A 144,179-nucleotide genomic window follows, 5' to 3' on the forward strand; every position below is an offset into this window, starting at 1 on the left:
GCCTCCACTAGTAGCGATTTTAAACCAACGCAGAAGGAGTGCCAAATACACATCTCTCACAGGGCTGGAAGTTTTTGGTCCCCAAAACTGACACAACAAAAGTCATATTGCAGCATAAACACCCTCACAGTTTGGTTGCCACAAGACCATGTTTAGAGCCAAAACGTGACAGGGTAGACAAGGCCCTCGTGTTTGTCATCACCGTGAGGATGTCTTGCGTAATTAGTTGGAATTAGTGGAAATCAATCCAAGACTTTAAAATGAAATACACTAAAAATACACATATTTTACCTTGGATAATGTGGAAAAGCTTGGCCAGGCCCCATGGGTCCCGCTTTTCTGGCAACAGGGTTTGCCTCAGAGACTCACTGTGGTCCTCCACATGCTGGCTTCTTCTCTCTGTAGTCCTAGTCTCCCCTCTCAAGGCAGAATCTGCAGTGGCGTATAAAGGGTTGGGGAGGGTGAGGCAAACCCAGGCCCACCCACTACTATGGGTCCGACCCACGGACCCCAAGGTAGCAGTAACAGACAGGGTTACTTTTACTCCCAAGTCTGGCAGCTTTTTTCCCTGGGCCACTTTCCCAAACGATCCCTCTTGGGGGCAAATTAGTTAGTTCTTAAAACACACACACACACACACACACACACACACACACACACACACACACTAGCAATGCATGTGCGTGCACACACACACACACACACACAGGCATGCACATGCATGCGCACGCGCACACACACGCGCACACACACACACGTGCGCACACACACACACAATCTCTCCAGCAATGCACTTCCTCCTTCTAGTCCTTCCCTCTTTTCCTTCCCCCCTTCCTTACCTGAGGGGGAACCTTTTAAAACAGCTCCACAGGCCTTAATTGGCTGCAGGTGTCTGATTAGGCTGCTGCTTCCAACAAGCTCTTAATTGGCCCCAGGGGCCTTCCCGATGGTGCTGCACTAGGCTTGGCCCTTGTTAGGGAAAAGAAAACTGTTCACCCAGGCCCCAATGTGTCTTCCCTCCATTCGTCTGTGGTAGCCAGCTGGTCTGGGCCTGTCACAATAAATGAAGAAGAAGAATTCACACTACGGATGCATCTGATGGCATACTTTTGCAGAATTGCTCTTAGCAATTAGCAATGGAGGACTTCTGAGTAGTCCTAAGTCCAAACAAGGCCCACAGGTCCTGGTCAAAATTGATCAGAACAGCAGTGGCCACTAGCGATGTAGCTGGCAGTCTTGACAGAGAGTCTGACCAATGAAGGGAAGAGATCTTGTTGGCCTGAGGTCTAGTGCACACTGAAAAGAGGGTCGGGAGTAGTTTGTACTGCTCCCTTCTCTGCACGATGCCTGTGTGGATATTTTGGCTAACTTGTGTCCTTTAGTAGTGTGGCCCCTTAGATACATATGCAGTATCATGTGCTTTCATGGGCAAAACCCACTTCATCAGATGGGTTTTGCGCATGAAACCTCATGATACTATAGATATTTATTGGTCTCTAGGGTGCCACAGGACTACTTGTTGCTTTTAAAGTTACAGACTAACACGGCGACCCCTCTGAGACTTGTGGACTTTAGTCACTATAGGTTAGACTACACTACGGAGAAGATTGACCCTCCAGAGGTCGATCTTAGAATCCTAGAATCCTAGAATCCCAGGGCTGGCACAGACCTCAGGAGTCATCAAGTCCAGACCCCTGCCCAAAGCAGGACCAACCCCAACTCAATCATCACAGCCAGGGCTTTGACCAGCCGAGACTTAAACACCTCTAGGGATGAAGATTCCCCCCCTTGGGAACCCATCCCAGAGCTTCCCCACCATCTTAGTGAAATAGTTTTTCCTAATATCCAACCTGGACCTCTCCCACCACAACCTGAGACCATTGCTCCTTGTTCTGCCATCCGTCACTACTGTGAACAGCCTCTCTCCATCCTCTTTGGAACCTCCCTTCAGGAAGTTAAAGGCTGCTCTCAAATCCCCCTTCACTCTTCGCTTCTGCAGACTAAACAAGCACAAATCCCTCAGCCTCTCCTCATAGGTCATGTGCTCCAGCCTCCTAATCATTTTGGTCACCCTCCACTGGACCCTCTCTAATGTGTCCACACCCTTTCTTTAGTGGGGTGGGGAGGGGCAGAATTGGATGCAGTACTCCAGATCTTCTAGCATTTGATTTAGTGGGTCTAGTGTAGACCCCCAAACAGAACACTGAGGGCAGTCCCCACCGGTGTCTGGTATGCCTCATTCTGTGAGGAGTAAGGGAAGTCAACGGAAACATGTGTCTCCTGAACTGTAGACCATGCGGCAGCTCGGTTAAAGGTAAGCCGAATCCAGCTCCGCATTTTGCATAGCTGGGGGCTATACCTTAAGGTCTACATACAGGCCTACGTGTGTTAATTGACCACCTTTCAGCATCTACTAAACACACATTAAAATGTACAATAAAGAAAAAAAAGTCCTCTTATACTTTGTTGTGTAGACAGAAATCTCTGTCTAAAAGTTTGCAAACCATTGAACTAAGGCCTGACATATGTTTAATAACCAGCCCCCGCCCTGTAACCAAAGTATTTTATCCTTGAAAATGTGGGCTATGTTACATTCAATTTAACCACAGATGTCTCAAATCATCTTAGGCCCCAGTGTGTATCCGTGCATTCCTTCAGGGGAATGAACGGAGCTTAGAATTAAAAAGCTAATTCATTCACAACAGCTGCAGGTAAAAAAAAAAACAAAACACAAGGTGCATTTCCAGAAGAAGAGCTGAAGGTGTGCAGGGGTGGCCCATTATGTGCCGTGCTGAATATGGTAAAGTCCTTGATGAGTTAAATGTTAAATGAATTAATCACAAAATAATTAAACATCTCGAGCATATGGAACACAAAGTAAGTGGGACATGCTTGGTTTTCCTGCACATGAATTCCTACTGATGAGGCACTTTCGGCTGTGGCACAGAAAGAAAATCAGGTCTCTCGGCGATTCAGTGCGGAGCCAGCAATTAATTCCACATCTATGGGATTTTGTTTTAGATCTTTAGTTTTCTGAAAAAGCTTCATTTGAATATCTATGGAACTGATAACAATTCCTCCCCTCCATCTCCCATAGGGTGAGCAGGGTGAACATGTTTTAGAAGCAAATCAAAATACTTAATCCAAATAGCCGCACATCATCAATTATTCTTTAGTAGGGGTGAGTGGTTGGCTACGGGAACTGGGAATGAAATACACAGTCTGTCATCTCTGCATAAGTCAATATTCAGAAATTGGTTCTGGACTGATAAATTAATTCACCTCATATAGTTGCCGGGCAACAAATGAGCTATAGTTTATGATAATAGTATTATAATATTTACAATAACCCAGTACATCCTATGTGGTGTTCCATTTGCAGGGGAGATGAGTTTTAAGGAGTGACTTAAAGGTAAAACTCAGCCTTCAAATATATTGGGAGATCAAAACATTTTGAAGTGTAATGAGATTAAATAGGAGAAATAGGAAGACCATGAAATTGACCCTCAACTCAAGATGTGTAAAGCCAGTACCTTCTCTGCTTCACCTGCCTGCCTAACTCTGTTTGATGCATGAGTGCAGAGCACCTCTGAATACCAAGCTCTAGACAGGCCTGGGATTCTGCACCTAAAAAGCAGGATGCACCCAAAATTAGATAAACTTAAAAACCAACAAATAGTCTGGTAGCACTATACAGACTAACAAAATACGTAGATGGCATCATGAGCTTTCGTGGGCACAGCCCACTTCTATTTTGGGTCTGCACATCCTAAACTCAACACTCTGGTCATCTGAAGAAGTGGGCGGTGCCCACGCAAGCTCATGATCCCATCGACATGTTTTGTTCGTCTATAAAGTGCTACCGGAGCGTTTGTTGGGTTTTAAGTTTATCTTATACAGACTAACTCGGCTACCCTCTGAAGCTTCCAAAATTAGATGCTGCTCTTGAAAATCTTCCTACCTGTCACGGTGTTTAAACACTGGAATAAATTGCTTAGGGATGTTGTGGAATCTCCATCACTGGAGCTCTTTAAGAGAGGGTTAGATAGACATTTATCAGGGATGATCTAGATGGTGCTTGGTCCTGCCATGAAGATAGGGGATTGGACTTGATGACCTCTCGAGGTCCCTTCCAGTTCTATGATTCTATGATGTCCCTGTCCTATCCAGTGACATATTTTCCCTACTGCAGAGCAATTATAATGCTCATCTGCATGACAGAACTTAGAAGGGCCAGGAAAGTACTTTGAGCCCCTTGGAGAAAAAGCTGCAGAGCAGTGGAAAGTATTTTTGAATGTTTATAGATTTTAGCTCCGGTAATCAAGCAACACAAGTAAATAGATTTTGTCCCCAATGCAGAACAGCGTGGTCCACAAGAAGCTAACCTCCCCTCTCCAGTGTATGTGTGGTTGTGATAAATATAGTTCCTGACCTTTAGTGGAAGCTAACGTAAAACAACAACAACAAAAAGACAGGACGTTGGTCATGCTGTGAAGGCGATAGCTTATTTTACAACGCATCCCCCCACATCGATCGGCTGTGCAGGCCCATTGGTGAGAGCGGCTTAGCCACTCCTTGATAAACGGATTTCATTTTTGCTCTGAGGACTTCACACAATACATTAACAACATCAACTCGAACGAGTCAGTACAGACTCTTGTGGTGGCAGGGCGGCGGGAGAACGAGCGTGCTTTTGTCAGTGTGACTGGTTTGTGTGTTTCCCGGCTCCCCACGGGGCTGAAGGCAGTGCAGACCTCGCCTGACCCAGATAAAAGGATATTCTTAGCTGACCAATAGAATATTCCTGCAGGAGAAAAATCAGTTTTCTTTCAACACAGCCAAAAGAAAGTGCAATGTGAAACTCCTTGCATCGGTTTCTGTTTTGTCTTCAAAACAGTCACCCTCCCCTTGTGGTTCCAGAGCACCAAATACAGTATTTTAGGATCCCCAAAAGAAAATACAGATGAACAGAATCTGTTGTGGATTCATTCATATTCCTTCCCTAGCAGACACAGCAGGGCAGTTCTGTCAAGTGTATGAATGTAGGAAGGTCTTTACAATGAGTTGCCCCTTCTATTGTGGCTTAGACATCCTAGGAATAGTGGTTCCTTGTAAGAATGGGCCACACGTGGTCAGACCAAAGGTCCATCCAGCCCAGTATCCTATCTTCCTACAGTGGCCTATGCCAGATGTGCCCCAGAGGGAATAAACAGAAGAGGGAATCATCAAGTGATCCCTCCCGTCACTCTTTTGTAATAAAAACTGCAAAATGAACAGATTTTCAGAAGGAACAGAGAGCTCGTCAGTGAAAATGTTATAAATCAGGAAGGGCTGTGCCCATTTTCAGCCTCTGACAAACAGCGGCAAGGGACACCATCCCTGTCTAGCCTGGTGAATAGTCATTGATGGACCTGTCCTCCATGAATGTATTTAATTCTTGTCTGAACCCTGTTCAAGTCCTGGTCTTCACAACATCCTCTGGCAAGGAGTTCCACAGGTTGACTGTGTGCTGCATGAAGAAAAACATATTCCTTATTGCTGTGAGAATGAATTCCACAGTGTAGAACTCCTCAATGAAAATGATCTGTCCCCAGAACTCCACAGGTAGGGTGGTGTTGGTTTTGGCATCCTCTGACGAGGAACAGGATCTGCTTGTTCTGTTTTGTTTTGGTCTGTAGCTCACGCTCACCTATGGGTGGGTCCTTCCAGCAGTGTGCAGTGTGGCCACCCTCTGTCATAGGACGTTCATTCCTTTTCTTGTTGTTTCCTCTCCAAGAGACAGCCTTTAAGTCTCACAAACATCAAGGCTGTGTCTAGACTGGCAAGTTTTTCCGCAAAATCATCTGCTTTTGCGGAAAAACTTGCCAGCTGTCTACATTGGCCGCTTGAATTTCTTCAAGATCACTGATGATCTCATGTAAGATCGTCAGTGTTCCTGCAGAAATACTATGCTGCTCCCGTTCGGGCAAAAGCCCTCTCGCGCAAATCATTTGCGCAAGAGGGCCAGTGTAAACAGCACAGTGCTGTTTTGTGCAAAAAAGCCCCGATGGCTAAAATGGTGATCAGGGCTTTTTTGCGCAAAACCGTGTCTAGATTGGCCACGGATGCAAAAAGCGTCCTGCCAATCTAGACGCGATTTTCCAAAAATGCTTTTAACGGAAAAGTTTTCTGTTAAAAGCATTTCCGGAAAATCATGCCAGTGTAGACGTAGCCCAACATATTTTAAGCCAGTGAACATGGGGTGGAATTCCTCACTTCTCTTCCACTGGTCTGAGTGAGCAAGGCAGGTCGGGAGTGTCCTGGTATCTTAAAATAAACAAGGTGGGGGGGGGGGAAATGCATTAAGTGGCTTTCATGCTGGGGAAAGGTGCGTTTCTAAGCTGGGAGACAGAACTGGAGCCTCAGCAGCAGTAGTCAGGAAAGTTCCTCTCATAACCTTCTACCCTCCTAAATGCCAGTATCATTGCCTCTGTATTTCCTGGAGAGACCCCTGAGTGTCGCTCAGCCTCATACAAGCCTTGGCTAAATGCATGAAGGAGAGACAGCTGCGGTGCCGGTTTTGTAATGTGGACGTCTGCCTGCGGGGTTGTCAGCTGAATCGGCAAAAGCGATGAGGAGTCCTGCGGCAGCTTATAGACTAACAGATGTATTGGAGCACAAGCTTTCGTGGGCAAAGACCCACTTCACCAGATACATGTAGTGGAAATTCCAGAGGCAGGTATCCATTGAAGGCGCCCTTTAATTTCAACATCGCTGAGTGCTTCCTCGGGCAAAACTCCTAATGAGTCTCCCATCCAGCAAGTTCAATTCCCTGCTATCCTGGTCAAGAATCAAACCAGGGGAAAGCTTTCTGAGCCGTCCTGGGCAATCCGCTTCCCAAAATTTGGGTTTGCCAGAATTTTGCTTTGAGGCCTACGCACATAGCAAATGAGTAGAAACAAAATACAGGACTATGTAGCACTTTAAAGACTAACAAGATGATTTATTAGATGATGAGCTTTCGTGGGCCAGACTCACTTCCTCAGATCAAATAGTGGAAGAAAATAGTCACAACCATATATACCAAAGGATACAAATAAAAAAAATGAACACATATGAAAAGGAGAAATCAAATTTCAGAACAGAAGGAGGATGCGGGGGGGCGGGGAGGGGAAAGGTAAATGTCTGTGAGCTAATGGTGTTACAGGTGATAATTGGGGAGGCTATCTTTGTAATGGGTAAGATAGCCAGAGTCTTTGTTGAGCCCCTCGCACTGAGTGTTGAATGAGTAGTTCTCAATGCAACAATATTGGGACAAGTAAAAGAAAGATGGAGATGTATCTATGTCATAGAACTGGTAGGGGACCTTGAGAGGTCATCAAGTCCAGTCACCTGGTTGGCCTGAGTACCACCCCTAATGGATTTGCTGCACATTCCTAAACAGCCCCCTTAAGAGATTGAACTCACAACCCTGGGTTTAGCAGGTCAATGCTCAGACCACTGAGCTATTCCTCTCCCTTCAGCTAGCAAAGGAAGTTGCTAGCATCAGATGGACTCGGTGGACTCCAGTTGTCTCAATTTCTAATATAAACCAAAATCCTGGAAATAGAAAAGTTTACTAGCTGTAGCTGGAATGGCAACAGAAGTAATTACTTGCTTCCCCCCCCCCAGATCTATGTTACAGCTGAAGCAGTCATTAAATGCAAGCAGAAGAGAAGGATGTTGGCGTTCGAGAGGAGAGGACCCACTGCAGAAGGTTATACAATGGAAGTTACAGCTATTCGGGCAAATGAATGACAAGCAAAAAGTGAAGACCCTGGTATTCAGCATAATGGATGGTCCGAATAGAAGAGGCAGAACCCACAGAGAATGGGTAGATGATCTAATAGATTGGTGCGGAGCTACTCTATAGAAACAAAGCCACTCCGCACTGGACAGGGAAAGATGGAAGGAAATAGTGAGGGAGGCATTGGACACCAACGTGCATTGAGCCTGTGGTTGTTGATGTTGTTGATGATGATGAGATAGGTTTCTCATTTAATAATTGCTAATTGCAATAGCAGGATCCATAGAACACACCTCAATATCGGGCTTCATTTAAGTGAACATCAAATGTTTCAAAAGTTGAAAGAAGATCCTTGGTATTGACAAAAAGTGTCTACCGACTGCTAGCTAGAGCAAGGGACTGAGAATCACGACTGCAGGCAGGTAGCTTCCCCTTTCTGTCCTCAGTTTTCCCATCTCTCTAGTGGGTCTAATAAAAATACCCCTTTGACATATGCAAAGTTCTTTGTGACCATGAGAGGAAACATCCAAAAACAAGGCAAAATATTATCGTTTTCGTGTTTTACGGGAAATGTTTATGCTACTCCTGCAATTCAGTCACATGATTCCTTCACAATGGAGACATTTAAACAGAAACCTTATGGTCAAGGCAGTTGGTGGACAGAGAGCGGATGGGGACTGAATTAAAAGTCCAGCATCCGATCATGAATTCTGCTGCCTTCCTAGCCTCCTGCCTGGCTACACATTGCATTGATTGCAACATTTGAAGTGTTGCCACATTCAGTAATGTGTGCTTCCCAGGATTTGATATTTAACTTTCAGGACAGAAGCCCAGATCCTTTCCCCACCCCCGGCAGTGTGTTTACTGAAATAGGAAGTGTCATAAACAGCTTGTCTGTTTACTTTCTCATCCATTGTTCTGAGGCACATTAGGATAAGACGGAGCATGACCAGCATCCATGAGAAGCCAGGAAAGCTAGCTTCCCTTTCCACCATCTCAATTGCCTTGCTGAATCAGAATCTTTGGAACCTGACTGCATTGTTATTCCTTTCAGGAAGGTTTTATCAGTGGTGTGTTCTAATTGACGTGGCTTCAGTGTTAAGCTCGCGTCTGGGTAATAAATATATGATATTGATTTCCATAAAAATATCATTTGGAAAGCTTCATTTACATTCCAGATGACATTTCCATTTTGTTGCAGGAGACATAACTTTTTCTTTATTAATATTTAAAACTTTGTAACTAGAACATTATTTGCCAGCACTGACAAACTGTCGTGATGATTGCTTATTTCAGGTAAGGACCAAGTGTCCGAAACGGGGCTCCAAATAAAAGAAGGAAATAAGGCTCCACACCACTCCACTCCACTTTTGTCGGCAAAGGGATACAGATTAGGCAGGTCGCCATTGCAAATGAGGCAGGGATTTAAATATTCCGTGCCTAATTTGCATAAAAATAGTCACCGTGTTTTGCCGACTCGGCACTTTGTCAGCAAAAAACGGCAGTCTAGAGGGGATCTGTTGAAAAAGAAAGCCTTTTTTGACAGATCCTTTATGCCTCTTGCAAAGGGGTTTACAGGATCTGTCGAAAAAGGCTTTCTTTCTCGACAGATCCCCCTCTCGACTGCCTCTTTTTGCCGACAAAGTGCTGAGTTGGCAAAACGTGGCAGCCATTTTTATGCAAATTAGGCACGGGATATTTAAATCCCTGCTTCATTTGCAATGTCGACCTGCCTAATCTGCATCCCTCTGCTGACAGAGGGATGCAGTCTAGACATACCCCTGGTGAGATCAAAATCTAAAGTGGATGGAAAATATATTTTAAGGAAACGATCAGAAACCTAGACTAGTGAGTCAGTTGCATGAATGACCTGCCTTGATCTCAGTGGGCCGCAAGATTGTTGTAACCAGGTCTGTTTCCTGGGATAAGGTAGTATCTGCTCTCTAATAATGACCCTCATAACTGATACCTTTATTGGGCCTCTCTGTAAAAAGGGTAAGAGCTGAACAGGCTGCAGCGACCTCACGATCGCATGCTCGCACGCTTTTCAGGACTTGCCTGTCCCTGCTCAGATGGAAGGTCAGTTTATTTGCTCAGCAGTAGTCCACCCATGTCTAGGCAGGAATTATGCCAGCACTGGGCTTGTTATCAAGAGCAGCCTGCATTACCCATCACAGAAAATGTCTTCGGGTCAGGATCAGATGGAGTGCAGTTTGTAGCTCCAGCAGGAATGCTAATGGAAAACGAGAAACAGGCATTTTGGATAGGAAGACAGCATGGCATGGCTGTGATTTTTAACCAAAAAACAGAGACAGCAGGACCACAGGGATCCCCCATGCATGCAAACCAGAATCAACTGAACAATTAATATTAATTAGACTCTAGTAAGGGGGCAGCAAGAAAAAAAAGAAACAGTATTATCCGGTAAGTATGCCAGGGCATACTAATACCTCTCTGTGTGAAGGAAATTTAGTATGGAAATCCATTTGTTTAACTTTGTTCTCAGCCATTATCTCTGTTCCCCTGAATCATAAAAGGCTCATTATGAAATAAACCCTGACATCAGCTTTATTATGATGATCATAAATCTGAATAGTTGCTTCCTTATTTTAAAGCTATAGTTCCAGTTTCCGATTAGGAGTTGCTAACTTCTCTCGGATTCTTCTGCTTGTTTTGCCTACAAATGGATGGGGGCGTTTGTGTGTGTTTCATTCGTGTGTGCTATACACAGATAGAAAAAATAGCACCTCATTAAATTATGTATGTAGTGTGTTTGCATTAAACATATACATAAGCAAATGTGCGCACGTCATAAAAGAATCATACAGGGAAAGAGAAAGGCTACTAAGCCACCACCGGTTTATACAAGTTGCAAACCAGCATAACACTACTCAGAGCCAGTGGATTTACACTGAGGATCTTTAAACGGAGATTGTCGGAAGGCAGAATGAATGCACGACTATTTTACCTTATTTTATGGTCACAGATCCAACATTAGAACGGGGAAGGAAACCCGAGAATACGGGCGAAAGGAATGTGCCTGGGATTTTCCTGACACTAAATTTATGTAACTAACGTAAAGTCAAGAAAATGAATATTCATGCATCGCCTGCTGCTTAATGCAGTGCTACAGTATGTCCTGTGTGCATTAGCTCCACGACGGAAAGTTTGAAAGCCAATAGATTTGTCATTTATGTGGGGCCCATGTTGCAGAGGAGGGAGCCTCCTGCTGGTGATAAACACACTCAAAGCCAGACCCAGGCTGCATTAGAACCTCACTTGGTAGGAACCACACCCCAATCAGACCCGTCCGTCACTGCAGTGTGAGGTAGTGAATAGCACACTCCTGATCACGGAAGCGTATCAGGCTTGCATCAGGTCTGTCTGATGCGGTGCACCGGGTTTGCAAATGCAAAGCTGTCTGTGCCGGCAGCCGGCAGCCCACTGTGTGGCGGTTGTGTTGGGGGGTTAGCGTGACAGCTGCAACACCATTTTTACCAGCAGCCGTTTGCACTGTCAGCTGTCACCTGATGGATGTAAAGCGTCTTTGAGAGCACGACGAGACTCTCGCCCTACTCCCTGTCACGAAGCACAAATAAAACTGACTGCTTCCTAGAGGCTGGCTGATTGAAGGCCGTTCAGTTCTTGCTGTTTTCTCAACAAGCCCAAGCATGGTCAGACTGGGTCAAGGACTTGGACGGGAAACTTCCAAGGGAAAAAATACATAATGTGCGGCAATATGTAACAGTGATTCAGTAGATGATATTCTTCCCTCTCAGTCGGTACTTAATCAGTCCCTGCTGGTGTGGATGCTGGTATGCTGCTGGAAATGTGATACAGGTTGAACCTCTCTAGTCTGGCGCTCTGTGGTCTGGCAACCTCTGTGATCTGGCATGATTTTAGTTAGCCGGGTGTCTACTTAGAAGATATTTAGGGGTAAATTGGATCTAAATAACCCATGCTAAGAACCCAGCAAGCAGTTGAAGTATTGGTGATGCTGCAAGACAATATTGACCTCCCGTGCCATGGCAAATTCCCTGGTTCGGCACCGGCCAGGTCCCAAGGGTGCCAGACTAAAAAGGTTCAACTTCTATTTGGCACCTAAGCCTCTTTACAACAGCCACCTAGTGTTTATCTGCATTTCTAGGAGCCTAAATACCTTTGGAAATCTGAACCTAGGTGCTTGTGTGACTTCTAGGTGAAGACAGCTGTCCTGACCTGAATCTCTCCCTCTTGTGCTTTCGGCATAGAAAGAAGTTAGCAAAGGGAGATTCCTTTTGGCTATTACAATAATTCTCAAAGCCACGGAGAATCTGGTGACTACGTGATTTCTAGGCTACCTATCACGACAACATATTCAATCTGCTCCAAACCCCTTGATTATCAGGGCAAGTGCTGGAGTAGCTAATGTACAAGCAGGCTCAATTAACCCTAATTAGTTCAGAGTCAGGCTACAAAAGACTTAATTAGCAGTTATTAGGTACGGCTAGGAAAAGGAGCATAAATAATGTTTGATAGCAAGCTGTGTTTAAGAATTTTGTGACTGAGTGACATTCAAAGAAGGGTGTGTGGGGGGAGGGGGAAGAGCCAGTGAGTCAATATTTCCTCTTAGCAGCTCAATGGGAAATAATTCAGGCCTTGCATTCAGGGGGAGGTTTTGACAACCTACACACTGATAACATTTTTTTTCAAAACTTGCATGTTCCAGAGAAGGTGTCTGAAAGTTTCATGGTTTTACTATTTTAGATCTGCTACTTGATATGTTCCTCTCTGTCCACGTGCTGAAATCTCTTCTGTCCTCTACTTGCAACACTTTTCTTCCTCAACCCCGCCCCACCATACTCCCCCGACCATGATGATCTCAAAAGGGATGTCTCCCTTTCCTCTTGAATTTCAATGGCTCTTCTTTGTGGCTCAGCAAGGTGCCATTCTTGCAAACACTTGCATAACGGTGCTCAGGGGAGAGGCCTGGTTGAGATAGATGGAGCTGCTTGCATGCACAAAGTTATGTACCAGCGCAAATGTCTGCAGGGTGGGGGACCTTAAGGTTATATGTTCCACGAGGAAAAGGACTCCTGCTGCAGAGACGTGGTATCCAGAGCAGAGTGCCACAGTGCTGCTTGGCAAATTGATTCATAATAATAATAATAACGGGCAGGATTTTAATAACAATGTGGAGCCAAAAACAGAGTGTGAGGCTGAGCTGAGAGATTTGCAGCAAGCACGTGACAATGGAGATAAAGGGCACAACAGCAGAGTGCATGGAAATGAAGCACAGGCTTTTTGCTCTGGGTTCATACAGCTCCTCACACAAGGTGGGGTGGGTCCGTGACTGGCGCTCCCAGGTGATATGGTCACATGGAGAATAAATACTCATTAAAATGTGATTTTGTCTTGTAGGAGCGTGGTGCCGTTGTGCATTTGGCTTTGCAAAACAAAGGAAGTGGAATTCTCCGGCTGGAGGAAGCTAACGCCTTGATACTGCTTCAGAATCTGCTCCCATAGACCCCTGTGCCCAGCAACCCCACCGTTGCCAGGTCTGGGTCTGGCCCAGGGTGGGAAAGGGGGTTTGTGGTTGACTCACCAATGCTCCTTGAGGCTGGCCCAGGTGGCACTCTCAGGGGGTCAGCCTGGGGCAGGGAGGTTACACAGACCACCTCCAGAACTCCCTGAGGCTGGACCACCCCCCCGCCTGGCTTTTCCTTTGGTCTGGCCTGGGAGTCTGGTGGGGGGAAGGAAGGGATTCCCCAAGCCACCCACCGGCACTCCCTGTGGCCAGCCTGAGAGAAGGGGGGGCCTGCAGGCTGTTCACTAATTCTCCCTGGGCCCAGCCCATGATGGGCAAGGTTGTGCAGGGGGCCTGCTCAGGGCACGGGGGCCATGCAGCATCTGGCAGCTGCTCCCTGGGGCAGGCTGGGCCAGTGACTGCTCACTTGGATGCTTGCTGCCCCCTTGAGGCCATGCATGAATATAACTGTCCCTGCGATCACACCCATCCCTTTCTATTGTCTGAGAGACAATTGCATTCCATGCACATCCCATTATCCTGGCCCCGCCAAACTCTGAGACACTTTAAACTAGGATACTTGATATGTCTGTAATGATCTGTAATATTTTGCTCCTTTCCTTCCATACTCACCCTCTCGAGTCCACAGTCTCTGCTGTCTCATGCTCACATGGCTGAACGTTATTTTTTCGGTCTACAAGGATTTCCATGAAAGGGAGTGATACCATCTGCAAAACCCTGAGCTCACACGGCCGCACTCCATCCTGATGACCTTTCTTAATCCTACTCAAGATTGTGGTGGATTTTGGCCAGGCAGTGACGGAAGGGTTTTAATGAGATCATTTTGCTTTTACTAGCTTTAGGTTTTAGCTTGATCTTTTCTGTTTCTTTTACGTTCTAAAGGCCACTGTACTAAGGTTCAGGGTTTCTTCTCTGTTGCCCTTCTTCTTCCATTCCCATGCTGCCGACGTCCCACTGCCACAACTCATGCACAATGGACTGCTGTTCTCAGCAACCTACAGGCCCACAGCCAACATTTACTTACACACGATTGCTCCTGACCTCTGGCTGCTCCACTGATGCTTGAATGTTCAGAAGTTCCCGCGGGGTTTTTTCCCACCCACTGGTAACCTCTTCTGAAGGGCAAATATAAAAGTGGCAATAAACTGATGAGTCTGTGATTTAGAAAGTCTCCAGATCGATTTCTTATCTACACGGAGATCCCTTTATATCATGGTGGTAATTCCATTCACTTTAAGCCTCTTTACCAAGGAGGGCAGGGTGGGAAGGGCCAAGGGGATGGTTGTCCTAGAGCCAGATGATTCAAGGAGGCCAAGGGACTGCAGCTACTACCACTGCTAGACCTTTTCCATCACACTGGAGCACGGTGCTGCATGCTCCAGGTGTCTCTACGAGCTAGGGGCTGGGGAAGGTGCACTTTGAGCAGCACGGAGGACTGGCTACCTTGATACAGCCCCTTCTCCCCAAGGCCGTACCCATCATATAAGAACTAGGGGCCACCAAATGAAATTAATGGGCACCAGGTTTAAAACAAATGAAAGGAAATTCTTCTTCATACACCACACAGCCAACCTGTGGAACTCCTTGCCTGAGGAGTGTTTGAAGGCTAGGGCTATAACAGGGTTTAAAAGAGAACTAGATACGTTAATGGAGGTTAAATCCATTAATGGCTATTAGCCGGGATGGGTAAGGAATGGTGTCCCTAGCCTGTTTGTCTGGAAATGGATGGCAGGAGAGAGATCGTTTGATCATTATCTGTTCCGTTCACTCCCTCTGGGGCACCTGGCATTGGTCACTGTGGGCAGACAAGACACTGGGCTAGATGGACCTTTGGTCTGACCCAGTATGGCCATTCTTCTGTTCTTTCTGGGAACACAGAACTAGCCCCTCCCCCACTTTGCCCAATAGTCAGCAGAGGCTGTTCGGAGCCCCAGCTGCCTTGTCTTCCAATGTTTCTAAAAGTTAGGACGTTTCTTGCAGAAAATGGAAGTCTTTCTGTATTCAAATCGACTCTTTCACTGCAAACCGATGGAGGAGTCGGCTGCAAATCTGGATTTCATCTCACTTCTCTCTAAACAGGGGGGAGATAACAGCAAACAAGAAAAGTGCTCCATTGTTCAATACCAGCCTATTTTCGAAAAGGCTAAGGACTAGGATAAATAGAGAAGGAGCTTTAAATTCCACCGCAGGATCCGGCTTTTAAAGCTCTCATCCTCACCAAGTTTTGTGTAAGCAAAATTCAGGAACCCGTTGTCAATGTTTTGCCATGCATTCCCGGCCCCCTGGTGATCCCAAATCTTAGAGCTTCTTCCTTAATCTTGCTCCGTTTCACAAATCTCTCCTCCTTTGAATCCTCGGGCTTTTGGGCTTAGTGAAGTCCCGCTCAGTCAAAGGGAGCACAAAAATTTTAAGTCACAATATATGCTTTCATCCAACTCAGTCAGGCCAGCTTTGTCGTGCTGCCTTCTACAGCCAAGTTGGCTGTACTCTGTACTCATTCCCATTTCTTAAAATGTTCACCTTTCTCTAAGCTGGCGATTGTCCAACTTCATTGCATTGTGATCTTCTTCCGACAACAAAAATTACAGGTTGAACCTCTCTAGTCAGGCACTCGTTGGTCTGGCAACATCCGTGGTCCGGCATGATTTTAGTGAGCTGGATGTCCACTTACCCTGGGTGTGGCCAAGTTTCCTGCAGTCCCATAAAGTTTGTTTACAGCCACCAGCCCCAGCTTTCAGTGTTCTGTACTGTTATTTACTCTGAGCTGATTAGGCCTCAGTTTGAGTATTAGGTCCAGTTCTGGGCACTACATTTCAAGAAAAATGTGGAGAAATTGGAGAGGGTCCAGAGAAGAGCAACAAGAATCATTAAAGGTCTAGAGAACATGAGCTATGAAAGAAGCCTGAAAGAATTGGGTTTGTTTAGTTTGGAAAAGAGAAAACATCATGATAGCAGTTTTCAGGTATCTAAAAGGGTGTGTCAAGGAGGAGGGAGAAAAATTGTTCTTTTTTGGCCTCTGAGGATAGAACAAGAAGCAATGGGCTTAAACTGCAGCAAGGGAGGTTTAAGTTGGACATTAGGAAAAAGTTCCTAACTGTCAGGGTGGTGAAGCACTGGAATAAATTACCCAGTGAGGTTGTGGAATCTCCATCTCTGGAAATATTTAAGAGTAGGTTAGATAAATGTCTACCAGGGATGGTCTAGACAGTATTTGGTCCTGCCATGAGGGCAGGGGACTGGACTTGATGACCTCTCGAGGTCCCTTCCAGTCCTAGTGTTCTATGATTTAGCTCTAATTTACCCCTAAGTATCTTCTTAGAGCCCAGTAAGCCGTGGAAGTATTGGCAAGGCTCAGAGCCAGCAGCAGAGCCCCCGGAGTGCACAAGACTGCAGCTGGGATCCTGGGTGATAGGCTGGGAATATAAGGGTGGTGAAGAACCCCGCACCCACCTAATTCCTGTGCCTATGAACCCCATCAGTGAAACAGACAATGGGTCTAATTATCTCCAAAGGGAGGAACTGATCCATGTGGATGCCAGTTGTCCTGGATTTAAGCTCAAAAGAACCAGGCTGTAGCTGCATACGGACCATTGATCTGGTGGCTTGCAGCTTCCAAAACCTATTTTTTTTCTACCTGCAAGCCATAAATCTGATTTTTTTACAAAAAAAAAAATGTCCGGATGGAGTGTTCAGAGGCTCTGCTGAACAGGGCCCCGCTCAGGGTCTGAGCGCTAGTGAGGGAGCATATGAAAAATCTGATTTTCAAAGGAATAAAATGGGAGTTAGACACCTAAGCAGCTCTGACATTCAGGCTACGTCTAGAATGCAGTGCTTTTCCGGGATACCCTGGAAAAACAACGCTCCGTCCAAGGAACGCGTCTGCTTTTTCGAAAACATTTCTACGAGGAAGAAGGGATGTTTTCTGAGATTTGGTGCCGTGGAGAAGTGCCAAATTTCTGAAAAGCGTCTTTCGAATGTAAATTGGAAAAAGATAGCACAACTATCCCTGTGGGAACCATATTTCAACTATACAAGCTAAGAACCAGCAGTCAGGACTCAGCTCCGCTACTGAATTGCTGTGAAACACGTGGTAATTCATTTCACTTTCCTGAGCCACATCCTCCCCAGGCATCAGGGGATCACCCCGGTCTGCCTCACAAGCTATTGCAGAATGTAATCAATATTTATTCATTGCGTTAAGATCATTGGAAGGAGCTAGGAAATTATTACTTAATTAGTTTTTCTTATCGTTTGATGCGTCTACAGCTTCCAGCAGCATTAAGGTGAAGACAAGGATATTTCGAACTCCAGTAGCCAAATGCACCAGTAACGATAGACTGAGGGTAGGAAGTAGGGACCTCATTAAAATATCATGAAATCCCTGAAAATGACTCGCAGACCATGAGGTGTGTGCCATGTGTGTAGTTGTGTGCTTTTACCCTGCACTGCATAGATTTTCAAGGGGGAGATTAGCATTTCTCACATTCCCCAAAAAGGACGTGCCAGGCAAGGGGGACAAGGTTATCTGGGAGGGGTCATGATATTGCCATGATATTGGGCATCTTGCATTCAGGGCTTGATTCCCAGACTGCAGTTGCCTCTCTCCGGCTGCCCAGCTCTGAAGGTCAGCAGCTACACAGAGTAAGGATTGCAACACTGTGAGCCTTCCCACGATAACCTTGCAACTCCCCTCCCCCAATCCTTTTTGGGAAGGACCCTCCCCCCATCACAACATCACCAAGTTTCAGATTTAGATCGCTGAAATCGTGACACGGACTGTTTTTTAAATCCGGGGACTGTGAAATTGGCCAAAACGGACTTTGAATTTCGTAGGACTCTAAAAATAGGAAAAGACAAACTTCTCTCTGTCAGTCGCATTTCTATGTAGTTGTTAATAATAATCATTAAATAATAATAATAATAATTTCTATACATTTTTGTCTGTGATACAACAACATAACTAAGATGGCGTTTTTTTTGGTTCACTGGCCGGGATGATTCACACACGCCCATGCTTTGTGAAATGGATTTATGGACATAAATGTACATAACTCAAAGGTGCTTTGAGCAAATTGCTTCATGTAACCCATCAATCTTCATGTCTTAATCCGCCGGATCCGGTTATCTTATTTTGGTATATGTATTATCACTCTTGTGTGTAAAATTAGATCTATGGCATAAGGAATATTTTATGTTTTTTAAATGTGTAACTGGAAAGCCATCAAGGGTAATTTCAAGGCTGGGACTCCTGAGTGTCCAGGTTTGATGGGGTGGGCAAAGCCCGACCTCCCCTCTGGAGGCCTTTCAGCACTCTGGCCAGCAACAGGAGCAGTGGAGAGGTCCTCTGAGCAGGGTAGAGGGGTAGCCTTCACTGCAGCCAATCAGAATGTGGCAGGCTGCTATATAAGGAGCTGCTAGCTAAGACCTGTCAGTTCCTTCTTGGAGTTCAAACCAGGCAGACCTCTGGGTTGACTGGGGAACACCAGAACCTTGGACAACTCCCAGTGGGCGCTGGGCTTGTAACTGATCAGAGCTAGATCCTGTGGCTAAACGCTAGCCAACGACAACCCTGCAGAATCCCAGACAATGGGGAATTCAGCAACAAGGCCCTAGAGAAGGGCTGGATGAAACAGTGTCCTGGGGAAGTGGCCCGGGACATGACTGCAATTACAGACTTTGAAACATGGCAAGTAACTGCTATGTATAAGGTCCCTGGGCTGGGACCTAGAGGAGTGGGTGGGCCTAGGTCTCGCGGCCCCCTCCCTCCCTCACCTCCCTGCAAACCACACCTGAGTGACAGGGCAAAAGAAGAGGCCTGAACCCTGGCCACAGACTGGACACACTCGCTTGCAGACAGGCAAGTAAATATTGCGAGACCCTCTTCAGCCACCAAGGGGCGCTCGCACAAAGGACCAAACCTGTTACACTGGGCAATCATAGTCAAACAGCCTTTTGTCCTTAAGTCTTAGCAGTGATTGGTAGGGAACAGACAGGCGACTCCCCATGCAATAAGGGAATTCTTTTAAAAGAATGGAAGGGAGGAGTCTTTTGGTCTTTGGCTGGCTGGACGCACTCCAGGAGGGTTACCCAGAGACCCTAGGGGAAGTGGAAATTTCCCTGGCTTGAAGGCACAGAGGGAAGTTTGAGGGTGAGTTTCTAATAAGTTTGTGCTGAGGATTTCAGAGCTAGAATTCACGAAGCAATTTTGTTACTTTTGATTTGTAATCTACATGGCTCTGCCTGTTCTCGCTTATTACCACTTCAGTCCTACTGCTTGTACTTCATAAAATCACTTTTGCTTACTATCAAGCCCAGTTGAAATAATTGTTAGCTGGGAGGGCAAACCAGTGTGCACATTCCTCCTTTCATTGCTAAAGGGGGCTTACTCAGATAATTCACTGGGGATTTGATCCCATTTGGGGGGTAGTATCCCATGAAGCTGGGCCCAAAACTGCGCTCTCCTTGGACCTGAAGAGGTTCAGTATCTGTACTGCTTCTCTGGGGGTGGGTCAGGGATCTCAGCCCGGGAGCTCACCGGGCAGCGAGAAGCCTCAGAGAATGGGAAGGCAAGTGGCAGGTGGTCATGTCAGCCCCCCGGGAGGCACCCCCAAGGGGTCGTCTGTGACCTCACCCCGTCACACTGGCAATTAGAATTTCAGTTGAACGAGGCTACTTGGGAGACATGCCTAAACCTGATACAGATTTCTCCAACTTTACAGAAGCAGCCCACATCAATATTTGTGCTGCTATGTTTTGCAGTATTAGTAAGTAAGCTGCTTAATGTTCAGTGTTACTTCAGTTATAAAATTTTAAACCGGAAACAGGTTTTATTCCTTTTCTTATTTCACTGGCACCCATAAAAAAAAAGGCCTGTGATGTTAATGAAACCTATAACTAGACTGAAACACGCAACGCTGACTGCTGTGCATATTTAGTTTTTATACTCACAGTAAGAGTATATCAAAGCACCACACACATGCACACACTGCATACTGACAGTAGGAAATAAATTAAAAGTTAATGCTGTCCCGTTGGGATAGTTTACTAAAGCACAGAACACGGAATCTGCAGTACTATGCATCCACATGATACTTACCCAGCATCTCAGCTCAAAAGTGCAAGTGAAATACTTGTGAGTTATTCAGTTTTTTCTTTGATTATTTATTATTAGTGCTCCATAGGCTGTCTAGACATTTCTCTTTCGAAAGAGGAATGTAAATGAGGCAAATTGAAAGTGCAAATGAAGTGCAGATTTAAATATCGTGTACTTCATTTGCATATCCACGTCCAAGCGCTTTCTCGAAAAAGGATTTTTTGAAAGTGAAAGCATAGTCCAGACAGGGTTCTTTAAAAAAAAAACCCTCCCTTTTTTGAATGAACCTAGACTCTTCATTTTTTCAGTACAGGTTCTTTCGAAAAAGTTTTTTTTTGAAAGAACCCCATCTAGACTGCGTTTTCACTTTCGAAAAACCCTTTTTCAAAAAAGCGTTCAGATGAGAATATGCAAATGAAGGGTGAGATATTTAAATCTGTACTTCATTTGCACTTTCGATTTACTTCATTTACATTCCTCGTTCAAAAGAGTAATGTAGTTTAGATGTGCCCTTAGTGTCACTTAAAGAGAGCCTCATTGTAGCAGGAACTCTCTTTCTCTCATATATGTATCACCTGACTGGTGCCAAGCCAGAGAATTTGTGGAGTCGTGGGAGGTCAATATTGTTTAGCAGCATTACCAACACTGCCACTGCTTACAGGGCTCTTTGAAGACATTTGGGGTAAATTAGAGCTAAATAACACAGAACACTGAGTGCCAGGACCACAAACTTTATGGGACCACAGGAAAGTTGGCCACACCCACTATAAGTGGACATCCGGCTAACTAAAATCATGCCAGACCATGGATGTTGCTGGACCAGAAAATGCCAGATTAGAGATGTTCAGCTTGTAATTTTTGTTATCAGAAGGAGGTTGCAATGAAATGAAATTTGAGACTCAACAACTAGAGACATCATATTGAGACTAGAGAGGTTCAACCTACAGCTTGATATAGATCTATCCATTTTATGGACACACACACAACATGAAAATTTAACAAGAAGAAGTTAGTTAAAACCATCTAGGAGTTGAAGATAAATCATGGTATTCTTAAATTAAATTCCTTTTGGGAACGGAATTAAGGGAGAATTAGGTTTGCATTAATCAAGACTTGAAAGATGCCCTGATAATGTCTTTGCAATCAAAACATAATTACTAATAAGAATGTTTAAATCGCAGAATACTTTTGTTTTGTAATTGAACTGTAACACTTCAATATGCAGATGCCTTGCTGAGAGCACATGCAACTAAATCCAAATTCACACCCTGCACCGTGTGCTGTGGTTAAACCCAGTGCAGCAATTCTTAAATAATTAGGTCAATTAACAACGTCTCTCTGATTTTGTTTTCCTCGGCTACGTCTAGACAGTGGGGCTAGTTCAGGCTACCGAAAGTACGTATGGCTGGAGAATGTATTAGTAATGTAAATTCTGTGAGTTAAGATGGGATAGGGAGAATTGATATAGGATTAAGCAAATGAAAGTCAGGACTCCTGGGTTTCATTCCCTACTCATGGGGTGAAAAATATCATCTGATGAGGACACAGAGTCAGGAATCCTGGATTCTATTTCCAGTTCTGGATGGGTTCTAGATTATCCTCTCTAGAAGGGACTCCTGGACTCTGTGCACAACTCTGGGAGGATCGGTAGTTATAGAAATTAACACTCGATTGTGTGGGGGACTAGAGGTGAGGATGGCTGGGTTCTAGTCTCAGTCCTAGCAATGGTGGGGCTTTCAGTTGCTTGCACCACCGTTAGCCTTAATTACCCAGTCACATAGTTGGAAAATAATTTCCCCACCTCCCTGGTGATTAGGGCTGGGCAGAAAACAAGAAGTCTGTTTCCTGAAAAATGTCCAGGGTTTTCAATCTGGTTTTCTTCCCATGAGGGAGGAAACCAAGACCTCTCCAAATAGTTCACCAATGTATGTGTGTGAGAGCGCACATAAGCTAATTTCAGTGTACCCTGTAGCCTACTACAAAAAAAGGATTACATCTCTGAGAGGGAAGCTCCTGTTTCAAGTCCCAGAAGGAGAGCAGGGACTTTATTGGGGCTCTCACCCATCTCAGATGACTGCCCTAACCCTCAGGCTATTCTGAGGTACGTCTCTTTCTCTTGAGAATTCCATCAGGGATGTGGAAAGCCTTCCCGACAAAAGTTTCCAGCCACAACAACCGCACAAATGTCCACTGAAACATTCCCAACTCTCTCTAGTCATGAGCCTTAACGTTTTAAATGGTTCCATGATCCTCAGCTCTGCCCCGCTCTATCCTGCGCTGATTAGGCCTCAGTGGGAGTATTGTGTCCCATTCTGGGTACCACGTTTCAGGAAAAAGGTGGACAATCTGGAAAAGGTCCAGAGAAGAGCAACAAGAATGATTAAAGGTCTAGAGAACATGAGCTATGAGGGAAGACTGAAAGAACTGGGCTTATTTAGTTTAAAAAAGAAAAGACAGAGGGGACATGAGAGCAATTTTCAAGTATCTGAAAGGTGTTACAAGAAGGATGGAGAAAAATTATTCTCCTTGGCCTCTGAGGATAAGACAAGAAGCAATGGGCTCAAATTGAAACAAGGGAAGTTTAGGTTGGACATTAGGAAAAACTTCCTAAATATTAGGGTGGTGAAACACAGGAAGAAATTGCCCTGGGAGGTTGTGAAATCTCCATCACTGGAGATGTTTAAGAGAAGGTTAGGTAGACATCTAGATGGTGCTTGGTCCTGCCGTGAGGGCAGGGGACTGGACTTGAGTCCTCGAGGTCCCTTCCAGTTCTCGTGTTCTGTCATTCTAGGATCCTAAGATGCCATACAAGTTGCAAAGTACGGCATTGCTGTTTGTTATTCCATCACGTCAAAATCCTCCTTCCTGATGATTGAGACAACGCTGACTCTGAGGACACGGCCGTCGCAATTTTTCTGTCAGCCTGGGAGGGAAGGAGCTGGGTGGAAAAAAAAGCAGGAGGGGAAACTTTTTGCTAACAAAGCAAAAAAAATGTGAACCTATCAATTTTAAACCGATGAAGAGGGGTTGACCGGGAATGAGATCCTGGACACCTGAAGGCAAGGGTGGGATGTACCGCACGAGTTATTCCTAGCTCTCTCAATGGGCTGGAAGCAACACATTAGGCCGACAAGCAAGGCCATATGGCATCTTACCTCAGGCTCCTTTCCTAAGATCTGTGGAGACGGTGCATATTGCAGAGGTCACCAAAACAGTGCCCTAGGATCAGTCAGCAGCTGCAACATAGATACAGAGTACCCTGTGTGAGTTTATGCTACAGATAAGTGTTTGGTCCAGGCTTCAGGGAGTCCTCTGGTTGCCCTTGAGAAAAGGAGCAAGTGGGTGACTCTACGGGCTCGAAGCAGAGACTCTATTAGCTTCCCAGAGCTGAAGATGCCTTATTTGTATTGTTTCAAGGGAGAGGGATGGGGGGGGGGAGGCGGTTACATTCTAAAAACGCTTGTTTATCGGCCAAGATAATGCAAAACGAAAACCTAAAGTTAGACCTTCTCTACACCTGTAGCTGTAATTAAGCTGGTTTAGTTAATTCAGTGTGCGAACACTTCTGAGGCCACACGCGGAGATTTTAATGAATATCCTGAAAAATCTCCATACTGCGGACATGCCTTTCCAAATAAACAACAGCTTCCAGTTTAACTTAATCCATGCAACAGCGCAGTTCCGGAATAGATCCTACCTGTTCAGTTCATGCTCTACCTAAATATGAATTAATTTTCCAGGGTTGACAGGCCTTATTTGTGTTTGAGTGGCTTATTGGGGTTTAGCTGAAGCCTGTTCCCTTAAGTTCAATCAATACAGGTCTGGTTCAAAATAAAATGAATGTCCTTTTGCACCAACATCACTGAAGGAGTTTTAAAACACACCTTCAATTAAACCACTGCCATTCTGCTTGTAGTGTAACGCTGTGGCTTCTAATCCATATACAGGCACCTAAGAAAACAAGCTGATTTTCAAAAGTTCTTAACACTTAACCCCCCTGAATTTAGGAGCTTAACTCTAGACCCCGCTCTTGTGTAAACTTCACCTGCTGAGGAACCTGTGTGAGTTCTAAACATGCTGGAAAATTCCACCCTCCACATTTGTCTGTTTCGCAGCTACTCATCAGCTGGTGGTACAGATGCCGGAATAGTTTGTTTATCATGGGCTCTGGAAGATTGATGGCAGGACGCACATGGAGGCAGCTCTTCTGTCTCTGCTGGCACGTATCCTGAGCAGCACAGTACGGGAACACTTAAACTCGCCTAATGGAAAAATCTGTCCCCCAGTGTTCCCTGTGGTTTTCATCTGGCTCCTTTTCAACTTCTGCCATTGTGTAAGAAAGGTAATTACCAAATTATTGTGTGTAATGTGCCTTATATTTGGGGTCAGAAAGACAGCTGTTAAAGGGGGGACGTCATCTGTCAGCCAGGGCATCTGGCAGCACTCCGAATGGAACTAGTCACTCAGTGGAGCCTGCTGCCCAGACGGACTGGCTGGATCTTTCTACCCTACCGACTCTTTCTACCCTATCCTACCGATTGGTTGCTTGTGATCCCTGGGCTACCTGAGGGCCTCCCGCTGGGAGCTGGTGGAAAACACACATGGCTCATCTTAGCCTGAGGTTGCTCTTTGAGGCTCTTGCAGCTGCTTATGTGGAGGAAAGCTGGTGAAGGTATTAGTAAAATACCTTCCATAGAAACACATGGTCCCTCCCTTCCGTCATGTATGTTCTATGTGCGTGTGTACCAAAAAAGGACCCATTTTTAGCAGTCACCAAGATTTTTCCATAGTAGGTTGGCCCATCTCTAGAAGGGGAAAAACAAATCTAGAACTACTGTGCCATAAAACTAACCCAGCATAAAACCTAAGGCTGAGATGTCTCAATTGGCCTAAGAGATTTAGATGCACAAAGCACAGCAAATAAATCCTTGAGGTTTTAGGCATTAGAAAAAGTTCAATTAAAATTCCGACCCTCCCTTGCTTTCGTTGCACACGGTCGCCTGAGTCTCCCTGGCCCTGTTCCCCGTGCTCTTATATACTCCTGTACAAAGAGGGTGAGAAATGCTCCCCCATCAAAATGTTATTTGACACCCACTTGGCACTCGATCAGAATGATGACAAAGTGCAAGGCAGAGGAGAATCCATCAGAGCAACCAATGGCATTAATAACTTCCTCTGTGATAAGAAGTTATTTCATCTGTGCTTATTTTTGTTAAAGATGATATTAAAATATTGTGCAGATCACTGATAGTCACTCAACTGATAACCAAGAGAATAAAATATAACTCAGTGAACCTTTCCTACTCAAATCCTAGGTAGCCTGCGGAAAAACAGAAATATTTCTATGCTGCTGAACTCCAGAAATTCATGACCAGGTCACTCAGGCCTGATCTATGTATTCCATGGCTATGTTGACACACAACAGTTTACATCTGCTGAGCTGAACATGCCCTTACACTTACTCTCCAAGGCTGTTGAGGTAACTGCCCTGCTACACTGACTTAACACCGCCATCTCCCCAAACAGCAGGGAGTTGTGATTAGCATAGTGAGGGCAGCACACTATTGGAGTAGACCGTGTGTTGCTTATGTTACCAGCTGGGTTCAGGGGGGGCTACGGCATGATTTTCCGGAAATGCTTTTAACGGAAAAGTTTTCCGTTAAAAGCTTTTCCGGAAAAATCGCGTCTAGATTGGCAGGATGCTTTTCCGCAAAAGCACTTTTTGCGGAAAAGCGTCCATGGCCAATCTAGACACGGTTTTCCGCAAAAAAGCCCCGATCACCATTTTCACGATCGGGGCTTTTTTGCGGAAAACAGTACTATGCTGTCTACACTGGCCCTTTCGCGCAAAAGTCTTTCGGAAAAAGACTTTTGCCCGAACGGGAGCAGCATAGTATTTCCGGAAAAGCACTGATGATTTTACATGAGATTGTCAGTGCTTTTCCAGAAATTCAAGCGGCCAGTGTAGACAGCTGGCAAGTTTTTCCACAAAATCAAATGATTTTGCAGAAAAAATTTGCCAGTCTAGACACAGCCGAGATGTCATACAATGCCCCACACTGGCCACACAAGTCCTGGTGAAGGCTTGCACTGCGGACATGAGGCAGGACGTGCGCACACACACCAGTGATTGGTGGTTTCCCGGGCATCTCCCCATGTCTCTTTTTAAAGTGGTTTTTAAGTAAAGAGACTCATAATTTATATACAAGTAAGATGGCATCAGCTTCAATGCTTGCTGATGTCCTACTTTATTTATTTTCTCCTTGATAAAGACCCCAGCTTATAAATGGGATGTGACAAGCTGAAATAGAGCCTGCAGTGATGGTGAGCGTTCAGAAATGCATCGTGCAGTAGCGTTCAGGAATGCGCTGTGCTGCTTACTGGCTGCAAACAAGTAAAGGAAGCTCCGGTATGACCCTCAAATGTATCCTGCCTGGGAGTGATAACGGAGGTGCGGGTTATTTGTGATCTGCCTTCTGAGCAACCTCAACCTACTCTCTCATAAGAACGGCCAGACTGGGTCAAACCAAAGGTCCATCTCGCCCATGTCCTGATCTGACAGTGGCCAATGTCAGATGCCTGATGGGGAGCGAACAGAACAGGGAACCCAGTGATCCCTCTCCTGTCACCCATTCCCAGCCCATGACAAACAGAGGCTAGGGACACCATTCCTACCCATCTTGGCTAATAAGTATTGATGGACCTCTCCTCCATGAATTTATCTAGCTTTTTTGAACTCTGTTCAAGCCCTGGTCTTCACAACATCCTCTGGCAAGGAGTTCCACTGGTTGACAATTGTTCTGAAATCCTTTATCTTCAACACATTTTGATCAGGGAGACTGTCTGTCACATCCTGGCTTCACATAGCTGAGCAAGTAGATGTACATAAAAGCATGTTACAAGGAGGAAGGAGAAAATTTATTCTCCTTAACTTCTGAAGATAGGACGAGAAGCAATGGGCTTACACTGCAGCAAGGGAAGTTGAGGTCAGACATTAGGAAAAACTTCCTAACTGTCAGAGTGGTTAAACACTAGAATAAATTGCCTAGGGAGTTATGGAATCTCCATCACTGGAGATATTTAAAAGCAGGTTAGACAGACACCTGTCAGGGATGATCTAGATGGTGCTTGGTCCTGTCTATCATGAGGGCAGGGGATTGGACTTGATGACCTCTCAAGGTTCCTTGTAGTTCTAGTATTCTAGCAGACTTGCCCATATTCTAACAGAGAACCAGGAGGTGGATGCAAATCTGTTTAGTCCCATTCAATACTTTAACTACAACTCCATCAGAATGAGGCCATGCAAAGCAGATGGTGCTTCTAAGCAGCCCTTTTAGAAAAGTATCTGCAAACTTTTTCTGTCAGCAATTCCTCTGTTTTTCATGGGCACTAGATTTTTCCAGGACAGGGCTATGATTATTATTTAATACCATTAATTCTTACCTTAAGAGCGTGTTAAACTATTTGACAGCAGTATGGTAATATTGCTGTCAAAGAGGTTCCATTCTCATTTCAGAATGTTAACAGAAAATGCCTCTCTTTGCAAAAACTAAATCTATTTTTTCTGACTCTTAAGTCTCGGAAAGGGGAATAAGTATTTTTATATGCAGTCCTTCTGCTGCCTTCTAATAATTCACTCTCAGGTGTCTTTTTTAAATGGATCCTTTAATTGAATTTTCTCTCCCCCCGCCTCCCAGTGGAGTTATGGAGGGAAGGGAACACGCAGTAAGAAACAGATAAACTTTCCAGTAACACTGGAAACAACGTAGGAGGCTTTGGTGTTCGAGTTAAAACAACAACAAAACCCCAACATGCTCAACTAAATAACTCTGATTCTATATGCTATAGAGTCAACACATGAGCAGCACCTGGCAAGACCGTCTCAGCAAGAAATGCTATCAAAACAGACTCTATTACAGTACATTATAACTCCCTTGCCAAGATCCGAAGTGTTGTTCTTTGAGTTCCATGGCACCATGTCATTATGTGCTGAAATGGTCGAATAGAGACTGTAGCCCACAAATGACCTTTCAGGTACTGGAAAGAAGAGATTCATTAAAGTAAAAAAAAAACCACGTCTCTGTTCACCAATCTCTTTTCTTTTTGCTGCATGAATGCAACAGAAACATTGTATTGATTCTAGCAGGATTTGACATGAAATTTGTAAGGGTTTTTCTCTAGATCTATTAGCACCAACTCACTTTTTTTTTTATAAATTCAAGCCATACTGGCATATGTCCATTTGTGTGCACTTGGAGAGGAAAGAGTGAGGGATATTAAAAGCGCCGATCCCTAGACTCTTAAAACTGCTGTGCACCTTCTAAAGAAAACAGAGGGGAGATAGCCCCTTTGCTCCATACAGTCTCCCTTTATATGCCAGTAAATTGCTATGCTGATTGTTATTACTGGCCAACTAGGGCAGAACAGAAAGTTATTGGGCTCAGAGTGCAGTTGTCCTGTGAACAGTGATTCCGTGAAAAGGGCATTGTGGGGTTCCATGTTTGATGTCTCTCGAGGATTCCGATTCAAATTGGCTCATCTCACAAGTAAAAGGATGGGCTCAGGTTTTTTTCCACCCCATATTCGTCGCCCATGCAAACTCAGCTTGGGATTTTAAAGTCAAGCTGCGTTCTTTCTAATCTAAAATGTCGGTAATCACCGTTCTGAATTTCATCCTCCACTGCGTTGCTCTAGGTCTATACTGGAATTCCTCTGACTTCGACGGAGAGACGTTGGTGTAAAAACCAGCCTAACGCCACACAGAATGGCATTCTGTAGACACCACATTTTGTCTTCCATCTCACTCAGGCAACCCTTTTGTAATCAAGCAGGTCACAAGCCTGATATCGATGGCGTATTTTTGTCTGCCGGTAACTAAGGCAAGGTCTACGCCAAAGGGGAAGGCTGATTCAAGATACACAATTCCAGCTACATTAATTACAGCAGGTAACGAAACCCAATGCCTCTGACTGAACTGCCTCATCCAAATAGCTCACCCTCTAATTAAACCTCAGCTGGATATTAATTATTTATTCAATCATCATTAATTATTATTTCAGGGGCCAGCCATGGATCAAGAAATAATTTAAGGCCCATTCAATAAAGCCTTCTGGGCTGTGTTTTTGGCAGATGCATTCTGAGCGGGGCAGTCCCTGGTCTTTTCAACACCCCAAAGTTGGGCTCAGGAGAAGGATCCTTTATCAAATGTTAGGTTTCTGCTTGGGGCAAAATAACTAAATATCCTGATCAACTGCGCAAAGAAAACTTTTATTTTGATGTGTCAACTTCCTTCCTGATCCCATTCTGTTGATGTCAGTGGAATCAAACCAGGTCAGGGAGTTGGAATAAGAGCCATTTTAGGAGCCCAGTTATTTCTAAAGGGAATAGGCCAGGGCAAATGGATGCCCTTTTATCGACTTCAGTGGGGCAACATCCATTTTTACCAGGTGGGATCTGGTCCAAAGTTTTTCAAAGTTTTTCATCAAAGACCATTTGGCAGCTCTTTAAAGACATATTGACCGAGACTCGCCTTGGTCCCAAATTTGATAGATCCAGATGAACTAATGACTGCATGATTAAATTTTAACGGAAGGGGGGAAAGAAAGAGAAACAAAAACAGAATTTATCAGGGCAGCCAAAATAAAAATGTATGAAATTCAGTGGTAATGTCAATATAAATGCAAAACAAAAACCCCAGCTGGCCTTAAATCGCTGAGAACGAATCCGTTATTTCTCTTAAAGTCATCAGAATTGCATTAATCCAGTTGCTGGTAACAGACGGGTTTTTTCCAGTCATTGTTCATTTTAAATGGCTTTAACAGCCCTGGAAGTATTCATGAATTCACGTTTCCTCACTCCCCTAATCATGTTGTCGGCTTAAAATTCACATTTAATTAACCTCTTCACCCAAGGCATAAATCAATACTAATACTCCAAATGCTTACCATACTGATAGTGATTTTCATTTGGAGGCTGACTGCTGAAAATTAGACATTAGGATGCCTGCAGGAAAGCGGCAAACTAGTTGTGTGGCATGAAGTACAGCTAACTCATAAACTGCAATAATGAATGGCCTAAGACAGGTTGGGAAATCCATGCATTGAGGTGCCAGGAACACCCGAGAGCTGGATGAGGCAGAAAAAGGATGCAGCGTCAGAAATCGTAATCATTTGGGTGGGAGCCCCTATGAGGAATCTGAGTGCCTGGGGCTATAGATCCAGGGAAGACATGCCAATAGTCCCAGAGGTTTGCTCACAAAAGGAAAAGAAGTTAGAACCATATCAACTTTTTTATAGATGTGTAACTCACAGCCCTGAGACCATTAGACGGAAGAGTGAAATCTGCTTAGATAATCGGAAACTGGCTTGTAACTCATGCAGCAGAGGCTCATGGTGATAGCTCCTCAGCTCACAGGTTCAAACCCATCTGCTGATGACTTGGGTCCACCAGCATTTGAGATAGAACATTCATTTTTGAAAACCAACCCTTTAGAGTTCATTCTTCTGTCCCACTAAGGCAGCCCTAATTATTTATTATTAATTATTATTATTATCAGGGCTCGACAAATAATACAATCTACTTGCCCATGGCGAGTAGATTGCAACCCGGAAGAGCCGGGTTCGGGTGATCTGCGCATGCACAGAACGATCTGCGCATGCGCAGATCGCCAGACAGTGCAGCTGGTGAGCCCTGATTATTATTATGTATTTGCACAATCGTTCCTAGAGGCCCAACTGTGCCATGCTCTATATATTCATGTAAGACAAGACAGTGGTTCCATGAAAGATCTCCAATTAAAAAAAAACAGCATGGACAAAAAGGAGTAGTATTCCCCCGTTTCACTGTTGGGATGTGAAGGCCAAAGAGACAAGGTCCAGATTTGAAGAGATGGGAGTGTTACGTAAGAGCTAATTCAATCAGGGTAGATTTGGATAAGAAGGTTGAATTAGCTCTGATGGATCACTCCCACCGTTGTATCCCTATTATCTGGTTCTTTTTCTTTCCCTTCATGCATCTGAGGAAGTGAGTTGCAACTCACAAGAGCTTATGCCATAATAAAACTGTTAGTCTTAAAGGTGCCACCAGACTCCTTGCTGTTCTTTCATTTAAAGACAGATTTGAAATCAATATGCCATTATAAACACGTGTGTTACAGAGAAGTAGAGGAACCAAATACACGATGAACCTCTCTAGTCCGACACCCTTAGGATCTGACTTGAACTGAGCCAAAGAATTTACCGGACCACGAGAGGTCAATATTGTCTAGCAACGTTACCCTGCTTGTTGGACTCTTAGAAAACATTTAGGGGTAAAGTCAAGCTAAATAACAGCACAGGACACAGAACCAGGACTGGTGGCTGTAATCAAACTTTATGGGACCACGGGAAAGTTGGCCACACCCATGATAAGTGGACATCTGGCTAACTAAACCATGCCAGAACCTGAATGTTGCCAGACCAGAGAGTGCTGGATTAGAGAGGTTCAACATGTTAATTAATTCATACAGAAACAGGAGGGTCACTTTGAAACAAGTAGCATTATTTAAAAGCAAAGAAGTACCTACATATCAAGTTGGCTATTTTACCTTGAACCAACATTTTTAAAAAAAATTAAAGAAATATTACAAAGTATTTTATCGCATGTTTGCAAAAAATTAAACTGCCGTTAGCATTTTCTTGGTTTTTTTCTCCCTGGGGCTTTTTTTTAAAACAAGATCATTTGCTCAGCTGCAATCCATATTATTTGCCTTAGGGATGAAATTAAACTTAAATTATATTCCTCTCCGGCTCGGTGCTACTTTCTTGGAGAGGATATTAGGCAACATAGTTCCAAAGGGACTGAAGTTACTCCTGATGCTCGCAAGTATAAGTAAGACTACGATAAAGCCCATAAGACTAAAACAAACTTTCACTTACTCTTTGCTGCTCAGAGTGTTCTGTTCAATTCATTTTGTTCCAAGAACAAGGGGCAACTCTGTATGCGTGTGTTCAGACCTCCTACATATATGGCATGTTTACTGGCACTATTCCTCCTATATCTGGAGTAACCACTGTAATTGTCTGATATCCCAGTGCGCCGATCTACATTTCTCCACCCTAATTGCACCTTTGCAGCTTGTGTAATTTTGTATAAGTATAGTTCGATAGCAGCCCTCTTTTGCTCCTTTTTTCCCAATATACTTTTTTAACAGTTCCCTGATATTTAATTGCATACTAGCCATTTTTCCTTAAACATATATAATGCCTTATTTTTACTTAATTCAAAAGGCAACCATGGTAGCATTGCTGCAACTTCTAATATATTCCCTGTTCGAAATGGCTGAAGTATTTATTATGAATTATGTATTTGACCAGTGTAGCTTTCTTCCTTGAAAATAAACATGAACAGCGAGTTTATTTCCTCTCGATTATTTAATTATTTGTAAACAACTTTTTGCTATTGGTTTGCTCACACCCTGCACTAGCCTATGAGTATTCCCTGCTTTGTTATTTGAACTGTCTAGCCACATGGCATTGGTTCTTTTTCTCTGAGTGGGTGGGCCTACGTTTTAAATCGAGAGTCTCTTTTTAAATGTTTTTGACAGATCTGATGTGTGACTAGTAAAAAGAGCTTTGCAAAATGGCCACAGAGCACGTCCAGTGTGAATAGTCTTGCACATATTTATCTGTTCATCATGCCTAGTGAGTTTTCTTTTGCTCACTCAGATGTCTGTGAGGAAGTGAGTAAAAGGGGTTGCTAGACAAGGGAAGTGAAAAAGGGGAGGTTTATTCACACAAAAGTTCATGCTGTACCTGCTCAGATCTAACCTCTATCCTCTTAAGACCCCGATCCTGCAAACACTTATGCAAGAGGCTTGATTTCCATGGGACAACTCAAGGGAGGCAAGTTAAGAGTGTGTGAAGGTCTGTAGAAATGGGGTGCAAGTTGCTATGGAGTCCATGTTTTCCAGGAAAAGGTATCACCAATGTAACTTGACACTGACCATGAGATCGTTAATTCTGACCAATTTAATCACCAACTCACAGAAGGTTGACTTGGGAGAGACGATTCATCTCCCTGGCAGTGTAGAAGACACCTGACTGGTGTCCCAAACCACATCTCCATAGAGAGACTACAATTTTAATACATTCGGTTTTTTTTGCCAGGACTGTCAGCAAAGATATCGAACATGCCAACGGTGATGGTGTTTTGGGGATTCACAATGATTTCTGGTCTTCCCATGTTGGCCAAGTTGCTTTAAATGTCAGGATGTTCCTATCCCTTCCTCTAACTAAAATAGCTTATCCTTTTACCCATATAAATATCCCCTTTTCTGGACTTGTAAGGCTTCAGCTCTTAAAAGTTTTGCACCAGTCTAAGTCTAGTGGATTTATTCCTGCTTTGCTCCAATGCAAAGGAGGGGTGAGTCATAGACCTGTTTCAGAGGCCTGGTGTAAACATACAGCATACCGATATTACGAACAGCATGATTTTAAGCAGATTTAGTGAAACCAGTGCAAACTATTGAGTGGGCACTCTTAGGCTGCGTCTAGACTGGCATGATTTTGCGGAAATACTTTTAACAGAAAAGTTTTTCTGTTAAAAGTGTTTCCGCAAAAGCGCATCTAGATTGGCACGGATGCTTTTGCGCAAAAAGTGCTTTTGCGCAAAAGCATCCGTGGCCAGTCTAGATGCGATTTTGCACAAGAAAGCCCCGATTGCCATTTTAGCCATCGGGGCTTTTTTGCGCAAAACAGTTCTTCCCTGTCTACACTGGCCCTCTTGCGCAAGAGGGCTTTTTCCTGAGCGGGTGGGTGAAAGTATTTGCACAAGAAGCACTGATTTTGTACATTACAAAGTCAATGCTCTTGCGCAAATTCAAGCAGCCAGTGTAGACAGATGGCAAGTTTTTGCGCAAAAGCATTTGCTTTTGCGCAAAATCTTGACAGTCTAGACACACCCTTAGGGTATGTCTGCACAGCAGAGCTAAAGTCGAATTAAGCTACACAACTTCAGCTACGTCAATTGCGTCACTTAAATCAAAATAGCTTAATTTGGCTTTTGGCGCTGTTTACACAGCAGGAAGTCAAAGGAAGAGACCTCTTCCTTCAACTTCCCTTACTCCTCATGAAATGAGGGTTACAGGAGTCAGAGTATGAAGTCCTCCAGCTCGACATTATTTCAAAATAAAGATGTACACTTTGCTATTTTGGAATAACGTTAGTTATTCCGAAATAACACTTCTGTGTAGACATACCCTTATTTCCATTTCAACTGGACTTCTTTTTGGTTTTGCTTAATTCAGTTAAGAATCGATTAAATTACACTGAAATACGCCACTCAAAAGAAAGAGAGGGGTGCTTGGCTCAATTTTATTAAAGTGGTTTAAAGAGAGAATTAAGTGAAACTGATGCAACAGGTATAGACAAAGTCTCTGTGCAGACAGCCCTTACGTTGATCTAGCGGGGCTCATGATTATTTCACATTAAGTAAATGAGTCTCATTTACATATATTAATACACCAGCCTAATATGCCTCCTCTTTTCCCCGATCAAGCCGGTGAAATCTCTGCGCTGATTGATGGGCTGCTCGGAGCTGCTCGTTCTTTTTAATCTTTCCAAGCAAACAAAATTGTTTATCTTAGCCGAGCTAAGTCAGTTCAAACTTATGCAAAAGCTGTTCTAAAAATGCCTCTCCTTCTACAGTCAGCCCAGATTCCTCCGTGGGGAACTGCCTGAATCTGTCTCCCAGCAGATCCACAAATGTCACCAAAACCCACTGAGCACTGACATTTCCAGCACTTCGCTAAGCTTCACAACAAGCCGCTCTCAAGATAGTTGGGCTTGTTGATTTGGGGGCAGATAAACTTAAAGCTGCAAGAGGAAAAATCACATGACATTTCCCTTTTTTGTGGGGAGAGATGGGAGTTAAAGACTTTAAACAAACACACACACACACACATCCTAAATATTTCTATGGAACTAAATCATCTTTGTCAATGCTTGTTATGTACAAAGGAAGGAGTTGCCAGAACAGAACAGATCACTGGTAAGTGGGTTGTGAGTTTCTTATTATTTCTACTACAGTGGTCCCATTGTGATTGTCACTGTACAAACCATCACAAAGAGATGGTACTTGTGTAACCCAGACACCTTCTGGGTGTGATGCACTATCCCATTTAGTGGCACTGAGACCACTTACAAAGAGCATAATGAGTCTGCTCTACCGCCCTAACTACCAGCCGGAGTGTTTTTAGCTCATTGCTATTTAAATTGAAGACAAGAAGACCACACGTGGAGACAACAGAAAGAAGTGTATGTCGGAGTCCAATACTGGCTTCCGATGAATGTTAAAATGTCCTTTCAGAAGAAGAGGGAATGTGGAATAATTGAGAAGGCAGAAAATTGGGAGATCAGACTTTATTTCAGGCTTCATCCCTGACCTGTTGAATCACTTCACTTTTCCATGCTCCAATTCTAAACCCGATTTCAACATGCCAGCTGCTAATTTGTTATGAATCAAAAGCCGGACAGAACTGACCCGACAGAAGAGACCACGAATTGCCAACAGAAGCAAGGATGGATCATAAGTTTTCTAACTTTCCTTTTCTGTACCTTTTGCTTCTTAACAGCAGGGGAGGGAAAACCCACCATTTTCCTGGGGGAAGAGAGGAATGGAGCCCACCTGTGTAAGAATTTATTACAACTCTGATAATGACGGCATCATCTGGAGGAGTTCACCGTTTGGAACAGAGGGCAGTCTGGAAACCATAAAGAAGATTTGAGAAAGAGCACGGCCCCTCTCCATAGGATTTAGCACAAATCAAACTATAACCATAGCGAGATACCAGGGTAGGCCGGAGTATGTAAGGTCAAATAATAAAGCAAAGAAAGAGTCCATATACAGATGTATGAAAGGTAGGAAGCATTCATTAAATATATCTATGTTTAAATGCCACCCGTTATCATAAATTACCATGTATAGGTTGAACCTCTCTAGTCTGGTGCCCTTTGGATCTGACCAGTGCCAAACCAGAGAATTTGCTGAACCAAGGGGTTCAATATTGTCTAGCAGCATCACCAACACTGCCATAGCTTGCTGGGCTCTTAGAAGACATTTAGAGGTAGATTAGAGCTAAATAACAATACAGAACACTGAGAGTTCTTTATGCGACTGTGGGAAACTTGCCCACACCCATGATAAGTGAACATCCGGCGAACTAAATTCATGCCGGACCATGGATGTTTCTGAACCAGAGAGTGCCGGACTAGAGAGGTTCAACCTGTATTTGTTTTCTCTTCAGGCAGGGGTCTGACTGGAAAGCAATACATTGATGTCATAAGTCAATCTAACCCAAAATGTCAAATGGAAATAAACACTTGTGTTGTTGAGACCCTATAAAAATCCCTCCTCCATCAAGGCATAATTAATTTATAATTAATGGGAGATGAGAAACATTTCCTCTGGGGCAGGTCCTCCCCTTACTATATGCTAGAGGGGTTTCTTGCATCTTCCCCTGAAGCACGTAGACCTGGGCACAGTTGTAGAAGGGCTGATGGACAAGAAAGGCCTGTGGGCTGATCCAGGGTAGCAATTCCTATGTGCTCTGTGTCTCTTCCTCTTGTTTTGCCTAGGATCAGACTGACAAGAAACAGACTTCGGTAAGAAGCTGCCAAGTGATAAGACCTTCTTACGGCACTCACTGAGTTTAGAGGAACACGAAGAATGAAAATTAAAATGGAGATTGGCCAGTTTAGGGAGCTTTAATTACCTAGCAATACCTGGGATATTTATTTATTTGAATAACTACTATAAAATTCTGGTCACCTTGGCAACTAGGCCCTTATTTACAAATTTAGAAGAACAAAGTCATCTACCCACGCAGCATGTAGCATTCATGGAAACAACGGCTGCTGCCATTAGAAATGTAACCCAAAACAACTGGTACGGGCAGGTAGCACATGAGAATAAAAATACCTGATATAGACGTTCTCTTTGCCGTCACTCTCTTTGACTGCACAGCTTATTATTGCAATAATGACCTTGACTGAAAGTATTTCTGAGATGTTGACAGCCAAGGGGGTTAATTGGGGATCAGCTCTCCCCGCCAATCATTAATCCCCAGCTAATACCATGGGCCCAGACTGTGATTGCCTTAAGTATAATTGAAGTTCATTAGCAATGATTATCCTCAGAGGAATGACATGTGTCAGTTTATGAGTTACCGCCAGAAGAATTATCCACCAGACAGGAACCGTCACCTCATAGTTAGAGCCCGGGCCTAGGATTCCGGAGAACTTGAATTAGATTCACTCAGGGCTCGTCTAGACTACGGGGAAGATTCAAAAGAGGATATGCAAATTCAGTGGGAATTAGTCTAGATGTAGCCTCAGTGACCTTGGGCAATATTTTCACAGGACTCCAAATCAAGACAGCTTGGGCCTGTTCTTCAGAGGTGCTGGGAAGTCACAACCCCCATGGACTTCAGCACCATGAGCATGGTCTAAAAATCAGGTCCTTTCAAGATGTGGCCAGCTTTTGAAAAAAAAATGCCTTTCATTGTTCTATGTTTCATTTGTCCTTCTGTAAAAATGAGGAAAATGGCTCCCTTACAGGGTTATGAGGAGGCTCAGTTTGTGAAGAACCTGATGCTGACTTCATGGGAAGTCATCCCTAAGGGCACGTCTACACTGCACGGACATTTCAAAATAAGCTATTCTGGAATAGTTATTCCGAAATAACTTATTTTGAAATAAGTCTACACTGCAGGGAAGCCTCAAAATGAGTCTGAGACAGGCTTCTGTAATGTAGACGGGCTATCTCTATTCAGAGCCCCAGAAGGCACTGAGGAGGAATAACTGAGAATGGCCCTGGTGAGGGGCTATTTCAAAATAGCAGAAGTGGAGCATCTACACACGCCTTATTTCAAAATAGCTATTTCGGCGTAGGCGTTATTCTTCACAGAATGAGGTTTACAGATTTCAAAATAAGCCTTCCATTATTTCAAACTGATTTCAAAATAATGGAATGGCTGTGTAGATGCTCACATTGTTATTTTGAAATAACGCTAGTTATCTTGAAATACTGTTGTTGTGTAGACGAACCTAAAGTGAATTTTAAGCTCTCTGGATGGAAGGTGGTAAGGAAGGATAACATCCAGTGAGAGATGAATTTTGTCTGACATACTGAACCACATGGCTGATTCTGTTCAGATTTACTGTAATCTACATTAAAAAATCAACTCCATTGAGTAATATCAGTATAAATGCTGGTATGAGATCACAATCTTCCAAAAAATCATTGAATCACAGAGTTGACAGAGACCTCAGGAGGTCATCGAATCCAACCCCCTGCCCAATGCAGGACCAACCCCAACTTAATCATCCCAGCCAGGGCTTTGTCAAGCCAGGACTTAAAAAACACTAGGAAGGAGATTCCATCCCCTCCCTAGGGAACCAATCCCAGTGCTTCACCTCCCTCCTCAGGAAATAGTTTTTCCTAATATCAACCTAGACCTCCCCCATTACAACTTGAGACCATTGCTCCTCGTTCTGCCATCTGCCACCACTGAGAACAGCCTCTCTCCAGCCTCTTTGGAACCCCCCTTCAGGGAGTTGCAGGCTGCTCTCAAATCCTGCCTCACTCTTCTCTTCTGTAGACTAAATAAGACCAAATCCCTCAGCCTCTCCTCATAAATCATGAGTTCCAGCCCCGTAATGTTATCTGGAAAGGGCCTTATGGCTCTGATCATTCTGGGCAAGGCAGAATTGTATCCGGCCGGATGTCTTTAAGTCATTTGTCTAAGCTTACAAGCTAGCGTCAACGTTGCCTTGTATCGTTTATTACTCGGTGTGTATCTAAACGTCGTCTCAAATGTCCCGTTGCCCTCTTAGGTTCAGAGACATTGATGCATCATTAGCAAAATGCTTTACAGTGCAAATATAAGAAGCAACAGGGGACTCTGTCTTCTTTTATGACTCTTGTTCTACAATTAGATGTTACATAGTTGAACCCATGAGTACACACAATACCCCATGTCTGACAGAGCCCCGTGTTTCTACAGCACCAGCACAGTCGTGGTGCTCAGTAAATAATAATCTACAAAAATATCCAAAACAACTAAGCAAACTCCCACACACTAGGCACACTAAAGAGCAGAGATTTGATCTCATGCATTAGCTAAGTCTCCGCTCCAGAGATTGTTAGTTTTAAAACTGGCAGTTGTCGACAAGTAGATTTTGGAGGCGTCTTTTCAGAAATAAGCTTTGCAGATCTGCCGTGGAGAAGCTTAAAAATATGCAAACGAGAGCTGGTCAAAATTTTTCCATCAAGTTTTTTTCTTCTTTGTTTGGGTTTTTTTAAGCAAAAGGTTGTTTTTTGAGAAAATGGAAATTTTGGTAGGAAATATCTGTTTTGGTAAAGGAAAAGAACACTGGTTTCCCCCTCACTTGAAAACAAAATCCTGACCATGTTTAAGGTTGTATGCACAAAAATAAAGAGCTTCAAAGCCTGGATCAGCAACCAAGTGAAACCCACCAATAGTTATGGGCATTTGGCTTTTCAAAATAGTCTGTTTACGTATTTCTATGGCTACAGTCCTCGTATTAACTGAACCTGTCCCAACTGTTAATGACTGAGAGTCTCCTGTAAGGGAGAAATCATTCCTTCCATTTCACAGCTGGGAAGCATCCAGCGATAAGGTGACTTTCCTAAGGTCACTCAGAAGTGTTACAGCAGAGCTAAGAACTGAAGTCAGACTCTCCCATATCCCACTGCACTGCTGCAGCCAGAAAACCCATCTTTCCTCACAAGCATAAAGGCCTTCCCAAAATAGCAGGGTTTTCAGACAAGGGGTTTCAACCGAGGGTCGTTTCTGAGACAAACTTCACATATTCCACCTTGTGCCAGTCCACAGAGTGGGAGCTCAGTGAAGCATATTGTGCTCCATGAAGCTTCACCCAGCATTGTAGGGGATAATTTCTTGCCGTTAATAATAGCTTTCATCTGGCCTCTCTTCAAGAAACGCAGAACATTGGTGAGCTTGAAGGGACACCTGCTGGTGCATGGTGACATTACAAACAAGCTGCTCCAGCCTTTCATAATGGAGCATCTTTAAGAACAAATAGTCTAGCAGCACCTTAATGACTAGCAAAAGATGCAGCTGGTTTCATGAGCTTTCGTGGGTACAACCCACTCCTTATACCCAAGTATTGATGAGTGACGGTGGCGTGGACACAAGCAATATCACAGTCCAGATGTGTTCGCTGATCCGTCGGCTGGCTGGGAGAGGAACTGCAATCCCAGAAATGCAACAGGCACTTTGTGTCATCCTGAAGTCAGTCAGGGGTTGAATTTGGGTGACCCAGTTCAGTGGGGTTGCTGGGAAATCTCGCGGCATGGAGGCATCAAATTCTGCATCTGCAAAGTAGCACGGGAGCCTTCAGCTAGGACCAGCATGCTGCCAATCATAAGAACGGCCACACTGGGTCAGATCAAAGGTCCATCTAGCCCAGTATCCTGTCTGCCGAAAGTGGCCAATGCCAGATGCTCCAGAGGGAGCGAAGAGAACAGGGAACCATCAAGTGATTCCTCCCGACATCCATTCCCAGCCCTGGACAGACAGAGGCTAGAGACACCATCCCTACCCATGCTGGCAAATAGCCAGAGCTCGACAAATAGTGTAATCTACTCGCCCATGGTGAGTAGATTACACCCCGGAAGAGCCGGCATGGAGTGATCTGTGCATGCGCAGAGCGCAGAACCGTGCGGCTGGCGAGCAGGGCTTACCGCCGCTCAGTGAGCCCTGCAAATAGCCATTGATGGACGTAACCTCCATGAATCTAGCTCTTTTTTGAACCCTGTTAAAGTCCTAGACTTAACCACATCTTCTGACATGTCGTTCCCCAGGTTAACTGCACTGCATGAAGAAAAACTTCCTTTTGTTTGTTTTTAAGCTGCTAAAGGTCCAACCAACCACCCTGTCCAGTCATCAAAAGGGAGGAGATTAGAAGGTCCTACAGAAACTGACTTCGGTGAGTGTGAAATCAAGGGAACTATACATAGAATCATAGAATACTAGGACTGGAAGGGACCTCGAGAGGTCATTGAGTCCAGTCCTCTGCCTGCATGGCTACACATGGTAGTCAAGGTAAGCCCATGCACAAGTGTTTGCAAGATTGGGGCCTTAATGTTAAATAATAATACTGCCCATAGGCATAATAGATTATACAACATACAGGGTGGTAGAAAAACAGTCCCACTCCCTGATCTCCTGGCCTTCCTGTAATACACTCCAGAATATTAGAATAGCTTTTAGTTAAATAAGCTGCCTTATAGCAATCTACTCTACAAACTCAGAAGAAGGATTTTTCTTCCCCCATGGTTAATTGCCTTCTGCTTCCAACAAAGATGACAGTAAAAGTAACTGGGACTTAGGCTGTGTCTACACATGCTCTTTTGTTGCCAAAACTTTTGTGGGCTCAGGGTATGTGAAGAAATTTTAACGATGAAAAACGTTGGTGTGGACACAGCCCTTTGTTGGCAGAAGCCATTCTCCCACCAACTGCCCTTCTTAGAGGTGGCTACTGGAAGACATCTCGCCCAGCGATGAAGAATGGCCACACCACACACCTGACAACAGCGCGGCGGCTGGCACCACCACGCCATTGTAAGTTACATCGTGTAGACACAACCTAAAGCTGGTCTTAACTGAAGTAGCTCTACTTCCTCCTCCATGCCTCACCACTTCTGTCTTATGCATGGCTGCTTCTTCATGAACTGCTAACGATTATACTTGCAACCACTTCAGAACTGAACTCTACACGAGAGCCATGAACACTCCTTAAGCCAAATTCTAACCTTCCATTAGCATGCTGGGATCCCACTGAAACCACTGGCATTGCCGTAGTGTGACTGAGCAAAGGGGAGTCCTTCAGGTAAGTCTAACCAGCAATAAAACCCCCACGGCTGGCTAGTAGCAGTTGACTCCAGCTTGTGGGGCTGTAAAATTGCAGTAGAGATGTTTGGGCTCAGGCGCGAGTGCAGGATCTGAGACCCGAAGAAGGTGGGCAGGTTTCCCTGCATGGCCGATGGTACCGGTCTACCATTACCGACTGCCTGGAGAAGGTTCACACCCGCTCTGAATAAGCGTTGTGCCTGTCTGGCTGCACGCTGCATGGGAATGTTGGTTTCCAGTTTGTATGCCAACAGGCTTCTCCACTTCAGAGCAGTGCTGGGTGGTGGCCCAGGGGAACTCGGACAGTGTGATAAGACTATGGCTAGAACGCTGAGTCAGTCAGAGCAAGTACATGGTAGTAAAGGAGACATCACATCGGAATCTGAGCTTTATTTAGAAGTAGTACTGAAGATCCCCTAGAGCAGTGTTTCTCAACCAGTGTACGAGTACCATCGGGGTACTTGAGAGAAGAATGGGGGTAACGTCAACACAACTGAAATTTGGAGAAAACTGAATTTTTGTTTTAAGTTTTACAGTGCTTGATTATTTTTGTCCTTTGTACACCCAAAAATTTCATCGCCCACCTGGCTACGATTAAGTTGGTTAAACAAATGTGTTGCAATGGTAGAAAAAATGTCATGTGTCTGAAAACTGTAGGTAGTGGGAGTACTTCAAAATTTTTTTAAAAGGGTACTTTATAAAAAAAGTTTGAGAAACACTGCTCTATAGGGAGACAATTCCTTACTCTGGGCTTACCCAAGAAGGTTCTGCTGCTGCAAGCAGATGGGAAGAAATGGAAAACCTTGTTGCGTTCCTTTTTTCCCTAGGGCCAGGAACAACTCCCCCTTACTTAGATCTGCCCGATACTGAACGTCAGCTGCTGCTATTAGCTAGATCACAGATAGGCATCCAAGCTAATGAGGATGTCATCCTAGTTTGCTTTCGGCTGGGCGTAGGACTGCTGAGGAGGGAAAGTGAAGCCAACCAACAGAAGAAGACAGAAGTTCCATTTCATGAAGGAGGCCACGGTTTCCAAACCTGGTTTCATTCTGAATCAAAGCAAAAATAATTTAAAAAACAAAAAAATCTCCACAAAGGAAAATTCGGGGCGGAGGGAAACGTTTAGAGTGGCTTCAAAAGGTCCTTTGTTTTGATTTTATCTTTTTAAAATTGTGTATTACATTATAATGTATAAGATGAAGCAAAATATCAAAACAGAAAACTTGTTTCAACATTGTAAAGGTGCAGGGGCCCAACAGGGCAGGAGCAGCCCTCCGCCCACAGCTCGGGTACTAGTTAACCGTTACTTGGTAAGCATCACCCACGTAGGGTGATGCTTACTGGGTAAGCAGTTAACCGGTTACCCGTTTACATCCCTAGTCCCCCTTCCATCCACACACATCAGTCTGACCAGCACATAGGCCCTGGGGACCACAACCTTGCCAGGGGCATGTGTCAAAGCCTCAGGCCTGTTGTGACTCAGGTCCCAGTCCTGGCCCTGGGTGGTGTTGGAGGCAGGAGCCTGGAAAAGAAGCGATCGTTGCTCGTCCCTTTGAGGTACGTCCGCTGTTGACCGAGAACTTCACTCCTCAGAGACTCAGGCCCAGCACCTTTTCCTCCCTGTCTGAAGCTCTTAGCTCTGCGTCCCCCTCTGGTAGGATTCGTTCACACCTTTGTTTCCTTCCCCATCTCGGCCTTTTTCATTTGCCCTCTGGAATTAGTCAACTCTGATTTTCGGTTGGTCCCTCCCCTCTCGTGAGATGGCAGCCACTGTTGGTCCATGGCAGGCACTCCCTCCCTCCCCTCACCTCACCAGAGCACAAATGAGTCAGTAGCTTTCCTTCTCTCACCAACACCCTCCGGTTACCCCTTCGACTTGGTCCTGTATCCTCTGCACTTTCCTCATCCCTTTGAAGTTAACCTCCGGACCTCTGCGGTCCCTCTCTTCTTCATCAGAAACCATTGCTATGTCTCTGGAGAAACCCTCTCCCCTTCCTGCCTCCACACAGACCTCGTATGAACCAGCCAGCATCTCCACTGTGGGATGGGAAAGAAACCAGAGTGGGCAGGCTGGTTTTGGTGTGCAAGGACTTAGGAGAGGCGGGTCCCATCCAGATCTCGGAGACATGATAGGCCCAGCATAGAACAAGCCACTTTGGGTCAGATTTGCGAACAGGACGGCACAAGCTGATTTGGAAAGCTAGCCCGTGTTAGGTGTCAGAAGGGGAGGGGAGCTTCTCCGCTGAGCACTAAGCATGTGGAAATCTATCCCCATCTCTTAATGTACCTCAGGACCTCGTGTGTAAAATGGGGATACTAGTATGGATCTAGTTCTCTTGGGTGACGTGCAGTTAAATTAAACGGTGATAATGAGGCTCTCCGTACTATGGCAGCGGTGGCAGTATATACATCTAGTTAGACACAGGCTGCGTCATCTTCTCCGTCTCCTAATCTACCCCATCTTGTTTCTGCATCATGACGCTGCAGCTCTGGCCTTTGTCTCTTCTACAGATGTTTTGTGACGGATTCTGACGGGTGTCATGTTGACACGCTGTCCCAGCAACCGCCAGGGTCAATTCTACAACCTCAGGGATGGTGAAATGGATTTTTTGTTAATACACTCGACTGAATATGTGGGGGAAAAAAACCCACCCTGGTGTAATCCAGCGCGAATGACTTAGCAAGAAGGCATCTTGCTAAAGGATATTTGAAAAGCAGAGTTCATCTGGGAGACACTGGCCCAGTATTTTTCCATCAGTTTAAAAATCTGTTTGACACGCTCTTGCCTGTCATAACCACCTCCTGGGAGCATGAAATTGAAACCTTTCCTCCCCCCTTCTAATATTGCCTCTTTACCCATCACACACGCGCACACAGCCTTGTTGCATTAGGGCTTGTTTGTGAGCCCTGTGCTGCCGGCATTGATTTTTGTTTGTTTGTCTCTCCACGTAAGAGCAGATCAGAAAGGACACTTATTTTCAAAAATAAAAACCACATCTAAAGGATTTATTCAGACTTTGCAAGCAGCTGAAAGGGGGCGGGAGGGAAGGAGGTTTTGAGATGAGGCCAACTCAGGGAGACTTCAGGAGAGATCAAAAAAAGCAAGAGGACTTTTTTTTTAAGGATTAGGATGCAGAAATAATTACAGTAGCACCCAGATTCTCACTGTCTTTGGTGTTGTGTTGATGCATAATAAGCCAGAGCCTTCCCCAAAGCATTTCTAATCTAAAGAGACAAAGGAAGTATTATTAACCTCATTCCACAGAGAGGGACTTGAAACATGCAGGTAAATACCTAACTTTGCTCAGGATTGCAAGAGAAATCGTTAGAAGTGAACGCAGTCAATAGCCAGAAGGCTGTCCGGTGCCTTAACCACACCATCCTTCCTTTCCCTGTTTGTGAGCCAATGAATCTAACTAGGTGTGACCCACACACCTGCTAGGGGTGGGTCGCTGTCCCATGGGGTGTGTCGAGACTACGAGGTTTTTTTTTTTTAAAAAGTGGCCTTTTTTCAAAAAAATCTGTATCTACATCTAGACTACCACTGCGTTCTGTTGCCAGTAAATCGACCGAATGTGGCAGTTTTGTCGACAGTGGTAAATTTCATTCTATGAGGAATAACGCCTTTTTTTGAAAGTCATCCTTTGAAAAAAGGCGCTATTGCATAAAACCAGGGCTTTTTCGAAAGACAGCATCTAGATTCTTTCAAAAAAGCGAGATGCTGTTTCAAAAAATATTCTTGTTGTCTAGACGTTCTTTTTCAATGGAGGCTTTTTCGAAAGATACTGTCGAAAAAGCCTCTGTCGAAAAAGGTGTGCAGTCTAGACAGAGCTATGCAGTAGCACTTGAACCACTTACAGAGAGAGCAAGAGAATGACTTTGTCTATAGCCTTAGACTTTAGCTCAAGTGGTAGAGGCTCATACACTAAGCTCTAGAGGTTAAAGGTTTAGTTCTGCCCGAGGGTGTTACATAAGGACAGGTCTTAAACCGATCAAAAATTTTTTAAAAAAGATGACTTAATAGGTCTTCATGATTCTGCTTCAGTACCTGCTGTTTCCTGAACATAAGAATGGCCATACTGGGTCAGACCAAAGGTCCATCTAGCCCAGGATCCTGTCTGCCGACAGTGGGCAATGTTAAGTGCCCCAAAGGGAATGAACAGAACAGGGAATCATTAAGTGATCTCTCTCCTGCCACCCATTCCCCACTTCTGAAAAAGAGAGGCTAGGGACACCATTGCTACCCATCCTGACTAATAGCCATCGATGGACCTATCCTCCATGAATCTAGCTCTTTCTCAAACCTTTTTAAAGTCCTGGACTTCACAACATCCTCTGGCAAGGAGTTCCACTGGTTGACCGTGCATTGTGTGAGGAAGTGCTTCCTTTTGTTTGTTTTAAACCTGCTACCTATTAAACCTGCTACCTGGTGGAAGCTCAGGCTGGATGCATAAATACCATCATGCTGCAAATAGAACATATATGTCATGGAAATTCTGACCCCATCCCAAACCAAGACAGAACTGAAAATCATAGAAAGAAATCCAGTCCTATAACTGTTTCCCACCCAAATAGCCAAAACATTCAAAATTAGAAAGACGGTCTTGATCCCAAGCTGCCAGAGCGGAGCTCCCCGGAATTTTTCAATCCAGATACAAGATATGCCTCAGACTAACCCTCTCCCCATTCAAATATGTTCCAAACTTTGTACATCTGACCGTAGCACCTTTCTCCCTTTCCCCACTCCACGCCAGCTCAGCTGAGAATGAACTAAGATTCTGTTGCACTTCCCCCTTCATTCTAATAGAACAGCAGGAGAGATCTGCAGCATTGTCTCCACTGAAGAAAATCAGAACCCAGTTCGTGACCAAATTAAACCAGTTTTGTACAATTTCAGTTCCAGAAAAAAAAATTAAAAAAAGGAAAATGTCCTTTGTTAATTATAAGCACATCAGAATCTCTTGAAGATTTGTGGGTTTTTTAATTCTCGCCAGCTTTAAATATTTCTTAGCAAGCCTCACAAAGTTGTTGATGTTCTGATGGTTAGTGGAATGTCAGAGTTTTGATCTGAAAGATGGTAATTGCAAGCATATTGCTGCCATAAGTATAACAAAAGAAAAAATAAAGTCAAAACACTTTCCCTGGGCTTTTATTTCAAAATATAGGGTTTTCTTGGGGGGTATAGGAGGGTGTTTCAAAGCTTTTCAAGTCCTTTTGCTTCAAGCTGATCCCTGTAATTAAAAGAACTGATAAAAAAAGCTGTCTTTAAAGAGATCTGTGCATATTAATGTTCATTAAAATGTAATTCCCACAAAACAGGACATTTTAATCTATCCATACTTGGGGAAAAAAGAGGAGAAAATTAGATTTTTTTCCTTCGCATGTATCCTTAGGCCATGTGTGTTAATTACAATTTAGTTGTATAAATGAGAAAATTATACATTTGCAAGTAGTTAACTAGTTATTAACTCGATTATTCTTCAGAGAGTTCAGTAAAATTATACTCACTGCCAGTGTAGCCTGTGTATTAATATTTTGCATATGCTTTTATTCTAGAGAGAAGGTCGCATCCAAGGATCCAAAATTGCTGTACAAATATTCGCTGGTTCAGCCTCAGAAGTTAAGTAGATGGATTTTTCTCCCCATTTTGCAGATGGGGGAACTGAGGTACAAATGCCAAGGCCACACATCAGCAGATTTTCAAGCGCTCAGCACTCACAATTAGGGATGGGTTTTTCTAGAAAGCGCCTCTGTCCTTTACAGACCAAAAGAAGACCTAGATGGTCTCAACGTGCTCACACATCTCCCATTGTGTCCTCCGTGGGCAATTTTCCAAACAGCTCAGAAGTCTCTATGGTGAGAAAATCCCCAATTATGCATAACTGGCATGTAAAAGGGTAGCACTCACCTCCCGCAAATGCTCCATTTGGTTGAATGTGAGTTCTATCCCCGGGCCCTCTCACTCTGAATCCAGTTCATTCTCCCCACGTCAATCAAGAGTGGTGCTTCCAGGTCTCCTCATCCTGGAGACAGCTCTTTTTTCCTTTAGCTCGAGGTTTTAACTTCCAGTTAATCAGTTCTACCCATAGAGTCCCTCCCTCAGAGCAGTCAGTTCCCCCTGGTCCTCTCCCACACAGGTCTGGGCTGCAACTACCCTGACTCTGGTGCTGCAACGTCTTATGGAGCTCTTCTTGGCCCCTGATTGGCTGGTTTCTTCCACAGCCCCTCTAGCCAACCTGGGGGACTTCTCTATGGCTCTTTCCAGCCTCAGGGTCTGGTCTGCCCCATTACAGGGCACTTCTGAAATTGTATTGGGGCAGAGCTGAAAATAAACTCCAGGATCTTTAACACCAATTCCTTAGCTCTAATTTCTAGGGAACACTTCCTTTTCTAGTTTCTCGAGTGCAGTATTTTCAGCATCTGCAAGCCAATGAGCGAGAAAGCAGTGACAATGTGAAAATTCAGCACTCCCATGGGTGGGAAAGCATATTCACATGTCCTGCCAGCAGTTGTCTTCACCTGTCTCGCTACACTATGAAACGCTAATGTCTCTTCTTAGACGGTGTCTTTTTACACAAAAAAAGTAATAAGCCAAATTAATTGTACCAGGAGGGGAGCGTCAGATAAAAGGGATGGGGTTAGAAGAACACTACTTAGTGTCATATTAAACTAGCCGTATGTATGGGCCAAAGGCTTTAACATAACCTGGACTCTAAAATTGAAAAAAAGATATGCAATTTGCATTATGCAAATTGCATGTCTTATTTCGATTTTATTTTGAAATAGGCTGTTTTGAAATTTGGCACATCTACACAGCGCCAAATTTCGAAATAAAGCACTATTTCGAGACATCCTGTATTCTTCATGGAATGAAGTTTACAGGGATGTTGAAATAGCGCATCCGTTATTTCAAAAATTATTTCGAAATAGCAGATGCTTTCCTTGGACGTGGGGTAGCTATTTCGAGATACCTCCGAACTCACTCTCCAACACAAATAAAGTTTGGGGTTTACCATCTAGACACCACAGGCTGCTTAATCCTATGGGAAACACTCCATTAGCTGTAATGAAAATGCTGTAAGTGTTTGGTATTATTATTATTTAATCAAGGGCTTTTCGATACCCTGCCATCACTATAATATCTATTCTCCTCACATATGTTAATGAATTTATCCTCCTGTTATCCCTGGGTGGCAGGAAATATCATTTACTCTCTTTTTCAAGAAGAGTCCTGGTCAGAAATCAAGTAGGCACATCACCAGGAGATTACAAGCACGTGTAGATAATTTTCCAACTCCTAGAGATGCATTGCCCAGTTCACCATGCACAACGATTTGCACTTGTGCAAAGTGGGTGTAAAATACTAGTTGGTCTCATATGGGAGCCTATTACATCTTCTTTGAACAGGTATGGATGAAGTCTGTGGAGCTATTCCTGGTGAAGATTTGGTGTTGGGTGTCTCTACACGGCAGTGCAAGCCCCGGGTTCAAACTGAGCATCAAGTCTAACCCCTCTTCCATTTACATGCAAATGGTCCAGTAGACAGACTCAGACTCAGGGTTCCAGACTTTCCACCCCATAAGGTCTTGAGCTGGAAGCTAGCTGGGATGCAGAATTTAAGTCCTCTTGCAGTGTAGAGACAGCTACTCTGGGCTCGTGTCTTGGGAGCCCACCAGAAGCATCCCAAAATTCCATGGGAACAACTTTCTTTCTCCTTGGGATGGTCAGGTTTGGAGGACCACAAACAAAGGGCTGGAGCAGGTTGGAGTCAAGCCAGCACAATGCAGTGTAGACACTGGAGACCAAGACTGGGACCTAAGGTTCAACAATTCCTCATCCAGTGTAACAAGTTGGCTACATCTACACTGCAGGCTTTTTTCGCAAGAACCTGCGGAGCGTCTATACTGCACGCATGTTCTTGTGCAAGTAAATTTACAGCAAAGCATCAGAAAAGAGTGCTTCTTGTGCAAGAGTTATTCCTCCCCCCACGAAGAATAAACCCTCTTGCGCAAGAGCTCTTGAGCAAAAAGGCAGTGTGGACGGGAACAGGGGTTTCTTGCGCAAGAAACCCCTATGGCTAAAGTGGCCATTAGAGCTTTCTTGCACAAGAGAGCATCCACACTGCCATGGATGCTCTTGTGCGAAAGCACATCTCTTGTGCAAAAGCACATGGCAGTGTGGACGCACTGTTGCGCAAAGAGGCCTGCAGTGGAGACGTAGTTGTTGAGTGTAGACTTTCAAGCTAACTCCAATTTTACTAATCCTGGCCTTACTCTGGCGTGTGGATATATCCTCACATGCCCCAGTCTCTCAACAGTCAAATGATTCCATGTCCAGGTTTGTAGGGAAACAGGCTACATCTTTTCTTTCTTTTTTCCCCCTTTATGTTGCTGCTTTTGCTGTTCAAGACACACACACAGTAATATTTTTCACAAACGCTACCCTTAGTCTAACAGGTAGGTAATGAACTGTTGATAGATGACAGCCATCATGACTGACGGCTATTATATCTTGTTCTGTGAGTGGCAGGATGAATAGTGCAAATTCATTCCAGAGTGAATGAATTCCTTCAAAGCACCTTTCATAAAACAGGCGCCTTCAAAGCAGGGTTATTGTTTTCTGCAACGCTCCGATATTGGTCTAATTTATTTTTCAGACACAGGGTGGATGTCCTGGGTGTAAATCCACTGACGTTCAGCGGAGTTACACCAGAGACAACGCTGGCTCTTAGATTGCAAATATAAAGAGGATGTCTTAGAAAAACAATGGCTTCCTTTAGAGCATTGCCTACGCATATTGCAAGGTAGGGCATAATGAATGGTTTTATTGTCAATGGGTAGCCACACAATAGAATGGAACTTAGGCCATTATTTGAATCTGACACCGAGTCGCTGGATTTTCTGCATGCATCTCTTGTTTGCTACTAAACCTAAGAATCCACCAGAATTCTTAGGCAGCAGCATTCTAAGGAAAACCAACAGAGACCTACGTAGTACACCAACCACTAGGAGCTGCACTGAGACAGTCTTACAAAAGAGCTGCCACATACTAGGCTAAGTTCGTCTGAGCTATTCTAGAATATTTTCCACATCTTGCAAGCTTTGACCCCGTTCTCATTACCTTGCATCCACTGTACTTCTCTTCTACCAAGCCGGGTGAAATTCCAGCTGCATTATATTCCAAAAGATTCCTGGAAGATGGATACTTTAATTTCACAAGTTCTTGATCTGTAGCTTCATTTAAGAAGGGGGATTTTCAGAACAGACAGCATGTACTAGAGTCCTGAGACAAATGAAGTAAAATAATGTGTGTTTACTGAGCACTGCACATTAGCAGTGAAAGGCAAGGGAAATCCATTTGCAAGTTCCCCAAAGGCATTTGGACATTTTACGTGCCTCTTACTTGGAACTAACTTTACAAGGCAAACAGAAGACACAATGATGTCATCTGAGGGCTCTCGCCAAATTTGGCTCATTTTCTGTTGCACCTGATTGGGATTTTCCCCCCCAAAAACGTGATTTTGAGGAAGGGGGGGGGGGGTTGTGTGAAAATATCAATTAATCCAAAACGGAAAGGTCCCAGCAAGGGAGCCGTTTTGATGAACATTTCTGTGAGCTGGTTTCTCAGGTCCAGGATGGAATTTCTGGTCACTGGGAGAGATCCACCCCCGAAACAGCCAATTGCCCAGTGATCAGGAGATTGACATGGGCTCTGGAAAATCCAGGTTCAACTCTCTGGTCCGTCTGCTTCAAGACAGGGACGTGAACTTGGCTCTCCCACCAGGCTGTTCTGAAGTGGACTTCTCACAGCCTCTCCTGCTGGAGCGGTGTATAAATAACTATCCACTAGGGCAGGAAGAGAGATTGACTCTATAGCTTGTTGGTATGGACACAGAACCAGACAAAGCAAGGCCTTAATCCGGGATCTCTCTGCAGTCTCAATGAGGGACCGAAGCACAAGGCTACTGGCATGGTTGTTCACTCAGGGGTTTTTTCCATGAAAAACTTGACCTCTCAAGATCCCTTCCAGTTCTAATGTTCTATGAAAATAGTTTCCTAGTGTAGACATGCCCTCAGTAGACGTAATCTGTTTACTGACGTGCACCATGTGCAATCAGCTATTCCTGCTCCAACAGTCCAACTTTGAGAAGCTGCCCGTGTTCCTTCCACCACATGTAGGTTTCCGTGGGGCAGGCTCTGAACAAAAGCACTGTTCAGTGAGAGTAAGAGTAACAGGATCTGTCCTGGGATTAGTGTGAAATGTTGCCAGTTCAGAGTAGGAGCATTTTGTATCCACAGCGCGTAGGCCTGAAAACAATTTAAATCTGGACCTTACTGACTTCCAGGGTTTTCTGGGGAAGAGCAGAGAACTGAGGCCACGGATGTCCCCTCACTACTGGCCTAGCCTTCCACTGCCGGGTTTGTAACCATGCAAGGGACCCATTTCTTCTCCACACCTTCAGCCCCTGCGTGTTGCTGGGACAGGAATGGATCCAATGACATGTGGCCAGGAAATCCAGGCTCCCGTGGGATGGAGGTAGAGAGAAGGACGTGGCTGGCCTGCTCCGTTTCCTCCCGTGGTTGCTGGAAAGTCACTCCTCCGGAAAGATGCCCCTGGGGTACGCTGTGTAGTCAGGAAGGCTTCCACTCCGCAAACACTGCGTTATACTACTGCCATTGTAAAGCCAGGGTTTGTCGTGAGTACCACGTTCCATGCGAGTGGCTGATCCACAGAGGTTTACGAATCTGCTACGGCGCCTACAGAGCAGCTTCGCTGCTTTATGTCTCACGGTAAAGACGCCTACTTTGTTGGGATTCCTTCTCCCCTACCAACCCTTCTGGAGCTATCTTCTCATTATTGGTTGATTCACTTGCTTGAAGCAACATGTATTGGCCCCAGCCGGAGGCAGGAAACTGGCCCCATTGAGACAAGGGTCTATTGGTCTCCTTGTTTCTGCATATAGGAAATGAGGCTTTAATTTCAGCCTTGGAGAAAGAAGCATTTTCCAGCCTGCCACCTGTAATCCTGTTTGTTTTCAAGGCAGTGCCGATGCATATTGATTTCAATGGTGCACGGATCCTTCCTTCCAATTAATTAGCATTTTTCTCTCCTTTTCTCCTTTCTCTTAAAAAAAAAACCCACCCCACAACAGCAGCTCAACAACACAAGGTCCAACTCATTTAGATTCCTATGCACTACGTGGTGCCTATTAAAAATTCATCAAGATCGCCGATATTTCTTTTACCGCTCTGCTTTGACCATTACAGAAGCCAGTAACACGGTGCAGCCATCAGAGTGACTCTCTGCCTTAGGAAATCAAGATCCAGTCTGTGTAATAATGATCAGGAAGACAAGCAATCATTTGGACTGTATTGATGAACTGTTTTCAAGTACTGTGTATTGTTTACATTGATGTGGCATTGGAAGCATTTTTACAAAGCACCTGTTCATACAATCTAAACTAAATCTTGACCTCCCACTTAAAATACAGCTGTTTATTTTACCAGATAGCCAGATGCCACATTTCATCCTCTTTTGGCATAAATCTGTGATCTAATGGTGTATCTTTACATCTCTCTTATTCTATCCCACCTTCCCCCTATGGAAACAATTTTTTTCATAAAACATTTAATCTAGCACATCCATAAACCAACCAACAACAAAAACTATGCCCAAAGAACATTAAGGTTGCAAAGTCAAGCACTCGGGAAATATCAGAATTAAAGTTGCGCCTGCAACCTTAACTCTCCCTCTTTGCGAGTAGGCATTATGGCACTCTCTTTAATTAAATCATCACAGAGCGTAGTTTCCATAAGACCCCTGTCACGTGCAGAACACCAGATGGACTGTGCTTTGGGATTGAGTCTGGGTTGTATCATGAATAAGGCTATTGTTTATGGGATCTTTGCTCTGCTTCATTTGCTCCAGACGTTAGAGGGTTCAATACTGTGAAGGACGTAGCGGACTGAAGGAAGAGAGAGGTTGGGTCTCCCAGTTAAGGCTGCTGAATGTCACCCTGGAGAACTGAACTCTATCCTGGCATCTCACAGCATTCCTTTGTGAGGCTGACCAAGGCAAAAACCAAACCTGTCTCAGGTAGCCCCAAGCCTAGTGCATATTTAAGCGTATCCTGAAAACCCCAGCATTGATTGAAAAGTGGATGTAATGTAATATATGCATGCAATGGATGCATGCCCCTGGACAGAAATCCATGGTCATGCTTAAGATTTACGGTGTCACACAGAGGGAGGTCGGCTTGTTGTGGGCATGGGAGGAAGCACTCACAGCTGTGGGGGCAGGAGTGTGGTAGAGAGGCATAAGCATGGGAATTGTGAGGTGCTAGGGGTCACCAAATGAAGTTAATAGGCAGCAGGTTTAAACCAAACAAAAAACAGTTTTTCTTCACACAGCACATGGTCAACCTGTGGAACTCCTTGCCAGAGGATGTTGTGAAGACCAGGATTTTAATAGGGTTCAAAAAAGACCTAGATAAATTCATGGAGGATAAGTCCCTCAATACTTATTAGCCAGGATGGGTAGGAATGGTGTCTCTAGCCTGTTTACCAGAGGCTGGAAATGCATGACATGATGAATGAAATGAAGATTCCCTGTTCTGTTCACTCCCTCTGGGGCACCTGGCATTGGCCGCTGTCGGAAGACAGGACACTGGGCTAGATGGACCTTTGGTCTGACCCTGCATGGCCATTCTTATGTTCTTATACTAGAGCATCACCGTATTTTATGTTGGTTCCCAGTTGCCTCTGACTCCGCTCCTGGGTTCTAAGTTGCCACCTATCCAGATCCTAGAGACCGGTGATCTGGAGCAAGTGAGTCGTGGCTGGGCACAGCCTGCGTTGGGACATGGGGATGGGACTGTCTGCTGCTGTCCCGGCCCTAGGCATATGCAACAAACCGCTTTCACGTGCCCTATGCAGCTGCACATCCTTCACATGCTTAAGGCCAGCTCTGAATAAATCATCAACCTCAAAACAGCAAAGACCACGACAAGGGAGGATATGGAACCCACTTCAGATCCTACAGAAGTCAAATGGTCCTGCCTGTGTGCTCAAGACCCTTTGGGGGACAATTTTGGTTGGATAGCATGAAAAACGTGTTACGGCTGCAAAGCAGCCTGCCAGATTGCATCTGAACGGAGCCTTTTGTTCTCGCAAATGAAGCGACGCCGTGTGATCAAAGTCTGTCGCTTGTTCGTTTCATTGTTGGTTTTTGTGTTCTGTTGTACACATTGCTCCCAGATGGTTTGTTTTGTCCGACCATTCTCGCTCTCACAAGGTTTGAAAAATTAAGGCTGATCCACTAAATGCCAGCATGCTGAGCTAGGCTCAGTGGGTAGATGGTTGAATATTTCTTCCCCCCCTTCCCTCCAGAGCAGACTTGTTACATCTGCATTCAACAATTTGATGTTTACTGATATAGTTGGATTTGAAACACTTCCCTGTGTTCCACCTATGTGCATGCTGCAGAATTCTGTGGAAGGCTGCATGAATCCTGGTTTCTCTCGGGCGCAGTAAAAGCCAAATGTATATACAGATTGTATAAGCCATGGAAAGGGCTAACCCTCTTTCACACCCTGTATCAAGACGTTCCATATAGAGATCCCAGAATGCATTTCAGAACAGCACTGGCTCTGCTGTAGGCAGGAGACCTGTGCCCCTAAAAAGGAGGAAATGAACAGTGGAGTCACCAGCAGTGACAGCATTAGTGATAGTTATCCATATTCCAGTAGCACCTGCACACCCCGATCAAAGGTGCCTGTGCAAACCCATAGTGAAAGATAGTCCATGCCCCCAAAGAGTTTGATGTTCATGATCAATCTTCTCCAGTTTGATTTAGCAAGTCTAGTTAAGACCTGCTAAATTGAATTCAGAGGGAGCCCCCGCCAGCGTCTAGTACTCCTGCTCTTGTGAGGAGTAAGGGAAGCCAACGGAAGCATTTGCTCCTGTAATTCTCCCTCTGTGGGGATGACACCCATATTCCATGTAGCTGGAGTTGCATTACCTTAAGCAGAGCTGCTGGGTCTAGTGTAGACCTCATCTAAGACACTGAACTAAGATCACGCAGAGCATCCGTGGGAGACTCCAGACAAACCCAGATCTCTTGCGTGCAGTCCAGTATGCGTCACAAGATATTCTTCCTCTCTCGATTCCTCAGTTAAAGCTGTCGAATATCGTAGTCTCTCTCCCACTGTCCACATCTCCCCACTTAAGATAATGCAGACAGACACCGGTAGGGGGGAACAACATGATTTTCAGCAGAGCTAAACTTCCACCGCTTCCTTTGTTTTCAACGCCTCGGCAGGGACTTAGCACCGCTTTGCATGGAGCCTGGGTTTTAACAGGCATTGCAATGGCTGCTTGCTTCACCCCACCTGCATTTGGAGGCCGTGGCCATACACAGCAAGCCGTGCTGCATGTTTTATTGAACAAGCTGCCTTTTCAAATCGGGCCGTCTCCATGCCCCTCTGCTGCAGAGCCTTTCAAAACGCCTTTGGACCGCGATGCTGTGCCAGATAAAACTCATCGGGAATTAGGCCAGCCTGCCTCCTGCTAGGTGATTTGAATCCCAGGTAGGGGGTAAATAAATAAATAAATAAAAAGTCCCAGAATTTCCTTCTGAACCACAGTGCAAAGAACACTTCTTAAGACGGAAGTGGTGAGAGTTTGGTTCGCTTTCCCCATGCAAACATCACAATGAACAAAGATTAATGATCTCATTTTTTCCTCCTTACAAAGGATACAAGGGGGGGAGGTTAGAATTACAAAAATACCCCCCTGGATTAATATTGATCATGTAGTGCTGAGCAGTACAAAAGCAACTTTTTTTTTAATGTAGGAAGGGGAAGAAAAACTGTCAAGAAGCAGAGATACATATGAAATGAGGAAGTCTTGCAGGCTGTGCTTTTGCCATTTGGGAAAGGGAGCAGTAACGTGTACTGGTCTCCAGGGATGAAATCAAACAGCAAGATTCAGATACAGATCTGTATTTGGAACATGACAGCATCTGAAATAGCTCCTGTCAGGGAAAGATGGGAGTTATTTAGCTCCTCAAAAAGCTTCAGCCTTCAGGACTGTTTGGATCAGAGGTCTTGGGGCAGGTAGGTGTGTGCGCATGTTAAACAGGGATGGGTGGAGCTGGCCAAAAATAAAAATCCCTCACTATCACCCCACACCTTTGCCCACTGCAAAGCCAAATGTTTGAAGTGTGACCGGCCCCGTGATTGGAGGAAATGGATTGAAGGAGAGAGGTTGTCTCATGATGTATGGGTATGTCTAGACTACATGCCCCTGATGCTAGAGGCATGTAAATTAGAGTACCCGACATAGTCAATGAAGCGGGGATTTAAATAGCCTCCGCGTCATTAAAATAAAAATGGCCACCGCGCTGTGCTGGCTCAGCTGATTGCCGGTACGGCGCAGCAGTCAAGACATGGATTGGTCGACAGGGAACGCCTTTGTCGACCACTCCCTTATGCCTCATGAAACGAGGTTTACAGTAGCAGTCGACAAAGGCGTTTGGATCTGAGGTCTTGGGACAGGTAGGCATGTAGTCTAGACATACCCCTCTGCCCTGGAATGGAGTTGGAACACTAGAAATTCTAAGTTTTCTGTCCTGGCAGATTTTCACAGTCTGGAATTCCCTATTTGAATATTTGTCTGCATTGGACACTGGCTTTGTCCAGCACTAAATATCATACCTACAAGCTTAGGCACAGAACTGTATGAAGCTCATTGAAGTGTTGCCATTTTGTGTGGCTTTATCATGAGTCTTGCTTTCTTTGGTGTTTGCTTCACAGCCCCATCTACTAAACATGAAAAACTCAGGCTTTGGGGGGTTATTTTTAAGCAAATTAACAGTCCTTATGGTTGTGGAGAAAATCTTGAGGTTACATGAATGGAGCGTACCCTAAAGGTTCAAAAAACCAGACAGCCAAGGATGAAAAACCAAAATGTACTTAAAAAAATAATCATGAAACTTAAGCCAAATCTCATCATTTTGGTGAGTCAGACTCGTGTTTTTTGAACGTATGAAGCAGATAACATCCCAGATTGAATCCCAAATGATATAATGGCGGACAGATGGCTAATGCAAGCCTCATCAGAATCAAGCATCGTGCCATTGTTTTGGTAAAGTGCATGTGCTCATTCAGTGGAAAGAAAGAAAGAAAGAAAGAAAGAAAGAAAGAAAGAAAGAAAGAAAGAAAGAAAGAAAGAAAGAAAGAAAGAAAGAAAGAAAGAAAGAAAGAAAGAAAGAAAGAAAGAAAGAAAGAAAGAAAGAAAGAAAGAAAGAAAGAAAGAAAGAAAGAAAGAAAGAAAGAAAGAAAGAAAGAAAGAAAGAAAGAAAGAAAGAAAGAAAGAAAGAAAGAAAGAAAGAAAGAAAGAAAGAAAGAAAGAAAGAAAGAAAGAAAGAAAGAAACTCAGCAATCTGAAGTGTAGTGCCATCTGCTGGGGCCAGGCTGGGAACATGCTCTTTGAATACTGAAATGAATGTGAAACTGGCAGAATTCTTCCTGGTGTCACTTGGGCTATTTCAGCAAGCACATATATTCATCTTGGCACGTCCCATGTGCAGTTCATCTCAGACAGAGCTTACATGTCACACGTGTGTTAATATTTGACGCACACGTGTGCATCCTGGTTCCCAGCTACTGAACAGTTGTCACAGAGGAGTGGTGTTAAACGAAGAATGCACACTGGCTTGTAAGGGGGGCTTCCAGGGCCGGCCCACAACATTTTGGAACCTGAGGCAGGGGGCTCAATTGACTCCCCCATGCTCCCTTGCTTGGGCCAAAACTTTGAAAGGTCTCACTTCTGCATCCTTCCTGTTCTACTCTAGAGCAGAGAGGATACATCTGCACCAGCAGCAGACACAATTTTCTACACTCTGGGTCCTAGTGGCACCCCCCCACAGTCTGGCACCTGAGGTGGTTGCCTCAGCTCACCTCATGGTAAGGCCAGCCCTGGGGGCTTCTACTAGTAAGAGAGACAAACAGGAGTAAAGAGCTCATATTGAGCAGACCTCTCTTCAGAGTGGCAGTGCAAAGCCACGGAACCACTGTTTCAAGGGTTAGATTAGGTTTAAATTGTCCACAGGCCATCTGAATCCAGAGCATTTCATCCACTGTCCAAGATAATATGTGAATTATATGGAACTTCAGCAGCAAATTCAGCTTGATCTGCAAAGTCTGCAGCCACAGATTAAAAAACAACAACTCCCCCAACACACAACCCCAACCCCCCCAATCAGAGCTGTATCAGCAAAATCTACCTCGCCGCGAATGCCACCTACAAAGCAGAGAGGAAATTGGATTTTGTTGTTAAACATTGTGACTTAATTAGCCACGTTGGCCACAGCTTCACCCGAAAAAGCCTCTGGCGTATTTACGGCGATGAACAGCTCAAGCCCCCCGTGATGGGCTTTCATCCCGAGACGATGCAACACGATCACGGACAGGTGTACAGAAGGCATGGGCTACGCACGCAAGACATGGGAAAGGAATCCAAAACCAGTTTTGGAAGGACTCCTAAGAGCTGGAGATGGGGGATACCTACTAAAGCATCAAGTTCAGCCTCTTGGCTGGAGAGAGAGCATGCTTCTTCCCGACGGTAAAGGGAGATTACGGTAATCTGTTGCCCCTGGAACCTGACAAAACATGGAGCTATGGTCCCGCTCCCGATATTTTGAACACACCCAAACCCTGGAATTGGAGTGGTAGGGTCCTTCCTTCTCCCACCTTCTCTCTGTGATTCCTGGTTTTCAGCAGGGAGTTCTTTTTCCTCTGACATCGTAGCCAAAAGGTACTCCAATACTTACTCCAGCAGCCCGTGCATATGTAGTTGGTTATGTGCCTGGACACCACTTAAGTCTTCAGTTGGGGCTGTTTTGAGGGGGCTTTGTTGGAGAAGTGACTGTTGCAGGCAACAGCTCATTGAGATGCATGGGGACATCAGGCCTCTGAGTCATTGTATCAGGCTGTCTGGAGACACAAGCAAACACTCCCCATTTGTTAAGACTGAGTCACATTTAAACGCTCTTCTTCACAATCATGGGAGCAACAAAATTATGTTTAATAGAAGCTAAAATTCTGTATACACGATGGCCTCCAGAAACTGCGACCTAAGGCATCACGTATATTTTAATCCAACCTTAGCCAACAGTACGTTGTCTAGTGTTTTTCTTTGCTTGCTTCTGGCTCTATGGATTATTCAGAGCAAATTAAACACAATCTACCTCTATAAAGGAGTTTTTTATCTTTCTTTTTAAAATGCTCATGATCATACAGGTTGCTAATGTGGGACTTGTTTACCATGGCATTTGAAAATACTAAATACTAAAAACATATACGCTAAAACCAATTATTAAAACAAGCATACAAGCATGATAATATGACCACCTTGTGCCTGCCTGCCTACCTTAATAAGGCTAAGGGTAACAACTCAGGAGGAAAGTCCATGTTTTTTCACAGAGCAACAGGTTAAGCTGTTTCATAGCTCTGAGGCCATAAAGAAAAAGAAACAGAGTATCCCTACAGAATTATAGCCATTTTCATCTAACATTTGACAACAAGGATTCTTCAAACAGGGAAATTAGTATTAACCCCCAACAAAAATTTTTCCAAAAAAGTAGACGTGCTCTTTCGCCATCCCTGTAAACTTCCTTGTACAAGGCATAAAAGATGTGTTGAAAGAGCAGGTTTTTCTGAAATTTGGCCATGTAGATGTGCCAAATTTTGGAAAAGCCTCTTTCAAAAGAAAATCAGAAAAAGATACACAAATTGTGTACCTTTTTCTGATTTAACTTAGCAGTCTAGAGGTAGCTTCTGAGAGCTGGTAGGAAAGGTCCCATGGGAAGCAAGACTAAGGGAGAAAACAACTGAAGAGATTTGGCAGTTTTTCAAAGGGAAATTATTAAGGGCCCAAAAGCAAAGTATTCTGCTGCATAGGAAAGATAGAAAGTATGGTAAAAGACCCGACTTGGCTTAACCAGGAGATCTTGCATGATCTCAAATAAAAAAGGAGTCATATAAAAAGTGGAATGTATGACAAATTACAAAGGATGAATGTAAGCAAACAACATAGGTACGCAGGGGCAAGATTAGAAAGGCAAAGGCACAAAACGAGCTCAAACTAGCTATAGACATCAAGAGTCACGAGAAGACATTCTATAAATATATTAGAAGCAGGAGGAAGTCCAAAGATGGGGTCAGCCCACTGCTCAGTGAGGAGAGAGAAACAATGACAGAAAACTTGGAAATGGCAGAGGTGCTTAATGACTTCTTTGTTTCGGTCTCTTCCAGTTCTAGTATTCTGTGATTCCATGAGGTGGTGCAGTCTGGTTGATGCAGCATAGCACGGACAATCAAGAGACTGGTCTTCTCCCGGCTTCTCTCATTGACTTACTGGGTGAACTTGGTTTAAGCCACATATAAGCGGTCCTCAGTTTTTGGGGAGTCTAACTCACAACAATTTTAGATTAGATTTTCCAAAGTATTGATTGTATATAACGCTACTTGTCAATGTGAGTAGCAGATATTCAGCATTTCCAAAATCGGAGGCCCAAGGTCTTAAAAAAAATGAGGCAGTTTTGGGTGTAATGTCCGAGGGCATAAGGTTCCCCATCTATGATGGAGGGGGGGAGGAGCAACATGGATCACAGCTAATATAATGCTGGGTACAAAACAGAAATCAAGGTGGAAGAGAACAGAATCATTCCAATAACATGGAACAGGATTAGCATCCCTATTATGTTAACAGCAATCTGAGCATGAAAATCTCAGGAGAATATATATGTACCATTCATTTTCACAAAATGAACATTACCAGCTAATGAATTCCAAATTACTCGGAGTCCCTATGCAGGATAATATTTCTCAATTTAGAAACTGAGAAAAACCTACCCAGCATCTCCAGAATAGAACAGTGAAATGTAACCACCGATCTCACCCAGCCCAATTAAACAGGTGAATTTAGCTCCAATTTGCATTGGCATTTTGATGCATTTGCTTTTAATGAGGAGGACTCGGGGGCAAACTGACACGGGTTTGCTATAAATTGAGGAGTCACACAAGAACTCAAGGACCAGATGTAGCTCGTGGGTTATCACCTCATGGTGCTGTTCTGTCCCAGAAACCATGATGTTCAGTCTCACCCAGGATGTGACAAAGCTTGAAGCACATTTGGTCTCCAAGCCGTGACAATCACTTAGAAATGTTACTTGTCTTTAAATCAGCTATTAGGTATCTTAAGGTAACTGCATTTCATCAGCATTATTTTGTGTCCTTTTTTTCCCTCCCTAAAAATGATTATTTCATGTTGTGCGCTGGAAAAAGAGCCTGGATCAGTCAGTCAAGTCGCTATCTTCTCAAAGCACTTACGCACATGCTTAACTTTAGGCATGTGCTTAAGTGCTTTGCTGATATAAGCTTTTATGGATGGCATGGACCTTAGCAATCCAGTTTCGCTGCACCCTCCACTGCCATGCCAATGTGCCTCATAATTTCTTCTTTGAATACCACCTCTGAAGGTATGTCTACACTGTAGAATACCACCCATGTTTCACATTAAGGTGGGGGTTGACAATAAAATGGTGGCAGTTCACCAGGGTTAGCCACTGGCATTCTGCCACCATTATATTTATTTGTGCCTCTGCTGCTATGGGTGATGCAGCTCCCGTTGGCCATGGATCGCCATCCCCGGCCAATGTGAGGTGTGGGAAGCAGCACGGACTCGAACTCTGCTTCCCACAGCTCCCCTTGGTATGCAGGTTCCTCCAAACTTAAAACAAGGTCAGGATTTGGCTGTGCCAAGAAAACAGGAAGTGCCTGGAATGGGACTCTTTTCCATAACAGGAAAAGGGAGGGGCATAGAGAGGAGGGACGTGATACTGAGAGTGGCCGCAGGGGGGCAGTGAGCACAGGGGAGAGCTATATGCAGAGTGAACACTGGGGGCAGCCGCACTAGCAAGGGAGTAAGTAGCCAGCAGGGCAGGGGCTCCACCATCTTCTACACCCCCAACCTGAGTAAGTAGTCCCCCCCCTCGCCCCAAACCCTTCCTACTCCCTCCCCTCCCAGCCCTTGGCCACAGAGCCAGAGCGGGGGGAGACAGAAGGCCCCTGGTGGCTGGGGGCGGGGGTGGAGGGAGACAGAAGGCCCATGCCATCTGGGGAGGCTGAGAGGGGAGAGAAAGCCCCACAGAGATGGTGGGGGGGAGAAAGTCCCGCTGGATGGGACCTCCCATCCTGAGCCCCTCCTCACCCTCCAAGACTCATTCTCTCACCACCCATGTTTGCAGTCTCCTGTCCTGCCCCCCCCCCCCCGCCATCCTCAAGGCCCTGCCCTGCCTTTTGCACCACACTGCCAGCCCCCCCTGCCTTGAAGGTCCCAGGCAATCCCAGGTACATCTTCTAGTATTTGGTATAAAACACATCAACGTCCACGTAGAATGTCACGGTTGTCAGAGTGTTCCACAGTGAGGTACATCTGAGGGGCTACCCTCTTCTTCCTAGAACACAGGCACCCCCCCAATCCCCCTAAAGGAAACTCTTCCATGACTGTTTTCAGTATAGGGTTTCTGACACACAGTCAAAGAGCTCTGATTAAATGCAATAAAAAGCAGCAGCACAAGCAAGCGCAAACCTGCATAAATGCACAACAAATACTACGTCTGTCGGTTTTAAGCCTGCCTTGTAGCAGTGATTTGTGAGCATTTCTTTTTAAAGGAAAGCTTTATGTTTCACCTATTGCTGGCAATTTCCTTGATTTTGTCTGATTAAGTCAGACCTTTAATGACATTTTCACTTTTTTTTTATGGCGGTTTAAGGTAACAGCCTATTTTATATATTGGGTGCAACAGAGACAGAACTTAATACATATAATTATGCAGTTTGCAAATGTGACAGCTCTGATGCTATGGCAGTGCAAGTCTATGCTGTTAAATTAAAATTATAATGATGGTAATTACACTAATTAGCTCTTTTTTTCTAGTTTGTTACCAGCAAAGTTTTGCATATTTACATGAGGAACAGCCATTTCAACTTCCCCCTAAAAATCTACCATAACCAACATGCTGAATCGCTGATTTAGCACAGGCTTGTTGTACACAAGTAACATTCAGAGATAAAAAGGCCAATGCCGAAAGGGTAAGGCTTAAAACCCATACAGTGTTTGTCCTCAGTTATTTGCATGCACTGTCTAGAAACCATCCTGCTTAGATGTTTAGACCGACATAGGAATAGTTAATGAAATCCACCAACGGCACTGCAATGTATGTGCAACAAGAAGCTGTGCCTTTTCAAGATCAAGGCCATATTGTCCTCAAAACCACCACTATGTTTGTCAAAACTATCATCATTATTATCTATACACCCCCGGCTCTGTAAACTCCACTCCCTTTCATCACCTGATGAAGTGCGTTCGGCCCACAAAAGCTTACACCCTGCCTGTGGCGGTAGGGAGCCTAAACCTCCTCTCTTCTGGCAAACTCCTTGGCTCAGAACCGCTCAAGTCCCAAGGATGCCAGACTAGGGAGGTCCAGCCTGTAGTCACAGTTAGGGTACATAGATTAGTGTACTCGAAAAAGGGAAATGAGGTTTACTAGGGCGGTCGACAAGGGCTTCCCTTGTCGACCGCGGAGAGTCCAGACTACTGCGCTGTGCCGCCAAACAGCTGATCGGCACAGCATGGCAGCCATTTTGATGTAAATGAAGCGGCGATTATTTAAATCGCCGCTTCATTTCCCTTTTTCAGGTACACTAATCTACGTGGCTCCGTCGACAGAGCCATGTAGTTTAGACATACCCTAACTGGTGTACATCTACACAGGCCCTTCTTTGGCAAGGAGCTGTATACACTTTGGGACTGTTGAGGGGGGGAAACAACATGGCTGTAGTTCACCAGGGTTAGCCCCTGGTTAGCCGCTGCTATAGTTACCTGCATAGCCACAGGTACCAGCGATCGCAGCTCCCATTGGCCACAGGTTGATGTTCATAGCCAATGGGAGCGACAGGAAGCGGCATGGACCAGGACACCACTTCCCACTGCTCCCATTGGCCAAGAACGGCAATCTGTAGCCAATGGGAGCTGTGGTCACCAGTACCTGCAGATGTGCAGGTAAATATAGTGGTGGGGGCTTGCCAGGGGCTATCCCTGGTGGATCAGATCTGCAGGTATTTGCCTACCCCTGGTTTAGATGGAAAGTTAGTGTGAACTGAGATGCAAATTTGCATTGAACTACCAGGCTGCATGCTAACTGGCCATATGCATCCTGCTACCACGTATAAAACATTCCCTACAGAATTTTCATATGCGGCCATTTAAACAGCAGTGAGAGACAGTCCCTGACCTGAAGGCCTTGAAGCATAAATAGACAAAGCAGAACAAGATGGAACACAGATACACATATGGTGAAATCCAGGCTGTTCTGAAGTCAGTGGCATTTTTCCCACTGGATTGAACAGGGCTAGGACTTAGCCCAGACAGATGTGCCTGTCCAAGTTCACACTGGGACACTACAAAGCCAGGAATAGACGCTTCTCCTGACGCCCATTTTCGAAAGTGAACAAAAAAGTGTCAGTCTCATTGAACAATGGTCGTTATTTTTTGCTTCAGAAGTTTTACAGAATAATATAGTTCTAAACACAATTTTCCACAAAAACATTTCACAAATTTTCAGTCTTCAAAAACCAGTTTTAGGAAATGATCGTTTTTGGTTCCTGGAATGTTGCAATTAAAATGAAATATGTTCACAAATGTTTTGATCCAAAGACCCTTTTTTTTGGGCCATAAAATGTGTGCTGAGAACCTGATTTCCAGCATCTCTTCTAAGAGCCCAGCAAACAGTGGCAGTGTTGGTGATGCTGCTAGACAATACTGACCTCCCATGGTCCAGCAAATTCTCCGATTCGGCATCAGTCAGGTTCTGAGGGTGCCAGACTAGAGAGGTTCAACCTATAACTGTTTGTTCATTCATGTACCAGTTAGCAGAATGCTTTAATTTTAAATGGAGACATTCCATGCAGTCTTTGCTATCCAACATATGCAAGGGAAATCCTGTAGACGTTCAATACAGAATTTTCAAAACATCTCTTTTCTAAAAGGAATCAGGAATCCAAATCCTCCAGCATCTTTGAAACTCCCAGCATTAAGGCTATGCAGCTTGAGTTTCTTAAAACATTGTTCTCTGCAGTGACACTTGAATATGCACAGGGCAATCTGGGAGTTATCTAAAACCAGTTTTTCCTTTTATGGCAAAAGAATTTCCCTTGAACAGATTTGCACCATGTTGATTACATGATTTGCATTCTTGACCACACGTGAAAATGATCAAACCAAATATGATTAGTCTGGTTTGCAGGACGCTCTGTATCAATAAGGGTACATCTACACTAGCCCTCTAGTTCGAACTAGGGAGGCTAATGAGGGTGACCAAAATTGCAAATGAAGCATGGGATTTAAATATCCCGTGCTTCATTAGCATGTTCCTGGCCGGTCGCCATTTTGGAAATTGACTAGCCCGGAAGAACTGTCTGCATCTACACATGGCAGAGAAGGGTGAATCTGAAATAAACCCCTTACTTCAATAAAAATAAACCCATCCCATGAAGTTTAACTGGTAATTGGAAGTAAGGGGTTTTATTTCGGATTTGCCTTTTTCTGCCGCGGGTAGATGTGAGCAGTTCTTCCGGGCTAGTCAATTTCCAAAATGGCGACTGGCCAGGAACATGCTAATGAAGTGTGGGATATTTAAACCCCGCACTTCATTTGCAATTTCGGTCGCCCTCATTAGCCTCCCTAGTTCGGACTAGGGGGCTAGTGTAGACGTACCCTAAAAGATTAAGCCCACAGTGTCCATCATTTGACATTAACAGTGAACGTGAGATTGATAGTTGGACACGAGGATGCAGAACTCTAGTCTAGCTTCAGAGTTGCCAATTCAAACTATGAATGAAATGAAAACTTTAGGAACGACTGAGATCGGCTTCCCCTCATGCCTCCTCCCTGCCAACAGGTTATGCCAAATGTTTTGAGGTCTGTCTGTAGTCCAAGAAAACAAAAGAATTTCAAGCTTTCCCCCCCTCATTTATCCTCCCAGAAGATAACATTCCTCCTTGGCGGATTTTTGCACTGCATTGGAGAATTACTTTATTCATTTGTTTATTTTTGCTTGGAGATTTTTTTCCACTGTTTGATTCGGAAAGATTTATAAAACAAACAAACAAAAACCACCAGTGACTTAAAAACCCCAATGGCATCTGCAGAAAAGTCTTCTGAAGGTAAAAGGCATCTCTGATGCAAGCTGTTTTGACCGGTTTTCTCTTGGTTCATAATTAAACTGAAATGATGGATCATTAATCATATCAGATTCAATGGAGTTTGGCATCATCTATGTCAAATCTGTTGCTTCTCCCAGTGCACTTATTACAGAGTAATTAGCACTAATGCATAATTTTGTTTCTGTACCAGGAATGAGAATGTTTGTAGGTGGACTCACCCAATGAGGCAGACGGCACTGGTGGTATGACCCGTTATAAGTTCTTTCCAGTCCAAAGGATTCTGGGAAATCCTAGAGAGGTGGGTGAAAAAAATAACTGTGACTCTCTGCCCCCATATGTTTAAGAGCAGGTTGGACAGAGATCTATCAGGGATGAGCTAGAATGATGGTGCTTGGTCCTGCCGTGAGGGCAGGGGACAGGACTCGATGACCTCTCGAGGTTCCTTCCAGTTCTAGTGTCTTAGGATTCTAGTCCGAGACGTTAGCTGTGCTAGGGCTGGACACTTGAGCTAGTGCTTGTGTGTATCCCTGAGAAGATAAGCACGCTCCCAGTTTCAATAGAGATGCCATCCTCACTGTGCTCCAACAGTGTTTACCACTGAGACCTCAGAGTTGGTTAAGTCTATAGGTGTCCTACACTTAGGCTTCGTCTCCAATGCCAGTTTTGCCGGCAGTGAGTAGGCAAAGGAGGCTCCCGGAGAGGCATAAGGATCTTGCAGAAAATGGGGCTTTGCGCCAAAAAAAAAAAAAAGTCCACACTACTTTTTTTTTCTCCGCAAAAACGATGTGCATGAAGTATGCAAATGAGGCACGATGGCATGCTAATCTGCGCCTCATTTGCGTACTCACTGCCGGAAAAACCGGCAGTGTAGCCGAAGCCTAAATGAAATTAATAATTCATCAATGGGGCATAGGTGGCCCTTAGCCTCCTGGGAGTACTGCAGTATTCCCTGGCATGAAGTGGTTTCCATTCGATACAGGGTATAGAGTCTGGTTCAATGTCCCCCTCTCCACTCTACTCATTGATCCAGCTCGCCCAAGCGGGAGAGATTTTCTCTTCTGCCCTAGCCACTAGGTGCACATCTACACTGCAGGGCAAAAGTCGAATTAAGCATCGCTACTTCAGCTAATGGTCCTTACGGGAAAAATCAATTCAAGGGATGAACACCAGGCTAGATACCAGGAGAAACAATTCAGTGAACTGAGGCCTAATTTTATAAATATTTCACGAGCTGGAAACTGGACAGCAAAAGGAAGTTTCAAAATTCTTCATTTAAAAAAAAATCAGTGAGAGCATTTCTGGACTGCTGTGTTGACTAGACAGCTTGCTGGGCAAGCGACATACACTACGGGCATGTCTATGCTACAGGGCAAAAGCTGAATCAATATATTGCCGGTCCCAATTTACGTACGAGTTACGTACCAAACACTAGATCATAACGCGATCTGTTCATAAGTCGGATTACATTCACTTACGTACGGCCGCACTGTTCTGTAAGTGTGGATTTCGTTCGTAACTAGGGTTCCGGCTATATAGAAGGCTGGTCGTAAATACAAACAGTCGTAAGTCGATGCATTCGTAACTTGGGGACTGGCTGTACTCAACTGCATCTGTGTCAACTGCGTAGCTGAAGTCAAAATAGCTTAATTTGGTTTTTGGCACTGTCTACACCACAGGAAGAGCACTCTTCCCTTACCTCTCATGAAATGAGGCTTACAGGAGTAGCAGTAAGAAGTCCGCCAGCTAGACATTATTTCAGAATAAAGGCTTGTTGCGGAGACGTACGCTATGTTTTTTCAGAATAACGTTGCTATGTAGACGTACCCTAGGACACTAAGAATTAGAAATCTTGGGCTCTATTTCCCATTCTGCCAGTGTCTTGTCCTGTGAGCTGGGGTGTACCTCGTTTTCCCTAAATGCAGAATAGATAGACAACTATGTACGGGATGCAGCCCTCTCCTGGCAGGCGCACCGTTATGGACGTGCACATGGTTGCAATGCAGCGTTTTCACGTCTGCTGTTTCTCATTCTTCAGTCTCTCTTATAAGAGGTCAGCCAGGTCCTCCTAGTTACAGCTGCCTGGATCTCTCAGATAGCCCTGGTGCTCCAGGAAGAGGAGGAGGAGACAAGTCGGCCCAGTTTATCACACATTCACTGTTTACGACTTGTCGTCTCTAAGAGGCTATTGTGCTGCCTCAAACAAAAGACATCGGAGGCCCGGGTTCCTATTATCAAGCTCAAAGAGTTGATGCTACACGGCCGGAGATTGTATTTAAAAATGGATTTTGGAGAATCTACTTTGAACTGAATGTTTGTATCAATTGATTTTTATTTCAGTTCAAGTCTTTATTTTTTTTAAAAAAAAAGCGTAACCCGTCTCTTGCAGCAGCCTACGGCTGGCCACAGCAGCATCACACTAGTGGGGAGAGTGAAAGGGGCCAGAGGGAAATATGAAATTGCAGGCGCTGGTTCCAGCATCTGAGCTGAGTGACGTGTAAGGTGTAAACAAACAACATCCAGGGTGACAAGTAAACTGATTTTTAAATTGTGTCTTCTGATTACTGAGTTCAGACTAATCCTCTTAGGTCAATATGATATTTATCTTGACACCATCCCTTAGACCAATTGGCTTTGCTAATTGTAAAAATGACAGGAACTGCTCTTAACCATGCCTTGTTCCACAAAGCTCCCCCGAAAGCGGTTTCTGCAGAGATAACCAGACAAATCAAATTGGAGAGACCTGCAGTTTCCTGCTCCCTCCACACAGGGGATCGGAGAGCCCAAGGATTCCATCTTGCACAGTTGTTTGCAGTTGTGCAAAAATGAGCTGCCTTTGTGTGAGGGTAGCAATTTTGTATTCCTAAGTCGGGATTCAGAGCTAACATAATCATAAGAGCTTCTCCGATTTATACTGGCTGAGGAGCTAGTCCTTTTCCCTGAAAGTGTCAATGGCCGTACAAGGTGTAAAGTAATGGAAATCGGAACTAGATCTTCTAACTCTGTAGCTTTGGATTGTTTGGTTCTCCCGACTGCAGCGTTGCTTTCATTTCGGTTTGCAGTTTCCACAAGTGACACACGTCTCGTCAGGGGAGTAATGATTTTCTCCCAGGGCAGAGCCATTCCCTGCTCCCTTGGAGATCACACAAAGCCTCTATTGGGGAGGGGGAAAAACCCAAACTAACACACACTTGTGTGGTGTATGTACCTCCATCCTGGGAGTATGGATTAGGATTCGACTCCCTTTATTGGAGGCTGTTTACTGCGCCAACAGGCATCAGGAGGGTGAAGATTAGAGTTCTGGGAAAAGAAAAACTTCATCTCATCCTGTTTGTTTATTTTTAAGGCTGGACTTTTGCCTATTTTTCGCACATTCCATGCGATTCCTAAATCTTGTGCCAAGCCTATGGCAGGGCTCAAGTCTTCAGAGGAGGCAAATCAATACCAGAGATGGACCTGTTGATCATGGAAGGGCACCATCTTAAGCTTACATGCAACAGGGTGCAGGACAGGGCATATAAAACCTGTCAACAATCAGGGAGGGGACACCTGGATCTTTGACCCATCTCCCACATGTTATTTCTGTGAATTTCATCTTTCTTCGGGGAGCAAATGAGTTCACAGACTCCAGGGTCCGCGAGCAGCTCAGACAGCATAGACCTCTGGCTTTTATTTCTACCTAATGCTATTGTTCCCCCATGGCTGGTTACCGGCTGTGGTTATGTCATACCACCGCAGTTCTCCCTGTAAAAGACAATGGCTGTGTCTACATTGGCAAGATTTTGCACAAAAGTAAGCGCTTTTGTGCAAAACCTTGCCACCTGTCTACACTGGCCACAAGAAATTGTGCAAGAACACTGACTTTGTAATGTACAAAATCAGTGGTTCCTGTGCAAATACTCCAACGCTCCCACTCAGGGATAAGCCCTCTTGCACCAGAGGGCCAGTGTAGACAGCCACGTTAATTTCTTGCACAAGAGAGCATCTACACTGCCACGGATACTTTTGCGCAAAAGCGTCCATGCCAGTGTAAATGCTCTTTTGCGCAAATACTTTTAACGGAAAAACTTTTCCGTTAAAAGTATTTGCGCAAAATCATGCCAGTGTAGACACAGCCAATATGTGGGAGGCTTTATTACCCTCTCTGCAGTCCAAACCTGGAGATGAAAGCGAACAGTGTCTCCATTTGCATTGCTTAACCATAGTGCGGCATCAATCTAGTCAGAGATTTATTCCTATGCTTAACTTTAAGAAGCCAAATCAATAGGTGCTAAGCGGTAGCGCAGATGTGCTTTTCTGGGTTGAGTCTAGGCTATTTATTATTTTTTTATTTATTTACATATTTTTACCCCGCCTTTCTATTTAAAATATTCAAGGCGGCGAGGTCTTCACTGCAAAAAGAAGAGCATTTTTACACAGAGATAATGGCATCATGGCAGTGTAAAAACCCCATGCAGAGAAGGTGCAGATACATTTTTAACTTGATTTAGGTACAGGTTGAACCTCTCTAGTCCAGCACACTCTGGTCGGGCAGGACACATGGTCCAGCATGATTTTAGTTAGCTGTGTGTCCACTTATTATGGGTGAGCCAAGTTTCCCGTGGTCCCATAAAGTTTGTTTACAGCCCCCAGTCCTGGCTCTCAGTGTTCTGTGCTGTTAACTAGCTCTAATTAACTCCTCGATGTCTTCTAAGAGCCCAGCAAGCAGTGGAAGTGTTGGTAATGCTTCTAGACAATACTGGCCAATTCTCTGGTTCAGCACCGACCAGATCCCAAGGATGCCGGACTAGAGAGGTTCAACCTGTAGTTGATGTCAATCTTACACCCTTCAAATGAACGTTCTCTCAGTAAAGTCAAAGTCAAGGCCATGGTGCTGTATTTCCTCTAGTTGTCTCGAGGTCTCTGTATCAGTCCAAAACCCACACTTTAAAAAAAGACAAAACTGTACACGTCCTGGCAGCCCGCTGCTTGCCTGGTTGGACAGAGCTGCAAAGAGTAACAAGCTGAAGCTTCATTCGCCACCCTCCGTTTTGGGGCCATTTCACAATGCGCAGCTTTGCCCATTGTTCATTTAATTCAGTGTCACGCTGTGCCAGGTTCAGTAGCTGCAGCCAGCTCTGGGCAGCACACTTCAGGAACCATGTGGACAAGCTGGAGACAGACCAGGGGAGAGCAACACAAATGATAAAAGGTTTGGAAAACCTGATCTGCGATGAAAAAGGATAAAAGATCTGGGCACATTTCGTTTGGAGAAAAGACAACTGATAACAGACCTGATAACAGTCTTCACATATGTTAAGGGTTTTTAGAAAGAGGACAGTGAGCAATTGTTCTCCGTGTCCACTGAAGGTTAGGCAAGAATAATGGGCTTAATGTGCAGCAAGAGAGATTTGGGTTAGATATTAGGAAAAACTTTACAACTAGTCAATGAAGTTCTGCAATAGGCTTACAAGTACTGGGGGAAAATAAGGCATTTCTTTGAATTTCTTCCACCGTACAAAAATTTATGAAGATTCATAAGCTGCAAAAAGCCTCTTCATGACCCATTGTCATGAATGTTGTTAAAATAAATGAACGCAAAGCCACAACACTCAGTGGGTTTGCAGAGACAACAAAAGTTTCTTCCTGAGCTTCCAGGAAAAAAGCTAATAGATTCCTAAAACTTTTGGGCTACGTCTACATTACAAGGTTTTTGTGCAAAAACTGGAGGCGCATCCACACCTCAAGTGCATTTTTGCACCCCAAAAAATACAGTACTTTCACAGGACAGAGGGCTTTTGCCGGTAGAGTTATTCCTCTCCCCACAAGGAATAACTCCTTTTTGCGCAACAGCTCTTGTGCAAAAAGGCAGGTGTGGACGCTCCACAAGGGTTTCTTGCACAAGAGCATCCATGCAGTGACACTTTTGAGGTGTAGATGCACTTTTTCACAAGAAGATTTTGCAGAAGATCTCTTCTGCAAAAAGCTTCTTGCACAAAAACCCTGCAGTGTAGACAAAGCCTTGCTGTTTTAGTTTCTACCTCACCCCTCAAAGTAACCGGATTTCCCAGAGGGTGGGGCTCTGCATGGCACAAGTTGTCCACTTGAGGAACAAAACCACCCAGAACTTATCAGAAGAGTGTGCTGAAACCTTTTCCTGTTGCAAAAGTGGGGCCACGTGATGGAAAAGGCTTAACACGCTGATACATTGCAGAACATTGGCACTTCTCCCCTCTGTGAGCCATCAGGAGGGTTCTGCCTGTGTCCTCCAAACACAAGACTGTATCAGAAATAACAGTGGAAGCAAAGGAAACAGACAGGAAATGACTTGCCAAGGGCATTGCTTGCTAGATCCAACCATCCCCGTTGCTCAGTGACTTCAGAGAACAACCCTCCCTATCGGCCTGGCCTTTGTAAAGGAACATTAGAAATGCCATGGTCTGTGGTTAAAGGAACCAGCGCAGAGCTATAGAATGGGTCATTAAGTGCAATGCTTAGTTGAAACGTGTAAGAGTTGGCTGTGATTCTCCCCGTGAAGCCCTTCAACCTACGCCCTCTAAAAAAGCATCCAAGTAGAACCAGTCGAATATTAATTTTCTTTTTGCCAGTCTAATTAGAGAGGTCTGGCCCATATCCAGCAGCCATGGAAGTCAATGGACGGATTCCACTGACTGCTGCAGAAGCTGGAGCAACCCTTGCATTCAGCAGGTAGTAGAGCTCGTTACAATTTCATTTGTCCAAGCATTTTTTCCCCCGTGAAAAATCTATTTTTGATGGAATTGAGAATTTTCCCTGAAAGCCTTTTGTTCAAAAATTGAAAAACGGGGACGAAAACCCTGCAATATTCAGTTATGGAAATTTCTGCCCCCCACTCTTATCTGCCTTTAAAAAAAATCCCCTCCTTTTACACTAGGAAAAAGTCAGAGAACAATGGGATGTGGAGAACAGATGAGAAATTTAAAAAACTCATTTCGGTTTGAACTGAAATTTTCACATGTGGTTCCATTGAATTAACAAAGCAACAGATTCAGAGTTAGGGTGTGTCTAGACTAAAGAGTTTTGTCGACAAAAGTGAACTTTTGTCGACAAAACTATACCTGCGTCTACACTACCGCTGAGTTCTGTCGACAGAACGTCGACAGAACTCAGCAGTTTTGTCGACGCTGGTAAACCTCATTTTACGAGGCATAACGCCTTCTGTCGACAGAGTTTCTGTCGACAGAAGGTGTTATTGCATGTAAACTGTCCTTTGCGTCTACACTACCATGTCGACAAAGCAGCTTGCTTTGTCGACAGAACTGAATGTAGTGTAGACGCTCTTTGTCGACAGAAGTTTTGTCGACAGTATCTGTCGACAAAACTTCTATCAACAAAAGCCTGTAGTCTAGACGTACCCTAAGAGTCTAAATGAAGCAATTTCACAAAAAATACTTTCCCCATCATCCCTAGCAGACCTGTTCTAATCCATGTCAAACCTGATGGATTGGATTAGATGGACCCAGATGTAAACATCGCTGGTTTATGAAGCCCTCTGTAACCTTCCTCCATGTCAAGGCTGGAGGGGTGGTCCAAGAGGTGATGAGAACTTTCCTTGGCACGGGAGAGTAACGTTCTTCTGAAGCTCAGACACCACAACCCACAGAAGTCCCCATGGCCTTACCAAGTAAAATGCAGGTTGAACCTCTCTACTCTGGCACCCTCAGGACCAGACTGGTGCCAGTCCAGAGAGTTTGCTGAACCATGAGAGGTCAGTATTTTCTAGCAGCATCACCAACACTGCCGCTTGCTGGCCTCTGAGAAGACATTGATGGGTAAACTTGAGCTAAATAACAGCCCAGAACACTGACAGCCAGTCCTGGTGGCTATAAACAAACTTTACGGGACTGCAGGAAACTTGGCCACACCCATCCTAAGTGAACATCCAGCAAGCTAAAATCATGCTGGACCACAGATGTTCCCAGACCAGAGCATGCCAGACTAGAGAGGTCCAACCTGAATAGATGCAGTTAAACAAGGAGAAGAAACGATTACATTTTTTAAATGAAATTCTGCAAACTACCTGGACCACTTTCTCCTCCTTGGTCTCTCAGCAGCTTCCCTGGTGGGCTGCCTGTTTTTGCAGTACAATGTTCCTGGTCCTTCCGAGGCTGACACATGGTGCAGGTGCCTTGTATTCACCTTGCAGGACCCTATGCACAACGGATCCTCTTGGTTGTTTGTCCTTGGCGCTGGAAGTCAAGGTGAATTCTCTAATTAGATCACAGCCTCCTTAGTAAAACAAGTTTAACTAAAGATTAAAAAAAAATTAAGCACAGAGGATTATAGGTTAAGCAAATGTAAATACATCTGGAGTTTTCCCTTTATTTTAGGGGTAGGTGATGGCCCAAACCCACTCTCTTTTCCCATACTATCTTGGGAGTTAAAGCAGATAAATCCTATTTCGTAGCAAACAGATTTTCAAAAGAGGTGAGTTAATACCAACGAAGCTCTGCTCCCATTTAGGGGCCCAAGTAAGCGTCCTGAGTTGCACACAAACTCTATACATTAGAAGCTGCACTGTGTGGAACATCTGCCCCTAACTGGATAGACGATCCCAGTGCGGAGCACGCAGGACAACCCGGCCCAGTTTTCATTAGTGGGCCTTCGTGACATGGATTACAGGCACATTTGCTAGCACGGCTGTAGTTAAGATTGTTCTGTCTCAGCAGTTTTACCGCACACTCATATTTTCAGGGGTTTATTACTCACTCATTGATATTGGCTTTGAAGCTGAAATCTGATATACATCAAAGTCTTGGCTTGGGAACATTTTTTTATTATTATTCTCACTTGAAGGAACCACGGGGGGAAAAAATCCTCTAAAACAAAACCAACTTCAACGTCTTTCCTTTCTGTAATAGTAAAACAGCCAGGGTGGGATTTTTTAGAGTAGCTTTGGGGCTGTTTTGTTGGTTTGGGTTTTTGTTTGCTTGTTTTTCCTTTTTCAAACAGCCACTGTGATTGAAGCTATTAGTCCATTATAACAGACGAAAGGCCAAATTCCAACATTACTCCATTGAAGTCCATATTCTAGCTGGTTTATACAGAAGCAATTTAATTGAAGTCAATCGTTCCACTCTCCAGCTGGTGTAAGTCAACATAACTCAGGGCTTGTCTCCAGTTACCAGGAGCTTGACTCTGCAGAGCTCAATCTCCTGAGATCTGATTTATTGGGTCTAGTAAGGACCTGCTAAATCGACCACTAATGGTGCCCCTGTTGATTCCAGTACTCCAACAGGTTGCAAAGAGTAAGGGAAGTCAGTGGATGAGTTTCTTCCATCGACCTCTCACAGCACGGAGGCCACAGAAACTCGACTTAAGGTACGTCAGCTCCAGCTACGTTATTCACTGGTGTTGCGTATATGAGGTCAACTTTCTCCCTTACTAGACCTGGCCTCAGTTGCAACCAGTGGTCAACCTCCCCATGGCATCTATAGATGCCAGTAAGCCCCCTGCAGGTGTAAGTCAGCATCATTCCTACGAAGTGGACAGAACTCTGCAGAAATATGCCAGCTGAAAATGTGATACAACTGGTTCAGAAATATAGATTTAAAAAAGTTTGACATCCTTGCTCTTCCTTCCAAGTCTACAAAGACATGCTAATCCATAGACAGACTGTGAACCCATTGAGATGGATGTGCAGTCCCTAGCCCAAGGGAATGGAGCCTAAGATCATGACCACAACAAAAAACAAATCATGATCATTAATCCTTTTGCCTCTGACCTTGGCTGCCTCCCCCCTCGCCCTTTTCCAGACTTGGCTTGTCAAATGGAAAAAGCCAAGCCCATGTCTTTTTCATAAAACAAAATAGAATCTTGCCACCCATCTGCTCTGCAAAATTTGCTCAGCATCTCAGCCCACCAGCCCACCTGCCTCTAGGAGAGGCAATTGGAATTACCCTTTGGAGATGCATTGCCAGTGGTCATGGCTGCATCTTTGGTACATAAATGCGGTAACAAGGATTCTAAAACACGCAGACATAGGTAAAACAGCTGCCTCCTCTAGAAACTACATGGGACTGATTTTTAAAAACTCTTCTGTATCTTTATAGTTCGGGCTTTGCCGCCTCAGAAAATTTGCTGCTGCTTTTTTTTTTTTTTTGTTTAACAGCTGAAATCATGGCCTCCAGGTTACACTCTTTCATCCCTTTGAAGCTAGTGGGAAATCCTATGTAATTTAGCTGAGCCAGAGGAAAGACCTCCTGGACAAAAGGTAGGAAAAGTTGATTTTTTTTAAATCAGAGATGTAAAAGGAGTCATGTTCATGGCTAGACAAGGCACCCAGGGAAAGAAAAGAGAGAATGTGTTGAATGAAAAGCACAGGGATAAGAGATGGAAAGGGGATTTAGAATCCATTTCCTTACATTAATTTTTTTAAATGAACTATTCAAGCAATGGGGGAGGGGCTAAAGAGAGTTACATTATTGGATTTAATGTGTGTTGTTCTTATACCCCCTCTTTCCTTCCTTTGGTTGGTCAAATAGAAATAAGCAGTGCTTTTTTTGTTTAAAAAAAAAAAAAAGTGCCAGTACTCCGGGGAAAAGTTGTTGAGCAACAAAAGAAAAAAATGGTGGAGCCGGCATTGCCCTTTTAAGAGACGTGGCCCCTTTAAGACAGCCATTTTCATTCAAGAGATGCCAGTACACTCCATTCTTTCCAGGTAAGCTCTGACTGGAGGTGCCGGGCAGTACCGTCACAAAAAAAGCTCTGGAAATAAGTATTCAGCAAACAACCTGGGTTCACAATAGGGGTCTCAGGACGTATCATATGGTGCTAAAATTGAAAACTGTCAATGCATTTCCATGCAGCATATAAAAGGAGGTACCTTCGAGTGACTTGGTGTCACACCTGACAGGTGTCTACACTAACCCCACTGTCAATCTAATCTATGTGTTTCAGCTATGCAAATAGCATAGCTAAAGTTGATATAGTTACCATGGCATCTTATGCATGGTAAGTTCAGCAGGGGCTCCTCTCCTGTCAAAGCTGGCTACTCTTCTTGTCCTGGTGGAATACTGGTGTCGACAGGAGAGCACTCAGAGATTGATTTGTCGCATCTAGGCAGTCATGATAAATTGATGGCTGATGGAGTGATCACTGCAGCATCAATCCCCAACATAGTGGAGACAAGCCCAACCTCAGCTGCCCAGGAGTCTTTGCTTCCAATTTCATGCTTTAACCGCTAAGTCTAAGGAATCTCTCAGTCCTTCTCTAAAAGTTCTGGTTTAGATCACAAGCTACCTTTGCCTCCTCTCTCTCTCTGGTCAGAAAGATTCAGTGAGAGTTGCACCTGATTTTTTTCAGGACTTAATTTGGCCTAAGAAGAAAAAAGTAACTTTACAAAGCAAAGTTAAAAAAAATGTGAAAAAGACATTAAAAAAAAAGATGTTTAGGTTCCTCAGTCCTCTTACCCCTTTCCCCCTCCCCACCTCAGACCCTTTTCTCCTCTTGGCTTTCTCTCAGAAACAATAAAAAGCTCTCCTACACCTGGAGCAGATCAGACTGATGTTCTTACGGCTCCCCCGGGAATATTGCCTCGTATGCCTGGAAAGTCTGAAGTTTCCCCAAACGCTCAGCAGTTCACTGGGGCGTATTTCATCTGGCTCATCACTGCAAACCTAAAGGGCAAACAGCAGCCAACTGAGAGCTTTGAGGGGAGAATTGGCTGCACGACTTTTCATCTCTGCCAAAACAGCTCCGGGCAACTCAAATGCGAGAGCCTTGTGCAGCTCGTTTCTCCCGACGGGCCTGGGGAAGCAAGGAAACAACTGTGACTGTGTGCTGCCTCTTGTCCTGGCTGGAATGCAGAGCCTCAATCTCGCCAACGGGGAAGGTCTCAGAAATGGGAAGGTTTGGAACACGACATCATATTGGTTTGTTCAAAGTATTTGTTTATCGGTTCCCAGATAGGAGGTATATTTATTAAGACTGTTGGTAGTATATTGCATAGAATCATTTCTAGGAGACATCTATAAAATAACTTTACACATGAACCTACAAACACTTTTTTTCCCCCCTCCCTGCATTATGCTTAAACTTGTACACTGAGAAGTTGCTTTTCTTTTTGTTTGGCTGGTTTGGGCCGACAGCAGAAACTTTTGCTAAAAAGACACAAAGAAACAGGTGGGGGAACGTCCGGAGGAGGATGTTGTATTGTTACGGGGATGATATATTATTATTTCCCAAGCTCTGAAGAGAGAGACTCAACTTGTCCACTTTGATTTATGCTTGTTCATTCACCGATTCAATAGGAAGGTCAGGTGAGCCTCGCTGCAATATTTCGCTCTACATTTTCTCTGGTGAGAACAATGAAAAGCTGTTTGCCCCTTCCCTCTCTTGCTGCTTGGAATGCCAGGTAGGCACATGGACAGCATCCGCTCCCAGCATTCTGGAAAGAGGCAAGCAACATATCGTCTCAAAACAACGGCACCGAGATGGCAGTTCCCTGCAGCTGAGCTGTTCAATGTTCACTGGGGCACAGCGACCTTTTACCGTCCTGATCGACAGGACCTCGTGTGCAATGGCTGCAGTGGGCTCGGATCCTGCTACATTGGTTCACAGACATGGAGATTCAGCTCTCCATGCCAGTAGGAGTTGAGGGCACTCAGCCTCGTATGGAAGAGTCGGTGGGAATTGACTAGAATATCAGAGAGAATCATGGCCCCGCTACAGGAGGTCACCGGATGGTTAAATGAAATGATTATTTATCTATTACAGGTTGACTCTTTCTAAACTAGGACTCTCTGGTCCATCAACTGTTCCAGGATCAGAGTCCCAGTGGGCAGCTGAGAGCCCAGCAGGCCAGTAGGCTGGGAACCCAGTATGCCGCAGCTGGACTCTCCGGTGGGGAAGGCAGTGTAGAGGGACCGGTGGCAGGCTCCAGCTGGCATCCACACCAGGTGTGAGGGGACGGTAGCAGGGGGGTAAGAAGAGATCTCCACAGGGCTGGCAAAATCCCTCACTTGGAACCAATCAGGTCCTGAGGGTGCCATACCAGGGAGATGCAACCTGTATTTATTTTGCAGCAAAGTAAGCTTTCCCTAAGGGCAAGATATTCCAGAGTTGCTACAGATAGGTTTCTTGTACCTCCCTCTGAAGAAATTGGTGCTGGGCCAGAAGCATCACCTCTTAGATTCTCTTGGCAATTTTCATATACCGACGGCTTCCAGGTCCCAGAAAAAGACCAGGACCCTCCTGTGCTACAACCCATTCCTGGTTCCAAAGAGCTCACAACTGACCTTATGAAAAGATGCAACAGGTGAAAGAGAAAGAGATGCTCATAGAGAAAAGTGGATGAGGAGGAAGAAATGAGAAAACAAGCCGGTAAGTATATCTTAACCAGTGGATTCCATTAACGTGGCTTGCAATTATCACTATTAAAATTTTTTCTGGGTTACAGAATAGTTTCTGTGGAACTCCATTTGTTTAATCTTCAGCTCTGGTCAGACTTTTCCTAAAAGAGTGGTGTACAAGTTCTGGCCTCTTTTGTGTGTATGTGCACATACATGTTTGCTATAGTGGAAAGCACCGTTCAGACATGTAGTCAAGAAACAGTGCACATATTCTCAGTTGTAATCTTTGCAGGTCTTTTTTCTATACACAAGATGAGCTACATTGTAATCCATTTTGATCAGCCGTAACACCCTCTTCTTTTTAGGCATGTGAAATTGTTCAGCCTTATGCTAAAGCCATGAGAGAAAAGAACTACTTTACTGACCGATCCCAATCTAGCTAACAATAGCTCTGTGAAGTCATCACCTATGAAAAATTCTTATCATTAGTTATCTGGGCTGGAATGACTATAATGCAATCAAATACAATTCGAGCCAACTGAATTTTCTTTTCAAAAGTTCAGAGGGAAAAAAGAGGTAGTAATTTTCTATGAAAAAAAAATTCACGAAAATGCCAACCCATTTTCTGCCAGCTATCGACGGAATAAAATTGTCTCTACCCAGAACCATGTTAATTTTGACTGTGTGCATAAAGTACATTATGAAAACAGAAAAATATGACAACATGAATGCAAAAAAAATGAAACTTTCAACATGATATTCTCTTAAACATTGCTCAGCAACAGGATTTGTATTTGATGTGCTGGGGTCCTTGAGCTGAAATGAAAATATATACTGTAAATACCTTGTATCGGTTCTTTGTCGTGATTTCTGACAACTCATTATTAATGGGGTTTGGAAAGACCTCTCTGAACTAGGAAGGTTTTTGAATTTGATTCTCTTTTAAGTGGCTCTGTCATCCCTTTCTGTGAAGATGGGAGACTCAATTAAGCAACTGTTTTAGCAGGGGTTCTCAATTCCTTTGAATGTTCAACATGTAGAAGGGGAGGAGAATAAAACAAAAAAGTCATCCCACATCAAAACTCAGCTTTCTGTTCTAATTTGACCTTTCTTATTAATGAGTCTTCTTCAAGGTCATCTGGACAGTTGTGGCCAAAAACAATTTGTAACACAGAAATTGTCATGTTCCCGTATGGGCATGATCCAAAGTCCATGGCAATAAAGGACAGGATACCTATTCCAGTGATCTCATTGAGCTTTTTTACAAGGCAAGATCCCATTTTACACAATGACCATCCATTTGTATTGGGAGTTCTCTGCCCACATTCTGGCTCATTTGTGTAATGTCCATTCCAGGGCATAACATCAGGTACTGGATGTGAAATTCACCCTTCTGCAGGAGCAGGCTAATGTTCCAATCAAGTCCTATTTGAGACGTAAGCTGGACTTAAATTAGTGTATACAGATTTCATCCACTGGCAACATGGAGAAAGACTCACTTGGCTTTTCACGGAGCTTCAATGCTTTGAAAAATGCAGAAAAGCCAGGCGAGACAAGAAGGGAGACAAACTTGTGGCCAATATGATGTGGAACTAAATCAGTCCACTTAACTAGCTGATGTTAACAACCCTGGAACAGAGGATACAGGAAGAACTGGCCTGGTGAAAAGGGGACGTGGTAATGTTCTAAATACCTGAAGGCTCAGACAGGAAATTTCATTGGGTAAGGGACTTATGGAGAAACATAAATCGAACAGAGCCCAAAGTCTAATTTTGTGGGTTTTCAGTTAATCTATTACACAACAGACCACAGGATTCTGTGATAGCAGCACTTCATGGATGGCTGTGAAAAGAGTCTGTTTGTGATGAACATTTGCTCTCTTTTTCGATAATTCTATTACTCGTGTTCAGAGGAGGTTTATGGACTGAAAAAAACTCAGCTGTGGCCATGAATGTTTGATGTCTTCACATATAATGTTATTGCTCGAAACTAATTCCATGCTAGAATTATGGGATTCAACGAGTTTGTGGTCACACCGTAGGCCACAGGGAACACTTGTAGGCACATTACAAATTACGTATTTTTGATCATCCTGGTTTTTTTTCCCCTCTCCCACATTGAAACTAGTACTAACTCATTGTGCATGTGCTGATGAATGGCCATGTTGGCTTTAACTGAGCAAAGACAGAGATGTTCTGAAGTGCACACAGTGAATGACAAAAGGTTTTCATTCTGTGTGCAATTTCTAAAAATTAGCCGCGTGCTAGAGAATGGGAAGCCCTCCACTTCTTTGGAATCATTTAGGCTGATGGAAGAAGAAACAAGCTGCATAGAGATATGCAGGGCTTTTTTATTTCATAGAATCATAGAACAGGAAGGGATCTTGAGAGGTCATCGAGTCCAGTCCCCTGCCCTCACAGCAGGACCAAGCATCATCTAGATCATCCCTGACAGGTGTCTGTCCAACCCGCTCTTCCATATCTCCAGAGATGGAGACTCCACAGCCTCCCTCAGCAATTTATTCCAGTGCTTTACCACCCTGACAAAGTTTTTCCTAATGTCCAACCTAAACCTCCCTTGCTGCTATTTAAGCCCATTGCTTCTTGTCCTCTCCTCAGAGGCCAAAGAGAACAATTTTTCTCCTTCCTCCTCCTGGTAACACCCTTTCTTTTAGGGTATGTCTATACTACCACCCTAGTTCGAACGAGGTGTACCGGTAGTTCGGAATAGGAAGCCTAATCCGAACTACCTACTCCGTGCCGTGTGTAGCCGCGAGCACGGAGTCCGAACTAGCGGGGATTTAAAAATGGCGGCGCCCGGCAAGATGCAAATGAAGCCCGGGAAATTCAAATCCCGGGCTTCATTTGCAACTTCGGTTGCCTACATTAATCACCCTAGTTTGAACTAGGGTGGTAGTGTAGACATACCCTTAGATACTTGAAAACCGCTATCATGTCCCCTTTTAGTCTTTTCTTTTCTAAACTGAACAAGCCCAATTCTTTCAGTCTCCCTCAGAGGTCATGTTTTCTAGACCTTTAATCATTTGTATTGCTCTTCTCTAGACCCTTTCCAATTTCTCCACATCTGTCTTGAAATGTGGTGCCCAGAACTGGACACAGTACTCCAACTGAGGCCTACTCAGTGCAGAGTAGAGCGGAAGAATGAATTTGTGGGTATTTAGAATAATTTACCATTCCTGCTTCTCACTACGTGGCATACTTGATTCAGAGCATGCATTAGTTCTCTCATATCATTGTCCACCAACCCATAGACAACCCTATCTTGAAGAGCCAGATAACACAAAGTTAGTATTGTGCACATGTTGGTCTGAGGAATGGTTTGCCAAGATGAATACAAATGAAGAGGACTCTGATGAACTTTCATGGCCAGAGTTAATTTTTTCCCCAAAGACTTGGAAGTGAAGTCGGAAAAGTTGTCAGCAATTCTAAATGAAACTTTGGGTTGGCCTATATCACAGGAAACCATATGCCTAAAGCTGAATCCAAAGCGCACACATCCAGAATCCCATTCTGGAAATCTGAATTTCCCCAGTGTTTCAAGAGGTGTTCCTAGCAATATGAACCAGCAATGACATTTTCATCTGGATTTGCTAAAGTTTGCTGCCTTTCAGTTGTAGGGATTTGAGTTTGGCCCATCTTTACTTGCACTATTTGGATTACAAGTCCCAGCTGTATTAATGCCTGTCATCAACACTATGGGGACTGTAGAGATAAACAGATGAGAGGCCCCATAGCATTATGTGGAAGACATGACACAGGGGAAAAAAACCACTGGTATTTAAAGAACTTTCTACAGTCATCATATAAAGGTTTCCATCCCAGGATGGATTGGAGCCAGCAAGATTGGATTATTCTGAGGTTTTTTAACTCTATTCCAGTAGTATCAGGATATGCTTTAATGACCAGAAGAGCTGCAAAGCTTGGGCATTTATTTCCACTTTTCAGCTTGCAACACACTGTTAATTAGCAAAGTTTGTCTGTCTGTCTCTCAGGGTACTTCTACACCGCAGGGGTTTTTTTGAAAAGCAGCCGTTTTTCAAAAAACCCTTCACTCACTTCCACACTGCAATCGTGTTCTTTTGAAAAAAAATGGAAAGAACAGAGGGGGTTTTCTGACATCAGTAAATCTCTTTCGGAAAAAGGTTTCTTCCCCATAGAAAGAGCGCTTTTGGAGAAAGAAGTGTGGGGACGGAGAAGAGGGAGTTCTTTCCAAAAAAGAGGAAAAAGCACAGGTGTCCTAGTGGCCACTCCACCTGTAGTAATCACAGCTTAAATGCGAGATAGCATCCATTCAGTGTGGACGCTCTCTTTCGAAAAACCAGATCGCTTTTCCGATGCACTTTGTCTGTGTGGACGCTCTCTTTCGGAAGAGGTTTTTCGGAAGATCTCTTCCAGAAAAGCTTCTTCCACAAGAAGCCTGCAGTCTAAACATAGCCTCAGTCCCTCCTTCCCTCCCTCCCCCAATGTTGGATGCTCCTACACTCGCTGGGTCTAACTGAAGATTCCTGCAGTTTTCCAGAGCTGTACACTTGGCCTACCTTCGCTTCTCTTCCCGGCTGTTATAAACTACCTGGAGATTTCATTTCTGACAGCTACTTGTATGTTCATGAATAAAAATCTACTACTCGGCAGGATTTCAGTGTTAGACTGTCTGGCTGGATTGCACTTATTTAGGTAGAATGCAATCAAGCATGACTGTAAAAAATAACCCGCAATGTGCTTCCTCCCCCACCCCGTATATTACAAGCATCAGCCTTCACATTCAGAAGAGAACACACATGCACACACACACAAAAACACACGGAGGATACAGAGCTTTTCTGAAATTGAACATGCTCTTATAAGAACTAGTTCAAAGTGTTATTGATCCTGCAATTGGTGAGATATTATTTCTGGGTCAGGAAACAGATGGGGCTCTTGGTTAGCTGCAATTTATTATTTATTTCTCAGAGTACTGGTTCAAGTTGTTGTGAATAATCTAGCCCCAAATCTAGAAATTAACCTTGATGGGTCCTAGTGGCCTAGTAGTGTTGTTGCCAGTTAGAATTTGAGGTTAAAAAATGGATCGGAAGTGGAAAGAGAGAAGCAGCTGTCTCAAGCTAAGTTTAGTGGAGAAGAAGTCTGCATTTCTCTGGTGGACTCTGACTTAGTCAGACATGAGATGGATTGCTAGTTCCTAATGTATTAAGCAACTGAAGTTGTTTCTTCTGGCTGATTAGAAAATGTACCATGAAACAAATCCACGCCCATTAGGTTTTCAATGAATGCCTATTGACAAACCCAAGCATTAAAAAAACATGAGTCAGATCCCCCCAAAAAGACATGAGGTTGACTTTTAAAATCATGACAGTTTTTAAGAAATCCCACTAGTACATTTAGGGGTTTTTTTTTAATTTGCTTTCTGGTTTTGAGTGTAGGCACCTCTTGGTCACATTATCCAATTAATCCCATAACATAAGAAGTAGGGGTCAAATGAAAGTGAATAGTTAGCAGGTTTCAAACAAACAAAGGAAGTTTTTCGTCACACTGCACACAGTCAACCTGTGGAACTCCTTGCTGGAGGATGTTGTGAAAACCAGGACTTTAACAGCATTCAAAAACACTAGATAAATTCATGGAGGTTTAAGTCCTTCAGTTCTTATTAGCCAGGATGGGTAGGAAGGGTGTCCCTATCCTCTGTTTGTCAGAGGCTGGAAATGGGTGACAGGAGAGGGATCACTTGATGATTTTCTGTTCTGTTTATTCCCTCTGGGGCATTGGCCACTGTCAGAAGACAGGACACTGGGCGAGATGGGACCTTTGATCTGACCGTTCTCATGTTATCCCCACAAGTGTGCGGTAGGCGAGTGTGTTGTGCATCATGTCTATTATAGAAACACCTGCTAGGAAAACACCTTTCCTCTTTTCATGCCAGGATTCCAAAGTATCCCTGTGCATTTTATGGAGGGGTAGCACCAGGCAGCAGCCAGGTGTAGCAATATAATCTGGATCATGTAGCAAGTCAGCGGAGCGGAGCCAGGAAAAGCCCCAGGTGCTGTGATTTCTAGCCACCCGTTCCAACCATCAGCCCTCGCCCCTCTCTGATTGCCAGGGATACGGCCTAAGAGTCCTGATCTGGAGTCACCTGCTTTAACCACTACCCCCCACAGCCTGCCCTTACAGTCTCTAGCTCCCTTTCCTCGAGGGCTCTGCCTTCCTCTCTGCAAGTCACGCAGTGTGTACACTGCCCCTGTGGTTACAGAGCGCTTGCTCTCAGCTCTAACAAGCACTAACTGAGCGCCGCCTGATTATAGCCAAGTGACTCACAGGATACTTCGCTATCGCAGCGCTACCTTTCAAATGCTTCAGTCATTTTGGTCATTATTTGTCATGGCAACGGCAACTGGGGCTTTTCTTTCCTGGCCCTCCCATTAGTTTCACTCAAAACTCGCCGCTCATTGCACTCCCTGAACAAGGGGGATATTGATTTGCCGTCCAAGGCGCAGAAGCGCCCTGGCTCCTTCCCTGTGTGCTTGGCGTTGAGTTGCAGCCGGAGCCCGGCAGATTTTCCTTCCCCTTAAAGACAGGAGCAAATTGTGCCCTCTCCAGCCTGCAGCAATATTTTGTCCACTCCCAACCATCCTGTTTCCTGCCCATCTGTCTAGAGAGGAGAATAGCAGGCTGAGCTGTGGCAGGTGCCCCATCCCTCCCTGCACCCCCAGTTTCTACTAATGATCATAGAATCCTAGAGCTGGAAGAGACCTCAAGAGTCAGAGGCCAGCCCCCTACCCACGGCAGGACCAATCCCAACTAAATCAACCCAGCCAGGGCTTTGTCAAGCCGAGACTTAAAAACCTCCAGGGATGGAGATTCCACCACTTCCCTAGGGAACCCAGCCCAGAGCTTCCCCACCCTCCTAGGGAAATAGTTTGTCCCTAATATCCAACCTAGACCTCCCCCACTGCAACTTGAGCCCATTGCTCCTTGTTCTGCCATCCATCACTACTGAGAACAGCCTCTCTGGAACCTCCTTTCAGGAAGTTGAAGGCTGCTATCAAATCCACCCTCACTCTTCTCTTCTGCAGACTAAACAAACCCAAATCCCTCAGCCTCTCCTCATAGGTCATGTGCTCCAGCCCCCTAATCATTTTGTTCACCCTCCACTGGACCCTCTCCAATGTGTCCACATCCTTTCTGTAGTGGGGGAGGGGAGGGAAACTGGGCACAATCCTCCAGATGTGGCCTCACCAAGTAGCCCATGAAGAGGAATAAAGGCACTCCTCATCTTCATGGTTTTTGCTGCACGAATGCCACAATTTGACTTTTAATTATTTGTGCAGGACCTTCTGGAGTAGCAGCAAACCAGTTTCTCTTACTAGGGTCCATGCCAGCATAGTTATGTTGGCCAACCGATACTGGCAGGGTCCTCCAGGGTCGATGTAAGCTCCCACTGACAAAAAGAGTAGGAACACTGCCTCTCCCGACGACACTAGCTATGCTCACACAAGCCCCGTGCTGTTGGCCCAGCTGTTGCTACGGTGGTGGTTTTGTTGGCATACCCATGTGATCTAGGGCAGCGGTGCGCAACTTTTTTCAACCACAACCCCCATATTTTATTGTACTCGTGTTGCGACCCCCAAGGTAATTTGAGCAGCGTGGTGCTTAGATCTGGGCGGCTGGGGCTGCACAGCACGGTGCTTAGATCCGGGTGGCTGGGGCTTATGCCCACCGCTATGGCAACTCCCAGGAAGACATCCACGACCCCCTTAGGGGTCCCGACCCACGGGTTGCGCACCGCTGGTCTAGGGAGTCCGGCCAACATAGCTGCACCACTGTACATTTTAAGCGCAGACCAGGACTTTAGTTTCTCTTGGATTTTGTAGATGCAACATTACAAAGAACTTCAAATCATAGAAGATTAGGGGTGGGAGGAGACCTAAGGAGGTCATCTAACCCAATCTCCTGCTCTGAGCAGGACCAAGAGCAACTAAATCATCCCAGCCAGGACTGTGTCAAGCCAGGCTTTAAAAACCTCTAAGGATGGAGATTGCACCAGCTCTTGAGACAACACATCCCAGTGCTCCATCCACGTTGCTCACAGTTTTCATTCCACATAGTAGACGGATTTTCATTCCGCATAGTGGACATGAATGGTGATGAATTGGAGAGGGTTCCCAGAAGAGCCTATTAAAGGATTAAAAAACGTGCATATCACACACACACTCCAGGACCTTGATCTATTTAGTTTAGCAAAGAAAAGACTAAGTGGTGATTTTGTTTTTAAGTACTTACATGGGGAGCAAATAAATTGAAGTGGCCTCTTTGACCTCATGTGTAATGGTACAATGATTTTGGCTATGTCTACACTGCAGGCTTTTTGTGCAAGAACGACTATTCTTGCGCAAAAACTTGCCAGGTGTCTACACTACACAAGTGTTCTTGAGCAAGTAAATGTACAGCACAGCGTCAGAAAACAGGGCTTCTTCCGAAAGAGTTATTTCTCTCCCCACGAGGAATAAGCCTTCTTGCGCAAGACCTCTTCCACAAGAAGGCAGTGTAGACAGGCAACATGATTTTCTTGCTCAAGAAACCCCTATAGCTAGAAAGGCCATCAGAGCTTTCTTGCACAATAGAGCGTCCACACTGCCATGGCAGTGCAGACGCGCTCTTGTGGAAGACCTTTTGCACAAGAACTCTTGTGCAAATCAGTTCTTGCACAAGAAGCCTACAGTGTAGATGTAGCCTTTGTGTTTTGTTTTTCCACTCCAGCTCATCTGATGAAGTGGGTTTTACCTATGAAAGGTAATGATCCTATGTATTTGTTAGCTTCTAAGGATATGTCTACACTAGGGAGTTATTTCAAAATATAAAGGTGAGTGTCCACACTACCAAGCCTGTTATTTCGAAATAACTCCTGAAACAAAAATTTCACCATAGCACTATTCCTCTTCATAAGCAGGATATTATTTTGAAATAACTCCCTAGTATAGACATGCCCTAAGTTGCCTCTACTCATTATTTTTTAATAGTGAGTGTAATTAACCATGGAGACAATTCACTAAGGGCACGTCTTGATTACGTTTTACTTTCGAAAGAAGATATGCAAATTTGGCAGGCATTTGCGTATTTTCTTCAGATCGCTTTTTTGAAGGAGCTTTTTTCGAAAAAGCAAGCAGTCTAGACATGTTTCTTAAAACAAACCTTTTTTTCAGAGAACCTTCTTCCTCAAAAATTGAGGTTTATAGGTTCTTTTGAAAAAAGGGTTTGTTTTTTTTAAAAGAACCACGTCTATAATGCTTGCTTTTTTGAAAAAAAAAAAAACCTCTTTCAAAAAAGCGATCAGAAGATATGCAAATTCCTGCCAAATATGCATATCTTCTTTTGAAATTAAAACACAGTCTAAACGTGCCTTAAGAGTGGTGTTGGAGTCTCTATGACTAACAATTTTAAACGTCGAGAAGGGATTCCCCCCACCTCTAAGATACGGGATGTTAAAAATCAAGATATGTTTTAAGGACTATTTGGAAGAAGTTCTGTGACTTGTATTACATAGGAGGTCAGACAACCTGATTACAATGGTCCCATGTGGTCTCTGAATCTATGAATTTCACTACTGATGTAATACTATTATGTAGGCTTTGTTCTGCAGTGTTTGGACAAATAGTCTTTGTGCTAGGATATTATCGGTTTGTGGTTTTTAATCCCGAACCATGCCTAGCACTTGAGATAGGCACTTTATCAGATTTAAACAAATAAATTACCTGGAGACGACCCTGAGAGCAAATTTGGCAGTGACAGTCTGAAGAATTAAAATACAGCAACATAAAAATGCTCAAACCATCAAGTGAGAAACATGCATAAAGCTGAGTGAGTAATCACAAAGTCTTGTTTAATTCACTGGTGCAGAGCAGTGGACATCAAAGTGCAGTGAGAACAGATGGTTTCATAGAAAGGATTTAATAATACTTGTCAGCACTTTTCACTCGCATAGTGGTTTGAAAAGATTAACCAATTAGAGTTCACTTATTGCCCTTCCCATTTCATAGACGGATAGAACACTAGAACTGGAAGGGATCTTGAGAGGCATCAAGTCCACTCCCCTGCCCTCATGGCAGGACCAAGCCCCATCTAGACCATCCCTGGTAGATATCTATAGAATCATAGAAGACTAGAACGGGAAGGGACCTCGAGAGGCCATCAAATCCATTCCCCTCACGGCAGGACCAAGCACTATCTAGACCAGTGTTTCGCAAACTTTTTTTATAAAATACCCCTTTAAAAAAATAAGTACCCCCCAGTACCTGCAGTTTTCAGACACACACATTTTTTTTCTACCATTGCAACAAATGGGTGTTGTGAGAATAGCATAGATAGATCCATTTCTTCCTCTACATTTTCTAAAGTGACCAATGATTTGGGGAGCCTAATTAAGACATCAGCCCTTTGGAAGCCAGTGGACTGCACCTCTCAGTTTATATGCAGAAATCCCTCATGCACTAAGCAAAGACAAGCCAAAAGTGGGAACAGGCAATGCATTTGAGTGTTCAAACCAAGTAAACTAAGAATCAGTAACACGTGCAGCAAACTGCCTTCACTTTCACAGAGAGGGTGTCTTGGCAATTTTGTCCCTGTGTTTTTACTATCCCTTATCTGACAAGCTGGAAGGTTGCCATGTTCTAAATCACAGAAGCATAGAAATGTAAGGCAGGAAGCAACTTCGGGAGGTCATTTAGTCCAGCCCCTTGCGCTGAAGCAGAACTAAATAAACCTGGACCATCTGTGACAGGTGGACTTTAAGAACAGGGTTAGACAAACTACAGTGAGGGGGATTCCACAGCCTCTTCTAATAATTTATTCCAGACCTTAAATAATCTTATAGTTAGAAAGTTTCTCATATCTAGCCTAAATCTTCCTTGCTGCAAATTAAACCTGTTCCTTTCTCACCTACCCTCAGGGGCCATTATAAAGAAGAGTGTGACTGATTGCTCTCCATGCCCACTAACATATTTGAATTCTTTAAGCAGGTGCTCCCTTCCTCCCAAATCACAAAATGATAAAAGCAAATAACGCCCAAGCCACCTCCCCTATTCGCATTCCCAGAGCTCTGGAAAGAACAGGAGAAAAGCCAGTAATTTTCCCCAAAGCATACTCCATCGCTATGAGCACACAGACTTCATAGAGAGATCTATAATGCATTCATTGCTTAAAATAATGTTAATCATTTAAGTACTTGCTTTTCCTGGCTGTACTCTAGGCACTGTATTGCTATAAAATAGGTTAAACCTCGTAAGTGATCAAGTTAAAACCTTGCTGAAACAAAGGTTTGACCATGTCCTCCTTGGGTTTTGCCCACGAAAGCTCATGATACTATGAATATATTTGTTAGTTTCAAACATGCCACAGAACTACATGTTGTTTTTAAAGTTACAGACGAACACGGTTACCCTTCTGAGACAATTTTTAAAAAAAGACAGTTATGAGGCCATACATAAAAACAGAGCATACTGGAATCTTTCCCCAAATTAGCAGTGTTTGGATAGAGCATTACACTGACCAGCTGTAAGTGCATGTCTGATCTTGTCTACACTAATCCACATGACTTCAGCTATCCAAATAGTGTAGTTGAAGCCAACATACTCACTGCAGCATCTTGTGTGGTAAGGTTGGTGTGGTTCCTCTCCAGTTGATGCTGGCTACTCTTCTCATCCTGGTGGATTACCAGCATCAATGGGAGAATGCTCAGAGATCAATTTATCGTGTCTAAGCAGACATGATAAATCGATGGCCAGTGGATCGATCACTGTAGCATCGATCTCTGGAGTAGTGGAAACAAGTCCTTGATGTGTGGAAGACTATGAGGCTACGTCTAGACTGCATTCCTCTGTCGACAGAGGGATGACAATCAAGCACATTGAAATTGCTAATGAAGCAGGGATTTAAATATCCTGCACTTCATTAGCATAAACATGTCTGCTGCTTTCTTCTAAATGGAGTTAAACAAAAAAAAAAGGCAGTCTAGACGCAGATCTGTCGAAAAGGCTTTATTTTCGACAGATCCGCATCTAGACTGCAGGGTTTTTTTCGAAAAAACTCTGTTTAGAAAAAAGCGGTGGCCATGTTTATGCTAATGAAGCATGGGATATTGAAATCCCTGCTTCATTAGCAATTTCAATGTGCCTAATCTACCTCTCTCTGTCAACAGAGGAGTGTAGTCTAGACACACCTGAGAGGGAGGGAAGAAATTGAGAGGCAGAGCAGGAAAGCCAAGCAGCCTTCTGGTGTATAACCCTGGAGAACTCAGAGAAACGACATCTTTTGGTTTGGGTCCTGTCTGCATTCACAGCAGGCCTTTGTAAATTCCTTGTAAATAAAAAAAGATTGCATTGAAAAAAAAAAAAAAACCCCACCAGACTCTATTATCAATTTCTGTTCGCAACGGGATCATCTCCAGAGAGCTGAACTTTGACTAGCTGTTCAGGTCAAAAAGGGGCAACGGTAGTAACAAAAATAGCTCTGCAGGCAGATTAATCACGACACCCAGTGTTTGCTAAAGCAACAGACTGCGCTCTTGACAAAAATGAACAGTGTTGTGTAGCTCAGAGAAATATTGCTCAAAAGGGCATTCGGATGTTGTTTCCCATGGGTAAGGAACGGTGATTTAAAAGACTAGTCATTGTGAGCAATATCGATGTATCCAGTCTGCAGTTGAGTGAGAAAGTGCTTTACACTTGCATAGACATTTTCTCTTAATTTTGGGGTACCTACATTTTGGTTCTCAAGGTGTCGGTATTGCTAAGCTGATCATTTTTCCTGTTAATCGCTTCTAGATTAATATCACGGCTGTTTACAGCACCGGCTGTTAAAAACTGGAACACGGAATGTCCATGCTGAGACCAAACTGGTTAACGTAAAATACAGAGAGTTGCTGTAAGTCTACCTTGTGAGAAGGGGGCTGAAAAACTTCTGTGCATCAGAGAAGGAGAGTAAGAGCATCTGTATGGCCATGTCTATACTACAGATATGAAGAGTTGCTGTCAATCTTCCTGGGTTTGAATTAGTGGGTCTAGTGAAGACACGCTAATATGAACTAAGGGGGAGCTCCCGTTGATGCCGGTAGTCCTGCTTTTATGAGGAGTAAGGGAAGTCAACAGGAGAGCATGCTCCCGTTCACCTCCCATTTTGTGGTTTAAGTTAAGATACTTCAACTTCAGCTACATTAATTGCGTAGTTTAAGTTGGGTTTCATAATTCCAGCATCTCCCCTAGTGTAGACGAAGGGTTTATGAATGCCTGTTATTAACAGGTATGTTGTGAGCAAGACACGAGAAGTCATCCTTCTGCTCTACTCTGTGCTGATTAGGCCTCAGTTGGAATAGTGTGTCCAGTTCTGGGCACCACATATGGAAAGATGTGGAGAAATTGGAGAAGGTCCAGAGAAGAGCAACAAGAATAATTAAAGTTCTAGAGAACATGACCTATGAAGGAAGACTAAAAGAATTGGGCTTGTTTAGTTTGGAAAAGAGAAGATTGAGAGGAGACATGCTAGCAGTTTTCCAGTATCTAAAAGGGTGTCACAAGGAGGAGGGAGAAAATTTGTTCTTCCTGGCCTCTGAGGATAGCAAAAGGGCTTAAACTGCAGCAAGGGCAGTTTAGGTTGTATATTCGGAAAAAGTTCCTAACTGTCAGGGTGGTTAAACACTGGAATAAATTGCCCAGGGAGGTTGTGGAATCTCCAACTCTGGAGATATTTAAGAGTAGGTTAGATAAATGTCTTTCAGGGATGGTCTAGACAGTACTGGGTCCTGCCAGGAGGGCAGGGGACTGGACTCGATGACCTCTCAAGGTCCCTTCCAGTCCTAGTATTCTATGATTCTCAATTACCCTGAAGCTCTGAGTTGGGACGGGTTTTTTTTGTTTGTTTTGCTCAGGAATCAAATTTTGGACATAAACTGAAAGTTTGGGAAGTTTCAATACGCTCTGTTTCTAGACCATGTTTTCTACAGTCTAAAACTATAAAACACACAAATCTAACAGTGTATACTGGCAGTGTGGGGCACGGTACCCCTTTAGTTACACCGCTACACTGGTACAGTGATGCTAATTCACAATAAAGTACATGGACAACTGCTGCTAGGAAGATGCCAAATTACCACAACTAACACCTGGCTCTTCCCACTAACCTACAGGATCCTCTCCTTTCTCTTGTGCCTTCAGAAAAATTTTATAAAGAAGTCGCATATGGTACATCTAGATAGCAGTTTTATTTCTGAATAACTGACGTTATTTCAAAATAACAAAATGCGCGTCTACAGAGCTAGCTATTATTTCAAAATGTCAAGATGGAGGACTTTTTACTCCGGCTCCTGTAACTTATTTTACAAGGAATAAGAAAAGTCAAAGGAAGAGTGTTCTTCCTTCAACTTCCTGCTGTGTAGACAGCACCAAAAACCGAATTAAGCTATTTCGACTTCAGCTACTCAATTGATACAACTGAAGTTGCATATATTAATTCGATTTTTGCTCTGCAGTGTACATGCCCATAGTGTATATCACTTGCCCAGTAAACTGTCCAGTCAACACCACAGTCCAGAAATGCTCTTGCTGATTTTTAAATTAAGAATTTTGCAACTTCCTTTTGCTGTCCAGTTTCTAGCTCGTGAAATATTTATAAAATTAGGCATCAATTCATTTAATTGTTTCTTCTGGTATCTAGTCTGGTATTCATCCCTTGAATTGATTTTCCCATAAAGACCATTTTGGAGTCCGTTTCATTTATTTATTTATTCATTGCTAACAATAGTCTGCTTCTTTCGCAGGGAACTGGCTACTTCTGTAATCATGGTTAATTGCTCTGCTTGGAATTCACTTAACTTTTCTAATGACCGAGGAAGAAGTCAAGAATGCTCATATTTTTGCCAGCCCCAACATTGATGGATTTGATTTTTATGTTCCCCTATTTGCATCCCTCCAGTTGATTAGTTCATATATACACCTCCCCGTAACAAATTATTTCTTTTGGAGCTATGAACTTTGGCTTTTTTCTTTTCCAAAAAGAGAAGAAAATATCTGCAGAACCCTCTGTCACACATCTTGAGTGGGACCTGATTTGATTTAAAAAAAAAAAAAAAAAACCATTGAAAAACAAACGCTATGCAACCCCTGAGGACCTCCGTTCAAACTGACCTAGCCTACGGTGTAGACAACCACATCAATGGGGCTATATCTACACTGTAGCTTTTTTGGGGGTGGGAGGGGGGAGAAAGCTACGCAAATCACACTCCGCAATTTGCATAGCTTTTGACGATTGCTTTTCCAGAAGAAACTTTTCTGACATTTGGCCCCGTGTAGACGGGACCGAATGGCGGAAAAGCTTCCTCTTTTGGAGGAGCCCTTATTACTCGTAGAACGAGGTATACAGAGCTCCCTGAAAGAGCATATCTGTTGTTCCGCTTTTTTCCACGGAAGAGCAAATGTGTTCCCTGGATGCTGAGGGGTTTTTCCGAGATATCTAGACGTTTTTCTAGACATCCCCTGAGAGAATTCTCCTGTTGACATAGCTACAGCCCCTTGGGTCTGAACAATTCCTATGCAGCTGAGATAAGTCAGTGTACTAGGTACCTCTGCATGAAAAGCACTGCAGAAGTGCTGCTCCAGGGTTTTGAGCATAGACCTCTCGGCCTTGTCCCTATGCCTGGCTGCTTCTTGAGGATCCACCTGTAAGGACCTATGAGCCTGATTCTCATGTTGCAAGCCCACAATTACCCCGGGGCCTGGTGCTTCAAAGTCTTAGAGCCGCGGGCTGTTTAAATCGCCACCGGAGGACTAGGTGGCATGCAGCAAATGGTCTACCCCTAGAGGGAACGGGATCAAGAGATGGAAGCCTCACTCAATACTTCAATGCTTTAACTCTTTTCCCTTCTTTCTTGTCTCTTTAATAAGGAGTGAAAGGGACGTTGGGTGGTGTGGTTGCCATGGCATTAAGCAGGCCGAGGGCTCTGCCCACCGAACGTGGTTTAACAGGCCCACCAAGGTGGGCGTGGGGGGGTAAAGGGGCAATTGCTCTGGGGGGTCCAGCAATTTGGAAGGGCAGTAGCAGCCAGAGAGGCTGTTTAAATCACCGCCGGAGCACCGCCGTGCACTCCAGGTGGCCGAGAGATGCACGGAGGGCAAGGGGCGGTGCGGCACGCTCCAAGCAGTGCTGAGGGCTTGCTGCCCCGAGCCCAGTCCCTTCCCTGCAAGGAACCCGGCCCTTCCAGGAGCACGGAGCTGCCCCCCCTTTGCCCAGTGGCCCCGGAGGCTGTCGGCCCCATTGTTCCGTCAACACCATTTTTGACTCTCCAGTGCCTTTATTCCATTTAGATTAATCAACTCGTGCCCTGAGGGATGCCTATCCCCCAGGCAGGGCGGGAATCTTTCTTGGGTCGGGGGACTGCTGACCCACAGAACAGTCAGTCAGGGGCCACACAAGTGAGAAAGAAAAAACCCTCCAACCCTCACAGACGTGGCCCCCAACTGAGAAGGAGAAAGACACTCCCCACATTCCCCTCACACTCCAGAGCCTTGGGGGGCCAGGCTAGTAAATTGTGTGCTCCAGCCTCACTGTGGGGCGGCGAGAGAGGGCTGGAGCACCAGCACAGCTCCCCAATTCTGGGGGGAGAGCCCTGAGCCTCGGGTGCCAGATGTAAGAAAGCCAGGGGCCACATCTAGCCCCTCGGCCTTATGTCCCCCACCATTGCTATATCCTATTGCTTACACATCCCAGCACACAGTTTAGCGATACTGCCAAGGCTGCTGCGAGGAGAAATTTTGACTCTTCCTCATCTTGATTACACACATGGGAAGGAACATAGGAGCCCTGTAAAAGCAGCCCTGCTCCCTGCCCTGGTAACCATGAGTCACACAAGTGGCCTTCCTTCAGTTCAGTGGGCTGCCAGTTTGTCATAACCACAACAGCCTCCTGGGGTAGCCATTTTGCTAACTGCACTTGCGTACCTCGAATTAGCAGTAGTGGGGGAGGCGGTGGACAGAACCCCTGGACCTTTGGAATCGCCAGACCCTAGACCAATCGCCCCACACTATGCAAAGCAATGGGGAGGATTCCTTACTCCAGTCCCTTCTGCTTTCAAGCTTGGTTATAACATTGGCCTCACCAATGGATTTTCCATTCCTTAGACACGTTATACATATTAAGCATCTTTAACATGTTTCACGTAACTGGTTCCTCTTCTATCATCTCCTTTCATTTAGTCAGTGTCTTTCGGGTACTGAGGAATGGAAAACAGCATGCAGTATCCCAGGTGATGTCTAACGGGGCTCGCATCAAGAACTATCAACTCCCTGTTGCACCCTCTACTGGGGGCTTTGTTATTTGGATATGATCAGGAAATGAAATGGCAAAACTTGGATTGATAAATCAAGATGGTTCTGGCTAAGATTGATTACTACTGCTCGCGGCAGAATGAAAAGGGTTAAATTAATCTAGTGTACATTTTAACTAACAGCAATTCCACATCTTACTGAGTTATTGATTTTATCTTCCTCCAGCAAGTTCTCAAAATGACTTTTTTGTTCAGTACAATAGGAGCCTTTTGCTACTGCACCCAGGCAAATAAAGTGGGTGTGATTACTATGAATTGATCTTACTTCTTGGAGACCAAAGCCCAAGGGCTGAAATTATCCAGGGATGAATTTGACCAAAATGAGTTTTCAGAGGTCTCGCATCTGTTTTTTTTTTAACTCCAAGCATATGTACAACAAGCTGGATGGAGAACAACAACAAAAGCACGCATACATATGGCATTAAAGTGGGATAATCCCCATTCTGTGGACAGATCTCAATCTATCTATTTTAGAAATGTGCATCTGTCAGTCCGCATGAGTCTGTTTGTTCAAGAACTCCTCCTAAATGACAAGAGCTAGGAATACCAAATGTGGTAGGCGGCTTCCTCTTCTCCTAACTTAACCCATGGCCAGGGCTTGGCTGTGCCAAGAAAATGGGAAGTGCTGGGAATGGGACTGTTTTCCGTAACATGGAAAGGGAGGGGCACGGAGCGGAGGGACATGATACTCATAGTGGCCACTGGGCGGCAGCGAACTCGCAGCAGCAGGAGCTAAGCTGCCGAGTAATCACTGGGGGCAGCCGCACGTCTAGGAGAATGGCCAGCAGGGCTTGGACTCAGCATCTTGCCTGCCCCCAGACCAGGTAAGCAGCCCCCTCCCCCCACCAAACCCTTTCCACTCTGGCCCTTGTCTGCAGTACTGAGGGTGGGGGAGGGGGGGAGGCCCATTCTGGCCAGGGGGGCTGTGGGAAGACAGAAGGACCCTGGTGGCTGGGGGGGGGGGGGGAAGGAGAGAGGAAAGGCCCTGTGAGATGGAACCCCCTGCCCCGAGGCCACCCTTACCCACAACCCTCAATCTTACACCCCAAGCTTCCTGTCCTGCCCTCCCCATCCCCAAGGCCCTGCTCTGACTCCGGGACCCCTCCCATACTGCCAGCCCCCTGCCCTGAAGCACCTGAGCACCACAGGGTAAGTTTTCTAGAATCCATATAAAGATTCTTTATAGCGGCGTAGCTACTTGTGTATGGGACGGGGAATAATTAGATAGATATGAGATGGAGGATGCACTACAGACTTCTGCCAGTTTAGCTATACAGGTTGAACTTCTCTAGTCCGGCACCCGCGGGACCTGACGGATTCCGAATGAAAATTTTCCAGGCTATGGGAGGTCACTATTGTCCAGCAACACTTGCACTGCTTAGTGGGCTGTTAGAAGACACTGGGAGTAAATTAGTGCTAAACAACAGCACATAACACTGAGAGCCAGGACTGGTGGCGGTAAACAAACATTATGGAACCACGGGAAACTTGGCCACACCCATAATAACCCGTATTATATATTGAACTGTTGTAGCGCTGTAGCTCCCGGTTTAGCAGTACTGATCAGAAGCATGATGCAGGTGACTTATTGGACAGAGCTGTGTTTCCATTGTAGCATAGAGTAACATCCTGAACTTGTACTTGTCTAGCTTGTTTTGCTCATAGGACGTGGCTTTACTGCACAGGTATAAAGTGCAGTTTTGCTAGGACAAGTGTCCATACTGGAAGTGCTTTTCTGGTATAACACGCCTGTGCTCCTATATTTATCAAGCATTTCTAGCGTGGACCTGGCCTCAGTCACTCTAAAGCTAGGTCTACATTGCCAAGATTTTGCGCAAATACTTTTAATGCAAGAGTTTATGTGCTAAAATATTTGCACAAGAGAGCGTCTACACTGGCATGAGCTTTTGTGCAAGAGATGGGCTTTTGCGCAAAAGCATCCGTGACAGTGTAGACACTCTCTTGCGCAAGAAAGCTCCTTTGGCCCTTTTAGCCACCAGGCTTTCTTGCGCAAGAAATTCATGTTGCCTGTCTACACTGGCCTCTTGCGCAAGAACAGTTGTGCAAGAGGGTTTATTCCTGATCGGGAGCTTCATAGTTCTTGCGCAAGAAGCACAGATTTCACACATTAGAACGTCAGTGTTCTTGAGCAAAAACTCCCCGCCAGTGTAGACAGGCAGCATGTTTTTGAGCAAAACCATGCCAATATAGACACAGCCTAATAGCAGTATAACTGTAGCCACACTAGGGCCTATCCCAGTACTTTTTATTGTGCAGAAAGTATCATATCCACATGCAGTAAAACTTCAGTGTAGACCCTGCCTTGCATACAGATCTAGCTGCAGCAAGCCGTGGCAGTCCCTGTCCAAGTAGAAAAAGATGAACAAAAAAGGAAAATAATTGAAAAAATAATAAGAGTCAGGAGCTGATTAATGAGAAGACACGTTGAGTAATTATTGTACAAATCATTCCTGTAGAATTTTTCCTGCTAAGAGATTGCCTTTTCATGGAGTAATTCTGACATTTTGCGTTGTGCCCTAAAATTAATTTCCACATACTTGTGTGTGAGTGTCAACATGTGCTTGCTTGTTCTGAACTTGAACTAGATCCAGACAGTCAGATTCATCACTCTCCTAATCAAGGAAGGCTCCTGATTCTGACTCTGTTCTGAAGCGGCCACCTTCGCCAAGATACAACGATGAGGAGAAAGCTACAGCGACCAGGATTATGGGAGATCCCCAAACCATCTCTGTGGCACAGATTTTGTAGAAGAGCAAGTGTCAATGGACAAAACTCTCAGCAATTCTTAAGACAGGAAATACTTAAAAGCAAATCTCCACATCCAGCGTTGATTGACTTCTTACCGTATTTACCTGAGGGTTCTCTACGAGCTCTGATCACATGCCATCGTATCCCTTTATTTCAGTTTGGTGTAAACACCAGACTTCTTAGTCTGGGGGAAAGGGAAAGAGGAAAAAGCATTACTAAGAGCAGACGAAAAGGGGTGTCAGTAAGATTTATGGGCCACGTATCATTACGGAAAGATTGTAGGAGGTAAAAGGTAGGCAGTGGCATTAATTTATAGAACCTTGTTATGACAGACTTCTCGATCAGAAATGAAAGAGGTGCTATTTAAACAAAAGGAGACTGTCTGGAAAGTTGTAAAGAGTTCTCCTATCACAATCCTGAGGTAAACTGTTCAGCTTTCAAGGGCTGGCCGGTGACCGTTCCAGTCAGAATTTAACTGAAGGATTGTCTACCCCAGTGACGGGTCACAGACTAACAAGGGGACCGCACAGAGGGCCCTCCATCTCAGTGGGCCACAAGAATGGATAGGGCCATTTTGCTAAGTGCACGCATTTCCCTAACATTTGTGGGGTGTGCCAATTGAACTGTAGCAGTGCAAGGCTAAAGACCAGAAATGTCCTCAGACCCAGATGACTAGAAGTGCCAATATACTAGTGTGGACATACCACTAAGAACATAAGAATAGCAGTACTGGGTCAGACCAAAGGTCCATCTAGCCCAATAGCTTGTCTGCCGACAGTGGCCAGCACCAAGTGCTCCGGAGCGGGTGGACTGAAGACAATGATCAAGTGATTTGTCTCGTGCCATCCATCTCCAGCCTCTGACAAGCAGAGGCCAGGGACACCATTCCTACCCCCGGCTAATAGCCTTTTATGAACCTAATCTCCATGAATTTATCTAGCTTCTCTTTAAACTCTGTTATAGTTCTAGCCTCCTCTGGCAAGGAGTTCCACAGGTTGACTATGCACTGTGTGAAGAAGAACTTTCGCTTATTAGTTTTAAACCTGCTACCCATTCTTTTCATTTTGTGTCCTCTAGTCCTTATTATGGGAACTAATGAATAACTTTTCTTTATTCACTGAATTAGCAGCAAATGCCTATGGTATCCAAAGAGACCTTAAAGGCCAGAGGTTGTTTCCACTGCTTCTTCTGCAACAAAGATTATGGGATTTGACCTTTCTATGTTCAGTGTCTATTTTCCTCTACCACAATCCTCTTAAACAAAGGCAAGAAGAGGTGAGGCTGAATAAATAAATATTGTGCATCTATAGGAATGGAAAAGCATTAGCAAAGCACACAATGTATCAGAAAGAGAGAACGTTTGCCTTGAAGGGGCCCGGCGTCCCATTTTTTAATTAGACACAAATCTAACTCTGCCCTAGCTGGGATGACACACACCAACCTAAAGTGGACAGTGTTATTCAAGAGAGCATCCCTGTACATGTGGGAAGATTATGCACATAATCACCTGCGCTATATGCCAATGATGCTGTGGAGAGGTGATTAAAAAGCGAGCCTGGAATTGGCTACTGGAGGAGAAAGGCTGTCTCCTAAACATGTAAACTGCATCTAAATGAAAATATGAAGCCTCTCATGTTTAAAGCTTACAGCTGCCAGCGCATCTCGGGTATTACCTGGAGTGTAAATTAGCAAACGGATTCCGGTACCGTCACGGAAATAACAAAAGTTCGGTGTGGCCAAGAGCTCTGGAGATGAGGTGGTTTGGGTGTCATTTGGAAACTTATTTTCTTTTAGGCTTGATGAAAAGATTAATTTTTTCTTTCCCTCCTTGTAATATAACAACAATGCAAATCTTCTACTCTTACTCTCTGAGTTGTAGAGCAAAACAGTGCTTCATTTCGCTTGGTCCACGACGACCCCTGGATCCCTTTCTGCAGTGCTCCTTCCTAGACAGTCACTTCCCATTCTGTAGGTGTGAAAATGGATTGTTCCTTCCTAAGTGGAGCACTTGGCATTTGTCCTTATTAAGCTACATCCTATTTACCTCAGACCATTTCTCCAGTTTGACCAGTGCTTTGTGAATTCGGCGCTATCTGCCAAAGCCCCCCCTCAGCTTGGTATCACCTGAAAATTTTAAGCGTACTCTCTATGCCATTATCTAAATCGTTGATGAAAACGTGCAGAGCTTTCTTTGTCTTTCGGTCAAATGTCGTCTGTCATTCCCTCCACTGTGCTTCCTCCCATCCCTCTAGCAGTGCCTTCTAAAGAGGCATAATTGTGCACTCACAGAAAGCTGCTCCTGTCTCATCGCTTCCTGTCCCTTTCTTTCCCCTGCTCCCATTTATCGTTAAGTACTGGAATCAATTGCCTGGGGAGGTTGTGGAATCTCCATCACTGGAGATATTTAAGAGCAGGGCAGACGGACACCTGTCAGGGATGATCTAGATGGTGCTTGGTCCTGCCAGGAGGGCAAGGGGCTGGACTTGATGCTTCGAGGTTCTTTCCAGTTCTAGGATTATTACTTGAATTGCAATGGCACCTACAAACAAAGATCAGGGCACCACTGATAATCTGTCCACTGCTAGGCTCTTCCCCATGATGCTTGCCATCTAAATAGATGGGGGTGGGGGGAGGGCCCTGGGCCCGGTTGCTGAATGTGTGTAGGGTTGCCAGGTGTCTGGTATTTTCGCCTCCTGGCAAGGGGACAAAAAAAAAAAAAAAAAAAATCTGAAAATACCGGACTTTTTTTTTTTTTTTTTTTTTTTTTTTTTAAAACAGGCTAGGAGGTGAAAATACTGGGCTGTCCGGGTTAATACCTCCTGCTTCCCGGCTGGAGTCAGACCATGGTGGTCTCCACTCCAGGGGCCCCTACTTAGACTGCCCCAGCTGGGCCTTAATTGGCTGCTCTCTGCCATGGCACCAGGCTCGCCAGTCCCAGACCTCTCCCTGGGCTGGGTTTAACCCTTGTTAGGGCCAGTGCATGGTGGTGTACCTGCCCCCCACCTTTTACAAAGGCATTCAGTCTTGATTTAAAGGCTTCAGCTGATGGCAGATCCGCTACATCCCTAGGTCCATGGTTCAAGCGGTTTGTTACCCACACTTGAACCCGTGCGCCTTATTTTTCTAGGCTAGCTCGGACAGGGCCCTTCTCATTAGTAGGCCTCAAAGTGCTCCACACAGGGTGTCAGTAGCATTGCCCTTGTTTTACACATGGGGAAATGAAGGCACAGACAGCTGAAGCTGCTTGCTCTAGGTGACCCAGCAGGTCAACGGCAGAAATTGGAATAAAAGGCAGGTGGATTTAGGTCTCCTGTGTTCCAGTCCAATGTTCTACCCCCTTAAATTAGGGCTTCTCAAATTTTTTGGCTTCTGGCCCACCTTACTCAATGCAGAACTTTCCGTGGTCCATCAGCCATCCACCCATGATGACAAAATGGGCGCAGGAGCAGCTTGGGTGAGGGTTTGGCTGGGAACTCAGGTGCAGGAGCAGGCTGAGGGTCTGGGAGGGAGGATGCAGGAATGAGGTGAGGTTCAGGGTCTGGGCATGAGGGGAGGAGATGGGGGATGCCACTCCCACGCACTGACCCCGGTGCTCCCATTGGCTGTGATTCCACCCAATGGGAGCAGCAGAGAAAACCTCCAGGTGAGCAGTGTCCCCTGGGGGCACGGGGAGCAGCAGCCCACCTGCAAGATAGTTGGGGACCACTAATGGTCCATGGACCACACTTGGTGTGTCCCCTCTAAGGGAAGTGTGGACTCTCCCTTCTAGGAATACTTTTGAGAACGGTGGTGAAAATCTGCAGCCACGTCCCTACCCAAGAACTCCAGGTGGAGGTTTGCTCCTCTCCAGAGGGAGTTGAAGGTCTCTGGCACTCACTGTTACACCTGCGTGTATGATCGACTGAGGGTTTCGTTCTCCAGAGCTGTCAATCCAATACCCGCCAGCAGCATTATATTCACCTAAAGTAGAAAACCCTGGCAAGACCTTAGCCATAGCACCCAGCGAAGGCGGGCACTACTATTACCTTAAAACTCTTGGCATGGGCCTGTTGCTAATTAATTACTTTTACTCTTAAGTGGTGTTCCCTGTGTGGAACACATTACTCTCATGTGCTGTATTCGGCCACGACTTGCAGGGGATAGCACTTTCCCGGCACAGGATATGAGGGGAAAATGGCACCTCTGACCTTTCTATTCCCCCCCCCCCCCCCCCCAAGTGACTTTTGAGGTATTCAGACACTGCTGTCTTCACAAAAATACGTATGGAGACAGACTCATCTCATAGAGCTGGAAAGGACCTTAAGAGGTCATCGAGTCCAGTCCCCTGCCCTCATGACAGGACCAAGCACCATTCCTGACAGATTTGCCCCAGATCCCTAAATGGCCTCCTCAAGGATTGGACTCACAACACTGGGTTTAGCAAGCCAATGCTCAAACCACTGAGCTACCCCTCCCGCATGCCCATTTTGTTGGCATGTGTGGTCAGGGCTGGCTCGAGGCAGCAGGCCTGCGTCGCATGCGTGGCTCCACCCCTGGACGCACGGTGCATGCACAGCCCCGCCCCTCCGGTGCACTGCACACCTTACAGCTGTGACTGGGCTCGCCTGACAGCAGCTCTAAGGGCTGCCGCGCAGCCCCCAGCCCTGGGCACGTGGCGCCTGATGGCAGCTCTAAGGGGCACTGCATGGCCGGGTGCATGGCGCCCCTTATAGCTGCCATCAAGCGCCCCCCATAGGTTGGTGCCCTGGGCAGCTGCCTGGCTAGCCCCCTCCTTAATCCGGCCCTGTGTGGTTGGCTGGTGGTTCACGGAAAACATATCATCCTCTTGATGTCAGACTGTGTCTGACATTGATTCTTCTAAATCCAGTTGCTACTTCAACACCTGAGCAAAGTTTCAGTATGTACTGTTATAGAAGGGGCACAAAGTCTGATTCAAAGAGCAACACAATAGAAATGATCACTATTCCCCTTTTTTTCACCCCAGCCATGTGCGGAATAAATTTGTGCACACCAGGCATGTGTGAATGTGCACCACTATTCAAAACACACACCTAACTGTGGGCATTCTGCTAATTAACTGGGTAGCATTTGACTCGCTCCTGAGCCACTGCACAGCTTCTAAGGAACACCCGCCCCGACCATGCATGCTGAGCCATGCAGGCAGGCCCAACAACCTCAGAAGAGCCACATATTACTTTCTATAGGTAACTGCATGGTTGTAATGAACCTTCCCACTCTAGCCAGATCACCTTGCAGGATGACGACGTAATTAGGCCCCCAATCAGTCTGCCTTCAATGAGAAGATAATAGACTTTGTAGATTTCAGACAGGCCCTAACACCAACCTCTTCTGAGTTCCAGCTAGAAGTTCTTGCACATAACAAAGTAGTATCTCTAGTGATATATTCAAATAAAAGCCTGAAAGCTCTGAAACTACAAAGGGAAAAGGCTCAACAGGTAGAACCTTCAAAGTATTTAGAAGCCTCTTAAACTATGGGCTGTACAAAGCAGAACAGATTTGGAAATCCAGCACTATGGAGCTGCTCTTCCTCTTTTGCATTACATTTTTTCCCCCTTTCATAGCCGAGAAGCCACAGGTGACAGCTGAGACTTGAGTCCCCTGCCTCGACTTTCGCGCTGTGGTTGGGAGGCATGCTGTGTAGCAAATTAAAACCCAACGGTCTCAAAATTAAACTCTGATGACTACGAACAAGGGCTGGCTTTGGTCTCCGCTTCTCTCGATGCCTGTGCTGGGTGCAATTTGGATCAAACCTTTCATGAAGATCAGTGCACCCCTTTTATTTCCCAAACATCTACTACTTGAAAAGCTCTCCCTAGAATCCCCTGAAGAGGAAAGATTATAAAGCCAGATATGCTGCTGCACCTAAAATACTCCAGCCAGAAGATGGATTAGGAATCAAAAGAAATGAACTTGGATATAATCTCAAAATCATGTTTCTCCTTCCATCAACCTGCAACCCCAAAGACGTGTATAGTGGGAAAAGTTATTGATTGTGGTTCTTACTCACTTTTCTCCTAAAATGCTCCCTTCTTACAACAGTATGGCACGAATGTTTGAAGAGAAGCCGCTCAGATTGGTTTTTACTTTCGAAGGTCAGAACAGTTATTATCGTAGTTGTATTAGTGTGGAATTTAGAGGATCAGCTCTGGATCAGGGTGCCTGGATGCTGGCCCAAGGACCAGATGGAGACATTACAATTAGTGTGCCAGCCCAGGAGAATAGCAGAGTAGAATTTTTTATTCCCAGCATCACCCCCATAACCCTGGTTGCTCTCTTGCATTAGGGAAAAACGAATCTGCGAATTGTCCTTATCAGTAGCTGATCTCAGCTGGCTACATCAAGCTAAAAGTGACAGTGCCTTATCTCCACTATGACCAGATCTATCCTAGCGTTATGTCTACATTGTAGGCTTCTTGCGCAAGAACCTTTTTGCGGAAGGGATCATCCACAAAAAGTTCTTACGCAAGAAAATGCCCACACTGCATGGACGCTTCTGCACAAGAAAGCTCTGATGGCCATTAACAGAATGGCCATCAGAGCACCTGTGCTTTTTCTGATAGGCTGTTTTTGCACAAGAAACCCCTGTTTTTGCACAAGAAACGCACACACACACCTCTTGCGCAAAAAGGCTTATTCCTCGTAGAAAGAGGAATAACTTGCGCAAAAAGCCCCTTCTTTTACAATATACTGTACATTTTCTTGTGCAAAAACATGCTTGCTGTGTGGGTGCTATGAGTTTTTATGAAAAAACTCTGCAGTGTAGACATAGCCTAGGAGGCAAAGTCAAACTAAGGTTACACAACTCCAGCGATGTGAATAGCATAGATGGAGTCAATGTACACGAGTTCTTCTTACTGCTGGGAGGAAGGTCACCAGGAGAAACTCCCATTGGCTGCCCTTCCTCCTGATCTGGTTGAGTACTGGAATCAATGGGAGCATAATCAGTGGTTGACTTAGCATGTCCTTATTAGGCCTGCTAAATCAAACCCCGGAAGATTGATTTCTGGAGCGTCACTGTCCAGGCAAGTATAGACAAGGCCTTACAGAGGATTAGGAAGGGCTGTTTCCGATGCAGTTCTCACAGGGCCCTTTATTTAAAATGCTGATTTGTGCATTTGTTTAATTCAGCTCTGTGGAATGAAAATCCAGCTAGCGTATTCCTGCCTTCCCTTTCCCACTGGCTTACTCCTCCCCACTCTGCCGTATGTGCACTTGGGAAGAATCCAAACACCTTCCTTTGGGGCAACACTGATAAATAGGAACCTATGAGGCACCTGACCCGAGAGAAAGAAACGCCCTCACATGACGGATTGATGTCTCAGGTGATCCAATTGACTGCAGGGCTGCGGCATTGCTGGAGATAGTGGCAGAATGAATAGATAATTCAGCACACGTGAGGTGAAGCGTGCACTTCAGAGGTAGCCAAAGAACTTGCAAAAGGAGTAAGATTTATAGCTCCTCCTCCCGCCTGGGAACGGAATGACAAATAGCGCAGACTAAACAGAACAGCTCTGAAGAGCCCAGATGCAGCAAGGCTGTGAAAAGCTCCCTGCTCACAGGCCTCCAAATTATCTATTTGTGCACGTGCATGTGGCCGCTAATTGAGGCATTACTTGGTGAATATAGTTAATTCCTTATTGCACTGGAAAAAAAAAATCATTGGAAACTGCTTCAGTTCTACCAGTCCTTTCCTTCTATTATATATACACACACAGCATATAGTGTAAGGCTGACATGGGGTTTTTTTTTTTAAACAAACATTGAGTCAAAAGCTAGACTAGACTCCTATTTGCACAATACGAAATAAAAAGGGAGTGCTCGCAGAATCCATTCAGTGGGAAATGGGCTGCCGCGCCTTTTCTCCAGCAGAAGGGGCCTGCAGCTGTCTGAGTGGGGACTAGCTCTGGAGTTTCTCTTCACAGAGAAGCAGCAGGATGAGTCTGTCACCCCTCTTTGAAAGGGAAACTTGTTAAACATTCTTTTAGCAGCACATCTGGCTCCCTGTTGCATTCTCCCACCCACGCAAACCAATGCCGAGCTACCCACGGTAGATTTGTTTTCTAATTTTACTGTTCAACTACAGCGTAACATAGTTAATTGACCCTAATTTCAGAGCCGCCAGAGGTAATCAAGAGGAGACAGGTTCTTGCCAGTTGCGGCAATTCAAGCAGCACTACGAGAGCAGCTGTTTGCAACCGCTGGTCTGCGGACCAGTGCCGGGCCACGAACCACTGGCTGCCAGTCTGAGCAGATGCCGGAGCTGAAACCAACTGTTTGCAGTGGCTCTGCGGACACGTATTTCAGTGGAGCGGTAACATGATTTGCACAATGAATATGTAAATGTGCAAATACACTTTTGGCGAACCAGTAAGCATTTTATGAATGGATTTGTCGGTCTGTGGTATAAAAACTGTTGGGAGCCGTTGTACTACAGAATACATAGGAAAAAAGAAGTGGCTAAAAACAGAACTTACAAAGCATGACCCAGGAAGAGAGAAGCAGAGCTTATACATTTACCATCACTAAAGCTCAAATACATTCTCAGCCCAGGTTCTTTATGGTGCAGGGAAAAATGACTGAATTGCAAAGACAGGGACTAACCCTGCTGACAGTTTGTAGCCGGCCAGAATAAGTCTCAGGTCCAACACTGGGTTCCCAAAGCACAAAGGACACCACACAGGTATCTGTCACACACAAGTGGTTTATTTCCTGACAGCTAACAGCTATGCCCCATGACTGGAAGAACAACATAACAAAGAAGCGGCATATCTTACGTGCCTTCCTGCAAGCCTGGGATCCCGGGTAGACTGCGGACGAAGTGGGAGGTTGCCGCAGCTTCCGAGGTGCCGGTACCCAAAACCCATCGGTGACGTCCGATTTGCTAGGCTCTGAGGCAGCCTTAAATTACAGTTTTCCTGCCTTGTTTGGCAGTTTGGAAATTTCCAGGGCTTACTCATTACATGCTGATGTAGGGCTTAGCTGTTAGTTATTGATCTGGATCTTCTTGTTCTTTGGCCCTGTTTACGTGATCAGTACGTTAGGGTAAACAGAATTGTTTATGCGTTCTTGCCCTTTACCGTTATCTTACACCTGTTCCTGCTATACTGGCAACAATACTTATCTTTAGTGGCGTATGTTCCCAAAGACTTGCTTCTGGCTCATCAGATATAGGGAAAAGGGGGGAAGGAATGCAAGCCTCACCACCCCTAAACTAACACGTACAAAGTTCTTCCGAATTGACCACTACACAGTTACATCCCCACACAAAGGCAGATAAAACTCTGCCGCTACGCAGCCAGCCAAGTTATTCTGTTAGCTCAAGAGCTTCTGGTTTGGGCCAAATTGGAGCAGTAATTCAGGCATGAATCCCTGTCTAGCCAAGCGCTTGACCACATGGCTAACGTTAAGCCTGTGCTGGAAGTGAATGGGATTTCTTCAGCACGTGTTTTAAAGCTAAGCGTGAGCGTCCATGCTTTCCCGAGTCAGACCTGAGGTGCAGAAAGGCAGCTAGGTTGTGGCAGGATGAAGTGTAGGTGGATTTCTTTCCCACTTGGTGCTGTGGATGAGGATTTCAACTCCTGTGGAGTTCAGGGCATACCTTAATGAGGGGGAGTGCATGACAAGTAGAAAAACTTAAAAAAAAAACAAGGAATAGTCTGGCAGCACGTTAAAGACTAACAAAACATGTAGATGGGATCATGAGCTGTCCTGGGCAAGTGTTTGTGATATCAGGTTTCCCTCTAGTGGGCGGCCCTCAGAGGAGAAAAGCCTTTTGTTGGTACCTTTTTTCCAAGTTGAGCTCAGCTGCTGGGAGGAGGTAAAAGGGGTTATGCTATGAAACCTGTGCTAACGGGGATATGGGTAGTGCAGGGGAGCATTAATACCAATAACATGTGAATTGTTTCCATCTGGAGGAAGCAGAGGGAAGCCCGATGTCTAACCACTTGAAAAGGGCAGCTGTACTCACCCAGGCCACGTCTACACCAGAAAGCTATTTCAAAATTAGTCAATTCAAATTAACTCCCGATTTTACACATTTGAACGAGCCTGCCCACATTATGGGGAAGCCTCAAAATTAGTCCAAGACAAGCTCCGTTTATGTGGACGCGCTACCTCACACTTACTCTCCAGGGCTTCCTGGGGCTCTAATTACTTCAGATAACTCTGGAGGGGAGTTATTTTGAAATAGTGGTACCATAGCGGTCTCACTAATGGCATTTCGAAATAATCTTGGAATTAGCATTGCTTTTGATGAAAAGCAGGAGTACAGACTTCAAATTCCACCACCGCTTGGTAGTTTAATGCTCTGCTTATAACTTCCACCCCAAGGGGGTTATTTTGAAATAGACTCTTAGTGCAGACCAGGGCCTAGAGTTTCTCACACCTGTCTGCTTAGATGCTCCTGTCAATTCACCAGCACCTGGAAGTCACCACCAAAACTACTGAGACGTGACCCCAGCATAGAAATTTGTTAGTTCCTCTGAAAGGATTAAATGTGGCCATTCTGTTCCAAGAGCCTCACCTTTTAACAGGTGATGAGGGTACTAACGGGCCCACAGATTTTCATCCTGAGCCAGCCACCTTCCTCTGAACTGACATCAAATCGAAAGTGACTTGTCTTTGGAGAACTCAGGAGATACCAAGCAAGCACCAACCAGGCAAACTCTGGCAGGGTGGGGAAGACTCCAGTTACTTTGCACTCCTGAAGATGAAACAAACAGGATCACAGGATCCTGAGATGCCTTACAGTTGCTACCAGACCTTGACTGACTATGGGGATGGAAAGCTTCAGAGGGGGAGCCGCATTCCTCTGTAACTGGAAAAATAATGAATAGTCCCGCAGGACCTTAGGGTATGTCTACACTACAGCATTATTTTGAAATATCTAATTTTGAAATGGTTCTTTCGAAATGCATTATTTCGAAATAAGGCGTCTACACACAAAATGCATTTCGAAATAGCTTTTTGCTATTTTGAAATAGCGTGTCCACACTGATTGGATGCTGACTCACATTTAAGGCCATCCAGAACTGGTTCCGGCAGGACATCGGGTCAGAAGTTACCTTGTGGCCAGGGCGGCCAGCAGGGCACCCTGGGAAGGGCTGGAGGCCCCCTATTTCAAAATAAGCCTCTACACAGCGCTTATTTCAAAATAGCAATTTCGAAATTGGTGCTATTCCTCATGGAACGAGGTTTGCCAATTTCAAAATCAGCCCTCCGCTACTTCGAATTAATTTTGAAATAGCAGTTGGCTTGTGTAGAGACGCTGGGAAAGTTATTTCAAAATAACAGCTGTTTTATTTTAAAATAACTTTGCTGTGTAGACATACCCTTGGAGACTTTCACGGGCACAATCCACTTCAGATGAATGGAGTTCTTAGAAACTGGACCTTTAAATAAATAGCTGGGGGGGGGGGGGGGGGGGGGGTAAAGAAGTGGGCAAAAAAGCTGGAAAAGCTGATTAGAACGTCCATGCTACATGAAGCAGATAGGGAAGGTACTAAGCGTTCTCAAGTCCCCATTGTTTGGTTTTTTGATGCCATTAGGATGTGGAATATAACGAGCCATCCAGCCAATATCTTTGTCCATACCTCTGTTGAAGGAATCAAACTTGTAAATGAAGTTGAGTTCTAAGGCCTCCATGGGGATGGAGTCAGCCAGAACACATGCAGTTAACTTCAACATTAGAGTTCACATCATGTGCCCCCAAGATACTTTGCATCCAGAGACAGACTAGTGGGCCATTCTGGAGAAGCTGAGCACATGGGATAAATTCATGGATTTATTGGCTAGTTAGGTATTAATTTATACAAAAATAGGCCATAGGATTGAAAAGATTAAAATCTCTTTTCAAGTAATCCCTTCTAAGGTAGGGGTGATCCAAGCTGGCAGTGCACTGGTGAATAGCTTATGCTTTTGCTAGGGCTGCAAAACCTTGAGACCTAGGGAGAATGCTTTGGGCAGGGGAAAGGCCTTTGAAAAAATATTTTTTCATTTGTTCAGCATATTTGGGTCTGTTTAGTGAAAGTTTTGGGCTTTTGCAATATTCTTTTTTTAACTTGTCCATTTCCCCTGTTTTCAAGGACAACACACCTAAAGCACAAGTTTGTCTGTTCTAGGATGGGGGAGAAGTTAAGTTAAAAAACTGACTCCTCCCCCCCCCCCCCCCCCCATTTTCCTGTTTAAATGCACAGACATGGAAATTTAAAAATATTTCCCCTTTCTGGAAAGTTTCCAGTTTCAAAAAGCCTCCCCCACCCAGAAAAAATATCTGAGCCAGCTTAGCTAGAGTTATTCTATGGATTTCGGCCTCCCTCAGAGGAGTAGAACACAATGTGCAGAGATACTGAACTTGTGTTTACAGGCAAAACCAATCCTTATGGGGCTTATAACCAGTATTTCCTGTAAGCTGGGCACTTGTGCGGCTACTCAGGAGAGATTCAAATGCCTCCTAGCTGATTGGTAGAGCGCCCACAGCTAGGTTTTGTGTTGCTGTTGGTGTTGCACATTGACACATGCATTGGTGCACATAAAATTTATTCTGCACATAAATATAAAAAAATCTGAACATGGATGGAAAAGATTCAAAGGAACATTGCTTATAACTGCAATTCATTTATATATAGAATGTAGCCCCATCTTGAACTGAACACCTAAAGCCCATAACTCAATTGTGGTGATTTGTGTAACCGGAGTGGGTCACACAATGGGGGTACAGGCATGACAGCCCAGCAACTGCTAACACAACCCCTTTGAACAGCTCCAGTGGTGCAGGATGGCTGCGTTCACTTGAATTAGGCAAACTCAGAAGGGGTAACCAGAGTATAGATAATCTGAATTAAGATAGGTCTTCATTGCAGATCTTACTACAGTCACTGCACAATACCATATGCACCTTTTGAAGAAGCTGCATCTAACCACAAAAGCTTCAATGTACTACCACTGACAGGCCTATATCATTAATACGGGGAAGTTGCTGTAATTTCATGTGAGTAGACATGGCTCTGTTGGGCTTTGGTATTAAAACTGTGCAGATTTGCAGCTGGATACAAATCAATCCCAATGTATTGCTCCTTTTTGCTTTTGTAACTTTTTTTTTCTAATTAGTCACATAAAAATGAATACCAGAGGGAATTACTAAGTGGGACAGAAACCTGGTTTACTGCTCCCATCTTTCCTGGTCCCATTAATTGTCCACATTGTCAGGCTGCAAAATCAGTGTTTGCCCATCCCTAACTTAGCCAGTAAGAGAGTCATCTCAGCACCGAACTCCTCCTGCAGCGAGGCAACGGAGAGAACAAGACCACCTCAGGGAGAGCAGAACTCCCTCATCCCCAGGGCCAGAGGAATTGTGTCCCTCTTCCCCCTCCAATTATGGAGGGGGCCCACCCACCTGCTTCTGTCTCCTTTTGCATACTTACCATGGGCCAGTTCAGTGTAAGGGAGGAAAGATCCCTCTTCTCCCCCCCTCCCCCATCTCATTTGGCACCTATAGGAGGCCCTAAACACAACACAGACTGGCTGTATTTTTCCATTCATTTCTGTGCCTCACGTTCGGTTTTCTCTATGCTCCTTTTGGCTGATTCTGTTTTCCCCACTGTCTCCCCTCCCCCCCACACATCCTCTATCCAAAGTATGTTTTCCCCACTGTCTCCCCTTCCCCCCCCCCCCCCCCCCCCCCCCCCCACATCCTCTATCCAAAGTAGCAGGAGCCAAGCTAGCCAGAGTCAGGCCTGAGGTGAAATAGCAGTGAAGTCCATTCCAAACAATTTCCCAGCCTCAGGGTTTTTGATCCAAAAGGCTCCCTTCTGGTTCAATTCAAAACCCTGGTTAAATGAACAAACTACACGTCCAACTATCAGAGGAGACACAAAATGCTCAAAAAGATTCGATGCCCTCAAGAGACAGCTCACAGAAAGCCATTCCCTACCTCAATAATGTAGGCCTTCCTCCTCCAAGGCACCTTCCTTCCAGAGTGCTGGACTAATTATGGAACTAACAGCTGCTCTAGCCTTGCTGGTGGACTTTCTCTGGCCTAAGTACAGGCAGCTGTTGGCTTTCTGTTACTCTGAGTATGTCTGTTAACCCTTTGCCAACTGCAGGAAATATTTCTGCATGTTCCTTTATAATAGATGATTCAGCAAATGTAGTAAGAGGACCTGGAGCAAACGGTTATAGAATACTAGGACTGGAAGGGACCTTGAGAAGTCAAGTCCAGCCCCCTGCCCTCGTGGCAGGACAAAGCACATTCTAGACCATCCCTGACAGGTGTCTGTCCAACCTGCTCCTAAATCTCCAGTGATGGAGATTCCACAACGTCCCTAGGCTTAACCACCCTGACAGTTAGGAAGTTTTTCTTAGTGTTCAACCTAAACCTCCCTTGCTGCAGTTTAACCCCATTGCTTCTTGTCCTATCCATCATGAGATGTTAGGGAGAAAAATTGTTCTCCTTCCTCCCAGTAACACCCTTTTAGGTTTTTGAAAGCTGTTCTGTTTCCTCAGTCTTCTTTTCCAGACTAAAGAAACCCAGTTCTTTCAGTCTTCCCTCCTATATCATGTTTTCTAGATCTTTAATAATTTTGTCGTCTTTCTCTGGACCTCCTTCAGTTTCTCCACATCTTTCCTGCAATGTGGCGCCCAGAAGTGGATACCGTACTCCAGTTGCGGCCTAATCAGTGCCGAGTACAGCGGAAGAATGACTTCTCGTGTCTTGCTCACAACACCTGTTAATGCAGCCCAGAATGATGCTTGCTTTTTTTGTTCAACAGAATCACACTGTGGACTTATATTTAACAAAACCTGCTATCGTGGACCACTAGCTAATGTGCTCTGTGTTGGAGTGCAAGTGTTGTCCACTGGTTATGGCAGTAATCTGGGGTGCAGAAGGATTGGATTCTATTTCCAGCCCTGCTAATAAGCTTCCTGACCTTTGCTAAGTTACTTGAATTCTGTTCTCCCTCATCCAAAATAAGCAACAATTCTTGTTCGAGTGGAACTGTCAAAGCCACCACGCTCGAAGGTGTTCAAAATTGTCCACTGCATCCCAATACAAAGCGGTGCACAAAAGCACCAAAATTACCTTCCAAAAAAGGCAGATTTTCAGATTCGCCCTAACATTCACATTCATCTGCAGCAGGCCTGAAGAGAAGTCAGTTTTCTCACACTCCTTCCATGCTTAAGCTATTCGCAAACCAAGTGTAGGGCTCTGACAGCGCAGGGTCTGTTCAGGCAGACATGAGTCGTTATGCCTTCAGCAATAGCTTGCACACAGAGAGATTAGAGAAACTTCCACTGCAGCTGCCCCTGAAATGAGACATTAATTGGAGCCCATGCCCTGTGGTTAGGAATAAGTGTTGTCCTACATACTATGACTCTGGAACACAGAATGAGTTCTGGTCCTGTAGCATTTAAAATCATGAGCAGGCAAGTGTTTCAGAGGCCTTATGTTAGCATTGTTGTCTCATTCCATTTTTTTGTAGCCTTTTTTTCCCCCCCTTTGTCTTTCTTTTTCTCTTCAGCATCTTAGGAAGTGACTTGTAGCTCACAAAAACTTGTGCTCTAATACCCTAATAAATTGGTTAGTCTTGAAAAGTGCCACCGGACTCCTTGTTGTTATTGCCAAAACAGACTAACACAGCCACCTCTAGGAAAGATTACTCAGGTCATGTCTATGCTTATGCGCTGGACATCTGATAAATCAAATGCCAGAAGATCGATCTACTTAAGACCTGCTAAACTGAATGCTGAGGGTGCATCCAGCCAGCAGTGGTGCATCTACTCCTCACAAGGAATAGGGAAAGCTGACAGGAGTGTTTCCTCCTGTTAACCTCCCACTGTGAAGACAGCGTCATGTTATTTACTTAGCTGGAGATGTGTACCTTAAGTTGACCCTCTGGGTCTAGTATAGACCTGGCCTCAGAGCTACCTTACTTATAGCCTTATATATATCCTTACTATAACTTATAGTTTCTGGAGTCCTGGATCTCAGCCTTCATTTCAGTTTGTAGCTATTATGGTAGCAGAGAAAATGTTTGTAAGTGTGAACCGTAAAGGCTGAAATAGCCAGGACACAAAAAGAAACGCAACCCACGTTCTTTGCTTAAAAAAAAAAAAAAAAACCACATGATTTTTAAGCCAAACCTGTGATTTTTGGCAGGCCTGATTTAGGCTTTTTAAAGATCTTGGGTAAGCAGTAGTACAGTATCTCACCTACCAAGTGGTACCTGCACATTCCTGTCTCCACAAATTGTCTAATTTGATCTAATGAATGACAGAGCATCCTGGAAAAATTCATAGCCAGGTACTTATTGCTTGATAGCTCTTGGATCCTTTCTTGATGGGGAGTTCTTTAACAGGGTACATTGGGCTCCTATTTAATGCATTATTATTTATTGTTAACCCCCCCCATGTGTTGAAAAATCATGGATCAGGGCCCCAAACACCATCCGTCTCACTTAAAGTGAGATTAAACCCACATACATTTTGGAAAGCTTCAGGGGGTAGCCGAGTTAGTCTATACAGAAAAAAAACAACAAATGGTCTGGTAGCACTTTATAGACTAAAAAAAATATGTAGATTGGTGTTTCTTAAACTGTGTTCTGTGGCACACCTGTGTGCCAGGATGCAGTCGGAGGCATGCCATGGAGAACAATTAAAAATGGCCAGCCTTAAAAGGGCAGGTGACTTTTTTTAAGTTTATTTCTTTGCTCAATGACTTTCCCCCAACCCTTTAACCCCCTCCCCTGACTTTTTTTTTTTTTCTTCAACAAGAAATCCTTGGTGTGCCTTGTTAAAAAAAATATTGTTTGGTGTTCCTCGGTCTTAAAAAGTTTAAGAAACACTGATGTAGATGGTATCATGTGCTTTCATGGGCATAGCCCACTTCTTCAGATGACCGGAGTTTTGAGTTTAGGATATACAGACCCAAAATAAATGAGAGAGAAGAGGCAGGGAGGAAAAAAAGGAAGAGGTGGGAGACAGGGAGCAGAGGGTAGAGGGAATTAGTAAGTATTGCTGTGGAGTCAATCCCATGCCTGGGCCCTTAGCACTGCCCCACAATTTAGGAGTCACAGTACAAGATTCACTCACCTTGTTTTGGTGTTTGGCATCTCCCTAGAGCCTTTATCAGGGCTGCTACTGCTCTACTTGGCTCCTCCAGTCTCCTTAGCCCTTGTCTTCCTCCACACTCCAAATCTCTCCTTCACTCTCTAAACTCCTTCTCAACACTCTCCCCCCTCCACCCGCAGGGAGGGATTTTAAAAGAGGCCTCCTGGCAGCCCCAATCAGCTTCACCTGGACCTTAACTGAGTTGCAGCCGCCCTGTTTCAGCTGTCCCTAATTAGCCAGGATTGCTGCCTCTCTCCCCTGCCACCAAGCCCTTTAACCTGCTCTATCCCACCTGCTCTATCCCAGTATCTGAAGATTGGGTAGTTAAAAGGAAGCAGATAAGAATCAAAGTCAATTGATATGTCAGGAAGGATACTATCAATTGACTTCGATTCTTATCTGCTTTGTTTTAACTACCCAATCTTCAGATATTTACTGATTCCCTCTACCTTCTGCTCCCTGTCTCCTACCCCTGCCTTCTCCTCCACACCCCCACCCCCGCCCCACACTTCTCTATTTATTTTGGGTCTGCACATCCTAAACTCAAAACTCCAGCCATCTGAAGAAGGGGGCTGTGCCCACAAAATCTCACGATACCATCGACATGTTTTGTTAGTCTATAAAGTGCTACCAGACTATTTGTTACACATTTTTGGGGGGGTTTTTGCCCTCTGGTTTCTGAGTGCTTGTGAACCAAGCATGCTCGGTTCAGGCTTCTCTCTGCAGCCCTGGAATGGAGGAACACACTTATATTTCTAAAGGAAAGCAGAAACACTCATGAAATCCTCAGGCCCCAGAAGCTGGAGGGCCTGGAGAACACCCCTACTACCTCTCATGAGACTCACAAAAACCAGCCCGAGTTGGCAGCCCTGGAACAGGGACCCAGCTCAACCCATGGACGCTCTGTAGAGCCGTGGTGAAGCTCTACCATCCCCAGTGAGCTAGCTAATCTTCCATCTCTACCTCTTTTCCTCTCCCATTTGTGTTCTGCCTCGTCTCCCCCGGTTCTCTCTTCCCGAGGAAGGCTCCGTGGCCACCTCACACTCTCTAATCTTATTTTCTATTTCCTGCATGTACTTTAACAAATAACCCCTTTTTATCATTCCGTTCAGTGTTTTTCCTCCCTCAGATAACAAAGTCCAAGTCCCTAGTCATTGTAATTATTAGCATATTCCTGGAGAAAATTGCAACAGTCTACATTAAAGGGCTCCCTGCAGAAATTTACACAATAGGTATCCAATTTCTCTTTAAATAAAAGGCACTCAGAGCAGTGAGGGGTTTAAAATAAGAGACGGGAAAGGGAACAAACAGGGCTTTGAAGAACAGCAGGGCAATTTGCAGTGGTCAGGAACAGATAGTCATGCTGAATTATTTGGATAATTAGTCTTCGTTAGCAAATTGGAACAAATTATAATGTAGAGCCAAGTCTGCATAACACGCTAACTGACTGGAGAGTTTGGGTGTTCTTTGTTTTGTTTTGAAATATCCAGGCACAACCCAATTTGGAAAACTACTGATTGTGGGATGGATGGGCCTCAAAGAGCCCACAGGTTCCAGGTGTAGGGCCCATTCGCACTAAAACAGAGCATAGTCCCTGACATATACCCCTGTCCACACCATCACCCTCTCACAGACGCTTCCAGGGCTTCCTCTCTAGATACAATGTCCTAAACAGCCCCCCATGCTGAGCAATCCCTGGTCCTGCCAGCCCTGACCCTCTCCCTTCCAAGTCTGGACTGCAACTGAGCTGCTGCTAGTCATGCAGCTCCTCTTATATAGTCCCTCCTGGCCCCTGATTGGTTGGTTTCCTCCTATCCAATCTAGCCACCTGGAGGACTTCTCTATGTCCCTTTTAGTAAGGCCTAGCCCTATTACACTACTTATCACCATATACATGTGTAACCCACACACCTAGTGGCTGTGGTTCACTGTCCCATGCAGTGGCACTTAGACCACTTATAGCAAGAGATAAGAATGAGTGAGCTCAACAGCCTAAGCTAGGCACCAGCTGGCTTTATAGTTCCAGCTCTAGAGGCTCCTTACGCTAAGCTCCAGAAGTTCTGGGTTCAAATCCACCCATGGGTGGTTACACATGCACCTGTCCATTAGTGTGTCTCTAACGCACAAATCACAGACTTAGGTCTTCCAGCACCAATAAATATTTGCAAAGTACACAATGAATCAAAATGTCTGAGTTCTTTGCCCTTCTCCCCACATTATGAAAGCCCGTTCCTGTAATTACTTTACATGAATTGTTTTTCTATCTTTGGGGAAGGATTACGGAAAGATCTACAGGTTTGTTAGTGTGGCAAAACTATTTTGAAGAGACAAGTCTTAGGGTGCTCTCCAGAAGGGATCGGGTCTTTCTGAGTGCTGTTGGAAGGGCCTCCTCACCCCAGTTGTCCAGACTCAGAGAAATCACTGCAAGTTCCATGCTCCACACTCTCTGTTTCAGCACTAGCTCCAATTAAAGGAGTGGATGTGGGACAGAGGAGATCTACCAGCTGTGGTTGGCATCAACAAGAGCTGGGCTCAATATCCAGGAGTTCCTAAAATTACTAAACCAAACTGGCTCATGCCCCCAAATGCACACCTGGAGAAATAAAATATTTTTGCCCGGAACCTTTCTTGGCCTTGATGTTCACACAATGGTGCAAGAGACAAACCTGGCAATAGGCAGCTATCAGACAACTATCTCCATGAGGAAGTTTCTTCCCAACCCCCTCAGTTAGGGTATGTCTAAACTACATGGCTCCGTCAATGGAGCCATGTAGATTAGGCTGATCAGCAGAGGGAAATGAAGTTGCAATTTAAATAATCGTGGCTTCATTTAAATTCAAATGGCTTCTGCGCTGAGCCAACAAACAGCTGATCAGCTGTTTGTTGGCTCAGCGCGCTAGTCTGGACGCTCCCCTGCCGACATGAAAGCCCTTTATCGACCTCCCCTTTATGCTTCGTAGGATGAGGTTTACCAGGGAGGTTGATAAAGGGCTTTCATGTCGACAGGGGAGCGTCCAGACTAGCGCGCTGAGCCAACAGACAGCTGATCAGTTGTTTGTCGGCTCAGCGTGGCAGCCATTTAAATTTAAATAAAGCCACAATTATTTAAATCGCGGCTTCATTTCCCTTTGCCGAACAAACAAATCTACATGGCTCCGTCGACGGAGTCATGTAGTCTAGACGTACCCTTAGAGTTTGGCTTCAGCTCTGAAGAAAGAGCATTTGAGGCCTTTCCACATGTCCCATGACAATATCTTTATTATGATTCTGAATATTCTTGTCGAGCTGGAGAGGGAGGCCGGGGGAGAACTGGTGTGCTCTCTGAACGCAGCATTGCTTGATTGCAGGACAAGTGGAACATTGAAGCAGCAGGAAATTCCAGGAGAGGAGGAAGAGAACCTTGGCTAGGCCAGGTGGGGTGCAAAGGGACCAGCCTTCAAGCTGTCCATCAGACAGCAGTGGCTACTTGATAGTCATGCAGATTGCGCTGGGCTGCTTCAAGGTCTGTCTCAGAACGAAGGAAAAAAAGTCCATAATAATGTCTGAAAGCTAAGCAGAATGAAATCATTACTGGGGCCTGAAAGTGCTGAGCTGTCCTTGTACGCACGCAAAATCATAATTGTGACTGATCTCTAATTATAACCCGACGGCTAATTATTTAAGCACTCACCGCAGCATGAACATGAACTTGAAAGGAGCAATACAATATCTCAGACCTTCCTGGAAAGGAACATCTTAAAAGTACTGTCTGAAGACGGATCACATGGAGGGCAAGATTTTGATACCCCTATTCACACTGAACACCCCTTCCACCACTGAAATCAACTAAGCTACTCACGCAGCAAGTTACCAGACATTGTAGGAGTATCATAGTCTACTCCTCTGTGGATAATACCACAAACATAACTGGGTCTGTTCACAAAGTCTGAAAATAATTGGCATAGCAGCATTTCTCAAGAGAGTTTTTCTTGCGCAAGAAGGGGCCGTGTAGACAGCTCCTTCTGGCACAAGAGCGTCTTTTGCAAAAATGGCAGCTCATTAGGTATGCAAATGAGGCTCGGCGATATTCCACGCTTAGCCTCACTTGCATATTTCTCGCGCAAGAAGCCGCGAGTGTAGACATAGCCCTGGTGTGGTTCACTGTCCTATGCAGTGGCATGTAGACTGCTTAGAGCAAGAGATAAGAACAAGGGAGCTCCACAGCCAAAGCTGAAAATCAATTGGCTTTATAGCTCAAGCTGTAGCAGCTCCTACTCTACACTCCCAAGTTCAAACCTGCCTGATGGCAACCATAAGAGGGAGCACTAGAGAGATCATTGCACTTGATTACTCTAAAGACAGCTAGTGCTCATAAAGCTATGGCAAGAATAAATAGGAAAGATTGAGCCAAATTAAGTGAAGTGGATCCTAAGTTATTTGGCAACTTCCTTGCCAATCCGCATAGTTTTGTTGCTGGCTCACAGCAGCAGCAGGAACATTTTCATCTCCAACCAATCGATGCAGATAAGGAAACTTGAAGGTTTTTTTTTAATGAAGAAAAATTCCCCCGTGCGGGATTCATTTAAAAACTTAATTATGACCAGAAATGTCACTTTTCCGCGATGCAGCAATGATTGTTCGCTATCAGGAGGAAGCTGAAGCACAGCTATTTAGATTAGAACCATTAACTAGCAACTGTCTAATGAAATGAGCCACCCTGGTGCTGCAGAAAGGCAGCGCTGATAACACAGGCTCTTGGGGTTAATCTTCTACCCAAGGTGGGGCCAGCTCAGTGGCACCATGCCAGAACGGCAGCACGGCACAAAAAAAACAACGCTGCTATCCTATCGCTCCTACTTACATACACTCGAAGGCAGGAAAGCATCCCAATTGAGGGGACCAGTACAACATAAGAGCATCGAGGCTGAGTCAGACCAAAGTCCTATCTAGCCCAGGGTCCTGTCTACTGACAGTGGCCAATGCCAGGTGCCCTAGAAGGAGTGAACAGAACAGGGAAATGGCAGGCAATGGGTGACGGGGAGAGATCGCTTGATGATTCCCTGTTCAGGTTACCCCTCTGGGGCACTCGAATTGGCCACTGTCGGTAAAGCATTTCCGGAAAATCATGCCAATCTAGACACAGCCTCATTGTATGAAGAGCAAGGGAAGTCAGAGGAAGAGTGCTCCATTTTGAAATAAGTGCTGTATAGACGCTCCCAATTTTGAAATAAGCTATTTCAAAATAAGCGACGCAGTTGACATAGCTCAATTTGTGTAGCTTATTTCAAGTTGAACCCTGCTGTGTAGTGTTGTTATTTTGAAATAACAAGCCCATTATTTGGTAGTGTGGATGCTCGCCTTGTTATTTTGAAACAAGGCTATGTCTATACTGCAAATCTAATTCGGGATACCTCCATATGATGGGGTGGGCAAGGCCCTGACTTCCCTCCTGGTACCAGTGTAAAGGGCTTTGCCTGTCTTATGAGCGCCCCTCAGTGGCTGAGAGGAGGCTTATAGTCTCTACTCGACTGTCTACACAGAGGAAGTGTCCAGTATATGGCCTGGGACCAGCCCTCTTCTTTTACCCCTTGGGCTATGTCTACACTCGCTGCTTCTTGCGCAAGTAATATGCAAATGAGGCTAAGCGTGGAATATCGCCGAGCCTCATTTGCATACCTAATGAGCCACCATTTTTTTCAGAAGAGGCTCTTGCTCAAGAAGGAGCGTCTACACTGCCCCTTCTTGCGCAAGAAAAACCCTCTTGCGTAACGCCGTTCTTCCTGTCAAGTAATAGGTATAACGGCGTTGCTCAAGAGGGTTTTTCTTGTGCAAGAAGGGGCAGTGTAGATGCTCCTTCTTGCACAAGAGCCTCTTCTGAAAAAAATGGTGGCACATTAGGTATGCAAATGAGGCTCGGCGATATTCCACGCTTAGCCTCATTTGCATATTACTCATGTAAGAAGCCACTAGTGCAGACATAGCCCTGGTGTGGTTGCTGCAGATTGGGGTGGGGGGAGGACTCAGGCCTGCCCACTTCTCTGGGACCTGGCCCAGGGACCCTATAAGTAGCAGTTACCTGCTGTATCTCAAAGTGATTGGTTGCCGTCATGTCCCTGGGCCACTTCCCCAGGACACTGCTCCATCCAGCCCTTTCTCTAGGGCCTTGTAGTCAAGTTCCCCCTGTCTGGGTTCTGCGAGTGTTGCCATTGGCTTCTTGGGTAGTCTTTAGCCACAGGACCTGGTTCTGACCAAGTATGAAGTCCAGCTCCCACTCAGAGCTGTCCAGTATGCTGATGTTCTCCCAGTCAGCCCTGAGGTCTGCCTGGGTGGAGCTCCAGGAAGGAACTACCAAGCCCTGGTCTGGCAGTTTCTTTTATATCAGCCTGCTGCCCCCTGATTGGCTGCAGCAGAAGCTGCCACTCTGTTTTGCTTGGAGGACCTCTCTCCTGCTCCTGTTGCTGGGCAGCCTGCAGAAAGGCCTCCAGCAGGGATGTTGGGGCTTTGTCCATCCCATCACATGGAGGTATCCTGAAGTAGCTATTCTTTTAAGAACACCCGTTATTTCGAAACTTTCTGATGTCCCTGTAAACCTCTTTCCACGAGGAGTAAGGGATGCTTCGGAATAGCGATTTATTTCAAAATAAGTGCTGTGTAGACAGCGCCAAATTTCCAAATAAACTAATTCAAAATTAACTCAGAAGCAGCTACACAATTTGCATAGCTCAGACCGAGCTATGAGTGCAGTATAGACGCACCCTGCTGCAAAAGGAAAGACAGAGAAAGGAAACAAAAAGCACAGAGAGGAACCAAACTTCGATTGCTGGTGCCCCACTGACGGGGCCATGAGCCTCATGACTGCAGGGTATTTAGGCGGATAACATTCCCTGATGGGCTGAATGTGACATCCTGAAGCAAGTCTCCAAGCCAAATAGTCATGTTTCCATGTTCAAAATCCACCTCCTGTGAATCTCTTCTAAGCCTGGTTTCAATCTTTGCCAGAGCAGCATCCCCGAAGAGTAGATCAAAGGGGAGCAGGATGCAAATTCAAATTTGTATTTTTACTTGCTCAAATATAGCCAGGAAGTTTTCAGAGGGCATGCTGAGACAGCAGCGTCATTTCAGAGGAACCGACGTTATTCCAAAATAGCAGAATGCGCATCTACACAGCAAGCCGTTATTTCAAAATAATGTCGAGCGGGCGGACGTCTTAGTCCAAGTCCTGTAACCCTCATTTCACAAGGAGTAAGGGTAGTCAAAAGGAGAGTGTTCTTCCTTCCACTTCCTGCTGTGTAGATAGCGCCAAAATCTGGGTGAAATTATTTCAACATCAGCTAGGCAATTGACGTAGCTGAAGTAGCGTCGCGTCATTTGTCTTTTTCCCTGCAGTGTAGACGTGCCCAGAGGGAACCCCCTGATGGGTACCAGAAGTGATAACAGCACATCTGGCATTCCAGGCCCCGCCCTGGCATCTCCAGCATAGCCCTGCATGAGGGGACCTGAGGCGCTGGCCTGAGTTGCTGTTTTTCTTTTGAGTCATATGAGCAGCGATCGAGATGTCTGAGCTGGCAAAACCTGCTCCTGGAAGGGCTCCAAGAAAGTAGTGACCAAGACCTAGAAGAAGGGAAACAAGAAGCGCAGGACCGTCTACATGTACAAGGTGTGGAAGTATCTTTTCTAGCCCTCTAGAGTCTCTTCCAGCCCTAGAATTCTAGAATTCTAAGGCCATGGGCATCGTGGATTCCTTCATCAACGACATCTTCGAATGCATCCCGCCTGCTGCGCTACCACAAGCGCTCGACCAGCACTTCTTGGGAGATCCAGACCCCCGTGTTTCTGCTGCTGCTTGTCAAGCTGGCTAAAATTGCCAAGTTGGAGGGCACCATTGCTGTCACCAAATATGCCACCTCCACATAACTGGTCCGTGCTCCCTGACTTCAATGTAGCATCCTCCAGACCATAGGTTCCCAAACTGGGGGGTGTGCCCCCCCGGAGCGGCATGAAGAAATTACAGGGGGGGTGCAAGGCAACCCAGCCCCACCCCCTATCAATCCTCCTCCCAAGAAAGAGCCCGGTCCATCTGGTAAAAAAAAAATATCAGAAAATGCCGTGTGAAATGTCCAGTATTTTCTGTTTTTCCTGGCTCAGGCATCTGTCGGAACACGCACTGCTCGGGCTGGCTGGGGTGGGGAGAGAATGGAGCTTCCTGGGCAGACTTCAAAATGGCTTCCTTAAAAGGGCAATTTTTTTTTTTTTTGCTCAACAAGTTTTGCTGCTATTTTGGTGGGGGGAGGGGGAGGGTTTCTCAAAAATCAAAAAGGGGGCGTGATGCCAAAAAGTTTGGGAACCACTGCTCCAGATAGTTTAGCAAGAGGATCCTGGTCAAAGCACTTTGGCTTTTCAATCTTTTCTCCCTCCTGAAACCTTCCCAAGCCCAGTCTGTGGCTTGTCTAGTTGGTATACAACACAAAGGAAATTAACGTATGAATTAGATTAGCTATTAATACACCTGTTTACATCTGAGACTCCTTTGATCTTCCGGTACGTTTTGTCTAGTCCACTGTAACTAACAAAAGGAGAAAGGATAGGAGCAAACAAAAGGTTTTTACAACTGGGAAAGATTAAAAGAAACAGATAATGCTGCCTGGTATGTAAAGAATCTGGCTGAACAATGAAAACACAACACTTGTAATTAACAACTATACCCCACTAGTAAAACCTAAGGGGAGACTTCCAGCTTCCAGACTTCATTAGCAGTTAAAGAAAAAGAGAGAAAGAGAGAGAGAAACCCAACAGCCAGCAGGTAAGAAATTAATTAGGAGTGGTGCTAGGGGACTGCTGTCTAAGTCTGAAGCTTATGGGGTAGTTTAAAGCGCTTTATTGCCGCTATAAAAGTTCTTGTGCTGGCAAGTTCTCTGACAAAGGGAAACAAATCCCTGGATAACTGTGAGCCAGGCAGCTTTCAGCTGGGGACTCTTGGCCACGGGGATTTTAAATCTGCCTGTTAACAACTCTCAGCGACTGTATTTTGCTTTCTTTCTAATAAAAATAATGTTAGGGCAGAGAGTGAGTAGGATGGTGTTATATGGCAGTAGTATTTAAGTTTCAAACTGGAGAACAACCGCAGGATTTGGAAACATGAGAGGCAGAGAGTTTTGTCAGCTGACAATGTAGCCTTTATAAACAGGAAAAGACAATAGGGGTATGTCTAGAGTACATGGCTCCGTTGACAGAGCTATGTAAACTAGTTTACCCGATATAGTCAATGAAGCGGGGATTTAAATAATCCCTGCTTCATTAAAATAAAAATGGCTGCCGCGCTGTGCTGACAATCAGCTGATCTGGCACAGCGCGGCAGTCTAGATGCGGATCGGTCGATAAGGGAAGCCTTTGTCGATCGCTCCGGTAAACCTCATTTCACGAGGCATAAAGGATCGGTCAGAAAAGGCTTCCCTTGTCTACCGTGACTGTCAAGTAAACTTCATACACGATGGCTTCTGCCCTGTAAAATTCATCCTGGTTTACAATAAGACTGAGTTCTTGAAAACCCATGGACCCATTTAAGTCAACAAGAGCTTGGATAGTGACTTCCACACGGGCAGGATTTCATCCATTATCTCTCCCTGCAGTACAGATGTTAAAGGGCCCAGTCTATAACTACTTGCCTTTGCTTCTGATGTAGGGCCAGAAGTTAACTGGGAACTTAGCAGAAAAGACGCTGAATCGCATCACTACATTATCCCTTGGATGATTCTCTGTTTTCTGTCTCCCTTCAAACAGGAACAAGCTACCAAAGGAGTTCGCAGTGGGTACCTGCACCAAATAAGGCCCTTTTCCTTCTTGGAAACCATGCATGTGAGGTTCTGTCTGGGCTATGAGGCAGCAAGTCTCATCCCAGTTTTTTCAAAGCTCTTCAGAAGTTCTCCGAAAGCTGCCATGCTCTTCAGAAACTGCCGAAGACCCTTTCCTGCATCCAGACTTGCCCTGTGGGGGGCTCTAGCTCCCCGCTGTATTTTGTAAGTGGGGTCTAGACACTCCTGGCTTCAGACAGGACTCCTAACTGCGACACAGCCGGCATAGGCTATGCTATGAATTCAGAAGCTGGGAACAGCAGGGAGTTTGTTTATCAACAAAGGCAGGGCGATTAAGGCTTGTCATTAAAGTCAACTAAGGCCGATTAGATGATCCTGAAAGCTCTGTCAAGCACTCCAGGTAACAAAGAGTGGGAATAAATGATCAGAATGCAGAAGAAATAAATAATGGTGCCCCCCCTCCGGGATCTCTACTGGGACCAACTCTAATCACATATTCATAAATGATCTGGAACAGTGAGTTGGCAAAATGTGCAGGTGATACAAAGTTTATGCAAGACAGATAAGTACAGTGCAGGCTGCAAAGAGAAGGGATTTCATAAAATTAGGTGACTGGCCAACTCAAATGGCAGTTGGAATTCAATGCTAAATGTAGCTACACATGGCAAAATATAATCCCAAATATACATACAAAAGGATGGACTCTAAATTAATTGAACCCATGCATTGTGGATCGTTGCTGAAAATATCTGCTCCGTGCCTCATGGCAATAAAAAGCTAACACTAATACCAAAACGAAGAGTGTCACGGCTTTAGGAAAGGGACAGATAATAAGAGAGAAAATACCATATCGCCTCTGTATAAATCCACAGTACGCCCACATATTGAAAATTGTGTGCAGATTTGGTCACTGCCTCTCAACAAAGATATATTGGATTTGGAAAAGGTACAGAGAAGGGCAACAGACATTATTAAGAGTCCTGAACATATTCCATATGAGATGAGATTAAAAAGACTGGGACTTTTCCATTTGGAAAAAAGACGATTAAGGGGGAGGTAGAATCAAAGTCTATAAAATCACGATTGGTATGGAAAAACTGAATAAAAGTGTTATTCACTCCTTCACGTAACACAAGAGTTAGGAGTCACTCAATTAAATTAATAGGCAGCAGATTTAAAACAAACACAACTAAGCATTTCTTTAAAATCAACCTGTGGAACTCCTTGCCAGAGGATGTTGTCAAGGCCAACGCTATAACAGGGTTTAAAAAAGAACTAGATAAGTTCATGGAGAATAGTCCCCTCTGCTCATTCCTTCTGAAGCATCTGGAATTGACTACGGTCAGAAGACGGGATGCTGCGATAGATGGACCTTCAGTCTGACACAGCCTGGCTATTCTGATGTTCTTAAATAGATCCCAGATATCTCTGCCCCTTGCAGTAACCTATTAGATCACACTCCCCTCCCCCTCCCCCCCCCCCCCAAGAACTCAAATCAAACCTAGGAGTTTTGATGGGATCTTTGTCTGGAAATGGATGACAGAAGAGGGATCACATGAGGATTACCTGTTGTGTTCCCTCCCTCTGGGGCATCTGACACTGGCCACTGTCAGCAGACAGGACACTGGGCTAGACTGACCATTGGTCTGACCCAGTATGGCCATTCTTATATTCTCTCTCCCCCTCTCCACAGAGTTAAGAACAAAGTAAGAACACAGCGTGTAGTCAACCTGTGGAACTCCTTGCCAGAGGAGGCTGTGAAGGCTAGGACTATAACAGAGTTTAAAGAGAAGCTAGATGATTTCATGGAGGTTAGGTCCATAAAAGGCGATTAGCCAGGGCATAGAAATGGTGTCCCTGGCCTCTGTTTGTCAGAGGCTGGAGAGGGATGGCAGGAGACAAATTGCTTGATCATTGTCTTCAGTCCACCCTCTCTGGGGCACCTGGTGCTGGCCACTGTCGGCAGACAGGCTACTGGGCTAGATGGACCTTTGATCTGACCTTTGATATGGCCATTCTTATGTTCTTATTAAAATTCTAAACCTAGCTATGTCCCTTAAGTAACTTGCCAGAAGATGTCCAAACATGTTATCATTAGAGCTGAGTGTGTCTAGTATTTATTCATTAGATAATGAGCTTTCATGGGCCAGACCCACTTCCTCAGATCAAATAGCGGAAGAAAATTGTCACAACCATATATACCAAAGGATACAATTAAAAAAATGAACACATATGAAAAGGACAAATCAAATTTCAGAACAGAAGGGGGATGGGGAGGGAAGATAAATGTCTGTGAGCTAATGATATTAGAGGTGATAATTATTACCACGAAAGCTCATCATCTAATAAACCATCTTGTTAGTCTTTAAAGTGCTACATAGTCCTGTCTTTTGTTTCAATTACACCAGACTAACACGGCTACATTTCTATCACTAGTATTTATTCGTATTTCTTCCAGGAATTAGATATGTCCTGTCAGCCAACTGCTAAATTATCTGCCAGAAAACTAGAGTTTTCAAAAACTTAGGTAGCCCTGGATTCCTGGTGAAAGTTACCCCTCCCCTACTAAAATCTGAAAGGGCTCGGCTCTGATGCTTCACTCTGATCACAGCTGCAGTTAATTCTTACTGCATTTTATGAAGACACGGCCGAGGGAGGGTTGTGTTGTTCGCTAGCACAGTGCCCCTTGGTGGACCTCTGTGGGCATTACATGATCTTCCTCTGACTCAGGCATTGGCGAAAATCTCAACTGCATCTACCTGCTGTTCTCCAAATCCTGATTCATCTCTAGATAACTCCAGAGTCATGAAACATTTCGCTCCGTGGAGAGCACTGGGTCTTTCTAGCCGGGAACAGGCCTGAGTAGTCAGGTGTTTAGATACACAAGGAGGTGGGTGATAACCCAGCTTAACAGATGCATCAATTTTTTATCACAAGAGACCCTTCAGTTGTGGGTGGGAGCAGCAGGAGAGTCCACTGCCCTTCTCCGGGGCTCGCAGATTCCTAAAGCCCCACATCCGGCTTTTCTGAGTTCTGCATGGGGCGAGGCAGGCAGGGAGTCAGCTGAGGCTCCCATGGGCTGGATCTGGCAGCGTGGTGGGCTGGATCCAGCTTGCCCAGCCGTGTACTAGTGTAAACAGTAAAGGTATGTCTACACTAGCCCCCTACTTCGAACTAGGGTGGCTAATGTAGGCATTCAAAGTTGCAAATGAAGCCCAGGATTTAAATATCCCAGGCTTCATTTGCATCTTCCTGGGCGCCGCCATTTTTAAATGTTCCTTAGTCCGTACTCCGTGCCCACGGCTACACGCGGCACAGAGTAGGTAGTTCGAATTAGGATCTCTAATTCGAACTACCATTACTCCTCATGGATCAAGGTGTACCGGTAGTTCAAATTAGAGATCCTAATTCGAACTACCTACTCCGTGCCGCGTGTAGCCGTGGGCACGGAATTCGGACTATGGGAGATTTAAAAATGGCGGTGCCCAGGAAGATGCAAACGAAGCCCGGGATATTTAAATCCCGGGCTTCATTTGCAAGTTCGAATGCCTAAATTAGCATCCCTAGTTCGAACCAGGGGGCTAGTGTAGACATACCCTAGGGGTTGTGTCTAGACTGGCAAGTTTTTTTGCGGAAAAACTTGCCAGCTGTCTACACTGGCCGCTTGAATTTCCGGAAAAGTACTGACGATCTCATGTAAGATCATCAGTGCTTTTCCGGAAATACTATGCTGCTCCCGTTCGGGCAAAAGTCTTTTTCCAAAAGACTTTTGCGCAAAAGGGCCAGTGTAGACAGCACAGTACTGTTTTCCGCAAAAAAGCCCCGATCGCGAAAATGGTGATCGGGGCTTTTTTGCGGAAAACCACGTCTAGATTGGCACGAACGCTTTTCCACAAAAAGTGCTTTTGCCGAAAAGCATCCTGCCAATCTAGACGTGCTTTTCCGAAAATGCTTTTAACATTTTTGGAAAATCATGCCAGTGTAGACGTAGCTTAAGTGCTCTCCTGCTGAGAACACAAACGCCGTTCAGAGGGGGAGGGCTTTTTTTGCTGCGTGCCAACAAACAGTGTTTCCACTGCCTGAGTTTTGGCGACATGGCTGTGTCAAGACAGCTGTGTCGCTCGAAGCTGTGTAGTGTAGACATACCTCAATATTGGGCTTAAACTGAAGCAAGGGGCTTAAACTGTAGCAAGGGAGGTTTAGGTTGGACATTAAGAAAAACTTCCAACCTGTTAGGGGGTATGTCTACACTGCAGAGTTTTTCCGAAAAAACTTCACTTACGTCCACACTGCCCTTTCGGAAAAAAAACAGAGGGGGTTTTCTGATATTGGTAAACCTCTTTCTATGAGGAAGAAGCCTTTTTACGAAAGAGCTCTTTCGGAAAAAGGTGTGTGTGGATGGGCAAAAGGGAGTTCTTTCGGAAGAAGAGGAAAGAGAAAATCACAGGTGCCCTGGTAGCCACTCCGTCCATAGTAATCACAGCTTAAATGCGAGATAGCATCCATTCAGTGTGGACACTACCTTTCGAAAAAGCAGATTGCTTTTTGGATGCGCTTTTGCTGTGTAGACTGTCTTTCAGAAGAAGTTTTATTGGAAGATCTCTTCCAGAAAAGCTTCTTCTGAAAGAAGCCTGCACTCTAGACATAGCCCAGGTGGTTAAACACTGGAATAAGTTGCCTAGGTAGGTTTTAGATATCACTGGAGATATTAAAGAGCAGGTTGGACAGACACCTGTCAGGGATGAGCTAGATGCTGCTTGGTCCTGCTGTGAGGGCAGGGGACTGGACTTGATGCCTCTTGATGTCCCTTCCAGTTCTAGTGTTCAATGATTCTATGATTTGCCATGGCGGTTTTTGTTGTGGGCTGGGAGGAGGTGTTAACTTCCCGTGGACGACAAAAGCTTTGTCTCTCAATTGCCAGTGTTGACAAAGCCTTAGTTTCCAAATTCGAGAAGGATTCACAGGGCAGTGCAAGTCCTAGGGGGATGGGTTGGAGAAGCAAAAATTTCAATTATCTGAGCCCCGTGTTCCCATCCTGCCTCACCGTGGTCCTCTCGGTCAGCAACTTGCTCACCCTGCTCTTCCTTCCGCCCTGCAGGTGTCAGGAGACCAAGCTGCGAAAGGGTTAATGATCCTAAGGCAAGTTAACGAGGGACAGGCAATAAATGGCTCCAGCTGTGTATAATTAACTGTAATCCTGTGAAGTAAATGACTTTTATTGGCAAGCATGTCATAACTTCATTAAAAGTCATATTTACAGCCCTCTCGCGTGGAATGAGTACTCGTGTAGTCTGCAATTTAATGAGTACTCATTTTCACCTTGCTTCAATTATCTCCCACCCACCCCTCACTCCCCAAGCTCCGGGAGCATGAAGACAAAATACAATGGGAGTGTAATTAGGGCTGGCACGGATCCTTCCCGGAAACCCTTTCCTCCCGCACAATGGAGTTTCTACCTTTTTAAAGTGTATTAACAGGAGTAGTATTTAAAATACACAATTTCCTTTGCTCCCCAAAGCATTGTTTAAACAACAGTCATTAAGCAGTGACTCAACAGGAAAGATTTCCAAGTCGGGCTCTCCGCATAGCTAAGCACCTGAAATGCAGTGTCTAATGAGGTATGGCCGCATGACCAAGGCAGTTTATGCAATGGGAAATTAGTATAATTTAAAGCAGGAAATTTGCTGTTTTGCTTAATTACATCCAGGAGTGTTAGGGTCCAGCACTAGCCCTTCTGACAGCTAAAAATGCTCCTTCCTCTTCAATGCTAGATCATATTCTATATATCGCTCATGAGCTCCCCTGGATAGAAGATGAATTTAGACCTGGGCAGGAAACAGTTTTCAAGAGGGCTTGAACCGACAAACCAAGTCGATGATCAGCCTGAAAGTAGGAGATGCAGGGACACTGACCAGAGCAGTGTTTCTCAACCTTTTTTTTTTAATAGAGTACCCCTTTTTCAAAAAAATAATATATAAGTACCCCCAGTATCTAGATTTTTAAGACATGCAATTTTTTTTCTACCTATGCAACACATTTGTTTAAACAACTTAATCACAGCCAGGTGGGGGATGAAATTTTGGGGTGTAAAAAGGACAAAAATAATCAAGCGCTGTAAAACTTAAAACAAAAATTGTGTTCTCCAAATTTCAGTTGTGTTGACGCACCCCCAGACATCTCTCAAGTGCCCCTGAGGGTACTCTTACTACTGGTTGAGAAACACTGGACCAGAGGATAAGGAATCAGATTGCTTCTCTGGAGAAGGAAAAATGGCAAAAAAGACGAGTAGTTAGAGTATCGGATCAAGAGCCAGGACTTCGACGTGTCTACACTGCAGGGCAAAAGTCAAATTAAGCTACGCAACTTCAGCCATGTCAATTGAGTAGCTGACGTCGAAGTAGCTTAATTCGGTTTTCGGCGCTGTCCACACAGCAGAAAGTCAAAGGGAGAACACTCTTCCTTCGACTGCCCTTACTCCTCGTGAAAGCAGGGGTCCCGGCATCAACCAGAGTGCACTCTCACTTCGAATTAGCTGTCTTAACTAGACCAGTGATAGAAATGCAGCCGTGTTAGTCTAGTGTAGCTGAAACAAAATACAGGTGGTACATAGTCCTGTATTTTGTTTTAACTAGACCACTACTTCTCTGCTCTTCATTAAGGCATTGAGGGGCTCGTGCCAAACAAATAATTATGAAATTCACCCTTCAATGACAATTCTCTTTCAGGCTCATTCTCCTGCCCCATGTCAAGCCACGGGACAAATGGGACCCCTTACAGATCTTTTGTTAAAATATAACAACATGACATGCCAGATCCATTAGCTTATGAATAATATAAACAGCAGTCTTTGTGAGGACTGCTGGAAATCACATAGCACAAGTACAAGGAGCTAATAGATTTACAATCTGTGGTAGGGTGCGGGGAAAGGTGAGGGTAAGGGGCTCAGCTTCCGACAGATGAAGGAAAAAGCAACCCTGCCAGAGCAGGGCTTTTATTCTAATTTTATTATGTCTTCCCAGTCTTTGTTGACAGAAGAAAGATGTTGTCAGTCCGCTATTGATGGTCCTGGTTTGCCTAATTATTGTGCTTTTCACATCAAAATAATTGGCACCAGTCCCAGTTCCTTTAGATCAGTGGAAGGGAATGAATTGCGAGGTGGCTGTCTAGGGGGCTATCATTCAATGAGCCTGCTCGTTTTGTTTCACGGATGCATGTCGGCAATGGTTCCCAAGCCGTCAGGCAGTAGCTCTTCACGATCTCGGAAATTCCCCCCTCCACTCAGAGAGGCCAACGCAAGCCTCAAAGATCTATCTGTCTGTCTGTCTGTCTAGGTGCTGGACATTGAGTATGGGGGTGCTGCAACACCCATTACGTACAGGATTTCATAGATCACAGCACCCCACAATAAAAATTGTTCTGGAGTTCCCCATACACCCCCTTATCTATCTATCTATCTATCTATCTATCTATCTATCTATCTATCTATTCCCATACACCCCCTTATCTAGCTAGCTAGCTTAATTTGACTTGCACCCATATTGCAGACATACCCTTACAGAGAGAGAGAATGAGTCTACTTTATAGCCTTAGCTGAAAGGCAGCTGGCTTTTAGCTCAAGCAATAGAAGCTCATATGCCAAGCTCTAGAGGTCCCACCTCTCGGCGTTATGTATGCACAGGTATTATAAATCACACAGTGCAACTTGCACGTTATTCTGTCGTGCACAGCTACTACAACTTCCTGACAAAACTTGACCCGATGCATGTCCGCTGTCAGCTTTACACATATTTTCCACTCATTTGAATTCACCACTTCTGGCTGTTACTCTGCAATCCTTGTTTGTGAAATGCAGACACCCACCAGCACACATTATATCATAAATATCACGGATAATTGCGTGGTACAGTAATTGCAAATAGCGGTGATTAATTCCTACAATAATGTCTGTCCCAAGAACAATTGATTTTACTTCCAGAGATGCATAGGCTTCCCATGGGAAATGGTTTCACATAGTTATTATTAGTAATTTAAGCTTCTTCTTTTTTTTTTCCGATGCGGGAGGGGAAGAGGAGTGAAAGAATCGGTAATTACTTTGGATGTATCACCACTAACTCCTTATGATCATTTTAGTGTCAGTGAAACTATAGCTCTCAAGGTAGAAGAAACACAGAGTTATGTGAAAATTATACAGAGATGATGGACGTTTGGGAAACTACAATGATCTTGGGGGTGGGGAGGAATACAGATCTATGGGGTCTTCCTCTTCTCTGTAATGCCTTTTGTATTTTTAAAGGAAGCGTAGTAATGAATGTAAAGAGTTAGAAACAACATAGCTGGAGTAGACATACCTTTAACTGACTGTGGCACTGTCTTCACATTGGGAATGTCAGCGCCAACCGGTGAGGGCCCTCAGCATTTGATTTAGTGGGTCTTTACTAGACCTGCTAAATCAAACACCAGAAGATCGATTGCCAGTTCAGTAAGTATAGACATGTCCTTAGGAAATTCATGCTTATGCTATACTTTTTGACCAAGAATTTTCACAGCAAGGTTGGCTGCATGAGCTAGTGGGTCCCTCGCTTGAGACACCTGATTTTTTTATTAAGTGCTCTGTTAAAATCAGGTCCTTTTACGATGACTCATGTTGGGCGTCTGGCTAGAAAGGCACCCACAACCACTAGTCACTGGCCATAGATGGCAAAGGTGAAAAAAGTCCAGATCCTCTTGTTCTAACTGTTAACTCTATTTATATGAATGTAAATCCAGTGGATTGACTCCAGATTCATCTGGGAGTAAGTGTGAGGCGAATCACGCCCATCCTTCCCACAGGTGAGTGTTGTGGTTAACTTTCCTAAAGTAACCTGACACCACAGCAGCTGCCCAGTGTGCAAAACCACACAATAAAACCATTAAAATGAAAGTTCAGCCATAAATGATATTAAGAATAGCTCCAGTGAAGATTAATGTGTATACATGTATGTATGTGAACCACTGCCCTCTGCTGAACAGAAACAGATTGTCTTGAGTGTGTGACATAGCCTCCATACTGCTAACAGCTCATGGAGATTCTCCTGTAAGCAAGGAATAGGGACTTGTCTCTTTGAGGTGAAATTCATCCTTGAATATATAGCCAGCACCAGCCTATGTACCTTTGAAACTTCAAAATAGGTATTAAGTGGGACTTTACTGGTGCATATGTCTTGTATAGGGAGGTGGATTTCACTCCATCAGTATAGTTTGCGCATTGTGCTCTTTTATTATAGGAATGTAAGAGACAGACAGCATCTTCCTTACTAGCTCATAGATTCTGTGGGATTGGCTGGTCATCAAAGCTCTTTCTGCCATGAATGCATATTCTGGCAACTTAATTACCAGCAATTAGTGACGTTAACAAAATTGTTTCTGCAGTTTGTCTGGAATATCAGTTACAAATGGAGAGTCTACTTCATTTTTGTAAGATTTCTTTTTCATATACATCTAATTAAAGTATCTGTCAGGCCCATCGTGTTATGCTCAAGTTAATTGAACAAAAAACCCCTAATATCCCTTCTATTAGATTTTCCTGGTTAATGTCAGAGTTCTATCGATTTTTTTTAATTGGACGTTTTTGTTAATGAATTTTCACAAATTAAAATCAAACTCATAAGGATACCCCTGGCATTTCTTAGGATACGGAGAAGTTTTTACAAATGTTTGGTCCTTCTTTTCCCCTGGGACTGATTTCATACACTCAGAAGGGGAGTTGTGAAGCCTGCTTCTAGTCTTCTTACATTGGTTCACACTAGTGTCATTTCATTGATTTCAGAAGAGATATTCACAACCTAAGATCCTTCCATTAATGCCCCTGGACATTTTTCTTGCCTTTAATTTTCTCTCTATATACATAACAAAGTTTTTCCTGCCAGGGACAGAATAACATCATCACGCTCTCTGGCCAGGAGAGTGGCCAGAAAAAGAGGGGTTGGTGAGTATAGCGAGAAGGGGGCACAGCCCCCTAGTTACATTAAGGTAACAAATATTAACGTTGGGTCAAACCATTGTGCTTAAATCTATAGGTTCCTCCTTGCTCCCACACCACTAGAATAACATGATCCCAGTTAAGCGCTGTTTGTAAGGAAGGGATGCCGTCGGTTGCAAAAGCTAAACAGGGAGAATAAGTAGCTCGTCTGCTTTTGCTAATGTTCTGAAATCTCTATAGTAACAAAGTCATTATGTGGGAATTGACTTCCCCGGTGAAAGTGGTTCATTTTAATTGTGGCTCGTTCTTGACAAGGGAATAGACTAGAGTAACCACCTCTCTAGTATTACACAGCCTATTGACACCATGTCCAGCAAAATAGGGTTTAAAAAGGTGTATGGGTCTTTTGTATCAGCTAAGTGTACAAATGTGTTACATATATTAATCATAATAAATTATTATTATTATTATTATTATTCATATTTAAGAGCCGAGTGTGTTAGTGCATAGAAATAAGATTTGAAGCCTGCGGTAAATTTTTTCAGCAAGAAGGCTTTGTTAGGAAACCTTTTAACTACAAGAACATTAAACTGAAACCAATTATTTACTGAGTTAGTGAAATGAAGCCTCTATCCACTTGGTAATAAAAGACCCTACAAGGCGTTCAGGTTGTTATTGGCTCTGTCAGAACTTTTTCCCAGAATGGAAATCTATTGCTACTTTGCAGGGCTGGCCAATGAGGTTCTATGGCTAATCAATACTTTGCAGGCAACGAGCCAGTGATTAGCTCTAACCTTGGTGTAACAAGAAAAGCCAAGAAAATATGAACCTGCTGCTCCAAAATCCCTCTGTCGGAATGGAAAGCTCCGTGTAAAGACTGAAAAACAAGGCATTTGACCTGCAAATGGTTCTCACAGCTGCTTACCTTGCAGCTGCGAGCAGCCTTTCTGAACTACACTGACCACAAGTTTGGTCTGAATTGTAAGAAAAGACTCTGCATGTGCTGTAGTGGGAAGAGTTTTGTAACACACAGCAGTTTTAAATATTTATTTTGGGTGTTGCAGAAATCATTTCATTACCCATGTTGTGAAATGGGGCAGTTGTGTTATTGATATTGTAATTATCGTAGCACCCTCCCTCTCTGTCTCAAAGGACTGGTGTCTCACTGTGTTAGCCCATACATAAGCAGGTTTAAAAGGAAGTTGCTGCTCTGCACAACATCTAGTCGTTAGCCTGACTCTGCAGCGGGCAAGCTATGGACCATCATAGACACCAAGGGTATGTCTACACTGCCACCCTAGTTCGAACTAGGGTGGCTAATGTAGGCCTTCAAAGTTGCAAATGAAGCCCGGGATTTAAATATCCCGGGCTTCATTTGCATCTTGCCGGATGCCGCCATTTTTAAATCCCCCTTCGTGCGGACTCCATGCCCGCGGCTACACGCGGCACGGAGTAGGTAGTTCGAACTACCAGTACACCTCCTCATTCCACGAGGAATGCCTACATTGCAACTTCGAATGCCTACATTAGCCACTCTAGTTCGAACTAGAGTGGCAGTGTAGACATACCCCAACAGAGGGAGGAATTTATCCATAGCGAACCCATTGCAGGATAAATCACCAGGTGCAAGGAGTACATGTAAGAAAAAAATAGGAAGGAATCAGGGGGAAAGATTAAGGTAACAACAATAAAATGCCTTGAGAACATGTCATGTGAATGGCTGGGAGTCAAGATCATTTTTCTGCAAGGCACTTATGCATATGCCTGTCTTTTAGTATGCCCATGAAGTTGGGTAAATGATTAAGTGTCTTACTGATGGATGGCGGGTAATGCAGGGTTTGGGCGGGGCTTGTCTCCATGGGGGGAGGGGGAAGAGAGGAAAGGTTGCTGAAGGGGAGGGGCTTCGGGTGGAAGGGGCGGAGCTGGAGCTTTCCTCCCCCAGTTGGGCCTTCACCCACCACCCACGAGAGGTGGCAAAACTCTCTACGCATTTCTGAAACTAGCTCTCTGCAAGATGTGGGAAGTACAGAATAAGATGAGGGCACAGTATGTTTTCACTGGCACTTATCTGGGACAGTCTAATGGCCTTACACTAAATTCATATAGGCCATTAACCAGTTACATTTTACCCTTCAGTAACTTTACTGCAACATGAAAAACCAATGAATAGTCCTGCAGCATCTTAGGCTGTGTCTACACTACAAAGAAGTGAACCGCAATTTGCGTCTCTTTTTCCACTTTTCTTTCAGAAGAGGCTTTTCCGAAATGCGGTGCGCCTACATGGTGCCAGATTTTGGAAAAACTCCTCTTTCGGCACATCCCTTCTTCCTAGTACAACGAGGACATGAAAGAACGTGTCTGCTTTTCCGATTTATTTTTCCAGAAAATTGGATGCGTTCCTTGGACACGGCATAGCTTTTTCAGGATACCTCCGGTATCCCAGAAAAAGAGCTGCAGTGTAGACATAGCCTTAAAGACCAACAAAGCATGTAGCTGGTATCATGAGCTTTGGTGGGCACAGCCCACTTCTTCAGCTTTGGTATTCTCTTCCTCGGGATATTTGCATGGCACGAATGTTAGCATTGTTTTAATGTCAGGATAAAGTCCCCCTAATTACTCATGCTTTTATTAGGTATGCGTTTGAGTTTGTGGGTATGTTTAGACTGCATCCCTCTGTCAGCAGAGAGATGCAGATTAGGCAGGTCACCATTGGAATGAAGCGGGGATTTAAATATCCCATTCTTAATTTGCATAAAAATGGCCACTGTTTTTCCCAACTCAGCACTTCGTCGGCAAAAAGCAGCAGTCTAGAGGGGGATCTGTCGAGAAAGAAAGCCTTTTCCTACCGATCCTGTAAACCTCCTTGCAGGAGGCATAAGGGATCTGTCAAAAAAGGCTTTCTTTATCGACAGATCTCCCTCTAGACTGCTGCTTTTTGCCGACAAAGTGCTGACTTGGCAAAAACAGTGGCCATTTTTATGCAAATTAAGCGTGGGATATTTAAATCCCCCCTTCGTTTGCAATGTCAATCTGCCTAATCTGTATCCCTCTGCCAACAGAGGGATACAGTCTAGACATACCCACAATGTGTATGTTCCTCTTCTCAAAACTTTTTAGCAGGTTTTATGTTCCTCTGGGGTCTTGTATTTTAAATTTATATATCTATTTGTGCTATGTTTAAAAAAATGTGTAAACCACCTCAACTATTTTACATAGAGAGGCGGGGTAAAAATATTTAAATAAATAAATAATACCTCAGGAGGCTCAACGACATAGCTGAGTTGCTGATGGTGTGAATGGGTGTGTGTGTGGAGAAAGAGAGAGGGAGAGAGAGAGACAGGAATGTTAAGTACATTGCTCTGCCGTGGTAAATGTGCTGGATCGTTGAGTTAACTTTCTGTTTCTATTGCGTTGGTGTTATGTTTAGGTTACACGGTGCTTATTGCCTGAGCACCTTCTAGGAGTGCACTAAGAAATGCGACTGACATCTAACCCATGTGCAGAGCCCTGCAAGACGTTAGAATAGAGAGAGTGTGTCAAAGCTCCTCCTTCAGGCAGATTGATTTGCCTCAGAGGCTCACAGCAGCCCTTGATATAAGGGATAAGGGATCTTTCGGAAAAAGCTGTATTTTCCGAAAGATCAGCATCTAGACTGGCGCTTTTCTCCGGCAAAGCTTCGTGCCGAAAAAAAGCGGCAGCCATTTTTATGCTAATGAAGCACGGGAGATTTAAATCCCCGCTTTATTAGCAATTGTGATACGTCTAATTTACATCCCTTTTCCGAAAAAGGGATGTAGTCAAGACATAGCCTCACTGTGCGCTTGGAGTAGACGATAACGAGGTTTGTGAAGATACATCCGTAGGCCTTCAGCTTGGCTCTGCGTTCTATGGCAAAGCAATGCAGGGAGCAGAGGATAAGTTTCATAGTATGTGGTACTTGGGTTTCTGAGCTCTCTGCTGTGAGGAGTTTCCTAAGCACGGAAGGCTTCCTATCCAGATTATATCAATTAGTGGTAATTATAGCCCTCCCAAAGCCTTACAATGGTACATCTGCAGCAGAATTGCAATGTCACTGCAATCAGTTGTAAAAGGTAACACAATACAACCAGCTCAACTTTTAATACAGTGACTTTAATTACAGTGTAATTACATTGTTTATACTCTTTAGTAACTAAACTCCACTAAATAAGGTCACCCCATTGAGTATTCCCAATGCGCGCGCGCACACACACACACACACACACACACACACACACACAAAACACGAGAGATAGATAGTCACTCCCTTTGGTCAAGGTGTATTCTCACGGGATGCTAATATCTTGTTTGCTGAACATGCACATAAAAAAGTGAAACATACCATCCCTGAGTGATGGATGTGTATTATAATAATGTAAGAAACCCGATGATGGATGAAAATGCTCTGGCTGGGGTTTAATGAATGCATCCCTGTTAAAAATAATTAATTCTGTTCCCAGGGATTGATTTGGCCACAACATTGGTAATGTAGCTAAGACTGCTACCCTTAGCCCTAAAAACAATTTTCCCCGCAATGAAGATTAATCCCTTTTTATTGTGTCGATGAAATAACAACACGATCATAAAGCATAAGAGAACAAGAGGAAGTTGACAAAGTATGTCTTTGATTAATTGCCTTAATAGATCATAGGTTGCTGACGGAGGAGATTTTTTCAGCGCTCATTTTTCAGTGTTTAAAACTTTAATGCAAAAGTAGTGGGGGGAAACTGCAGCCAGTTAAAGAAAGACCATGCACATTATTATCTGCATGAGGCACCAAGCAAAGGATTCTAAAAAAGTTGTCTAAAGAGAAGAAGAAGGATCCCAAAGTTACGATGCAAGCGTGGGACCCAGGAAACTTGGGTTAAATTCTTTGCTCTGCTACAGGCTGCCTGCATGACCTGGAGAAAGTCATTCGGTCTCTTTGTGCGTCAGTTTCCCATCTTTACAACTGGAATAAGAGCTCGTTTGGTGGTACAAGGAAAAACATACTAAAGATTGTGAGGTGCTGTGATGCCATGGAAATGGGGCGCATACCAATATCTAAGATAGACAGATATGGCAATAAACCTGCAACTAAGGTTGCTTCACATCACCTTGAGACAAAAGTACATAGGGTTGTGCCCATTCTACAGATGGGGAAGCCAAAGGATGGAAATCTGGAGTCTAATTTTTACCAAAATATCCTCTGAATTTGAGTGTTGTGTTTCAAATTTTGGGACCTCAACCTGAGACTTTGCTTTTTGGAGGTGCCTTCACTTCCTGTTGACTTCACCCGGAGCTGGGGTGGCTTAACCCTTTGTAAAAATCACCCCTGTTTGCCTTGAGCTAGGCACCCAAAATCGGAAATACTGCAGCACGCAAACTCAGGGACTGCTCTAAAAAATATTGGTCTAAAGGCTTGGCTCAGGGTTTCTCTGTGAAGTGGTGGCTCCATCAGGAATAAAACCCAAATAAGTAGGGGGAGAAGCAGGGTTCATTAAGTCAAACAAGCAAAGGAACTAACTAACCAAAAGAGAGTGCGGCGGATTCTCAGTCAGACCTGGAAGACTGCATATGTCAGATAAGAAGATCGAGAAACTGCTCCATGAAAAGGACCGTTACTTTAATGGCATCTCCAGTTGCTGTTCATCTAGTGGGCCCGAGGGGGGAGGGAATCTGTTTTATTTTTTCCCCTTCTTTTTCTTCTTAAACACTCGAAAGTGCTTTCACATTATAAACATTTCAGCAATTTAAAAATCCTCTCCAATAATTCAAGTACAACGCCCCTTCAATTACCAAGCATGCAATTCCAACGTCTCCCTCAGGGTATGTCTACCCTACAATGCTATTTTGGGATACCAAAGGTATCCCAAAATAGCTACCCTGCGTCTTTGGAACGTGTCCTCTATCATGAATATAGCGGACATGCTATTTCGGCATCCCTGTAAACCTTGTCTTGAGGGATGTCTCAAAATAATGCATGGTTTTGAAATTCGGCACTGGGTAGGCGCGCCAAATTTCGAAGCAGCCTGTTTCGAAAAAGAACCGAAATAAGATATGCAATGTGCGTAGCGTATCTCATTTCGAGCTAAGGATGCAGTGTAGACGCACCCAATCTCTCTCACACACAGAGGCTGTGTCCAGACTCAAGGGTTTTTTCGAAAAAAGTAGCCTTTTTTCGAAAAAACTTCACTTGCGTCTAGACTACAGCTGCGTTATTTCGAAATTAAATCGAAAGAATGTGGCT

At 44.6% G+C, this 144,179-nt stretch overlaps 1 long non-coding RNA gene and 1 pseudogene across 3 annotated transcripts; one reads left to right on the plus strand and one right to left on the minus strand.

The window, feature by feature from the left end:
• Positions 1 to 296: 296 nt before the first annotated feature.
• On the minus strand, positions 297 to 118,305 carry LOC106732657 (uncharacterized). Of its 3 annotated transcripts, XR_012897953.1 has the most exons (7): positions 118,169 to 118,305; positions 116,160 to 116,383; positions 101,155 to 101,243; positions 75,643 to 75,811; positions 67,826 to 67,897; positions 840 to 1,051; positions 297 to 432 (listed from the first exon to the last, which is right to left on the minus strand). It is a non-coding gene; the product is annotated as an uncharacterized LOC106732657 (long non-coding RNA). The 3 variants fall into 3 exon arrangements; XR_012897954.1 differs by lacking the exons at positions 116,160 to 116,383; positions 118,169 to 118,305 and adding an exon at positions 115,011 to 115,056 and having other exon boundaries at positions 101,164 to 101,243; XR_012897955.1 differs by lacking the exons at positions 116,160 to 116,383; positions 118,169 to 118,305 and adding an exon at positions 115,011 to 115,056.
• Positions 118,306 to 125,718: 7,413 nt separating this feature from the next.
• On the plus strand, positions 125,719 to 126,201 carry LOC112547385 (histone H2B 5-like; annotated as a pseudogene).
• Positions 126,202 to 144,179: the final 17,978 nt, after the last annotated feature.

Source organism: Pelodiscus sinensis, chromosome 28, assembly GCF_049634645.1.
Source record: "Pelodiscus sinensis isolate JC-2024 chromosome 28, ASM4963464v1, whole genome shotgun sequence".
NCBI classification, from domain to species: Eukaryota; Metazoa; Chordata; order Testudines; family Trionychidae; genus Pelodiscus; species Pelodiscus sinensis.